The following is a 142,663-nucleotide window of genomic DNA, read 5'->3' as shown; positions in this document are numbered from 1 at the left end:
CGGACTTACCCACCAGGGCGTTTCGCTTTGCTTCCCCGTTACTAGTGCTCTTCATCTAATTCTCCAGGTGCATGAGAACTTTTATAAACTTCACATCGACGACGAGCTTTGGCGTGTTTTAGTAGAGATATCTGTACTCCTGCAGAAGCAGGAAACATCGGAACATATCCTATGTGACGGCCTTGCCTTGAGTAACTTAACTCAAGTAAAAGCCTAGATCATACACTATGCCCAATATGTATACGGTCAAAGTGCAATGGGGGTTTCTAATAATAATAATAGTAATCTTATAAATATTTAGGCTCGTTAATTTTGCTAGCAAGTACGTTCCACTCATCTGTTGCCTGTCGGGCATACCCTCAGCAAAGAAGGGTACCACAACGGGGGGAAGAACAGGGAAAAAAAATAACTGGGGGAAAAACGCACCCGCTGCCCCCGCAGGAACGCACACTTAGGGAGACACTCATGCACACTCCCACACACTGGCAGAAGGAAAGAGATGGCGAGAGAAGCGCTGAAAGGGACGGCGATAGACAAAAGGCAAGTCAATTTCATTTATTTTGTCACTTTTGTTGCTTTGTTGTTTGACAAGAAGCTGTTGTTGTTGTCGCTAGTGCCTGACATGTCTGTGCGTGTCGCTACTGGGTTTTCTTTCTCACTTTCGCTCTCTTTCTCTCTCTTTCTCTCTCTCCCTCCATTGACTTATTACTGGGAAATCTTCTGATTCTGCTGACTGTACCCCTTCTCGACTGCTCCACTACTCGACTGCTTGACTGCTTGACTCTTTGTCCGCCATTTGCTGACGCATTTTAATTCTGTTTTCACTGACATCGACACATCGACAGCGATTGACTGCCATTCAGGAGGGGTTTCGGTTTCGGTATCGGTGCCGGTGCCGGCGCCGGTGTCGGGGATGCAATGACCCAGGGACAGGACGCGCCAAACTGACTCAATTATCCCACAAAAAGGAGGTAGGGAGAGATAATCGTATAGCAGATCGAGCCAGAGCCGCAAGACATTGATGTTTTCGATTGCTTACTAAAATGATTCTGTCTGTAATTTCCGTATGATCCCTCGCACACAGCAAGCGGAGGAAATCAAAGCATTCTAGTAAAAATTGAAAAAATCTTTTCTGTTAAAATAAAATTCCATATTTGGACACACATACGATGGATGCGAACACCCTGGCGGAAATTAAGTCGACCCTGGGCGAAAGCCAGTGCAGAGCAAACAACTACGAGGCGGCGCTAAGGTCGTACTCGGAGGCCATCGATCTGTGGCCGGACTCGGCGGCCTATTACAACAATCGCGCAGGTTGCTACTATGAGCTCCTTGACCCCATCAGTGCCCTGGCTGATGTCCGTCACGCCCTTCGCATAGATCCTGGCTTCGATAAGGCCTACGTAAACGTGGCCAAGTGCTGTCGAGTACTGGGCGACCTGTTCGGCATGGAGAGTGCCGTAAAGAAGGTGTTTGAGGCGGATCGTAACAGCACAGCGGTCAACGAAGAGCAGATGGCTTTGCGAGAGATCCGCCGATTGGAGCCCTTTATTAGGAGCACTTACGACCGAATGTTCTTTGGTGCCACGAGGGTCTACCTGGATTACGTTTTAATGATGGCCCCAGCAACAGTTGGGTATCGTATCCTGAAAGCCGAATGTCTGGCTTATCTGAATCGGTGTCATGATGCCCTGGAGATTGCCGCGGACGTGATCAGGCAATATCCCACCTCAGCGGACGCAATCTTTGTGCGCGGCCTGTGTCTCTTTTACACGGACAATGTGGAGAAATGCATCCCGCACTTCGAGCACGCCTTGTTGCTGGATCCCGAACACGAAAAATCCAAGCAGATGCGCATCAAGGCCAAAAAAGTCAAGGCGATGAGAGAGGAAGCCAATAGGCTGTTCAAGATGTACCGGTATCGGGAGGCGTATCTCGTCTTCACGGATGCCCTTGCGATAGATGTCAACAACACGGTCATCAACTCGAAGCTACAGTACAACCGGGCACTGGTGAATACTCGGCTTGGTTTTCTTGTGCATGCCGTGGAGGATTGCAATAATGTGCTGTTGCTCAATGGCCCGTGTCTGAAGGCTCTGGTGCTGCGCGGGCAGTGCCTCCTTAAACTAGGGATATTCGAGGAGGCAGTCGCCGACTTTGAGGTGGCCCTGACGCTGGAGAGCAGCGAAGAAATTAAAAAGTTATGGCGTGACGCCAAGCAGGGCCTGCAGCGACTGGGCTGCTACGGGATCCTGGGTGTTGGAAGCAATGCATCCGACGATGACATACGGAGGGCGTTCTACCAGAAGGCAAGGCTCCATCATCCAGACAAGCATGCGAGTGACAGTAACGAGAAGCAGGAGGAGGAGAGACATAAGTTCTTGGAGGTAGTCGGGGCATATGAGATGCTATCCAATGGGAGAAAGTTCTCACGAGACGAGATCGGCCAGGAGATGAAAGCCAGTCCTGACGTAGAGGAAATGTTTCGCTCTTTTTTTTGGAACGAAAGTATTCCTCTAAACTCGGGTCGCTAAAATATCACCAACATCAACAGTATCCACAAAATTTCTAGTGTATTGTTCATATTTGCGAATTTCCGATTAAAATTCTTGTATAGATATTCTTGTTGACTTTTGGGCACTGTATCTGTATCTGTGCCAGAATTGAGCTAACTGATTTGTTAATTAACTGGTGCAACAATCCAGCAAGGCATTCTGGAGTAACCAATTTTATTTGTTATCTTTGGTTGTTTGCAGAGACTTCTGTAGAGCAAAAAATCGTAGATATGGATTATACGGAGACTTAATGCACACATTGGGAGTACTATATATATCTACCTTAATTATTATCCATAATGCATTGAATTGACTGATTCAATTGAATGCAACAAATGCTCCACGAATGATTAAACTGAATGCATTCAGTGCCCTACCAGTGATTAAATTGTACATATCTATAAACGAAATAAGTAAGCTCATGCTTAAGTGCCACTTGAAGCATCTTGAGGCATCTTTTGCTTAAATCTTGGTAAGTGAGGGCGTTTTAAATGTCGCAATAAAATGTGCGGTGCGCACACAAGTATAGCACTTTACTCCGCTGTGCTGAAGTGCTAATTAGTGCAGAAATTTCAGTAAATAATATTTGTATTTGCTTGCATTGTAGTGCGATTGAATTCCTTAGATTTACTTGCAATCATAAAACAAACCACACCGAACGAATCGAATGGAATGGAATGGAATGGAATGGAACTATCAACAACAAAATAGGCTTAATAAATGCATTATAAAGTACAGATTTGTTTTCCAATTCCTGTAGTATAATTGAACCTAATTTGTGAAGGCACTCGAGCACGAAACGGGCAACAGAATTGCAATGCAAAATATTTAAATTGAAATGATTCGGTTTTCATATATTCATATTCTGGGTAAAACCTGCGCTGCATAGCTCACAGCATTACAGCATCCCAGTATCGCAGTATCGCATCATTGCAGCGGCACGTGGTCGTGGCAGTGGCAGTGGCAGTAGCAATGATGGACATAAAAATCCCGAATAAAATATTTACAATTTAATTAAAGCGCAAAGCTGCCAAAAAAAGAGGACACACACACACACACACACACACATACACACAGAGTGATGGACAAATGGGCAAAATAGAGATGTATACGCTGCGTATGCGTAATATTCGTTTTTAGGTGTCGTTTGTGTGCAGTGGAATTTTCCCGAGTTCGGATTATGCACAGACACATGCCTGTAAATGCCCGTAAAAACATGCATATGTATCTCTCTCTGGGCGGACATTTGCTTTGGGCGAACTGCCGCCTTGGGCAACCAATCTTTGGGAAGGACATGTTCCCCTCAACTCCTGACTCCTCCTCCTTCACGAGAGTCATGGCCGCAACCATTTTGGCAGCTTGGCACGTACTCTGGCAACTCTGGCAGCTCTGAGCTGTCGTAGGGTTGTCGCCCAGCCCATGGCTCCCATGGATGGACGAGAGTCATGCCCTGGAAGTTTGCCCCGACAACCCGACAATCCGACAATCCGACAAGCCTCTTCTCAGGTGCTATAATGATTTAGGACTTACTGAAAGAATGCTTCGACGGTATTTATGCATCTTGGGTCCCATTCTAAATAAAAATTTCTTCTTGGGCTGAAATGAAGAACTTTTCTGATTCCAATTGCCTCCACTTAAGATCGATTACGAATACCCGTCCTTCTGCCACAGCCGTGAATAGTACCACCACCGTCCTTTGGGTTTCTTTGGCTGTGTGTCCTCTTCCATCCCCTCCTAAATTGGTCAGTCACGTTCTCAAATTAAAATTTCAAAACATTCCCATTCAAAATTCAAAGCCAACCACTTTCCTTTCCTCTTTTGCCTTCTCTTTTTGCTTCTGCTTCTGTTTCTATTTTCCTTCTTCTATTTTTGGAGGATTTTTTTCGTTGAGGTTTTTAACTTTTTGGGGCAACATTTTTGTTGCTGTTTTGTTAATTTTTGGTAAGAGAAATGAGCCAAATTAAGAGGAAAGGTTGGTCAGGAGGAAAGCAGCACAACTAGCAAAAAATGTTGCCTAATTTGGCTGACTTCTGATGGAGGGTAGGGTTGTGTTTTCGGCTGGGGTCCCGGAGTCTGTCATCGTTTGGGGCTTGGTATCCTATTCGCTGGCTCATGAAGCATTAACACGTTGTCCTGTCCTTGCCCTGCTCTCTCCCACTTCTTGGCCATATTTACCACTGCTCCGGCACACAGCATTTCATCGCTGGAAGTTTGCGCGTTCTTCGCCCCGCGGCGCATAAATTAATAAAGTGTGTAATTACAGAGTTCATAAACTTCACAAACGCTCCACGCGGTCATACATGAACAACATCAGCATCAAGAGGAACACGAACTCAAGGAGCAACTGCCACAACACCAACAATGGAAGCTCCTCCCCGCAACCCAAAAAGCCCAGAACCCCACAACCCCAACTCTCAAGACCTTGTCGACTTTTCTCTTTTTGTCTTACTACCGGAAATCCTGGTAGGGCAATTGCTCATATCGATTTGAGCACACAGTTTGCTAGAAGATGAGGGAACCTTCCAAGAAAAGTGTACCATTCAAGAAGAACACCTTTCGATTGGGTTTTTCTGTTGATGAGGCTTTGGCCATTGTCCAGAGTTTTTGGGGGGTGATTGATACTTCTAAGTGGCTGGGAATATTGAGAAAATATGTTGAATGTAAGACCGTTTGATGAAGGTTCTTGGTGACATGTCGATGCGGCAACAACTCGGGAAAAATCTCCAGAAAATGCTTGATATACGGAAACTTTTCATACACGTTCAGAGCTCGGGTAGATGGACTCCTAGGCATAAATTATGCTACAGATATATGATGAGTAAATCTATAAGAACTTTTGTACTCAGGGAACAGGAAGTTAATACTCGTACATGTATTATTTATATGTTTATATGTTAGTTTGTATGTTTAGGTCGAACTTGATTATGGCGAACACTTAATCCAAAATTCGATTTTCGGTTAGGGCATTGACCCGTTCGTTGGCTCCCAATGGAAGAAGATCCTTTGTTGCTGCTTTGGCACTCAATTACTTCATTTGGTAACACCCATTTACACACGCTTCTAGCTACAGCCCGTCGCTTTTCCTCCCCCGATCCGTTCAACCATTTTCGCTTTCAGCCTTTTGAAGCACTTTTCCGTCTAAAGGTGCGAATTGTTCGCCATTCTGCATATTTTATGAGCTAATTAACTGACACACAGGCTAGCGGGGGAACCCACGCCCATTGGGAGCTGCTGCTCCTCCACAGCCGCCCTGGTCCCCCTGCCCTCCCAGGCTCCCCTGCAGGGCCCTGGCCCCCTGTCCCTCCGCCGTGGGCTTAGATTTTGGTAAATAATAGTCATAAAGTTGTGTATTTTGGTAATGTTCGTGTTTCTGTGTGCTGTTCTGTGTGCGGTTGCTGTGGCACTCGCCAAAAATTTGTTCTAAAAAAAGCCAGAAAGCCAAAAAAAAATACTGGAAAAGCAAACGTGACTGTACCGGAGGGAGAGGTACCAGAGTTGCCACTGTTTCTGTGTGTGTGTGTATGCGTGTGTGTTTGCGTAATCTCTAATTAGGAGACTTACAAACACACACACACACACACACGGGGATGCGCATAGGGAGGGGGACGCACTCACACAGAGGCATGGGAACTAATAGGTGCGTAAACGATGTTTTCCATTGCATACTTTGCAGCGGCATTTCGGCTGTTCCAGCCCCACGGGGCGAGGGATTGTTGAGGGACATCACAGGGGAGTACGACGGAGGACGTGTAGCAGGGGAGGAGTGATGGCGGTGGGAGAAGCTGACTTTTGGTGCCAAAGCGTGTTCATCTTGCTCCTGCTTCTGCCTCCCTGCCCGCCCTTCCCTTGCCTCCCTCCTGTTCCAAGCATTCCACTCCATCATCCCAGACCAGACCCCCAAAAAGTTCCAAAGCTCTCCAACCACCTCTGGTGTACGCTCGTTATGCGCGTGCATGTAAAACATTTCCGTGTTTCCGCTGTTTTTCTTTTTTTTTTGGCTTTTGCTTTTGTTTTATCCTCTACCACCCCCCATGCCCCCACACAGCACTCTGCGATTGAGGCATTTCAGCTTAGACAGTGCGGATGCCTCACCAGGGTGGATGGATAGGCGGAATGATCAATGAGCGGGCGGAAAGCTCTCTCTTTAACGATTAAATCCGATGTGATCTGATAGAAAAGTACCAGGATGTGTCAACCACATGGTTGGCTATTGTGTTGCTCCAATTAGTTGTGTTATCGGTCTGTCGATAGCTGGATAGGAAGCTATCGATAATCCTTACACATTTGGCTTTCTTCAGAGTTGCTTCACACCCGTTCACACATCGCTGTCAATGCCTTCTCTTTTCAATGTACGACTCTTCTCTTTCCCTCTCTCTTTCTGTATATTAGATCTATCTCTTTCCCTTTTAATTAATTTAATTTTTCTTTCCATCTTTTCTTTGCTATCCCTTTCTCAAATTTTCATGATTTCTCTGCCATCCAACTTTTGCAATGCATTCAAATTTCGTGTTCAACTTGAAATTGTATTAAAAATTTGACTTTGTTTGTCACCATTTCTTGTTTTCTTTTTTTTTTGGCACAGGACCAGGGAGAGAGAGTGGGTGGGAGAGGGAGAGGTAGAGAGGTAGAGAGAGAGAGTTTAGAAAAACATCGTAAATTTGTGTGTAATTTGAGGTTTTTCATTCTTTGCCAAACAACAGCCGTGGCATCCAACAACTTGGGCGCGGCATGCCATGCCTCCATCTCTTAGAAAAGTTCGCTATACCGTCCAACAACGCCGGGCTCTCTCTCTCATTTTCTCCAGCTCTCTTTAGCTCTATTCTTTCTCCTCACTCTGCATCCCGCTCTGCTATTGTTTTGTGGGCAAATATGTAATTTAAATTAATTTTTGTTTTTTAAGCTTTTCATAGACGATGTCTGTTAATAAAATGTTTTGCACCCTCTCCACCCCAGCACCTGGTGTGCCCCATCCTCCTTCTCCTTCCCCTCCACCTCCTCCTTATGTCTCCTTCTATCTCCTACACTCCCCTCTGCACCCCTCCACAAACTTGGCTTAAACTTTGTTCATATAAAGTTTTCGGCAAAGTAAGCAGAAGAAGATGCCAGCTTCTGTTTCACGACTCCTGCCCCATCCTTCTGCCGCATCCTCATCCTGCCACATCCTTCTGTTGCTGTTGCTGTTGCTGCTGCTGCTGCTGCTTTGGCTTCGGCTTGATGAAATTTTTGTTGAGTTACCCCCTCCCCTCCCATGGCTATAGTGCAGCTGCGTGTATGTGTGTGCGGCGTGGGGGCGTGGCCAGTCTGGCAATTGTATAATTTTCATAAATTACGCTCCATTAATTTCTGACGCACCCCGGCTCCTCCTCTTCCCCCCGCCCCACTCCCCTCCACACCACACCACACTTTTGCTCTCACTCTTTATCTCTGGCTAATGCAAACACTTTAAAAAGGGTGGCGACAAGGAGAAAGTGGGAGCAGAGGGACCGGGGAATAAAGAGGCACAGTGGTCTACAGCTCGAATTCTCACAGAAACCGACTAAGAAGACAGAGTCCCTGCATATCAATAGCGACGACTTGCTAGCATGAATAGCTGTCCAGTAGCTGCAACAGAGCAGTCTGTTATCGCTCCAAGGCAACGCTACCCGTTAACAGCCTGTGGCCCATCCCGGTAACAGCGCTCTGTTACCGCTCTCACAATCTACACGGCTCTCTAGCGGCGGGCTTGCCTTGTAAGCTATCGCTGCCCACGCACCAACACCCAATGTGAACTCGACTTTTCATTCTGGGTACTCAACGCTGCAGCACTCCTACGTCCTAAAATTGTATTCATACTTCTACCATCAGTATCCGTGACGTATTAATGACGTATTTGATCTATCTTTTAGAGAGTAAGTACGGGGATTAGAGCTCCAAAATGCAAGACCACACGATCCGGACTCGTAAGATGTCAATAGAACTTTGGCTTAGTTTGTGGAAGAAGATGTATTCCTCTGGTGGAGTTTTGTGCATCCTTATTTGGACACCACTGTGACACTGGCGCTGGCACCACATTTGGTGGGGGGGAATGCATTTTTCTGTACGGATTAAGTGCACTTCTGGCAGCAGAAGCAGCAGCAGACGCAGCGACGCTGACTTCGATGTCAACGCTGGCAGCACAATCAAATTTATAAATTACATATTAAGCTCCCTTGCCCCCAGAACCGGAACCAGAGCCAGGACCTGCACCAGCAACAGCCCATGGCCATCCCAGCGGAAGCTGCAGCAACAAGGACAACTGCCTCACAGCCTTGCCACAACCCTCCTCCCTTATGGCCACATTATCAACGTCATTTGGAACACTTAAACTTTTGCATTAATATTGACACTGCCCCCCCACCCAAAAAGGGGGTTTGCACTCGCTGATGGGTGTGGCATGCCCCCTGGCCAGTGACCATTTAATTTGCCTCATTTATTTCACTTTGCAGGGGGATTTGGGGCTGCAACGAAATGGATGGGGGTTCGGGCTCATGGCTGATAAATATGTGCAGGGGGTTTCACAAAAGAAGGGGAAAGAAGAGATTCAAATGAGAAAAGCAGACATTAAAAGAGGTGCATCTGAAATTCGAAATAAACTAATTCGAAGATATAGTAGGAGTTGTCGATTCGTGATAGTATTACGAACCAATCTTACGAGTATCGAACGAATGATTTAAGATTAAGCTGCTTCTTCGACAGCTGTATCTTCTTGTATAATTAAATGTACCAATTGATGTCCTAGATCCCGCGATCCACACTCATGGGATCCCCGATCCCTGAAATTTTCCTGAAATTTTATTTTGGTAAAGAACATAATGTTTTATAGGAAATAGCCTAAAGGAAATGTGGTAGTAGGAGGATTACCCTGAAAGTCGGCTTGTGGGAATCCCTTCTTTAATAATATTGTAAGCTGATATCAGAGAATAATTGACTGTCGATTCTGTGAATATATGTATGCATGTATGTAAAAATACGAGTATAAATTATGCAGCGCAATGTAATCCCTCAACCGAACCGGCTTAATTCCATGTCGCTCACGAATATGGGGCAAAATATTGGGTTGGCCCCCAAAAAGACCGAAAATCGATAATGGACGAACTGAGTGAATCGAATTAAAATTAACAGTTTCCCTCTCTCTCTCTCTCTCTCGAGGCGAAAATCCACATGTGGAATGCTTTTTCCTCTCAATAAACTTCATTAAACCGATTTTCAGTTGGACAGTTTTCAGTTTTCAGCTTTCAGTTTTTGTTTCCGTCTGCAATCGAACAACGCTGGCTACCACTGCTGCGCGGGTTAGGGGGCATCGGTCGGTGGTATCGGGTTAACCATTATCTATATGTGCGTATATATATTATACATATATGTGTATAGAGAGAGGAAATTCGTCTGCATACGAGAATGTGCGAATGTGCGAATCTGCGGATGTGCGGATGTGGGTGATGTGTGTTCAGTCTAATTGAAACTGACGACCACAGGATCGGAGAATCGGCTGGAGAGCGAAGGAGGGAGCGATGGCAATGTTGGATTCATGTATTAATAACGTCAACCACAATTCTATGTCTTCACGTTTCATTCCATTCCATTTCATTCCATTCCGTTCCATTTCATTCCATTTCCCGCTGCTGTCACTCTCGTGTCATTTGGCATTATTATGGCGCCGGGATTGAACAGCACAGCACCGAAAGGCATTCTCTGAACAATGAAAGCCACTAAATATTAAATATTTATTGCTACCGACAGGAGCTGGCCGACAGCCGACAGCCGCCACACTCTCTCCCTCCTCCCACACACAAACCCTCTCTCTTTCTCTTTCTCTCTCTGTCTCTGTCTCTGTCGCTTTGCCTCTGCTACTTTTTCCTTGCATTTTATTATTATTAATATAATTTTTCCGCTTTTTTTGTATATTGTATTTATTTTTATTTCGCAATTTCATTTCTGGTTCGATGTTGGCGGAAAATGCCAATTTTTATTAATTAAAATCGACGCAAACGGAAGCTGACAACTGAAAGGCGGTTAAAATCAACCTTTAACATTCAACCTTCACCCTTCTGGGAAAACCACCCCCCATACTCGCATTCGTGCGGAGGGCCTTCTTCATTGAAAGCGGCTCCCCACCGCTCCCTATTCTTGCATGCGGTTCCGTCCCGCGGCGCTCTGGAAAATTTTTCCGTTTGATATGCATAAAATGAATAAAATCAAAATCAAATTGCATTTGCCATTTTGTCGCGCCAGCCACACGCGGCGTATGAGTAATGCGGAATATTTGCTTCGCGTCTGTGTACATATACACATACATATATGTATGTATAGTGATACACAGATGGTCTGATGATTTTAACAAGAGCAGCCATATGTTCGATCCGTATCTCTGTCGCCAACATAGAAAGCCATCTGCAATATCCTGCAGCAGGAGCAATGTACACATCTCCAAAGTGTATCCAAAGCCAAGGCCACCAATATCAGCGATGGGTTTCCATAGCTGTTTATGGTCCGAGAATAAGCTAATTACGACACAACAGAAAATTCATGCTCTCAGTATGAATATCAATCAAATATTAATGCCATGTGTGTGCGGGGCGGGGGCGCAGGGGGTCCTGGGTGGTCCTGCTTCATGGTCGTGGTCGTGGCAAGCGAGCAATCATAAAACTCATTCGATCGTGCAATGAATAATTTCCGCTTTAATAAATTTTACAGCGCAAGATGCGATTTGCAATATGATTTCACAGAGGCTTACAAACATGCATAAAATATACAGTCATATGTATATATGTATATACACATATATATCTTTATAAATATTATATTTTATGTACAGCTATATTTATGCACATGCACATACCCACACCAATGGCCCCCAACTCCATCTAAATCTGATTGAACTTTCAATTTGCCGCTGCTTCGTGCTGCCAGCCGGACTGGGAGCATTTCTCTGCTCCCGAAATGAGCTGAAACTGCCTTTCACCTTTTGGCCAGGTATCCTTTCAATTGGAAGTCCATGCACATGCTCGTACAGTATGTATGTTGTGCATGGTTTTTGAAAGAGCCGCCACTATAGACCGATCTAATGGTATTCCTTTGGGGCTTACATTTCAACAACTTGGAGTTAGATCGATACTTTTAGTGCAGAACCTTACCTGATTTTTGGTACTCTTTTGACTTCAAGCAAGACCTTTGGTTCAGTATAGGGGATTGGGCTTATTTTGTTTTATTTAACGCCTAGTACCTTGAAACAAACCGAAGAATATCAACAACTTTTCTCTGTGTAAACGAATCGTCTACCTGTGTACATGGTACATAAATATGTTGGTATTAATATGTATATTTATGTCTACATATATCTATATCTGTTCATACATGTAGATGGTGTAGCGGTCTGTGGCGCTTCAATATTTATGGCAACATTCGAGCTGCAGCACTCGAGCTCTTGAGCCATTTTCGTTGTGCCGTCACTCGCGCCCGCACCCGCACCCGCAACCACTCCCGGACTCATGCTCGTACAGTATTCCCTTTCTCAGATGTGTAGAAAAACAGGGTGTCACATGCACTTGCTACATAGATCAATGGCTGCATTAATTCCTTGGGAATCCCATCAAATCCAGTGAGGGATAATTGCCGCAGTAATAGAGCCCAAATTCCATGGGAGTTTTTGGGTGACAGTTTCCTTGGCAGCAGATATCCGCCTGCTTTGCTCAAGACGAATGGCTGAGAGATGTGTGTCTCCCCCTAATGGCACTTTAATATTGACAGACAGTCTCAGCCAGCCTCGTATGCGTGTGTGTATGTCCTGATGATGGGAATTGCCAACAGCTGCAATTTTCACGAGAGAGCGGCGCCACAGGAAGCGGCAGGCAGTAACGAAGGCTAGTGGGAGGCTCTAGCCAGGCAGGGGCCACAACAACCGCTGGCACTGGAATTTTTGGTAACTACATGCTCGAAACCAATCAAAGCAACCAAATGGAACCCCTTGCACTGGCATTTCAATGAGGCCCAGACCGTTGCTGTTGCCGTTGTCGTTGCCGTTGAAGTCGAAGCCAAAAAATGAATAACGCAAGACGACGATGGGGACAACGCATGACTGAAACCGAATATGTAATAAAATGCGCCAAAAAGAGAGCAGCAGCAGCAGAAGGAAAACTGTGCGGGGCCACAAGGAAATACGGGTATACGGGCACTTTATGGGGGTCGATGTCGACCCTCTGCCAGCTCCGATCTGATGACTGCTTTATTGCTGTCTCTGTGTGTGTGGATGTGTGTGCGATTCAAGCCAAATGCACGGGAATGCTGACTGGGGAGGAGTTCATCTGGGAAAGTAGTTTACTTTTACTTTAAATGCATATAATGTTTTATTCGCATCTGCAGTTTCGTTTCAAATAGAGCTAAGCATCTAGTTTTTTCTACCTAACATTGTATTCGTGGGTAAAGTTCAGTGAAGACTGAAAGACTTGGGATACCTGACCAGATGATTTTCAGAAGAATAGATCATCTATGTGTCTGATTTAGTCTAGTAAGATCTAGTGTGACTGATATTCTTTCCTGCTGCCCAAGGAAGCAAACCATTTGTCTTACTGTTATTAAGGGTCCAGTAATGAATGCTAGATTCCCATATTTCCCATCTATGACGAGGTATAGAGTTTCTTCAGTGTCTGCATGTCGTCTGCCTTTAAGAATCAATTGCAAAATTGAATTACCTTTTTTTTTGTGGCCCTTTTTTTCGGAGCTCCCAAGGCATGATATGACAAAACTCCAAGCAAACTAAGCCCTGACTCCAGAATCCATCCAATTTGAAGCACATGCCCGAGGGCGATTGTGGCACAGGGATGTGAGGATGTGCGGGGTGAGGGTAAGAGCAAGGGTAAGGGCAAGAGCTTGGGGTAAACTTCAGCTGGTGTTGCAACCTCAAGTTGAGCTCTTTAAGAAGCGGGAGAAGCTTGAGGATGATGCTAACGCTACGGCTGAGGCTACGGCTAAGACTAAGGCTGAGGACTTCGCCCACTTGTGTAAATTGTAGCCAATCATGATTTAATAGATAAAAAACTGAAAGAGTTCAAGTGGATAAAGCATAAAGCGTTATACACCCACACACCCACACACCCACACACCCACACACCCACACACCCACACACACACACACACACACACACCCACACACACACACCCACAAAAGGACCGCCGCACCAAGACGACAGAGCCACAGACAGAGAAAGGAAATCGTGATGGGGGGAAGGCAAGGGAAGGGAAGGGAAAAACATGCAAACCATTTTAAGAGCTCCCACAGGATCGATCTCTGCTAAAGCATGGGCTAATAGTGGCCACCGCAACGGGCCTGCGGGATAGCAGAGGATAGCAGAGGATTGGAAATGCCAATGGGAAATGGTTAAAGGGAACTTCTGTTCCCAGATATTGAAACAAGACGACGGCGAGTCGGAGAACACAGGGAGTGAAAAGAGCCAGGAAAGAAATGCCAATCGAGCGAAGGACAAACAAAATACAGAAGGGAAATATGGATGGAAACGGCCCACTCGCACTCGCAGTCGCACTCTCAAGACTCGCACCCGAATCCATGCCCAGACCCAGACCCCGCACCCTAGACACACACTCAAGTGGAGTCTTCAAGTTCCGTTGATGGGGACCCGGGCCCGGACCCGGACCCCTTCCCCCCATTCCTAGTTGCCATCGAAGCTGCCTCCTGCCTCTGTGTCCTGCCCCTGAGTCCTGCAACTGCCTCTGCCTCTGCCTCTGCCGATGACGGAAATTGATAAACGCGCAAAGGGAAATGTTGTTGCTCATGGAGAGAGCGCAATCAAAACTCTGCCATGGGGGAATGGATAGGTGGGATGGGGGTGGCTGGTGTGGGGGAAAGTGGGGGAAAGTGGGGCGGACGTACAATAACCAAAATCAAAATCGAAATCAAAAATTGAGCAGCTTTTGATGACAGCTCAAGTAGCGGCACAAATGGGAAGCTTTCAGATATCGATTACACAACACCATACTGGGGGATATCTAGGGCGATACAGTAGTAGAGGGGGCTATAGCAACCATTCGGTTGGTTTGGGGGAACGAGAACCCAACACCAAAACCCCGTTTAATTGCCACTGCAGGAGGCATAAGGCATGAGGCACGAGACTGGAGATGGGAGATGGGAGATGAGCTTAATGCTCTGACCCAAGGCATCAAGCATCAAGGAAGCATGAATTAATCAAATTGCAAAGTGCGGCAAGGAAAAAATACAGGAAAAGCAAGGAAAAGCTGTGTAGGAAAACAACTGACGGTGACGATTAGGAGAGGATTGGGAGTGGGTGTGGAAAGCGGCAAGCGGCAAGCGGCAAGGAGGAGCAACAGCTATGCGCTAATGAGGGACAGACAATATCCCGGCACAACAATCGAGGAGAAGCGTCATGAGAAGGCAAGGGGAAAAAGGAGACGGAAAACGAGAAGAAGAGGCGAAAGGCTTTGGAGGGCCAAGGCTTAAGATACCCTGCTCCTACGGCAGCAACAGCGTATATGTACTCGTAGTGTTTCGATAACTAACTGTATATATACCCGCACATATATGTATCCTCTTAATAGGGTAGTAAATGAGCTCCAAGCATCCGTTCGAAGTCATATACACTGGCCATGGCCCTAAAGAGGGGAACGTACTGCCAGAGAGAGCAAAGCGACCTTAGCAAGGAGTTTATTACACAAAAAGGTTATTAAGATAAATACAATATTTAATTGGACCAGATGAGCTGGCAGCACCAGATGAGGAGGGAGGGTTTGTTTGAAAAAGGAATGAATCTCTTCAACTACCAATAGAGTGGGAACTTTAATGTTGAAGGAGCTCCATTAAGGAGGAATCCCTCCATTTGCTGATAGACAGCAGCCAGCAGTTAGAAGGGTCTCGTCTGCCAATAGGGAACTTTGCAGAGCAGTGGAGTTGAGTTGAGTGGAGTGGAGTGGAACGAGTACTCCTTTCAACAGAAAAAACAAAAAGGAAAAGGCATCAGGACAGAAACGAAAGATCTCACGCCCGTTAAGCAGTCTCTGACTTCAACTTCGAATCTGGCCAGATATGGAGAGTGTTACCAGTGACCAGTGACCAGTGAACAGTTCCTCTGTCTAGTCCTCCAATCCCCTTTAGCTAGAGCTAGAGCACACAATATTCCAGCAGTCAACCAGTTTCCGGCTCGTCTCCCTTTTTTCAGCTTGATGTCCAGAGAGCAGTCTAGGGAGCAACAACAAATTGAAACATTTGCCTGCAAGTTTGCTTCTTTTTCGATGCCCATTAGGGTGGGTGGAATGATGAAACTGGCCAAGAGTTGGTGATTCCGATACCCGATCTCCTTGGAAAATCCACCTGTCTCTATATGTTCCTTCCCATGGATGAAATGGATAAAAGTGTGTCAGCTTTAAGGATATATGTTTGTTTTGAGTGTCGAAAGTAGAAACCATCGCTCGTAGTGGGTATAACCTGACCGTATTTCAAGTAAAACCAAACAAATACTTCCATCGATTCAATTGCATGTAATTCCACACAATCCCAATCCAATTTGAACAAAATCGGACAACTCTATCGTATAGCTCTCAATGAATTGATTAGGGAAATGGAGCCTGCAAGGGGCGGGGAAGGCTCCTCCACATCCACATCCACATCCACCTACACCTTCCCACCCCGCGTCATTCTTCTTTCTTCTTTCTTTCTGTATGTGCTGTGCTGTTGCCTTTATTGTTGTTTTCGTTGTTGCTGTCGTTATTGCTGTTGTGATTTGTGTGGCTTTCAAATTGCAAAATTCGCAGAAGCTGACATTTTGTTCAACAGCAACAGGGAGCCAGCCAGCCAGCCAGCCAGCCAGCCAGCCAGCCAGCCAGCCAGCCAGCCAGTCAGCATTGGAAAAAATAAACTCTTCTCGTGGTACGGGAGCCGCCTCGTTGGTACACCATACACCAGCATGGAGCATGGAGCTTGGAGCTTGGAGCCGTGGGTGTCGATTGTATGGGCAAGGCCTAAATCGACATCTCCATCTCCACCACAAACCAATCGACAGCACGCAGAGAAATTGGGTTTATGGCAAATATGTTTCAATTGTGAAGAGAGATGAGAAAAATACACTGTTTTCGTCGCCCATTGTACATTGCATTGTATATTTGGAGTTATGGGATAGATCAGAGCAGCGCATCTAAGACTCGATGGGCTTTAATCTACGATGTATTGAAGAGTGCCTTCTTAGAATTGGATTTGGATTGCATTTGGATTTCTCTCAGTGAAATGGGATTGCATACCCATTCCAGTGCGGGTTCCGGGTGGTCTGTCTGCTGGAGTTGCTTTAGGGGACGTCATTCTGGTGTCGCTGTCGCTGACAACCAGTTGCCTGCTGCTGATCCTGCTCCAGCTCCAGCTCCAGCTCCAGCTTCAGCTCCTGTTGCCGTTGCCGTGTTCCGCCCGATGGGCATTGACACCTGCAATCCGCTTCAATGTTGCCGTTGCTGTTGCTGTTGCTGTTGCCGCCTGTTATCGTTCGCTGCAATTGCAACTGTTGTTGTCGCATAATTTAAGCCTGACAGGGAGCTGCCAGAAAGAGAGAGACAGAGCTCCCACTAGATCTCCATACCCTGCCCTGCCCGGGGGTTGGCCTGGTGATTGCCATACAGGAACTGGAGCCACACGCTCGCACCCCGCCCCACTCCACCCCCGTGGGCATGTGTACTTGTATGTGGGAATGTATACGCAATATGCTTTGTTAGCTAAACCAAAAAAACAAAGCCCATGTACGCGGAAACATGGCCGAAGAATGCAATACCCTTGAAGAATATCCTTTTCGAAAAGAATTCTAATGCACTTATACGATAGAGTCGCTTCATTTGTTTAAAGAACGATCCATACTTTTACCACAGAGAGCCCTGTGCATAGGTGTCTTAAGTGCAGGGCAGGCAGGACAGCGGATGGATGGTACATACAGCAGATCTCACTTGCATGCCAAGAACCTGCATCAAAGAGGAGCGGCCATAGAAGTCTCCAGGGAGAGGTACTAGCACTCTCAAAAATGTGAGACTAGTTTCCATGGAAACCCGTGCTAGCACGCTAGCGGAGGAAGCATCCATCCACAGGCCCCTGCTGGATGGTATTTTTGTGATATTTCTACCGAAATGATGGCCAGCAGCGCCACTGCTGCCTTTTGTACCTGCCGGTAATTATAGCCCCTTTGCGAAGGGGTATGAAATGGGCTGGCCCCCACCTCTACACAACAGCCCCTGCTTTCAACAACACAATATCCTTGATATGCAATAGCTTAATTTGCACAGAAGCAGTAGAATAGTAATGTAGGCGACCTGCCTGTGGGCTTGGACTGCCTTCATCGGAGTGGGCCGGGTTGGGCTCTGAAGCTGATGACTGGAAGGAAGCCTGATGCATTGTGAAAACAAATCCAATTGCCTGATGAAGTTCGCATTGCAAATTAATCGGAAAAAGAAAGAGAGATAGAGGCAGGGGTCTGCATTCTCACAAAATCCTATCTCGCAAAAAGGATGCAGGCCAGATTTATTCGAATACTTCAATTTATAAGCGCATTTAGCAAGTTGACATTGTTGACAATATTGGCTGAAATCTCTTGGGAGAAGTGCATTCAGTTATTTCATGGAATGGATGGATCGACTTGGGCAACGAAGTCTTTTAGCAGGGAGTTTCTGAATGCGAGGGAGGCGTAGTGACATGGATATTATTTTTTGCTGAAAGAACTAAAGCACGAGGACATCTGGCAATTACTTAAATTCAATTTTCTTCCAGTCTTTGAATACTTTGATTCAATTAGAAGAAATAGCTGAAATTAAATATATATTATATATGTATGTAAGTGTGTATGTGTACATGAGTGTTGTGGCTTACACTTACACTCACTCAGATAAGCGATAGCTTCCGTTTTCTTTTTCGTTTTATTTCCATTTTGCTCTTTTCCGCTATAGAAAATCCAATTTGCTCGCATTTCACAATTGCACCGCAGAATTCTCTCTGGCACAAATAGAGCAGCGGCAAAAGGAGAACCCAAATCCCCAAAAATAACAAACCAAACCAAAACCCGAACCCCGAACCCAAACCCAGATCGTGCCCCCCACACCCTGAATAAGAACCAGCCTTCCTACGGCCATTGCCGCCCCCAGATGCAAATTGGCCGCAGGCATTGAGGCGAACATTGATATGCACATAACCTGTACAAGCGTCCTTATGCGTCTGCACACACTGTACACACGTACACGGCGTACACATACCCACATATATCAATATATACTCGAATCCACTACTGTATGCATGTTATGCTGCAGCTCTTCGGGAAGCGGGATGCAGTACGTTTCGTGACGATAGAGCTTCACAACGACCTTACTACCAATGGCCATTGCCTGCTATTAGTCTCTCGATAAGTTTGATACGCAAGGGTATCGATAATTATCGAACAGTCTTCGAATGGTTTCACTGTGAGTCACCTTTGCCTGCTCTTAGTCATGATCTGAATAACACCTTTTCGTTTGAGTAAGGCCTTCGACTTATTCCCAAAGAAAATCAGTTAACTTTTAATTAAATTCGTTTAAACGAAGGAGGACAGTAGCTGATACCAATACCTGAGCGATGACACCTATTCTATTATCCGCTTCTTACGATCCACTGCCCATAAGCACCACCAGGTGAGGCACCTGAATAGCCTCAAGCCCTAAAGCTGTGGCACGCACTGTATGCCGTGTGTGTGTGCACGTGGGTGTTGTGGTTGCATCCGCATATAGAATTGATTAAACAAATATTTGCATTTGAGCCCCCAGCAGCCTGTGGACAGATCCCCCTGCCATCCCCTTCCCCTTCCCCTCCGCACACAGAACCACAGAACCACAGCATCACCGCACCACCCTTTCCCACCACGAGTGAATTTATTTTTCTATTCATTTTTATTATTTCATGTTTTAAGCTGTATGTATTTTTTTGCTGTTGTTGTTGTTTTGGGGCTGTGACAAATCCCTGCAATTACCGTAATGCCAGCGGCCTTGAAGCGAAGGACACACCCAGCGAGGGTCCATGAATTGATGGGATATGATGCTGCTGATGCATAGGAATTTACATGATGGACCAGGATGCCATGGCCGGACATGGGACATATGTCGACAGGAGGAGTCAGAGGAGGAGTAGGTTTTTTGCTACTGGGGGATGCTCCTGGACTTGTGCTCTGAATGAAACTCGTGTATAGAGAATGTTAGTGCTGTCAGCCATGCATTACTGCTCACATTTCACTTAAAGCTGCGACTTCTTGTACGGGTATTTGAGTGAGGCTTGCTCCAACTCTGTTTAACTTCTGAGAAGTTATTATAAGTATGTTCTGTCCGCTAACAAGTAGAGCGACAGCTCTCAACGTATTTATTTGCACTACTCATTTGTTGCTTACCCAAAAGATGAATTGCACTCTGTGGATGCCTTCTTTCGTCTGCCTCTGATGCTTCTGATGCTTCTGACAGCTTCAGGCCTACGAAGGGGGAGTGCAGTACGAAACGGAAGCAGAATTGGATGGGGATGCATGCCCAGGAATGACCTCAGTCCCTCCGTCCAGCAGCTGTCGTTGTGCCCTTGCCTCGCCCTCGACGCGGGAATTCAGGATTCCTGTAAGCATACCCTATGTACGTATGTATATCCCTGTCGCTCCCTCTGAACCTGGTGTGTTCTTGGACAACTTGATTGATTTGTTGACTGTTGTTTGGCTGGAAAGGGGATTCCAACTTCGGGGCTTGCCATATTGCTAGTACGAGTATTTCTAAATGTTGTCCCATACTTTTTGCTGCTGTTGCTGCTGGCCAAACGATGATGAATGGTCGACTGTCCTCGGTCCTTGGCATTGCTCCGAATGTGTGGGTGGATTCTGCTGCAACTGGCTTGGCCTGGTAATGACCATGCAACAACAGACCGGACCGTACTGGACCGTACAGCAATGCCAGATGAAAAATGGCAGCTTGCTGCATCACCCTTTGCTTCAATTTCAACCCCTGGACCCTTGTGGACCCGTGTGGACCTGTGGACTGTGGCCATGTGACATTCGGTTTGCCAATTGCATGCACATCAGCGATACTCAAAGAAGGAGCAAAGCAGCAGATACAGTAGCAAGACGGAGAGGAGATGACGCCGTCATCGTCGTTTTCCTTCTCACCAAATTGGAAAATATGTGAGTGCTTTTTGATTTTGTTTTCCTTTTCACTTCGCCTGGACTTCGTTTTTCCAGCTATTCCTGCAATTTTCCTGCCATATTTCTTCCACTCCGTCTTTACCTTGCAGCCAGAGTCGGTAGTCTGGGGAAAATGGGAAAATTGCATCCAGCATCTACCAAAAACCTGGACAGGTTGTTCGCCAGGACCAACGAGGGATGAGGACAAGGCCAGAGGCAGACGGACGTGCCGAAGATGCAGCGCAATCTTTCATGGCATTCAGCGTAGAGCGTTGACAATGACAGCAGCAGCAACAGGAACAGCAATAAAACTGGCTGACATTTTGATAACGAGCATCCCAAATGGCCAATGGCCGAAGACGTTTCGAATTTCACAGAATGCGAATTGAAAATTCCTCTCCCACACCACCCGACCAGCCAACGAGAAAACGCAATGCCCGAAGGACTCAGGGGTGCGAAAAGGGAAAACTTAGCCAACAAAAAGAAGCTTTAAATGCTCTTATGGAATATATATTTTCCAAGCAAATACAAAAAAATACACAAAAAAGTAAAAGAAATTGCGCTTATGGCAGCCGCATGATATGGGTGTTTGGTTTTCTTTGTGGTTTCTTTTCTTTCCATATAAGCTATCCTTTCTCAGAATATTTTACACCTGTAAACAAACCTAACCTAACCTAAGGTTGCATATGAAATAAATTAATAATCTTGATACATTTTTGGGGCTCCTGATAGCTTTAAGCCTCTGCTGAACCATTAAAATATACGTGCAAAGGGATAGTCCTCAATAATGCTGTGTAAATTGTATGCAGAGTAGCTTTTCAAGAAACCTAAGGCTTTGAGAACAGCGCGAGACTATATGGAACCCGAAATATGGGCAAGGCGTTGTTCATTCTACCCAGAAGCAGGAGTATCGAGATATACAAGATATGCAGGAGTAAGTTTAAGTATTAAAAGAGTCCCCACCATCGAATCCATCTAACTTGTTGCAATGCTTCGAGAGGTCAGATTTGAGTCATTACTCAAACAGTCGACCCAAGAATGCTCATTTATTGCACACCAGCTAGCACCTAGAAATCATTAAGACCTATCAGAAGGCATTCATTTGAGAAGAAGCATATTGTTCTGTCAGAAAATGCTCCGATTCACGTACCTTCACGCTTTGTAATTTTCCGTCTCGAGTCTTAGCAATATTCTTAAATTTGGACAGTTTGTTAAGTAAACTGCAAGGATTTTGGTTTCCTCTTTCGTGCGAAACAAATTCAATTCAGTTGTCAATTGTCAGCTCTTAAAGCGCAGCATATCTTGAATGCGGAATCGAAGGGCATCGAGTCGGTAGCCTCCACAGCAGCAACCACCATTTTTGTCTCTAATTTGGCAGCCATCGACGTGCTTAGCGCTAAAAATATGCACCTGCCTCCGTAGACCCCCGAACTCGGAGAGCAAGCGCAAGCCCCAGAATTAGGAATGACTTTTACTCCGATTCGTGGGGGTCGGCGGTCTCAAAATATAGATAGGAAGAGGCGACAGGGAGATGGGTCGTAATGGGTGACGGTGATGGTGATGGTGATGATGAGGGTGAGGGTGACGGTGAGGGTTAGGTGATGCCACACCGAGTGCCATTGAGAAGTTTCAAGTGTTGCCTGAGCGGCGTGCAAAAAGTTGGCTGCAGTTGCACTTGGCCCAAGTGGCGGGCGTGGCCATAAAACAAATACTACCAGCAGAACACACACACATACACTCATAGAGACAGGGCCAGACAGTGAGAGAGAGAGTGAGAGAGGGGGGAAATATATCTATTTATATAAAGATATAGTATATACATATAACTGTATACGTATATATGTACGTATGTATATATGTACACCTGAATCTTTGGTAGACATCGCTGTCATTGTCGTTAGCAAATATATGGCCGAAGAGGATCAAAGAGCGCTGCACGTTCCACGTTCCGTTCCTCGTTTCGTTCGCGTTCGCGTTCGCCTCTCATCGTTCCCTGTTCCACTTTCCCCGTGCCATCGCGCAAAAAATAATTGCAGTCTGTGGATGGAAGCAGGAGGCGGAGCAGGCCTCGTGGCTGAGAGTCTCCATCGGTGGCAAAGGACGAGGTCGCCGGATGCACAAGTGTGCGTTGCTGGCTGCCTGGAGGAACACAGGGCTGGAGCGCTGGGACGGGCTGGGACGGGCTGGGACGGGCTGGGATGGGATGGGATAGAATGGGATGGCATGGGACGTGGGGGCCTGATACTGGAGACTGACTGCATTCGTTTTGAAAGTCAAATTCCAAATGCGATGATGACGCTGATGATGGTGATGAGGGGAGATGGGTCCCTGTCCCCGTCCCTGTCCACTCTCTCCATCTGTCTCTCTGGGTAGTTGATAAAGCGGCAAAAACGCAAGCGCTAAGCCTCCTTAATGTCATTTGTCATCTTTTGGCCAAGTACCAGGAACGGCACTGAGACCAGAACCAGAACCCGAACCAGAGCCGGAGACCTGCAGTTTGTTCTGTTTGCTATTATGCAAATATTATTTCGTGCCAAAAGCTGCTTCCCCTAAACCCAACCCAAGCGCCAATCCCAACCCCAACCCCAACACAAGCCCAAGCCCCAATCCCGTACTCCCTCTTCCACTTCACTCGCATTTTATAATGGAGCGTAAGAAAAGTTGCTGCTCGAGACAATCAAAATGAAAAATATAAGAAAATAGAAGAGCTCATTGCGAGCCAGAGGAAAACTTATCGAAGATGGGTGGATAGATGCTACACATTTCTCGTTCAACTTTTCCTTATCGAGGAGGAGAGCATTGGGTGTGGCAGCAAAAGCCTGTCAAAGGCACTGGCCGACTTCTTAGCTGGCATTAGACTCAGGGCTCAGCCAATTCCTCTACAATCCCTGTCCTCCGCAAATAGTTCTCCCATCTCCCATCTGCTATCTGCCTGGGAGTCCCCATCGAATCCGTTGAGTGCTGATGCTTCCTGTTTGTGATGTTGCTGGTTGTCTGCGATTCCTGCTGCTTCTGCTTCTTTTGCTATTGCTGCTGTTGCCATTCCTGGCAGCTCAATGAGAACAGAGATAGCGGAAAAACAGAGAAAATATTTGAGGCAAAATTCCGTCCATCGAAGATCGAACGGAAGCTGCCGTTGCAGCAGGAATTCGCTTAACTGATGTGAAACTTTAAGACAAGATGGTCAGGGGGGTCAGTGCCTGAGACGTAGGCACCCTCCAACGGAACTTCATCTCTCTTTTTAATCTTGTATGCATATGTATGTGATGTGGATATTTGGAAACACTTTGAAGCAATATTTCCATCAAATTCAAATCAATATTAGAATCGGTTGATGTGGTGGAGGATATGATGTACGAAATGAGTGTAATATAGCTCCATTTCTAATGATTTTAATTCCGAATTCTTTTTGAGGAGTCTTCCAAAAAGACTTCCTGCATTGGTTGACCTTATTGACCAATTTACTTGGGAAAGTCACTCAAATTTATCCTGAACTGTCCCTTTGTGTACAACTTTTAAGCATTAACTTTCACCTAAATATTGCTGCTTTCAGAAGGTTCAGTAGTTCGTATGAGAGATAATTGACGGAGTAAGGTATGACTTCGAAAAAGAGCCATCTGCTACTCCATTAAGTAGTCCTCCAGTCGTTGGGCCTCTTTTATGCGCACCTCCCAACATTCAATATCCGCAAATGATCCACTCTTTCTCCCAGTGTATGAGGCACAAACACCAATTAGTCTCTTACGCAGTTCGGTGGCTGTATTCCATCCTTGGCCCTTCTTGGCCGTTCGCCTGTGTGTTTCCCCCTCCCTCCCAATTCATTTTGCTGTGGGCCAAGTATGGTTCTTGACTTATCTGCATTATATAGAACCCACAGAGAAATGAGGCGACAGAGAGAGGGACAAAGAGTGATAGAAGGGGTAGGGATCGAAGGCTCGAAACAATACAGACGGGAAATTGATTTGAGCTCCGTTCGAGATGTCGAAATGGATTGAAATGAAATGGAACGTGACCAAATTTGGCCACATGTCAATATGCTAATGATGATGTGGCACTGCCAGCAGCCGCCGCATCCGCACGTCACCCCACTGTCCTCCCCTTTCCCCCTGCTGCTGCTGCTGTTGGTTCTCTTGACATTGTCTCTCTGGCTCTATCTCTCTCTCCCGCTCGCTTTTCTGCTGTATCTTTGCAACAGCATTGTTTTTGCAACGTCGCTGCGTGAAACGGCTTCAAGCTGAGCCACACACACTCAGCCAGGGAAAGGATGCTCCGGATGGTCACGATGGACGACGGCCTGAAAGATGATGTGCAGAAAAGAGAGAGAAGGCAGAGGCCAGGGGAAGGTAGAGGCGATGCCCATGACCAGGGTCCACGCTGGGTAATTGGCGGCCCGAAACGAATTGAAATGGGAAATGGCAAATAAATTGAATGAAACGTGTATCGCACCCACTGGGAAAATGGACACAGACTGAAAGAGAGCACTACACAGACGGACAGATAGACAGAGAGGCAGGGGCAGGGGCAGGGGCGGTGGCAGGGGCAGTGGCGCCTGCGGACAGGTGGGTGCAGTGCAGCGAATGGAAGGGCGTGCCCTGACGTGTCGTGCTGTTCCTGTTGACCGCAAAGTGGCATTTCCCCTCCACATCCGCATTGCCGACTCCCTCTGTCTCCACCTCTAGCAACTCTCTCTGCTCTCTCATTAACCATTTTATGGCCCTGCAAGGTTGTAACTCTTTCGAAGTGCCGATCACTTGTTAATATGTATTTTATTGGGAAAACACCAGAGCCACTCGTGGCGAATGTCTTCCGTTCGAAAGATGTGCATTCGATTATGGGAGTTCTCTTTAAAACGGTTTTGTGCCAAAGTCAATGGCTGGATGGTTTCTCGCTTTTTCTTCGCTGCCAACAGATGTCTCGCTTTAGCGCTTCCTCTTGGCAATCCCATTTCCATTTCCATTCCCACCTGCCACTTCCCACTTGCCACTTTCCACTTTCCACTTCCCGAAGCACACAAATATGCAAGCCAAACTCCAATAGAAATTTGTACACCCTCGCAGCACTCTACTAACGAGATAAAGAGCTTCATTCCCGACCAAAATCAGTTTCCTCTTCTGCGACACTTTTACACATGCTTATATCGGACTACTGTATCTTTTTGTTGGCAAAGAAGTGAACAGGGGTAGGGTATTCAAGACTTCGTATGTTGGACAAGCCTTTCCTCCTTTTGGTTTTTGTGAAATAACAGTATTCGCTTTTTGTCGTTTTTTCGTCCTCCTTTGTTTTCCCATGCTGGTGCGGCGGGCTGTGCGGTGCGGTGCCGTGCGGGTGGTGCCAGCACAAAAGCAACAAAAGATACATAGATAGAGAGTGAGGGAGAGATAAAGAATTAATTTTGCACAAATACGCTAACATGTTGCGTAATGGTCTCCCGCCACCGCTCCATGCCCCATGCTCCATGCATCTTTCATGCAAATGAATGGCTGAACGGCAGGGAGCCAGGGGGGGGGGGGGGGGGAGGCTGATGGTTGGGTGGGTTACGTTACACGCGTTGTGTGTCTGGTTGCTGCATTAAGCGTAAGCTCCAACAAATGAGTGTGCGGCAGTGAGAGAGTGGCGGGGACGGCGGCGGAGGCGGAGGCGGAGCACTAACAATGGGAATCGAGCAAAAGTCCCTGCAGGACAATGACAATTTGCGGGCGTTGACAGTTTCCCCAAAAAGAAGAAACACCACTCATACGAACGCCGCTCTAATAGTGGCCATATGGAGACAAGGATACCTGCTTTTTTGATTGAAATGGATTTTGGTGTACCCTGCACCAAATCTATCCTTATCCGATACTGCAAGGACTGCTTTCTTCTGCATACATCTCCATTGGTACAATATACCCTCTGCTGTTCCACGATTGCTGCGCAGAAAATGGGTGTGTGTTCATTCCTCCCTTCTTGCCCGCCCATTGTTGCATGCACCACATGCATGCATGAGTGTGTGACGGCGTGTAAGCTGTGGGTGTAAGCCGAGCGACTGAGCGACTGCGTTTAGGTATGTGCTAATAACATCACCATCCACTGTGGCGGAGCACTCGCCACTTTGCATCTTGTGGCCAACCCCATTTACCTTAATTAACATTCTAAATATTTCGTTAATCAAACATTCCATCAGTGCCATGCAGCAAACACGCACTACCATGCCCCCACACAAGCCATACACGCCACAAGCTTCGCTTGAGCATCCTTCAAGTGCCTTCAATTGGGATTGCTCCGTCCCCGTTTGGCAAGACGCTCTGCTCTCGTGGTGGGAAAAATATGCAGATACATATGTAGCACGTATGTATGTCTTTCGCTTTAGGTGTTGTTTGCCAACGATTTCTAATTACCCGCCACACAGATGGCTGCAACATATTCCTATCCCTGGCTACCGCCAGGTGCCTGGTGCCTCCCACTTATCTGGCCGCCGCATCGACTAACTGGTTGACTGACTTAATTACAAATTGCATTATTTATCGGGTGACAAAGTTCGTCAAACTGCAGCATCCACAGGAAACGAAAGGAGGGCAGAGCAGAGGACAGGACAGGGCAGGACAGGGCAGGACAGGAGAGCAGGGGAAAATTGCGAATGAGCATCGACCGAGCAGGAGAGAGCGAGCGTTACAGATGCCAAAGCACTCGGTGATTCTGGGGGTTCGACGATAATCACCTTTCGAATCCAATGTGTGAAGAATGCTGCTGCTTCCCCCATACCACCCACCAAGTTTTGCAGGGTTTCACATACGTAAATATCCTCTGATTTTATTTTTTGATGTATTTGGGAGAGGATTTTGACAGCCGATTTAATTTGTTACGTCTTTGCCATCCAAAAACAGAGCAATGCCAGCCACTAACTTTTCCGACAACGAACGGATGATGGCTGCATCTTTCTGAGTGCTTATGGCCACTGTACAAAAGAGGAAGACTTTCCCGCACGAGTTCGCGCACTCAATAAATCTGCCGCCGTAGTAAATGATTTGACACTTGGCCACCTTGGCGTAATGCTCAATCTCGGCTTTCTGCGAGGGCGGCGTCTTGGTGGCGACGATGACCACCTTGGCCTTTTGCTCTCGAATGGCCTTCATCATGCAACTGTGGCTACAGAACACCTCATCGCAGTTTACCTTCACGGTCATGCGAATATTTTCCTGTATTGACTTATTACAGATGACTAAAACGGAAACAATTTCGGTTTCAGTAAAACATTGCTGCTTACTTTCTGTACTCATACATACATTTCTTTTTATTCCCCACCGAAGAAATTTCCTTTTCCATGTCAGTCGAAGTTTCTGGTCTTTTTCGAAGATATTCCATGATCTTTCGTTCTGCAGAAGCTTGCCACATTGTTTTGCTATCAACGAAAACGGCCACTATTTTATATTGGTCACCTATTTACTTGCTTACTTGCTAACTTACTCTAGCCTTTGCTTTCTTATGCTTATGGGAGGTTTTTATATTTCCAATTTTTTCTTTTCCGATTTCTATGTGATTGTCGGGACAATTGGCGAATGAATAAACAAATCAAATATCAATGCCTACTTGACAATAGTAGAGAGAGTATGAGAATAGCAGACGAGAGTAGTGTTGGATAAACATACATCATTAACATTAAATTTGGAATGGCAAATAATAATAAATACAAATAACTAACGATGTACAAAAAAGAACGATGAACAAATATATTGTGTCTTTTGTATAGATATTTTTTACGATCCTTTAGCTTCTGTTACTGCCTGTGGATGAACATACTTGCCTTGTTGCCATTGCACAGGGTATCCCATACTCTGAAGACTCTGTCCACTGTCAGTCCCCTCTCCTGGCTGAAGTGTTTGGTACACACACGGAAATCCTTTCCTATTTATGTCACCTGGTCAGCTGCACCAAAGCTGTCTGTCTCTCACTCGGGGCCCTATCTCCACCTCTACCTCTACCTCTACTTCCACTTCCACCTACCCGTGCGAGGGTGGCTGCGGCTGTGGGTGGGCAATGCGATGGGTGCTGAAAAGTATTCTACGCTTTGCGCACCTGGCACATAATTGAGTGACAACGTGGTCTGAAACATTTGCCATGCGGACAGCGTCAAGTGATGGCTAGCGCAGAGAGGGAGAGGGCGAGGGAGAGATAGGGAGGTGGACAGAGAGGGTCATGTGGCACGGTGGCAGGTAGTTGTGAACGAAGAAGGGGCAACGGGGTAAGGAGGACAGCGCTCATGCAAAGCATTTGAATTTGTAATGAGATTCCACACAGAGCCACAACCGGAGCCACAGGACAGAGAGATATGGTGGCCAGGCCTGCCAAATGAAATGTGTGGCACCACACCATCTGTCTCGCTCTCTTGCTCTCTCCGTCTGTCTCTGTCTCTGTCTCTCCCTCTCCCTCTCACTCTCTCTTTCCCGCTGTGTGGCATGCCCTTTGATGGAGCCTGGTGGAGGAGCCTGGTGAAACTGTTAATTGTGGCCATAATTAAGGTGACCCCGAACCAGTTGGCCATACGCAAAACGTGACGAGCTCATTAATTTCATATGCTTTATTTGCCCTCAACGGACAGGGACACCATTCTCCCCGTCTCCTCCTATCCACCTCTAGCCATCTCTTTTGCTATCTCTTGTACCTCGTATTCCAGCATACCCTTGTCCAAGCAGAGTTTTCTTTTGCCATAATTATACCCTCTGCAAGGGGATATTCTTGATCAGTCTCCTGGTCTGTGTCCATTCGTCTGGGCACATATGTAGCCATCATTTATCGAAGAACTATGATGGATGATTCAACCAATGTAGATTCAGTGAAAATACATATTTACCTTTGCCGAAGAAGATCCAAATCGTATTACTAGAGGTATCATATCGGAGAGATGGTAAATATAATTTTGCAAGGGTATCAAAAGTTTCGGTTCCGGAAAGCTTGGATTTGCTTCATATTTTGTGTTGATTTGAGACGAGATGATGGCGACTGGGATGACGATGATGGTGACTCCAGGACGTTGTTAGCGCTTGTGTTGCCACTTGGCTGCTTTATGTCATTGCTGGTTAAGCGATGCGTCTAATTTGCAGCTGCTACCGCTTTTGCCTCCCAGCTGGACTCTGACTTCGTCACCAGCACCGGCTCAGGCTCCGGCTCCGGCTCGGCGAGAGAATTTGCATTTTGCTGAGCCCGGAGCCCGTTCGAAAAATGGTAAAAGATGGAATACAACAACAACATGAAAAGATGCTTCTTTGAAGCGCAAAAAATTGTTTGCATTAACTTTGGGCTCCTGGTCCTGGTCCCGGCCCTGGTCCTGGTCCTGGTCGTGGTCCTTGGCAAATAGTAAATGGTATTCGTAGCGTCTGCCTGTTGACTGCCACCTGGATCCATGCCACCATGCTGCACGTTCCACCTCCGCACCTCCCTAACCGCGTTGCTCGTTAATTTTGCAGCATTTCCGCTAGCAATTTTCAGGCAACTCTGCTCCGCGTTCGTCCTTTGCGTTCGTGGCGTTAGCCTGCAACCGGAAATGCAGGAAACGGATATTACACGCTCCAGAAAGCACAGGGGGCAAAGGGGGAGGAGGAGGGGGCGGCGGCGGGCCGTGGTGGCTGTAAAGGGGCTGGCATAATATGAAAGAGATATGACTTTTGATGATTTGCCACTGCTGCTGTTGCTGTTGGCTCTGCTGTTGCTCCTGTTGCAATTTGATGCATTTTCCGTGTTTAGACAGCTGACTCAAAAGTTGTCCCCGGTGTCGTCATCGTCGTCGTCCTCACCGCTGGCACTCACCTTTTCTTCGGCTGTTTTCCTTTTATCTCATCTTTCCCCATGATTCCACTTGCCACATACCAAATTTCCCCCTTTTACCCATCTCTCCACCCACTGCTCTGCTCCCTCTCTCTATCCAAATACAGCGGCAACTGAAAACGCAACTGGAGCGTGGCACAGAACGAGCGAGAACGAGGGGAGCCTTCATTTCGATACCTCCAATTACACGATACGTTTTCTACCGACACTATTTTAGTATGGAGATGTTTAGCGCTTGAAAGCTGAATATTAGCATCACTTGGTGCAAATGCAGAGAGGTGTCCATTGTCTATTTCGCATGAATCTTCGGTGGAAGAGGTATCGTGTAGCATGGAACCATGGCTGGTGCTGCCTGTCTATCCTGTTTCTCCACCCCCACCACTGGCCCTGTATATTTCCCCACTTCCCGTTTCCGGCGCTCTCCTTTTGCTCTGTGGCCCCGCATGTTTTCCCCTTTTTTCAGCAGTGGAGGGGCTCCCTTTTTGCCAGTTCAATTGTTGGGAAAATGAAATTATTGCAAGCCAGCAGAAAAGCAGTTTGCGAACGGGTACGGTACGGGGTACTGTGTGATGGCACCGTGGAATCAGGCCACAGATGAAAAAGAGGATTTAGCCAAGATGAATTGATTTGCCACTGCTGCTCCTCCTTCTACTCCTGTAGCAAAATGTTGAACTCTTAAAAAGGTACGAGTATCTCCACGCGAAATAAAAAGATTCGCAAAATGCGAAATATTGTTTTTGTAAGATTTCATTTGTTTTATTTTGTATTTTGTATTTTTTACTCTTTTGTTTTTGCAGTTTTTATTGAACATAATAATTTGTTGTTTGTTCTGTTAAGTTTTTCCTTTGAATGCTTGCTCACTTTCGCTTTTTGTTAGATTTGTTGTAGCTTAAATTTAATTTTAAATTTTCTCCCGACTGCATTTTCCATTCGTGAAATTTTTAGTTCTTTAATTAATAATTTTAGTTTAAGTTTTTCTTCTGGCGCGCTTGTGTCTGTGTGTGGGTGTAAACTTATTCTGTTAGAATCGTAGCGTATTTGTAAATTTAATTTTAATATGCATAAATTGTTCTTTTCCTTCGCTCCTTTTCATTCATTTCCTTTCAATACTTTCTATCCGCTTATCCCCTCTACTTCTCCGTCACTTTCTCTCGCTGACACTCTTTCCCAATCCTTAATTAATGTGCACTTATCTCTTTTCTAGCATACAATATGCCGCGCAATTTTTGCAAAAAAAAAATACTTTTATTATATTTATATACATATACATATATATTTATACATATACATATATATATATATATATATATATATATATATATATATATATAAATAAATTGTTTTGTTTAGCAATATTAATGAACAGTTATTTTATTTTCGTAGCATTATCCTTTTGTGTATTTCGTATTTTGTTGGTTTTTTGCTTGCTTTCTTTATTTTATTTGTCGCTGAATATTAATTAAATTGTAATTTTTCCTCGATTTTGGCTTTCATTTCATTTGCTTTTTCTTTTTTTGTTAGTTTGCTATTTAACAATGTTGACAAAATATATATATATACGAAGTATATATATATATGCATGTATGTAGTATATGTGTATGTATTTGGATTAGATACTCCCTCTGCATGTGTGTGTGTTTGTGTGTTAGCTTTAACCTTTACCTTTACGTTTTTTGTTTTTGTATTTTTCCGCGATTTTCATTAATTTATTGACTAATTTGTTAAAATGCCTTTCAATATTTCCGATCCGATCCCATCCTTCCTTCGTTATGTGTAAATAACTATGTATATGAAATAATCCTTGCCAGTGCATGAGTACTCGTTAATTCTTAAATATTCTGTTGTAAGTATTATTTCCTTTTCATTTTTTATTTTGTTTATGCTCTGGGGTTTTTCTCATCTCTCATATGAAGAGGCAAAGCTCTTCGCTTTTCGTATAAATTTAAAATTGTCAGCCATTTGTTGTTTGTTCTTCAATAAAAACATTATGTAATTTATGTATATTTATCAATTATCCATTATCAATTATCCATTATCCATTACTCTCATATTGATCTCCATTTTCCCCCGTGCTCTAAATGATCGCTCGACCATATTTCTCATCGATAAGATCTATAAAAAGTGCATAATTAAAAATTGTTGGCTTCCGCAGTTAATATACTTTCGTCTGTCATCTGTCGTCTATCGTCTATCGTCTATCGCATCTGTTAATAGCTTAGAGTCTAGCTCCCATATCATATCAGATATCAGATACATTTAAGTATATATATATATATATATATATATATATATATATATATATATATATATATATGTATAAGGATGCACACCCACACGCACAAGGATGCGTATCTGTGAGCACAAAAAAAAAATTGTTGTTACTGCTCAGCGTTGCTGTTAGCTATCAGTGTAATCCCCCATACAGATTTCTTGAATTTTCCTTTCCATCTCAATTGATCGGTCATCTGCCGCCTGCCTCTGTCCCTCTGTCCTTTTTGGCTGCCTGCCTAGTCGCTGCTGAATCTCGTTTAAAAATACATACCTTTAGGCTAGGTTCTTTGTGGGTTTATGTACAACATTTAAATTACTAATAGTTGCAATTCGCCAGCTCAATATTTTATTCAACGAACCAAACGAACAACGAAACGGAAATATGAAAAAGAACAAAGCAACAATTGGTTTGCCCTCTGTTTGGATTACGATTTAATGTATATCATTGTAGTCCTTTCATCGGGCATTTGCATAATGCTCCTTAAATACGAGTATGTACACACACATCAAGCGAACGAGAACGGAACGAGAGCGAATTCAGTATCGTGGATTCTATTCCTACTACGCCATACATATTTCAGAATTAAAGTATTCCATTTTTGGACAGTATTTTTTAATAGCTTGACTTGGTTTTTGCGAGAAATTAAGTTAAATTCATAACTGACACACACACACACACACAAGCACACTCCACATAGACATTCACTCACACACACACACGCACAAAGATACACTCAAAGAAATAGGAAATAAAATGTTTGCTGCTATCATTTCCTCTATCATTCATTATCTTAGTGGAAATCTTGATGCAAATTTGAGCCCTTCACTTAAAGTGGACAACTTCCTTTCGACGTATGTTAGGCATTGGATCCAAATCAGAAAAAAATATTATGTCACATAGCATATGTATATGGGGAGGTTTTTATAGCTGGACTTGATTCAATTTCGCTTTTGCGCTTTTACAACCGAACGTGTTCCATTAATCTCTATTCATTTTCATACTTGAAGTATTATCATTATTTTTTACTCGTAATAATCTTTCTTTATCATTCGTTTTATCGGTAATTATATATATGTATATATATATATATATGTATATACATATCTAATCGGTAAGTGCCAGAGTGGTGCGCCGTGGATGGATTGTGGTTTGGTTTTAGTTTTGGTTTATCAAATCGATTGAAAATCAATGGCAAAGAAAACAAGAGTCAAACAACGCCTTGTCTTCCAGACAACCAGTAGCTAGAGGCTCACAAAATACAAATACAAATACAAATACAAATATAGTCTACTAACAATATAAAACACTTCGTTCTGGACGTACATGATTGGGGTTTCAGGGAAGCCAATTGTGTGTGTGGGAGGGGTTAAGCTAATTTTGGACGCTATTGAACATGTTTCTCTCTTTCTTTCTCTTTCTCTCTCTCTCTTTCTCTCTCTCACTTTTATCTAAAATATATTGCTAAACAACAAAAGTGGAGTGGAATCAAGTAGAATTAGATTAAATAATGCCTGCTCTTATAATTACTAATCAATCAAACTTTCCTTCTGGTTTTTCTCCCCTTCTTTATCCTTTATCCCTTTTATTTTAAGACAAGCGCGCGACGTGCCGCATGGCGTATGCGTGATATTTTTTGTAGGTAAGAACCAGAACAAAATGTCTGCAATTCGGTTGGATAAATGTATGTATATATTTATTCATATTCGTGTATATTTATGTGTGGCCCGTTTTAGCAGTGCTGTGATAATTTAGGGGTTTAAGATTTAGTTTTGCGGAGCTAAGAATTAGTTTTAGTTTAGCTACAAATACCTATACGTGTCAGTGTGTGTGCCGGTGTGCGTCTGTGTGGGAGTGTCTGTGTGTATTAAAATTCCGCTCTTTATTCTCTCTCTATTCCCTCCTTTCTTAGTTATCGCCTATACTTTGCTTGTAGATGTCTGTGTGTGTTTTCGTGTATCTGTGTATATCTGTGGGTAGCTTTGTGTGTGGCTCAGAGAACTAACGCTATAATTAAAAATTGGCTTTATTTCCTTGCTCTTTGCTCCTCGCTTCTCTCATTCCTACTTTTGGCCGCTTTAGTTTCATTATATATTCCCGCTTCCGTTTCCGCCTTCTTCGGCTTCCTTTAATTGCGTTTTTTAGGCTTGTTATCGATTTACTTTCTTTTGAGAACTTTGCTACAATTGTTATTATAGTAATGCATGTGGGAATTAGCTGTAGATTTAGTTGTAGATTTATATTTATTAACTGCTTATTGCGTTTTATAAACACTAACTTCATTTGTCTTACTTCAACTACTTACTTAAGCCGCTTCCTACCTCCTACAGCCGACTCCACGTCTCCTTAGCTCTCTTTATTCCATTCCTACTTCCTCTTTTGCTCCTCTCTTTTCCCCGCACTTTTCTCTGTCGCCATTTCCATTGCCATAACCTAACATACAATTCGTAAATCTAGTAAAAAAATGTTATCTTTTCTGTTCTGTTTTTTTTTTGTTTTTTTTTTTTGTAATTTTCCTTTTGTTTTCGACCAACACACCAACGCACAATTATTACTAGACAAAAAAAAACCATAGTGTTGCTTACTAGCCTAAAGTTTGTAAAGGTCTATAGAAAAAAAAACGATCATCTCACGCCCATTCCTCGAACGCACGCTGCTGCTCTCCCTCTCCCTCTCTCTCTCCGTCTCCATTCAACATTCTTTTAAGTACATCTGCTTTCACTCTCTTTCTCCTTGGCGGGGATCGGCGCGTGTTCTCCTAGGATTGGAATGTCAGTGGCTTCGATTAGTAGCGCTGCTGGTACTCGTGGTGCCAGCGGTTGAAGTCGATGTGAAACACAATGATCGAGCCCGTGGAGAGTCCAGCCAGCAGATATCTAAAGATTCGAAAAGAGATTCGAACAAAGTAGGGAAAGAGTGTAGCAAACAGGGGAAAAAATAAGTTTAGTATTGGGTTTTTTTAGGGACTTCTCGATGCGCTACTCTGTACATTGTCTGGGGAGTTTTACTCACTTTTGATCGTGTGTCAAGGCCAGGGATCGAATGCCCGCATTGCATGCGGGGAAGGCATAGAGTGGTGCTAGGTTAAAGGTGCGCCACACCTCCACGATGCCACGATCGCCGGCGGTCATCAGGTATTCGCCATCGCGCGACAGCAGCATGCACTGTAAGGGAGAAGGGAGAAATTTCAAGAGGCAGACAAGTGTCATGATCAGTAAATGGTACACCAAAGATAGAGAGATACAGATATCTGAAAGGGTAGAAGATCAAATATAATTTACCTGCAGATTGTCGTTGTGCGTCTCATGGCGCAGCTTCTTGCCATTGATAGTGTAGGCGGCCACATTTCCCTTGTCGTAGTTGATCACAATGAAGCCCTCCCGGGACATGGTGATCAGCTCCGGGGAATGAAACTCCGATGGCGGGTCCAGCGAACGCAGCAGATCCCCGAACGTCGTGTGTATGAGCACGGGACCATCTACACAAAGGCAAGAGGGAATTTGACATAGCCGTCAGGATGGAGCATCCTCCTGCAATACTTACTGGATGACCCGGAGACGACTAGGCCCAGCTCGGCGCTGATCACCACCGAGGTGACGGCCTGTTCGTGGCCCGTGAGGGTGGCCCGCGGTGTGGGCACGTCGCCCTCGCCCACAATGCTCTGGGTGCGGGCATTCCAGTGCCACAGCAGCACCGTGCAGTCCGCCGATCCCGATGCGATGTAGCAGTCGGATGTGATGTTGCACTCCGAGCGGGCCATGCAGGTGACCACCCCAAAGTGTCCGAACACTATCTGTACGATTTTCGCTGGAGACAAGAGGGAAGGATAGTGGCGATAGAAGGGCGCTCTATGGGGAAGAGATCTAACGGGATCTCGACTTACCCGTTTCGGTGGCAAAGACGCGGAAACTGTTGTCCCAGAAGCCGCAGGCAATCAGGAAACGGCTGTCCACCGTGGTCACAAAGCAGTTGGAGCGGATCTTCAGCATTTGGCTGAAGTTGTCCCCCAAATGGCGGCGGCTCACCGCATTGCTGTTGTTATTGGCGCCGTGCACAGCTACAGGATAGGGGATTGGGGATGATATGGGAGGAGCGTTAAAAAGAACCGGAAAACTGGAAACGGGGAAAATGCTCACCGAGAACCGGGTCGATGGTCAGCGGCTGATTGGAACCGGGCGACTGGGGCGACTCAGCATAGCTGGGACTCTGGACGGATGCGGTGTAGTTGCAGTTCCAGCGATTGACCGCAAACTGATGCCCGGCGGTCACGGTGACGACGGACGGCAGCGACAGCTGTGGGTACGTGTTGGCCGAGATGTGGATGACCGGCGAGTTCTGGTAGAACTTGAGCATTTGGCACAGATCCTCGGGCATGGCGCTGAACATCATGGGGGAGAGATGCATGGCGGAGCTGCGCGGCGGATGGGGCTCCATCAGCAGCTGGCTGGGCGTCTGGCCAAAGTTGCGGATCTGGTTCTCGACCGCTTCGCGCATCACCGGATCGAGGACGCCGTCCAGATCGACGCTGCCCTCGTAGGTGAGATAGTAGAAGACATTGGTGGCCCGGATGGCCTCGGGTCCGCGCTGCTTGTAGCCGAATATCAGATCGATCCACTGGTGCAGCTGGCAGGAGACGAACTCCGACTCCAAGGCCATGCGATTGATGCGTACGAACTCCTCGGGACTCTTGGCCCACGGCGGCAGCTCGATGTCGTCCACCAGGGCCCCGTCCTCGCGGTGTCCCAGTCTGTAGCCGGAGGCATTGTAGAACATCTCCGGCAGGAAATACCACTCTGGTATCAGCTCCTTCACATCCGACGTGTCCCGCTGGCAGTTCTTCCACGACAGCGACACGGACGAGAACAACCTGTCCGGATAGTCGAACTTGCCGCCCTGCAGCGCCAGGAACATGGTCGTGAAGGGCTCCACGCGCACCAGCCAGTTGAGAGTGAAGGCCGCCGTCGAGTAGTGGGTGCCGTAGTGGAAGGGCGGAATGGTGTCGCTGTCCCAGCTCTCGTACCGCTCCTCGAAGTAGGCGCGACGCGACGGATTCAGGGCGCCGATCGGCTTGGACAGATCCCGGTAGTTGGAGGGCAGGCTGAGGTCCAGGTCCTTCGACTCGTAGTTGGTCAGCACCCAGGGGAAGATGGGATACTGGTTGAGGTCGTTGTATGTCCGCCCCGCGATCGTGTTCAGGAACATCAAGTACTCGAAGTTGGAGATCTCGCGCCGCTGCCACTTCTGGGTCATGTTCGAGTTGCGCATTAGCTGGCGGGGGGACATCATAGAGGCGCGGCGCGTCTGCGGTATGCCGTACTTGATGCCAACGCCCACACGCGGTAGGGCCTTGATCACTTTCTTGACGGTGTGCTGGTCGGGAAAGGCGAACAGGATGGAGGTGCGGCTCGCCAGGAATATCTCCAGGGCGACGTTCTGCAGCAGATAGCGGCGCGAGAAGATCGCGCGCACCTCCGAGAAGTACCACTTGCCGTGCAGATGGTCGCAGTACTTGAGCACCTCGCCGTCGATCTTCTGGAACTCCGGATGCTCCTCGTCCACCTCGAAGAACATCTCCGTGCTAGTGATCGAGACGGTGCCAGGGGCCACCAGTCCGGGGGCAATCAGGCGCGCCTTCGTGCTGATGTTCACCGGCCCCGTGAGATCGAGGTCCAGCTCCCGGTCCTCGATCAGCAGCTCGGCATCGTCCAGCAGCTCTCCGTTGTGCTGGGCCGAGGGATGGGCCCGCGAGACGGCGATCTGGGTGTGGAACTCGTCGCGCGTCTGCAGTATGGCGTCCTCGGGCCCTCCGTTTTCGAGGGCCGCCTTCAGCGTGGCCTGCGGGTGGGAGGAGCCGCGGGGGTTCTGCACCATCCGCTTGCGCCGGCGGGCATCGTCTTCCCAGGCATCCAGCTTCCAGTAGGTGCTCTTCTGGATCGCAACTGGCCCCACTCCCGCGCCCACGCCCACTCCACTGACATCGCCCCAGGCGCCGTGGCGGTTGCACATGATGTTGCGCACCTTCTCCAGGAGGCGGCTGGCGATGACATTGTCCCGGCGACGGGCAGCGGTGATGAGGTGGTCGCACATTCGCTCCTCCTCGCGCCGCTCCAGCAGCGTCTGGGCGCACTGTGACTCGAAGTCGGCGTGTTTCAGGACATCGTCGGCCCGCATCCGATTGAGGATGAACTCCGCCTCGTTGGCCACGCGCACGATGTGGTCCTTCATGGCGTGCGAGAGCAGACGGCCCTCGTTGATCAGCTCGATGAAGGCGAGGCCGGCGTGCTTCTGGAGGCTGTTCTGCCACTCCTGTGAGCAGAGCAGCATCACCAGCTCCACCACCGAGTGTGAGTTCTTGAAGGTGGTCAGGCCCTTGCCCTCCATCAGCAGCTCCTGGCCGTGCGAGCCGACCAGCGTCTTGGACAGGAACGGGGCAAAGTCCACCATAATCTCGCGCAGCAGCGGACACACCGGTCCCAGGGCGATCTCCAGCTTCTGTGTGAGACTCGCCTCCCGGGAGGGCGTCGTCAGCGGCAACTGGGCCACGAGTGCCGGGGCCTTCATTGGCAGCTCCTCGGGCCGCGGACGTTGGCCACCGCCGACGCCCTGGCCGGGTCCCACGGGCGCCCCGGAGGCAGAGCCCGTCGAGCCGCTGCCATAGCCATCGGGAACCCGCACCACAGAGATCTCCGAGTCGGGCTTGTCGCCCCGCTCTCCGCCCATGATCCCATGACCCAGTGGTCCGTGCTGCTGTTGCTGCTGCTGCTGCTGTGGCCCGCCTGCTCCTGCGGCGCCTCCCTGCTGTCCATGCTGGGAATGGGGATGGGTGGCCGAGGAGGGATCGTGCTTGTCCCCACCGTCGACGAGTCCCACCACCATGCCAGCGCTGGCCGCCTGAACGGCGGCATCCTCGTTCAGATTCACATCCGTCCAGCTCTCGTCGTTCGAGTGGCTGGGCTTGTGGTGGTCATCGATCAGGATCTCGCTGGAGGACTCCACCTCGGGAACTTCGTTTTCGGTTGAGTTCATGTTCAGGGAGCCCACGTCCGAGTCGACGCTCTGTTTGGGTGTGGTTGCGGGTGTGGGTGTGGGTGTGGATGTGGAGGAGGGTTTTGGGTTTTGGAATTTGGGAATAGATGATAAATAAGTAGGTAATCAAAATATGCATAACTTTACGGGTGGAGGTCGGGGGCAGAAGAAGAGCAATCCAGATTGGGCCACCCTTGATGTGGGTGTTCTTCGCTTTCTCTCCGACTTTCTCTCCCACTCTCTTTCCCTTTTCCTTGTGTGTTTGTGTGGGTTTGAATACATTAAAAGCAGTGTGTGTCTGGGTGTGTGGGCGGTGTTTTGATGTATGCCTATCATTTGCACATTAATTATGCACACTGGACTATAAATCAAAATTCTCGAGCAAGCCGCCATCCCTGCCATTCCTTCGCCATTCCCCCCGAAATGGGAGACCATGTCCAGGCGTCCGTCCGTTTTGTCAACACATGCATTTGTCATCGACTCGTCCCAGTTCTCCGACATCTCCTACATCTCCTGCATCTCCTCCTACTGCTGCCTGCCGGCCTGCCGGCCTGCCTGCCGCTCATTGTCGGGCATGGCGGCGACAGTTTGTCAAACTGATTTGCATAAAAGTAGTCCAGATTTACCCCGGAACACCGAACCCGAAAATCTCGTACCATTACCTCAAATTCGGCTCATCCGAATGGCATTAGGCGTCGCAGTACGAATCGGAGCGGAGACACCGTGGCGAAACGTGGCGGAATCCCGAACACGAATGAGCTGGCAGGGCATGTGACAAATTTTGTTAAGCGTTTGACAAATGTCAACTGTCAAATACAACAGAATGTCAGCGGCACGCGCTGCACACGCATGTCGCAGCTCCAACACCAACCCCAAACCCCAAAACGTAGGTGGTAGGTACACGCCTGTCCAGTCGCCCGGCTGTCTGTCCGGATCGTACGGATTGAATGTGAAATGTGGGAATGTGGAAAGGTCCGGGAGTCCCATATCCGTGTTGCGTCAGCTGTTGCTGCTGTGTTGCGTGTGTCAGAGGCAGAGGCAGAGACAGCGGCATAGAGCAGTGCGTGCAGCATGTCATCAACACGAAATCAATCGCTGTCTTTGTTTGCCCTCAAAAGTGTGTCCGTGTCCGTGTCGGTGTCCGCGTCCGTAATAGTGTGTCCATATGTCCTACGTTTGTGTGTGTGCGTGAGGCTTATCCACACACACAACCCCAAATTCAATTCAAAACCCATCCAAAATCCCCTGGACCAATCCGCAGACCAAACCCAAGGCCCTGTACAAGCTCTTATCTCTTCCTGTCAACTGTGATATATGCACGCATCCATTGAGTGGAGTGGACTGAGAGCGGAAGATAGATACGGGGACAGAGAGGGAGAGAGAGGGAGGCGGAGAGAGAGCAGTGCACTTAGTACTACGCACAGACACACACACACACACACACACATGGATAGATGATTAGCTGTGCGTGTGCGTATGCATGTGCGGGAATAAATTATGCGTGAGTATTAGTTCATTAAGCAATGGCTACCGAAAAACGTGATAAAAGCCAAGAAGTGTGCGTTCCACACACAGAAGTGTGTGTAGTGTTTTGTTCTGGTGTGTGTATTACGGGCATGTATCACTAATTGCACGGGATACACTCGTACATACATAACATATACACATACGTTTACTGTTACAGACACACTACTGACACACACTCTACCCGGTATCGACAACGACATTTACATAGACAAACAAACACGAGGACGGGGATACATCGCCGGTTGGCTACCTACATGAGGACACGCACCCCTCAGGACACAGGACACGCAGCCGCCCCCCGCCCCCCCCCGCCCCCCCCCCCCCCCCTCACCCGAACGCGAAGAGGCACCTTCGCGTGGCAATGCATGCTCTGGAGGGGGGCTGGGTGCTGGCTGCTGGGTGCTGGGTGCTGGTGGTACTCGAATGCGTTCTGTGTGCGTGTGTGGGTGCGGTTCATTAAATGATTTGATTCATTGATGGAGATGGGATGGACAAATGAAAAGTGAATTGAGTTCAAAAGTAAATAATCCCCCCATTCAAAGTAATTTGAAATGAAATCAGAGAAAATCAATAAAAACGAAATGAAAGACGGGGTAACTATTCTTGGAAGAAACGAAAAGCAATAGGGTTAATAATTATTAAACGTAACTTGTGGATTTTTCAAGGCGGTTTACTGACTGAAAATAAAATTATAAAATCCTTTCGTAATTCTTTTTAGCACGGCTAAGTCGGTTATTCTAAAAAATGCCCTCTGGCATTGGTATTATGCATTTTTATAGATTTACAGATATTTTTCCATTGTCCATTACAACACTCAGAGAAATATGGCGTTGTTGACGAAGAGACACCCATATTTAAATTAATTTAAATTGAATTTAAATTTTTAAATACCAGAAAAGTGAAATTAAATAGAATTCACTTTGATTTAAGCAGACATTTATTGAAATTAATTTTGAATATTTATGGGCAATGTTTTTTAAATATGAAACATTTCAAAAGATTTATATATAGATAGAAATATGAAAATATTCAATTTAAATGTGCATTTTTTATATGAAATTGATTGTCCAAATTAAAGTGAAAACAAACTTTTTAATCTCCAAAATAAGGACTTTTTTCTCGGAGTGTATATTTAGGAGTGCTATGGAAACAGTCTACACTGGAATAGGGAATATGTTGTCACTATCTTTAATTAAAAATCGAAGATCGAGATTTACTAATGGACCTACAGCAAAGGGTAATTCAATTCAATTATTGAAGCAAATAAAAATACTCGTACACATTAATATTAATAAATATGTATGTATGTACATATATAATTGAAGCCATAGGCCAGTGTGTGCGGCACTAATTAAAGCACTCAATGAAACGAAACGAAACGAACACAAATAATGAAGGATTCAATGGCGAATTTCAGTAACAGTGCTTCAATGGTTTGTGTTTTGTGGGCTGTGGCTGTGGCAGTACGTGGCACGTGGTGCGTGGGCATAAGTGAGTGAGTGGCTTTTTGGGTGGTTTTACAGACGGTCAAAAGCTATGTTTTGTTGCAGTTGTTTGTGGCTGTACTTCTTGTGACTGTTTCTTTTTTTTTTTTAGTTTTTTTGGCTGTGGTTCATTGTTACCTTTGGTAGTCTCTGTGGCACCATTGGCTTTGGTGGTGACAATGGTTGTTGTTGAATTTTAATTGTTGTTGTTGTTGTTGCTGTTGTTGTTGCAGCTGCAGCTGCTGTCGTAATGGTAGTACTTTTTGTTGTTGTTGTTTTTGTTGTTGTCTTAGTGTTGTTGTTGTTGTAAATATTATGGGCTGTTGTTGATGTCTGGTTGTTGGCCTGTGACATTTTCGATTTGTATTTTTTTGGAAATTTTGTTACGTTTTTGCGATTCGTTGCACATGCAAATGAAGTTTAGTTTTTGGTTTTTTTTTTCTTAGATTTTCTTAGAAATATAATCTATACGATGCACTAACTCTAGTCACACTCATACACACACGTGGACATACACTGCCGCGTGTCGCATTCTGTCACAGTTCATGTCGCATGCATCAAGGACAGTCATGCGACAGACCTCCTTCTTTGCGGCACACGCACTCACCTATTCACTCACCCATTCATTCACCTGCATTCACCTGCATCCACTTGCTTTCACTTGCATTCATACGAGTACAGTCGCGTTCACAAAAAACTCACCTTGATCGATGGCGGTCCGCTCGAATGCGAATCATTATCCGCCAGCACCGACGGATTGTTCTCATCCACGACAATAATTTCATAGTCGCTGTCCTGGATCTGGCGTCCACCTACAGATTGGAGTACGAAAGAGCACACAGATACGGAAAGAGAGAAGAGAGAAAAAGAGAACGATTAGTTGCATGCCACAGAATGGGTCGAAATGGTGTGTGTGTCGACTGTTTCTCGTGTACTTCTTCGATTCGTTACAATAAGTTTCAATCACTAGAGTAGATATCTGTAGAATTTACGGTAGCACGAAGCTGTAGACAAACTGAAACGGAAATGGAAACTCTAAAAACTCAACTCGAAAACTCGAATGGAAAAGTGTACGGTGGGAAAATGAACAAACGGAATAAGCCCACAAAGAAAAAATATAAACACAAGTAGAACTCAAGAGGCAGACACTCTGCAGACATTCACGACACACAGACACACCGACACACAGACACACCGACTCACAGACTCACAGGGAAGGCAGAGTAGGGCAGAGGAAGTATTTGAAAGGAGCATTTGCATGAATTAGCCACGAAAAGTGCTCCCTCCTTTCATAATTTTCCCTAATCCCTGGCTTCGAGTGCGAGGTGTGAAATTCTCTTTGGACTGCCGACTGCCGACTACAGACTACAGACTGCCGACTGGTGGCTGCTGCCTGCTGCCTGGGTTTTATCTACAAATTAACCTTGTTTAACAGTTGGCTCTGGCCTGATCTGATCCTGGCTTAATTGAAATTTATGATGGTCCCTGACATGCGGATGGTGGCCGTGTAACACGTGCTCCAGTTGGTCCCTGTGCCTCCTCTCTGCAATCCCCATTAAGTATGCTACACTTTTGTGCACTCGCCGGCCGCTCGCTCTATCCATTATGTCCTGCTCCTCCATTATTCCACCTTCTGCTTCTGCCTCCACTTCTTTTTTCGTTCGTTTAATTTTGCAATTATTTTCATGCACCGCCACGCCCACACACACACACACACACAGATTGAGTGGGAGAGAGACAGGGAGCGCTGGCCACAAATTACTTTTGAACAGAATTCGGAGCGTGTTATCGGCTCCAACAGTTGTACAAACTGTTTTCCTTCGCAATTCGCATTTTTTTTTTTGTTTTTGCTTTTGTCGCTTTTCATTTTTCCCCTACGCTTTGTTCTCTCGTTTTCTGCTTTCATAAATTATCCTAAAAGTTTTCCCCATTCTGTCGTTGTTGTTTTTGTTGTTGTGGCTGTTTTTTTGCGCTCGTTTTTTTCCTGTTTTTTGGCGCGACTAATTTACATTTTTGTCGCTGCCATTAAAATCGTAATGGGAATGCTGTTGCTACCCTAGAATGACCCCTAGATGGCAGGCACTGAATGACTGCGAGTCCGTGGAGGGCTAACCCTTGTGTTTGTTATCGTTTAGGAGCCGATCAATCCTACTCAATCAGGATCACGGTACTTTTTCCATATATGTAATTGACTTGAGTAAAACAGAAAATACTCGACAATGGACCTCGTTGGACGATTGAACGGACGATCGATTGATACTCGATTGATTACTGACGGCCTGTCGTTGTTCGAGAGCTGCAGGGTATTCCCCCATTCGTCTACCTATATTCCCACACCTTCGCCATATTTTTTGCTGGTCTGTTTTCTGCGGGGGCGGTTGGAGGGATCCCTTTCCATTCGCGTGGCTCGGACCATGTCCAATGGTAATTTTTAAAATGCAGGCGTGCCGAATACCGTTTTATGGCCTGTCTGCGAAATGTTTTATGCGCCCTGAAACACACACACACACACACAGATCCTGACGCACTAACACACACAAGCTCGAACGCGTGTATGAATGGAAAATTGTATAATTTTCATGTAATTCATTTTCATAAAATGTAAAATTAACGAATTCTGTTTCATTGCCAGTGATGATGGGGCGGGGCGGGGGTGATTTGTGTGTGTGTGTGTGTGATACATTTTCAGGCGGCCCCTGGTGGCCTCTGAGTTTGCCACCCCGAGTCTATGTGTGTGTGTGTGTGTGTGTTGCAAATGAAGATAAATGAAATAAAATGTCTGCTGACAGCATGAAAATGACGAGCCAGCAGAGTAGAAAGAAGGCCAGATAGAAAGATACAAAGAGATAGATAGATAGAGACAGAGAGAGAGCCTGGTAAAAAGTTCTAGTTTGAAGTTGGTCCAAAATTTCTGGCTGTCACTGTGTGGCTGCCACATTCTGGGGCCGTGTGTGTGTGAGTTAGGGTGTTACAAAGATAGATTGCAGTTTTTAAAAGCAAATTTGGATAACGTATACCCCTCTCCCTTTCCCTTTCCCTCTTCCTATTCCTTTCCCACATGAAGCTGCCACAGCAGAGTATTACATCACACACACACACACATCATTTCCTGTCTTGCAATTAAAAGTCTCCCGTCTCTCCTGCCATTTTCCATCGCCCAGCACGAGTATGAGTTCATTTTCCATAACACACACAGAAATAAATGCTGTAAATAGTTTTGTAGATAAACAATAAATACCAAAACGAGAAGGACTCGATCTCCAAGCAGAAAATGTCCGAATTTCAATAAAAATTTACGAGTATGTATATTTGTTTGTATGAATGGTGCATTGTGGGGCAGAAACACGTAAAACGGAAAACGGAAAAACTGACAAACTGGGGGGGAAAAACTGGGAGCTGGAACAACTGAAAAGCCCCGCAAAAGCCGGGGCGAAAAATGCGAGAAACCAAGAAAAGCCACAAGCAAGAAGCCAGAAGAACAAGCAGAGGGAAAACACTCTGATTAAGCCGGAAGATTCATGGGGGAATTGTGGGGTTTAGGGTGAGTCCCATCCCATATCGTGTGGTCGTTTGGCCGGTCAAAGCGAGATGGATTATGCACTTAAATATGCTTACGAGCGATAATAATGTTAATAATAAAAGCGGTCATCGATGGGTAAATGAGTTGGGGGCGGGTGGGGTTGTTGCCACGGAGATAATTCAATATTTAAGGCGCTTTGGGGGCACAGACAGGAATCAGTATCAGTATCTGCATTTGTGGATTTCCCTGAATAAGCCCCGGGGTATGCAGGACAGCAGCACTCGGATACCCCGGATGTTAACATAGAGAGCGAGAGAGCGAGAGAGCGAGAGGGAGAACGAGCGAGAGCATAACTAAAAAAATAACAAAAACAAAAACACTCCATAAATGCAAAAATAAAGAATCTCTTTTCTCGCAGGGTGTGTGTAGCATAGAAATATTATGTATGTACAAGCTATGCGTACACACCCCCTCCTCACACACACACACCCACAGAGAACAGAACACACACACACAGTCGTAAAACAGAACTGGCAGAACAAAGATTGAGATACTACACATACAGACACAAACACACACATACAGAATAGCTACGAGTAATACTAGTAGATACGGACTACGGACTACGGACTACGGATTACGGATTACGGATTACGGTACCGAAGGTATGGCTATACACAACACAAAAACTATATCGGCAAGGAAACGATAAGGAGAGGTACAAAGGTAAGTGAGGAAAGGAGATCGAAATAAAAAAATATATTCGCTACAATCTAAATACTAAATAATGGGGGAAGATAGTTTAATGATAGAGATACAAGTACAGATACAGAAACGGTAAGAGATACATAGATACATAAATAGATAGATAGATAGAGAGAGAGAGAGAGAGAGTCGAGAGAGCGTGACATTACAACTACTCTACAAAACACTCGAGCGAGCGATACCTGTTCCAGAGCCGGAAACGGATGCGGTGCGTTGTCCATTGTAGCGGTAATTATTGTTTATGGCGTTTGTCTTGTACGCCACGCCTCCGCCTACGCCTACGCCAACATCACCGTCTCCTTCCATTCCCATACCTATCCCCATACCCATTCCCATGCCCATTCCCATGCCCATGTTCATGTTCATGTTGCTCATGCCGCCTCCAGATCCAGGTCCAGGTCCAGATCCAGCTCCTGTCCCAACCACAGCTCCACCAACAGATGATGTGGCAGCACTGTGGCCGTTTCTCAGATTCCGCATGTTGTTCATCATGTTGGCATTATTGTTGTTGCCACCACCCGTGGCATGGCCATTCACCAGGCCTCCAGCTATAGCTCCTCCAGCTACAGTTCCAGTTGCAGTGCCAGCGGCTGCTCCTCCAGGCATCTGGTACTCTGCCAATCTATTCTGCTGTGTGGCAGTCTCTCCGTTGCGCACATAAGCATGCGGATGCGAATGAGAGTGCGGGTGCGGATGATAGCCAGCTGTGGATCCATTCTCCCCATAATGCTTCCCATTCAACTGCTGCTGCTGCTGTTGCTGCTGATGGCCATTGATCATTCCATAGTGGGACTGCTGTTGGTGAGGATGGTAGTGTTGCTGCTGCTGCTGTTGCTGCTTGTGGAGCTGCCGGTGCGTCTGCTGGTGGCTTTGAGAGGCCAGCGAGGAAAGCGAGGAGCTCGAGGCCGGCTGCGAGGTGGCTGTCGAGCTTGCGGACGAGCTGCTCGAGTGCGTGGCCAAGGGTGTGGGTGAGATGTTGCCACCAAGCTGTTGCTGCTGCTGGTGCTGTTGATGCTGCTGCTGCTGTTGTGTAGCTGCTGCCTGCTGCTGCTGTTGCTGGTAGTAGGCAGCCGTCATACTCGTATGATGGTGGCTATGGTTATGGGATGTCTGTTGTTGCATCTGCTGTTGCTGTTGCTGGTGGTAGTAATGTTGCTGCTGCTGCTGGTGTTGCATGGAGGAGGCGGCAGCCACATGATTCTGGTGCGACTCGGGCAGGAATTGCGGGTAGACATGGTGCGACCATTGGGGGAACAGAGGGCGCGCACTGGCGGCTTCTATGGTTATCGTTATCATTATCGTTATCGTTATGGTAATCGAGATTATCGTGGTTTATTTACACACACACATTGAGGGAATGGCGGGCAGGGATTCGGATTCACGTGTTTTGTAGGGGGCGAGGCCGGGCGATGGGTACGTTTTTTGACGATGTTTTTGTTTATATATATTTTGTATTCCATTTTTGTGTTTTTTATTTTTGTTTTTTGTTTTTTTTTTTTTTGTACAATAAATCCGAAAAAGCAGCGTGAAATGAAATCATCGAAAAACGGAACAAAGAAAAGAAACATAAAACCGAATAGTATCTCCAACAATGGACAGACATGAGTTCTCTTTTTTTTTTAGGGGCGGGGCGGCTGGGGCGGCGGGCGCTTTTGGGGCTGGCTAATCAACGATGTGTTGCTTAACGACTAGGTGATTATATAGTATATGCATGTAGATAGATATATACATATATGTGTATGTATAAATAGCCTAAAAAAAGAATGGGGTAGTGGGTGGGGTAGGTGGGGTAGGTGGTGGGTGGTGGGTATGGTGGATGGTGCAGAGTGCGCCTAAGTGGGATGTGGATGTGGGACGGTATTCGGGTATTCTTTTGGGAGGACTTACACACACACACGCACATGGACGGGGACCTCTCTGTATATGGAATGCTGCTGGGTGCGGGGGGAGCGTGGACAATGTGCGGTGTGGTGCGGTGCGGTCAGGTGCTTTAAAAGGAGTGGTAGGTGGGCGGAGGGGTGGCTAACATATTTTCATAGGTCATGTGGCATCTACCAGAAAAAACTTTCGTTTAGCTGTTCACAAAAACGAAACGACGAAAAAACCAAAAAACGCACAGAAACCAAAGCGAAACAAGCCGCAACGAAACGATACGGAATGGAACGAAACGAAAGTAAACGAAATATGGTAACACTGGAGGCCGAATCGAAACAGAACCAAATATATCAATCGATTAGATTATAGATGGTATTTTTTTTATTGTACAGATATCGAAAGTAGAAAACATAAACGAGTGAAGTTTTTGGTGCAGCAAAATCATCGGAAAATCAGAAACTAACCGAAAAGGAACAGAAGACGAGAAACAGGAAACGGAATCGAGCGACAGACGCAACCGAAAAACACAAGTGGTACGAAACGAAACGAAACGAAACGAAAGGAACATGAAATGAGACGGAAACGAAAAAGTTTCAGTTGAGGGTCCCACTTCTCCACTCCACTGGCAGGCGGAGCCGGAGCCCCTACCCATGGCATATATAGCAGGGTAGTAATCCTTATAGCTACAGAGTATTTATATAGCCCTATTTGAGTGGGTCAGAGTTTTGGGTAACTTACCGCCGCCTGAGGTGCGCTGCAGGACCGGCGACTGGCGCTGGATCTGTGGCTCTGCTGGTGGCTCCAGAATGTCGCGGTATTTGGACACCATCAGCACGGAGATGAAGTAGACAATGGCCAGAGAGAGGAACTGCGCTTGCTTCGTCTCCTCCTGCGAATGCAAATGCACAAGAGAAACGAACGAAAGGGAGGGCGTGTCATGGCGGGTGTCATGGGTCTCTTGGTTTCCACTTACCACATCACGATAGATGACGGCCCTCAACCGATTCACGTCCATGTCCTGCAGAAGCTTCTCGGGATCCTTGACGGGCGATAATTGACCGGTGATTGACTCCACAATGTTCTGTGCGGATTGACACCGATGAGGATTAGCGCTCTCTATGGATTGGGTGCGTCGGCTGGGGGTAGAGTACTCACCTTTGGCGATGCTTGGGCGCCGCGTATGAGTGCCTGCAGATGCGCCGCCCCGGGCACATCCCGTGCAAGGGCACCCACATTGTAGCGGGTGCGCTCCTTGCACTCGAGGCAGTTGCGCACCGCACAGGTGCAGACGAGACGCAGACACTGGCGCAGTATTCCACCGCTGGACATGTTCTTCTCGGCTTCCAGTTCGCCAAAGTTCAGCGAGGTGGCAAAGATCAGGACATCGGCCATGTTAACGAGACGCTGCAAGAAGGATACGGCCACCTCCAGGGGCATGCCCTGCGTCGGCTCCAGCACATCCAGCTCCGACTGCAATTCGGAATAATTTCATGGAAGGCTCAACGATGATTGGGCTTGGGTTCGGATTCTACTTACATTCGGAGATGTGGCACTGGCCAACAGAGGCAAAAGTCCACCGCAGGCGATGATCAGATTGTCGGCCAACTGGGAGATCAGATGCACCGTGTTTACCACGAAGATCGCGTTCTCGCTGGAGTTGACAAAGTCCAAGACGCTCTTGGTGGAGTGGCTGCGCCACACCTGGATGTCCGTCTCCAGCGAGAAGAGCACGTCGCTGAGCAGCCGCTGATGGATGTACGACCACTTGAATTCCGGTATGCGGAAGGGCGGACGCGTCGGTCCCGGACTGAACATGGGACGCGTCGAGCCGGATTTGGAGCGCTGCTGCTGCTGCGGTTGCTGCTGCTGTTGCTGTTTTGCCTCTCCACCGGCTGGATTCGCTGTGAGATGAGGGGAGGGGAAAATTAAAGGTCAGCTTCTAAGGTCAGGACTGCTCTGCCACTTACCGTAGTGACTGGACTCGAGCTGAGCGTTTCCCTCGATGCCCGACGACGGCTCCTCACAGTCCTCCACTGTCTCCCCTGTCTGGGATTCCTCCTCCTGGAGCTGCACTTCCTCCTGGGTCAACAGCGAAGGGATGACACCGATACCAGCTTCATTCTTTGGCGTTGTCTGGGTGGTCGAGTCTACCTCCATGGGCTTGACCCGGCCGGGCGTGGGAGCCACTGTAGCAGGCGGCTGCTGCTCTTCTGGCTGCTCCTCCGGCGGTGCCGGTGAAGTTTGGGTCGTCTGCTCTGAGGCCTCCACCTTGTTAACGTTGACGGTCTCGCCCACTGCTTTCACGGTCTCCTCCACCAGTGTGTCCAGCACTTCGTTTACAATGGCCGTCACATGCTCCTTTGTTTCCGTTTCGGTGTCGGCCTCTTTTACCGTTTTAGTGTCCGTTTCCTCTGTCTTCTCTGGCTCTTCTTGGATTGGTTGGGATTCCTGTGCGAGGACAAGAGCAGCCTCGACCACCTCGTGGACAATTTCTTCGGCTGCGGCTGCCACGCTTTGGGGTGTTTCCTCCGGTTGGGGTTTCACTTCCTCAGGCACGACTATGGCTGCCGCTGCCGCTTCCGCTTCCGTTTCCGTTCCTTTGGAGCCGGGCAGCTCGTTGTTGTTGGTCTCCGTCTCGGCTTTGGCTGGGGCGTCTGTCGCTGCTGTGGCATCGATCACCTTTTCGATCAGCTGCTCCACAATATCACGCACTGCCAGCTCCACCAGATCCTCGCTTGGCTCGGCTGAGTGCTGTACCTCGGACTTCAACTGGGGCTCTGCCTCGGACTCGGCCAACTGCAGCAGGAGAAGATTCTCCTCGTTCTCCGGCTCTGTGCTGGTGTCCGGACTGACGCTGATGTCGGGCGTGGAGATGCTCTCCTGGCTGCTCTCTGGCTGCTCGACTTTCTCGTTATTGTTCAGCTTGTTGGCTGCTTCTTCAGTCTTTTGATTGGTTGCTTCTAGTGTGGGGCTCGGGCTTGGTTCCGCTTCCGCTGGCGCAGCCGCTGCCGCTTCAGCTTTCGTCGCAGTTTCCGTTTCCGCTTTCGCTTTTTCTGCCGCTGCTTCCGCGGGACTCTCGCTCTTCGGTAGCGGAGTGGCTGTGGCACTGTGGTTGGTGATCTCGTTGGCATTGACCTCCGTTTCCGTCTCCGCCTCCGCATCCGCCTCTCCATCCCCTGCGGCTCTGGTGGTGGTCACCTCTCTGCGCTCTTCTTCACTGGGACTGGGATTATTGTTGTTGTTGTAGTTGTTGTTGAGCAGATTCTTGCTATTCAGAAGACTGACATTATCCTGCGGCTCCTGCTGCTTCTGCTGCTCCTGGGACTTCTTCTCGTTGTTGAGAACACCCTGGACCACTTCGTTGACGGCCAGCTCAATCTCTTCGTCCTTCAGCACGGAGGAGGCCTCCTGCAGGACATCGTCCATGACCAGCTTGCAGTCGTTGAGCGCCGCCTCCGAGGACTGCAGAACATGCGCCACATGCTGCTCCACATCGAGGGCATCCTTGGCCGTGGCCAGCTCTAGCTCCTCCACATCCATGTCGTCGCCTAGCTGCAGGGCTTTCCTTAGCGCAGCCTGGCCTCCCTCCGAAGGTGTGGCCGTGGGATCCACCTCTGACTGCGGCTTCTTCTCCTTTTCCAGCTTCAGCTCCGACTCGAGGCTGCCATTGCAGGTGGGCGCCGGTACCAGAGTGGACGCGGATGTGGACGTGGCCTGGAGCGCTTCGTCCGTTTTGATTTGCTCGTTGTACACGTCGGAAATGTTGGCAATGACCGACTTGGTGCTCGGCGGCACGGCTGGCACCTCCTGATCCGTCGGGGCCTCAGATCCATCAGCGCTGCCGGGACGGAGGGAGGGATCGCGATCGGGATCGGGATCTGCAGTATCTGCGGGGTCCTGGGGATCTACTTCGCCATCGACAGGTAGCTCAAAGCTTTCCAGCTCCTCGACGGTCTCCTCCTCCATATCGTCCTCCTCCTCGACGACGGCGGCCACATCCTCCAGCGAGGCAATGGACACGGCTCCCTTCACAGCCGGCACCGTGGCCTGGCTCTGAATGGCAGCCGGTGGAGCTCCAGCTCCTCCTCCGTTCTGCTGCTGCTGCAGCTCCTCGCGCTCCCAGCCACTGATCGTGCTGATGGGCCGGGCCTGGCGCAGAGCGGGATCAGTGATGTTGTCCGTGCGCTGCCGCTCATAGTGCTCGTACATCTGGGCAAACTGCAGCTTGAACTCCTCGTAGGAGACCTTCGAGTGGACGATGGCCAGGGTGTCCACCCAGACGCGCCAGCCGCCATACTCGTGCTTGATGGCATGATGCAGGAGCATGCGGAAGAGCGAGTATACCATGTCGCTGATCTTCTGCTCCTCACTGTTCTTGGGATGAATGTACGCCATCGCGATGAGCCACTCCTGCCACACGGACATCTGCAGCACCGTGCGCCGGTTCTCCCGATTGCTGTTGCACAGCAGCGTCATGTCCTGCAGGAACAGCTTCTTCACATCGATCAGCGACTCTGTCTGCTTCGACTGGCGGATCAGTGTGGCCACCACCTTCAGTATCACTGCATTTCGAAATTGGTTGTGGTTGGTTATGGGTTCAAGAATTAGGGGGTGAATTTCAAGGGCGAATTTCAGGGGGGAATACGAGTGTGGTTGGATTCTTACTTGGATTCTCCAGACGATAGTGGCTCTCTGGCTCCGGGTGGCGTGTGTAGAGGATCTGCTGCGAGATATGCTCCGTCATGATCTCGTAGAGGACATTGTAGGTTGGCAGCGACAGCGACTCCTCGTACAGCAGCAGGCGCTCGGCCAGCAGTGTGTAGAGATTGTGGGGCGACATCACGTCGTACTTGCGCCTAGCCAGGGAGGAAGAGTTTACGCTTAGGATGAGGGATAAGGCAGAAACGATTGCTCGATACAGAAATCGACATATATTTAGTTGTGTGACACTCCAACGATAACTGTATCGACACTGGATTATACGGTAACAGTCCCCCCAACCCACACCCTGTATCTGGCACATGGTATATCCCACCACTTACTTGTGTGTGCTTCGCGAGAGGAAGAACCCTAGAAGCTTGAGGGCTTGGAGGCGAATCAATTGACTTTCGGCCGCCAGCAGCTTGAAGATGCTGCGCACGCCGTGCTTCACATCGAAGGCAGGTACCATGGAGCTGGGATGCTCCGACATCAATGAGATGAGCATTTGCAGCACATCGTGCAGGTTCTCGTCCTGAAAATACGAAATGCGAAGTGCAAATCCGATATAGAACTCCGTTCTCTAGGAGGCTATGGCTATGGCTCTCACTCTCACCTCATGCATGGTGGTCAAATAGTTGAGTATGCTCTGCAGTTCATCCTCCTTGACCCCGTTGCCGATCATTATCAGTTGCTTGAGGAACAGCAGGATGTAGGCACGTATGGCCAGTATATCCTTCTGCGCTGGACGCGGTCCATCTAAATTGGGTATAAACGGGGATCCCCTGTAAAATAAATGCCACCCAAGCGATCCTGGCTCCGGCACTCACCTAGGCCCTTCGGTATGATGCCGCTCTTGGCACGTGGATTTACCACCCAGTAATAGTATTTGAGGGTGTGCACGGTCTGTAGGACGGTGCTCACGCGTCGCACATTGCTGTAGATCTGAGTGTCGCTGAGGAACTCGGTGGCCAGATAGGAGTACAGTCGGGCCTGGACATTCGCCGGCGTGTAGATCCACAGTGCTGGGTTGAACAGCACGTGGTCGAGCAGCTGCCACGTGAGAAACGAGAAACAGAACAACTGCGGCACATTAGTCAAGTAACTTATGCTGTCCTCGAATCGAATGGATCGTTTGAGTAGTTCTCGTTGTATAGTTTACAGTTTACAGAGAGTAGTTTGCTCGGAAAGGAAGAAATGCGAGTTATACGAAGATACGAGATATACGAATGGAATAGTAAGTATATGTATATTTACGCAAAAGACACACAAAGGATAGGCAATAGTAGAGTGGAGTATGGGATAGATTATGGGTGCGTTTCAAGATAAGGAGATTGATTTTTTGGTTTTTATTGGTATACATACGGTTAACATGAGTTTCGGTTTTGTTTTTTGTTTTTTTTTTTTATTTATTTTTCGTTGTTGTAGTCATAGTTGTTGTTGAGTTGTTGTTGTTGTTGATGTTGATTGGGGGATTTTGATATTGGGGGAGTAGTAGTAGTAGTAGTAGTAGGATTCGTAGGATGGACAACAGTTTTTGGTAACACATGCAGCAAACACGGGCAATCAACGAACGAACATAAAACGAAAGTTGGACCCGAAATCAAGTCCAACGCAACCGAACGGAATGGAACGGAACGAAATGAAACGAAACGAAACAATTGGCATTCCAGTAGTCAAAATATGTTTAGGATTAAGTTCAAGTTAATTCAAGGATTAGGGTTAAAACTAAGCTAAAGCTAAGGCTAAAGCTAAAGCTAACATTAAGACTAATTTAAGGCTAAATTCGTTTATTAATCGATAAGTATATCGAGGCGAGGGATTCGTAGAGACAGAGAGGGAGAGAGAGAGTGGGAGAGAGATGGGTTTGCTACAATATGATGAACTGATGATACTCCACATTTCCACGAGCGGAGAGAATTCTATTCTTCAGAAACTCAATCGATCATTAATCGATAGATATATACGTATATCAAGGCGCTGGTTCACCTAGTGCCACTAAATGGCGAAATTCACTCAATAAATCGCATTAAAGTGATTCGAATATCTGGTCTTAATCCGTACAATTAAGGTAACTTTTACCCTTTCATTCCATTATCAGTTTCGGGCCGGAGTTTCAGCTGAAAACAAAACTTGTTAAGCTCTCGCTTCAACTTGTTGGATTGTCAAAAAACAATGTTCGTCCCAGCTCCGGCTACAGCTATAGCTGCTGCAACTGCTACTGCTACTGCTACAGCTGTTGCCATGGCTCAGACAACAATGTAACATCAGGGCCCTTACGAAAAATCCACTACACGCCTCGTCAACCCACTCACGTGGACGTTACGGACGGCATCAGCAGCAACAGCAACAGAAGTTTCCCAATTAAAAAGCTCTGCACCGAATGTAAAATTTTTATTTTCAGCTCGAAAGGTGCCACGGAAAATATATATATCTACCAGTATATTCAGTAAACTTTTTTTGTTTGTTGTATTATTCATTCTGTGAGGAAATGGGATTGGGGATTGGCAGTGGGCAGTGGGTCGGTGGTAGAGTGGATTGCGGGAGCCGGTCGACAGGATGGACAGATATACGAGGTATACGAGGGGATCAATTAGGATGGTGCGATGCGGTTCTCTGAACACAACTTTTCTCTCAATTATCCAAATGACACATCGAACAAATTGACTAAGGGACGGGCTAACGATGGGGATGGTAGGGTGGTGGGTAGAGGAACGGTGTATAAGCTGAAGCTAGATATGGATGGGGTTGAGAGGTTGAGGTTTGAACCTGAGGTTACCCTTTGAGTTGATAAGATTATGTGGTTTATCTTGTGGTTCTGTGATTCGATATTGACTTGAACACGAGTGAGAGGCGGAATGGGAGGATAAGCAATGGAATGGAATGGAATCATATGAGCTGGGCTATAATACACACATGAAAACAAATACATATCATTGAGGGGGAGGGGGTAGCGGCACTGCGACAGATACACTCCCCCAACCCCGAGATATACACGATACACGATGAGATGAGGATGTGTGAGCTATACAAATGACGTTCAAGAAATTACGTTAACAACAGACACGTACACGTACGAAAATTAAACGGAAACGAAACGAAACGGAATGAACAGTGGAACGGAAACGGAAACAGAAACAGAAAACAGAAACATTCGATATAGTTTTCAAAGGCAATTCTTGTAGAAAGAAATCGAGAGTTGAGCTTCACCTGGTAGAACTGTTGTTGTTCATGTTGATGTTGTAGTTTATATAGATCGGTTGTAGTTGTTTTTATTTTTAGTTGTTAGAATTGAAAGTGTGAGTGTGTGTGTGTGTGTGAGAGTATGTTGATGATGCGCAGTGAAGGATTGGTTATCGATAAGCGATTACACAACAAAAGAAGCGCGTATGTGTGAAGCGGGAAACGGGTTACGGAAACGGTTTTTGAAATGAGCAAGCGATCGTGAATGTGTGTGTGTTTGTGTGTATTTGTGGGATCGTGTAGGCGGTGGCGGAGAGCGTGAAGAACAGCGCAGGGAGAGAGAGAGAGAGAAAGAGAGAGTGTGAAGGTGAGAAAGAGAGAGAGAGAGAGCAGACAAAAGTAGAAGAAGACATTTAAATTGTAGTTTATTCATTTTAATGTTGCACGTTCGTTTCATTTTTATTTATTTCTATTTTTGGATCTTCTAGCATTTTATTTTTGTCTGATTGCTGATTTTGGCTAAGAAAAGTATTCAATTTTGATTAATCTGAAAGCGAAGCGGTTATGCAAGCAATTGCAAGCAGAACGCCATGGAACGGAACACAAATCGCAATCGAAACGAAAGAATGAAACAATTTTGTAGCCAGCCAATTTGGAAGAGAGAGAGAGAAGCTCTCAACATGCCTGAACAGTGCGAGAAAGGAGCATGCAGCAGTCGTGCAAAGCAGTGCTGGAAAGCGTAAAAGCGGGAATAAATAAAGCAGTGTTGGAAAGCTTAAGTTGGTGGTAAGTGTTGAATAGTGTGGGATACAAACGGTTTTGAAACACACACACACAAAATAAAACAAATTTCATTGGAAAACTAAAAGTAAAGTACTGGAATTGGAAAGTGTCGGAGACCATCAATTCAAAAGTATTAAATACCGACTCTGTGTATCCCGCTTTGCAGTGGAAATAAAAGAAGAGGGCTTAAGCCTGCTATTCAGGCCATCCCTTCTTTTACCTCCAAGCAGAGAGGGTATAAAAGTCAGAGGGTTGCCTGTGCCAGCCTGTCTCTGTGTCTGTGCCCCTGTTCTGGCAGAAACCGGGTTAAGTCGGAGCATAACCAACAGAAAACAGAAAAACAGAAGGGATTGCGGATTAGCCTCCACTCAAGCAGCTTCCCACCATCCCATCCGATTCGCTGACAGGCAAAGGCGCAAAGCAAATATTATACATATATCTGTATGTATCTTTATAAATATATTTAAGTAGTATATGTGGGGGGGAATAATAGGTGTGTGTTTGTGTGCGTGTGTGTGTGTGTGTGTATAGTAGAGTATACAGAGAGTATAGAGTGGTACGTGGTATATTTGCTTAAGAGATTCTCAAGTGCAGTTACTTATAAACGAGAAATGTGAGCATTTGTTTACGGTTGTGTTTACTTTTTTGAAAGGATTACGCAGGCCTGTGTTCAACTGTGTGCGCCATCATCACCATCATCATCATCATCATCATCGTTATCATCAATATCATCATCATCATAACCATCATCATTATCATCAACAAAAGGCAAAACACAGTGAGTGCGATAGATAGAGATAAGTATATATATATATATATATAAAAGTACGAGTAAATACGAGTTTGTAACAAGAGAAAGCAGTTGGCATATCATTTTGTGGTATTCATTGCCGTATTCATTGAGTTAGCATGCCGCCAAACATTCCAATGGGTACGGGTATGAGTACGGGTATGGTTAAGGGTACGGGTACGGGTTGGTGTGTGGAAAAACATGTAACAAAATTTTCAATTCAAATGCGCAATCATCATATCATTCGGTGGGTGGTTCGAAGGTGGGCTCTTCACATGCTAACCCCATCCCTCCTCAACTTAGATCGAACTTAGGACTGGATATCGTAATATAGTACATTAAAGACATATGTTGAAGGTAATCCTCAAACGATTGAACGACATTTAACGACAAAATAGTATCAGTAAGCATGCTCTGGCAGACGCATTGCGCATACGCAGCGTGGTCCATTCAAGTTGATAGAGCGTTCGTTCAGGCCGGGATTGATAGATTGATTAATTGATTGATTTGATCCCTTCTTAATATCTAACATACGCAGGCAAATTTAAATTATACGTAAGAACAAATGGCATTGGGAGATTCATGAGAGATGAGGGCTGTTTTGACGGTGCGGCGGCTCTTACCTGTTTCAGCAGCAGATCGCTGTTGGCCGACAGGCACGTGACCAAATATTTGGTCAGATTGAGGAACGAGCCGAGCACCTCCAGCGTGAGATGCTCACGGGAGGAGCGCTGAAGCATGAACGAGATGACCAGAAAGCCCCGGTTCTGGATCATGTGCTGCTGCACCGTCTGCGATGTCTCCACCAGTTCACAGATGAAACCCAGCAGCTTCGAGCTGTAATCAGTCAAGTGGAGTGGGGGAGCGCAATGATTGCATGATTTCATTCCGAGTGCGGGGGGCTTCGATTCGATTACTTACCAAAGGGAGGGATCCCGCTTGATGTCTCCTATGCCCTCGTGGGCCATGTCCAGCTGCGAGAACAGCGGGAACAGCACCTGGATGCCGCCAATGGAGTTGAGGGTGCAGTGTATCGAGTGCGTGACCACCGCCTTAACATCCTGCAAAGCAAATTTCAATTTAATCATCCATCCGCCTTTGCCCTGTGCCCTTTGGCCCCCCACTTGTCACCCGGTAAATATGGTTAGTCTGGTCCCCTGGTAATCGCGTAAGCTGTCGTCACCCAGGGATTGGGTCGGGGACACGTTCTCCCATCGATTGGCCACTGTGGCTCCTTCCCCTGCCTCTGCCTCTGCCCTGCCCCTTATGATTCGTGTTTGTTTGCGCAGGAAATTACTACAAAATTTATTGAATAATTTTGTGTCCGCCTAACGGACTCCCGTGTCCCGTTTGGCCCCGGACTCTGGACTCTGGACTGTGGACTGTGGCCTCTGGACTACAGGAAGCTTAGAGGGCAGGCAGTCTCCAAGGAGGCAGACGCAAGACCCAAGGCTAATAGGATATGCCAAGGCATGCGCTCGTGTCGTAAAATTTCTGCATGGAATTTATGTTTTCGGACGACGGAACTTTCCCCCCGGTCAGTCTTGTTCTCGGTGTCGGTGACGGTGTCGGTCTGGGCCTGGCTCTGGCGCGGTGTGGCACTGTGAGGCACTGTGTTTACTTACCTGCAGCATCAGCGCATGCGGCGTGTGGACAAAGTATGATACATTTCCCTTGGGGGATGACTGCAAACAGAGCTGGCCATCGGTGGCCACTGGATTGTACATGAAGACAATGGCATTCGACAGCTTGCCATCGTACAGCACCTGTGAAATGGTGGGAAAATGGTAGAGCTGGGATTAGAGCGGCCCACATTGCAAAGTCATTGAGTGGACTTCGAGCACTAGGACTAGGACTAGGACTAGGACACGGCCCACGACCAGGACAGGACCATGATATTCCCCTGAAGATATGGTGTGGTCCGGTCTGGTGTGGTCTGGTCACGGCAGTGTGATTTACTTGGGCTTTGTCTTTAGCTTTGGCTTGAAAAAACGCAACACGAACAACCAACAACATACACAAATGAACGGCACTGTACTGTATGGGACTCCTTATACATCAACATCTTATGTATGTATGTATGCATTTATTTACAACACGCATCGATGCATTTACTCGTATGTAATTTCGCCACTTGCTCGAGGAGTTTTTGTTTGCTTTTCCTTGCTTTTCTCTTGCTTGGTGCATTATGGCCTTCTTCTTGGGCCATGGGCCAAAGGCCGCCATAGGCATGGGCGTAGGCGTGGTGTGTGATGTGTGGTTTGTGGCGGTGTGGTGTGTGCGCGGGTGGTGTAAGCTGGTGCTCGTGTGTAGCATTATTATTATTATTATAGGTACGTATATTTATGTATAATTATAGTTATTATATTGCTGGCTGGATGGATTGCTGGCTGCATAATTTGCTGCTAAAAATACTTCTTTGCGATATTCCGAAACGCTAACGGAAACGGAAACAGAAATTAACCAAGCAAAAAATGAAGGCAAACGGAAACACACAAAAGCGAGAAACGAAGCAAAAGAAAGTAAATTCAGGGGAAACATAATGAGTATCTAAAAATATCTGGTGGCCCCTGATGGATGTCCATCCTTGCTATAGCCACACTGAATGCCCTCCTTGTTGTCCAGCTCTTTCTCAAGTCTTTCCCTATATGGCTGTATGGCTATCCTGCTAAGGGGTACTCCCCGTGTTCTCGAGTGTGGATGTGTTTTCCCATTCCATTAACTCAACATTCAAAATAACTAAAGTACTCCCCGCACTCCACTCCCCCGGTGAAAGGAGGCAAATGGCATAATGCCCTGCTCTGCCCGGGCAGGTGGGTTACGGGTGGGTCTAATGGCTCCGGCACGGCTCGGCACGGCACGGCACGGGTTTCGGGTCTCTGTTTCGCTGTGAATGTGGAACATGGCATAGAAATGTGTGTGTTTCTCTGTTCTGTTCTGTTCTGTTCTGTTCTGTTCTGTTCTCTGTGCCACGGAATATGGAACATGAGCGCCCAAAAGATTTCCCAAACAATCTACTCTACTCGCAAGGCTCGCAAGGAGCCAACACCCACACAAACACACACACACACACACACACACGCACCGTGAGTGAAGAGAGAGAGCCTTACATTTGGGCTTTGTCTAGGGGTTTGTCCATGGGGGTGGAGGTGGAGGTGGCGGTGGTGGCGCACCTGCGAAAGTATACGCTACATTTACTTCCATCTCGAGCCATTGTTGGAGCCATAAACTCCGCTTTCCCATGCCCCCTGCCCGGCCCGCCCCCGCCCCAACCATCTCTTGGAGGAAACTTTAAAAAGCCGTTAACACAAAATGAAAATGCTTCAAACTGAAACTGAAACAGAAACAGAAACGGAAACTTTCGTAGCCCCAGATTCATATCGATTTGATTGCCCCGACCTGTGCCCCGATAACTTCTTAATTGCTCTGACGACTACTAGGTGTATCAGGAAACTTTTTTGGGACAGCAAAACAACTTAAAGAACTAAAAAGAAATTAAGGAATGTAAAGTAAAATAAAATAAAATAAAATAAAAAGGCAAAGTTCGCTTACAGCTTTCAGCTGGTTGATCTCCTCGGTGTCGGCACCGGATACGGTGTTCAGGCTGCTCACGCTGCTCGACATGCGACGCAGTTGGTCTGTGCGACACAGTTTTTCCCCGACAAAATGAAAATTGGGAAATCAGAAATCAATTAAGCAAAACTGATGGACTCTAGGGCAAATCATAAGTTAATATAAATACCAAAAGAAGCATTTCCAGTGGGCAAATGGCCGAGCGGATCGTCCGCAGTGCCGCCAGCGGATCCCTGGCTTGGGATTGGGCTTTGCTGGTGCTGCTGCTGTGGATCAGCCACGATGATGTTGCCACCGCCGCTGCCGCTCTCGTTGGGTGTTGCTGCTCCTCCTCCGGGAGCAGTGGCTGATGCAGCCGTGGCTCCCGCTGCTGTTCCTGCCCCAGGTAGCGCGGCCAGGGTCACGGCATTGCGTGCGGTAAGCACTGCCCGGATCTTGACAAACGCCGCATTCAGATCGAGCCGCTCGTCGGCCCAGTCGATGGCCCGAGCCTCCTGCTCGGCGGCCAGGGTCTGGAACTGCAGCTGCAACTGCTGTTGGCCGCTGGCGGCTGCCGCAGCGGCATCGGTGGCACTGCCACTGCCCGCTCCACTGCCGCTCCCACCACCGCTGACGCCCAGTCCCCCAGCCACCATCAGCGACGAGGCTGGCAACAGTTGAAAGTGACTCACCCGCTTGTGATTGTCCGGCAGATTCAGATAGCATTCGTTATCGAAGCGGAACTGCGACTGTTTTTTTGTTGTTTTTTTTTTGTCGACAGTCGACAGTCGATATTCGATATTCGATTGGTGATTGGTGCAAAGGTTAGCGAGTGTGCGGCAGATAGAGACAGAGATATCGAAAGAGAGAGAGAGAGAGAAAAAGAGAAAGATAGAGAAGAGCAAAAAGAAAAAAAATTGAATCAAATTACATTATCTTCTGTACAGATATGGACAAGGACATGGACATGGACATGGACATGGACGTGGACAAGGACTAGGACTAGGAGACTTGCTTGCTGCGCGAAAGCAAAGCAAAGTGATGGGTGCTCCAGAGGGTGCAGAGGTGCAGAGGCTTTATGTGGGTCTTTCAGATCAGGATCAGGACCAGGATCGGGATCGTCGTCACATACCTTATAGCCAGGCCCCAGGCGATGCATGGCGCAGATCTGTTGGGTGGTCAGCGCCTCGCTGAACAGATAAATGGCCGACATTTGGCCACAGAAGACACGCTCCTCGTCCAGCTCCGGCGTGGCGCCAATATAGCACTTGTCAAAGGGCTGTCATACAGAAGAGAGAAAGGGAGAAAGGTTCAAAGGATTAAGAACGATATGTGGACGGTTATAGGGATATACTCACATCGTTTGTGGAGACAAACCAGGCCATTTCGGTCGAAGAGGCCAGCTGTCCATTAACGAGGCACTTGATTTCGCTTTTCGTCCAACGATTGTATATATACACAATGGCAATCATATACCACTGAAGATCAAAAACAAAAATAGATATATTGTAAATGGAGCTCTTCTGTAGAGGGGCTCGTTCTATGACTCGTACCTTTCGCGGTTGGAACTCGTATTTGACGCAATGCTGAAAGCCCTTGCCCTTCACCTTCATGGATGTGAGGACCAGACAATTGCCCACAAAGTGCGCCGTATAGCCCACGCCCTTAGAGGTCTTGAAGCTGCCAAAAAGAAAGCCATAGTTAAGTAGAAACGGGGGAACAGGTAAACAGGTGAACAGGACTCACCAGTAGAGGTAGGGTTTCTCGCGCTCAATGTTCACCGAATTAATGGGATCCAGGCGAAACCATGTGGTAAAGGTAAATCCATTCTCATACGGCCATTTGGCCAGCGGCGGCAGGACCATGGCCTGCAAATAAATACGGAAATTCACATCAGATTTCAGATTTTAGATTTCAGATTAGCTTCGATTGTTGTACGAGTATCGATTGTATGCTGCTGCTGCTGCTCCACAGTCTGTTAAATACCAATTATGAACTTCGTTTCTTGGCCAGCATTGAGTCAAATAAACCACATGATTTTCTTTGTTCGGAGAGAGGGACAGGGAGAGGGAGAGAGCTCTCAGCAGGACTTGAGTTTCAAAATGGAGCTGAGAGTTCTGTAGCCAATTCCAATGGCAATTTCCGTTCAACTCCGAAGACATAAATCAAACCTTTGCTGTGCACTTCGGGTACCGTTGAAATGTATATTTTTGAATGGTCTTTGACTTGGGTTGCCTGTGGCATTCCGCAGTCAGATACACAAACGCACTCCCACCACTCACCTCACTGGCCTTTGAGCCCGGTGTGGGCCCCGAGACCTCAAGCTGCCACAGACACAATGCTACAACAGTCGCAACAGAAATGAACAGAGAATGAAAATTATAAGGAAATGGAATCTGTGGTTTATCGGACGGACAGGGCAGAGACTGCGGCAGACTGTGGCATTTCCTCTCCTGGCGGAGCTCATAAATTGGCCAGCCTGCCAGCAAGTATTTACGGACGGGGTTCATCTCTCAAATAATTGCCAATGAAATACAATCCCTCGTGTCTCTGCCGAGCACTTGACCATTGCCTCTTAATATACATACGAGAAGATTGGATTAATAGCACTAGTTTTCATTAATTGCCATTTAATGTCAAGCCTTTCTTCTCTGATCCATCAATCTATGTGAAACACTCAGAGAATAGAGAATGTGATTGCAAAGGTCAAGCCGATCGAAATTTGATTTCCTCTGGACCCTTGCAATCTTGCACTCTTGCACTCTTGTGGTCGCCCAACCCTCACAGAGAGGAGCTCTCTCATTCGATATCCTTTCTCTATCGCAGCCATAGCCTGTCCTAAATCGGTTAGGGCTGGGCAGACGTGACAAAGCCCTGGCATTGTTAGAGCTGTGCTGCGGTTGCACCACCGAACTTTCCTCCTTCCTTCTGCCCCCCTCTTCCACGTCTCTGTCAGACAACGGAAACAGAGCCCCGGATATGCCACCCCGATGGTGGGATGGTGTACGTTTGGTCTATGACAAAATCTCATTATTCGAATCGAGTCTCTGTCCTCGATATCGCTAGCCGCTTGCCATTGCATTACAATCAGCACCGTCATCGACGGCATTAGTCCGGGGTCCCGGCCTGTGGAGTGGATCGCTGATCGGCGGTTAAGTGGGCGCCAGTGCTGGGGGTGGGGCTGTTGCGGCTTTCAGGATAGGCGAAAAATTAAAAAGAAGAAAATACCCCCCAAATGCGTGAAAAGTCCTCTTCCAAAACGCAATCAAGTGGACGAGGAGGAGTCCAGGGGACCAGGAACCATCAGCATGTGTGGGCGCGGTGTGTGGTGTGTGGTGTATGGGTGGTGATGATGATGATGGGCCAGCATAGCAGAGCGCAGCACAGCACAGCACAGCACAGCACGAATGGCATGGCTCTCCCCTGTTTATTGGACATTTTGTGCGACAATTGCGATTGCTATTGCTCCGCTCCTCCGATGTCCGTTCGCATTTGACTTCCAATTCACTTTATGGCATTTTTTATGTGTTTATGGCGAGATGGACACATCGATAGAGTGCCCGGTCCCGGATGGAGTGTCTCTGGACACTCACCCATTAGCTGTCCGTTAGAGGAGCGAACACAACAGAACAGAACAGAACAGAACAGAAAAGAACGGAACGGAACGGAAAGAAAAAAATACGTACACACATTTCGAATTCGTTTTAAGTGCCGAGCAATAAAATAAAAGCCCTCGTCCTGTGTGCCCTGGGGACATCATTCGAATATGTGTATCGAGCCTCGAGCCCCGAGTCCCGAGCCCCGAGCCCCGAGCCTCGTGTCCTCTGAGAGGGCGGCTCCAGCTGCATTCAATAACGATTTCACTTTACTCTTTGACCGAGCTGCCATTCATTCCACTTTGACGCAAAACAACCTGCAATACGTTTTCCAAGACTCGTTCGAGTCCGTTGCCCAACACTTTCTGTTCAGTATTCAGAACAGTGCCGCTGTGGCTTCTCTTGTCAAGATCTTGTTCAATACTGAACATTCGTTTGCAACTCTCAGAATAATCCTGGTCGACAAAAGTGAGACAATTTTGTGCTCTATCTACAATTATTTTGCTTTTGCACGAAAACTAAAAACTAAAATCGAAAGGCAAAAAAAAAAAAAAAAGGTTCGCATAAGTATGGAGGAAGTAAACTATGTACGATTTTTCGGTTTTCCGGTTGCAGTTTCGAGAATGAACTACTTGTCCGCCTGTCTTGAGGTGGCACTGAAGGACGGCAAGTACGTCGTGGGCTACAAGCAGTCGCTGAAGGCCTTGCGCGGGGGCAAGGCCAAGCTGGTGGTCCTGGCCAGCAACATACCAAGCGACATGAAGTCAGAGATGGAGAAGTACGCCGCCGAGACGAAGACCCGGGTGATGCGCTTCTGCGGCAACAATTTCGAACTGGGCAACGCCATTGGCAAGTACTTCAATGTGGGCACATTGGTCATTACCGACACTAAGGTCTCGGAGCAGATTATCCACTTATTGGCCGCCGACAACCGCGAAAAATAATTTAAATAAAATGTTTTAATGAGTTATTAGCAAATGAGGTATGGTTCTTTACTCAGTGCATTCGCTAGTCGTTCACTCCGCTAGTCGTTGAACGGATATATGCAGGATTTTACTCACCGATCCCTTGCGGCCCGGAAAGCTGAAGAACACATCGGGCCCATTGCGGTGCGGCATTTGGCGCAGGACGTTCAACAATTTGGCCGAGTGCCGCGGCCACTTGCCATTCGTTGCCTTCATCGTTCCGAAGAGCAGCTTCAGCTCCTTGACTGTTATGCTGTAGCTGGCCAAAACGCCCAGCATCTCGATGAGCAGATCTGCAGGGAAGAGAGCGAGCAGAGGGGTAGAGCATTAATGTTAGTCGGTGACATGAGATATGAGTGCGCCGCTGGCGGGTGGAGGGCGGCCATTATGGGGGCTCATTCTTGATGACGGGAAACGCCTAATGGATATGGCTATGGGGGGGATATGTCGCTTACGCAATCTCCTCGCTGGTGGAGGGAGCAGATGCGCACTGAGAAAAAACAAAGCGCTTCCAAGATCAAGCGTGCACTGAGAAATATGTCTGAATGTTTCAGCATTTCCACCTAGACATCGCAATCGGCCCATTTCCTTCAGTGCAGCGAGTGCAAGAGAGTTCCCCTCCCGGTTTTAGTCACGGGTGCCGTGTCAGTTGCAAATACTCTCAGGCATGCGGCAGGGACAGGCTCTTAGAGGCTGACAAGGCAATGGTGCCATTGGTCCCCGGCATTGTCAAGGCATTTCAAATGGAGAAACGGCCTGAGCACTGACTCTCTTATGGAAAATAGAGTTGGCAGAAGACGGTCAGAGAAGGGAATATAGAAAACTGAAAGCTCATTTATGGCTCCAATTCTTCAAACGTTCAACATTCCGGTCTGCTGGCACATAATTTGTGAACAGAAGAAATAGCACCATCATCCATCTCTGTCTTCAATGAGCCACCGAGCGGATGATGATGATGCTGCCAAAGTTTTGGCCCGTTTCCAGCGCCCCCTCCCTGCAGCATTTTCAATCAACTTTGGCCAAAAGCTTGGCCAAATAGTTATTAATTCCAGAATTCAAACTGATTGCCTCAGCGCCCCTCAGTGCCCACACTTCGCCGGTGGTTCACCTACAGAACTTCACTTCTACTTCCACTGCCACACCGCACGCCTCATCCGTATCCCCGAGCACTTCCCCAACTTTGCAACACGCCCTTGGGGCCTGGCTCCATCTGCCGCTGCCGCTGCCACTGCCACTGCCACTGGCGCTGCCACTGCCGCTGCTGCGCTATTCCCAAACTTCATTTGTAATGCACACTAATTGAAATGGGACGCTCGGGCCGTTTTAATGCTTGGACTGTTGCCCTGGCCTCCATGGCCTCTGCCTCTGCCTCTGCCCCTGCCCGTGGCCATGCCTCGCCAGACACCCACTCACACACCATCAACACGTTTCGGGTTGCGTAAATTAAGAAATTGAGTAACATGAAGCCACAGACAGCCGTAGGGCTGTAGGGAGGTAATACCTTTGGGCTTATGACTGGACCCGAACAACTCCGCCCACACTCTCCTTGAAGCTCCTCCTCGGCTCCACGCCGCCTTGTGCCCCGAGGCGACATTCCCAAGACGACAATGTCGCCCAGTTGCTCCCCAGTTGAAGTTCCAGCCGTGTCTGGCAGCAGCAGCACCAGCACCAGCACCAGCACCGCTTCATTCCCTCTACCGCTTCATCAGCATTTAATTACATTTTCTTCTGGCATGCCAAAGTTTTTACTGCTCCCATTCCCCCCGCCCTTCCGCCATCCTCATCAACATCATCATCGTCGTCCCCATCATCATGGTCATCATGGTCATCATTGGGGAGCAGCAACCAAGCCATAAACGGGTGAGAACATTGTCAACTCCGAGAAAACAGAGCGCTTAGTGCAACAATTTTTCTCATCGGTATTTCTCCTACACCCTTTGCAAGGGGTTTCATAAGTTTCATAAGTTCTATGGACATCAGATGGGCATATGAGCATTTACACGGGTATATCTAACCTTTAATCTTGAGTCTGGACGCCAGGTCTTATTAGAATTAGTAAGATTCGTTACGATTACAATGGTCGCTGTGCTCTAAGTATAAAAATTAAGTACAAATAAGTGAGACTTTGGCACCGAATTAAATGGCGTCGATCGTTGAGGCTGGGTTCTCTCCTCTCGTTGTTCGGCGGCCGCTTCTAGAGTCTCTCTCTCGAAAAAGCGCTTTTGGACTGGACAAAAACTTCTTGGCTGGCCGAGATTCGGAAGTTTTCCTGGGATTTCTTTTAGATTGCTGAATATGTATGGGAGACTTTGTGGCAGAACTTGTATCAAGAATCAAGATTATAGCAAATATGCAACAAAAGCATTAATACTTAATGGGTTTTCACATCCAAATTCATGAAATAATATCGGCATATGCGGGAATTTGTTTTAATTGAGTTTTAACCTTTGTAGGCTCGGTGGACACCTTTAGGACACCTTTGGTAATGTCCATATGTAAATACGAATTTTATGTACTAACAGACTCTTTGATTAGCTGGTTTCAAAGTTGATTCGGAACCTATTCCGCTGGGGGGACAAGTCGGTAACCGATTGAACTTATTAGCTGCCATATTTATGATTGGTTTCAGGGATTTTTAATGCTTAGGAGCCTCAAGACACTCTTCTTTTTCTTTGGGGGATGGTTGCTCTCCCTTTTCTTCTCCCTCTCGGACCCCCACCCACCCCACGCACACACACACACACACGCACACGCACGTGAGCACACACATATCGTGGATGGAAAACCACACTTGTAAAAGTTTAGCTCTAAGTTCAACTTTCAGCCGAGACCGAGACGAACGAAAGAACGAACTTTCAACTTATCTAATTTCTTGGCAAGTGTCACGTTTTGGCATTTGTCAGGTGAGGGCGTGGCAGAGAGAAGCAGAAAGACAGAGAGACAGAGACAGAAATGAGGATAGACAGACATCTCATATGTATGAAATTATGTCTTTGTTTGTGGCATCCCCCCAGGCCCCCTTGTCCCCCATCCCACCCAGCGCTAACTCTGTCTGTCTGTCTGTCTTCTCCGCACATGAAGCTCAAAAGTCAGCGACTGCAAATTGACAGCAGTTACAGTTCGTTAAATGCGGCATGAAGCAGGGACTTGGGGCAAGCAGCTGCCACAGAGCGAGAGAGAGGGTTGGTTGGGTGGCGGCATGGGTGGCCCGCCTCTGGCTGGGAGACCGCAGATGTGTCATTGACTTAATAAAATCAAAATCAAAGCCAAAGGCACGCACATGCTCAAGGCAGAGAGCAGGCGGAGGAGGGGGAGCAGGAGCAGGAGCAAGCCAAGATTCTTGGGGGTTGGGGGCTGAGGAGTATGAGGAGTATGAGGTATCCGTGGCTCGCTAATGAACAGCAAATTTGCCGAGCTGCTTGTTTTCCCCATACTGTTATCGTATCTCGTATCTCTCCCGGGGTGCCCACCCACACCCACACCCACAGCCACCCGTACACCCACTGAGCACCACTGTGTTCTCTGTGTTCTATGTGTGCGGTGGTTGAGGGCTATGCCTGGGCCTGGGCCTGGGCCTGGGACTGGGCGTGTCAGTGCTGCTGACAAGCGTGAAATTAATCGAGAAGCAATTCCACCATCCAGTTCCAAGCAGCCAACAGAAGATCAGGTCAAAGCAGACTCCAGGCCCTGGACCCTCAATATGTCGCTGGATAATATGCAACATAATGCCGAAGAAAAGCCCTTCCATCTGTAGCCATATTCCTCCTTAAAAGTGCACCTGAAATATGAGTGGAAAATAAGGAAAGCTCTCTCGTCCATTGTTAAGCCATCAGCCAAGCTCTTGAAAAGACCTCCCACAGCAAAACTTCTTCGGGATGGATGGGAATGGATATGTATGTATGAGGGAGGGAGGGGGGTGTTTTTTTTGTGTGCATCACTTACCTGCCACAACCGTTTCGGAGCGCTGCAGCCGGACGAGGACATGCTCGATGAGACCAACGTCTGTGCAGGCCTGCAGATTGCGGACGCTCTTACGCAGAATCGCTATGAAAACGCTCCAAATTTCCGCCTGCAATTGAAAGATACAGATACAGATACAGGATTTGTTATTGTACTTTTTCTCAAGATACATCTACAGGAGGAAATGGGGAGAGGAAATCGCAAGCAAAAATATATTTCGAAATCAAAGTATCAAAAGTTGTTCTTTCTGTGGAGGAGAGTCCTTTGGAGGGTACTACGGCTGCTGCTGCTTCTGCTGTTCAATAACCAAAGTGAAGTGGCTCACACAGAAGCACCCATACATGGATAAACACTCTCACACACACACGGAAGGAAAGCAAACAAATGAACAGAACGAAAAGACCGAAATAAGGAGCTAACGCGCTCAAAAGTATGCAACACTTAACTGCTTTGCGGCGTTCTCTGTGTGCATGTGTGTGTGTGTGTGTGTGTGTGTGTGTGTCTAATGTAAACAGTCATTGAAATAAAGTAAAATAATGGAAAGTAATGGCAAAATAATCGCAAGCCAAAGACAGAGTCTGCCTTCGTTCGTTCTATCCAACGCTCTCGCTCCTCTCTTCGTTTTGGCATTATTGCCTCAATTCTCAAGAACAAAAAACAAAACGTTTGACGGTTTTTTATGATTATTGCCCTTTGGCGCACACACACAGACACAGCAGAGAGAGAGAGAGGGGAGGGAGGGAGGGAGGACTTGGGAGAGAAGATTGCACATTGATTGGCCATTGCAGGAAGCAAGGAAGCAAGCGAATATCATTTTGAATACTTATAGATGCCTAGCCCTCCCTTGGAGGGTATTTACAATTCAATAACAACTTTGCCACACACAAAGGAGAGCACTTTCAAATCTATTGAGACATAGCAGCTTAAGCAGAATGGTTTTTAATGAAGTTATTTCCAAAATCAGGCATCTTCTTTGCTGCCAAAGATCCCCAATCTTTGTCCTTTTTAAAGTGTATCCAAAGCGTCGTCCAGGCAATCGAAGTCTTCCTCTCTTTATTTGTATTTGTATTTGCATTGTTTTATTTTATTTGTGTTCGCTCTTCCTTTTTGTGTAATGAGAAATAAAATGGCCATGGGAAAATGTCCTGAAAGGAGTCGGAGAACGCCGCAAATTATGGGCTTAGGTGCGAGGCCTAATGACCCATTTCAGATACGTTCATCAGCTAAGTGGAGAAACAGAGTATAGTAGGTACGTCTGACCTCAGATAAAGCTCGAACAAGTCTGAAGAATTCGATCAGCCATTGTATCCCCAATCATTCGGTTATTTTCTGCTCAGCTCTGGCCCTCTTTAATCCCCCAATTCCTGTCCCTTTTTATCTATGGCTCGACGCTCGTTTCACGCCCCATTTTGTTTCCATGAATCCCTTTATCGCTTTCCCTGCTCTTTCTGGCTCCTTCACCTGTTCCTGTTCCTGTTTTCGTTGTGGCTTTTCTAATGTATGTACTGCACGCATAATTTAATTCGTCGATTCATAAATTGCCAACAAAAAATTCACACACACACACACACCTGTGCTTCCGACTGGCTTTGGAGCATATAAGATAAAATATCCTTAAATTACACAACACCCAAAAAAAAACATAAATATGAATATGAATACGTATTTTCGTACGTCTGTGGGGCAGGCAAGGACTCGCAGATCCCTCAGCATCTTCATAAGCTGCACCACAGGGCACTTATTACGCTCGACATAATGCCCATGGGCGGGGCCCTCGCGTCTTTCCAGGCTTTGCCATGGCTTCCCCCCATGTCGACTGTTTCTCGGCCAGAATTCATTTACTTATCTCTTCTTATTGTTTGCTCAACAGTCAGATGCCGGATTTCCTTCTCGAACAGATGGGATAGGACCCATCCATGATTTATTTAAATTTCATCGAACACTGCCAATAAGTGGCTGCCACTGTACGCGGGGCCTGGGGAATGGTCACACTAAATATCTGTTAGCCAACACTAAAGGCACTGAAGGTTACACAGCACTTTTGTCACAAATTTCAGACGAAGCAGGCGTTGACTGGATTAGGTTCCTGGTTCCTTGACTAAATCTAGCCGGAACTTCCATTCGAGTAAAAGTCACAGCAGTGTTCAGGTCGAAGCGGGAAAAAACGGAAGAAAATTTGTATTTTATTTTTACAATTTTACTTCCCTCAAAACGAAAATAATTTAAAGAGATTCGTCAAGGTAAGGCGATGCTGCATTGCTATTGTAGACTCGCTAACGCTGTTTCCCTTGTTGCAGACAACTAGGGTCTACAATCAAGATGGATATTTTCCGTGAAAATCTAACGGCAGTGATCAAGTCCGGGAAGTACTTCGTGGGCGTCAAGGAGACCCTGAAGGCCGTGAGCAGCGGTCAAGCTATGCTGGTGATCATCGCCGGCGACACGAGCGTCGGCCTCAAGACCGACGTCGAGAAGAAGGCCAAGAAGGGCAAGGTGGAGGCACTGGTCTTCGCCGGCAGCATGAAGGAGCTGGGCCGCGCCTGCGGCAAGTCCTTCAAAGTGAGCTGCATGGCCATCACTGATCAAATGGCAGCCGGGATGATCTGCTCCATGGTCGATGGCTTCTAAATGTTTCACTGTTTTCTTTTCGTTCAACCAAATAATGTATCAAATATAATGACTTAGCAGAAATTTTGACAGCTAACAGCTGATCCGACGTGTGCCTGTGATAGTACCGATACGATAGTATCGTAGCACGGAGAAGTGGCGAGTGGCAGCTGTTTTGACAGCATTCAATTAGTCTCGGACTTTTCCTGAAGCGAAACTGTTTGCTCTGCCCTCTCTGTAATTATTCTCTGGTTCCCCGCCGACAGCACCGCCTGATGAATGATCTCCAGCGCTGTGTCTGGGCTGGCCTTTGCGTCCGCCTTCCTGTTGTCTTGTGTGTGTTCTATTTTGGAGTATTTCCTTTTCATTTGATTCCATTTAATGTCGCTGATGGCAAGCAAGCAAAGTTGATTTGACGCCATTGCGTTTTGTTTTTACAGCATTATTTCTTAATAAGCGCCAAGCGGCAAGCACCAAGCGGCAAGTACCAAGCGGCAAGCGGCAAGCGGCATCGTCGTTGTTGTCGTCCTTCCGCCATTTGCCCAACTTTTATTCGCCGGCAAATCCCCTTGAACAATTTGTGTGCCGTTTCAGACAGGCAGAGGCCATGGGTAGGAGGCATGAGGCAGGAGGCAGGAGGCAGGAGGCAGTAGGGCCCGAGGGCAGGGGTAGGCAGCGGGAGGCAGCGGGAGATAAAGCAAAAATTAAATAATAAGAGTAGAAACTTCAGTCAGATTTTATTACGTAATTGGGTAGCAATTTCTTCATGGCACAACACAGAGAAACCAGCAGCCAGCAGCCAGCAGCAGGGGATGCACGGTGCAGGACGCAGGCAGCTGGAGGGGCAGCGGCAGCAGCAGGGACAGCAGCAGGAGCAAAAGATGCCACAGCCACTGAACACAAATTAAATTTGGCCTTTTCTCAGTCTCCTGTTACTCTGTTATCTTTGTTTTTTTTCTGTTTTTATCTGTTCTGTTTCTTCTCCTCTTCGCCGTTCGCTCCTTTGGGCTTCCCCTTAAGTATGCCCCAAGAAGCAGGGGGCGGTGGCGGGGCGGGGCTCGAGAGTTTTTTGCCTCCTTTGAGGAACCCAGTGAAGCGTGTGCCGCGGGGGCCCCCAGGTTAAATTGAGCATCGCTTGTCCAGCGATGGCTTGGCCAGGCCCAGGTCAAAGGCCAAATGAAAGAAAATTAAAAATTAAGCGCAAAGTTTCCCCCAGATTTGATATATACTACATACAATGTACATACACATTTACCCATAAATGAAACGAAACGAGTACCAGATCAAATTTATGCAATGGAATGCCCAAAGTTTAATTGCCAGTGGAGCTGGAGCTGGAGATGGAGCTGGAGATGGAGAGCATGTGATGGCTTTTCCTTTGGATATGCTGCAATTTATTTGCAATTTACGACAGTTTTCCTTTTTGTTTTTCGCTCATTTTCCACTTTATCAGCGATTTGTGCGTCCTGGTCCTCAAGAGCCGCAGTCAAATCGTTTCGTTTCAATAGAATTTCAATAAATTTATCAACGTGTCGCCCGCTGAGTTCTCTCTCTCTCTCTCTCTCTCTCTCTCTCTCTCTCGCTCTGCCTCTCTGTCTTTGTCTCTGCCTCTTTGGTATGCTCTTTCTGCTGGCTCTTGGCAAGCCATTTTCCATTTGCATTTGCATCCTATCCTAGTGTCGTTGAACGCCTTCGACTCTTCCTTTTCCCGAGCTTCGTCTAGCAGAAACGGGCAATCGGTCGTATACTTTATCTGGCGACAGCGTCGCATCGTTTGCATGCCTGCACCCAGCTGCACCCCCCCTTTCGGGCTCTCTCTCTCTCTCTCTCTCTCTCTCCTTCTGCTTCGTTACCCCTATTCAATTTCAACACCCGCCCGTCTCTATCTTTATGTCATCTTTTTAGTGCCGTGCTGCAATCTACTTGTACTTCCTCTCAGATTCCCCTCTCTCCTGCCCACTCCGCCGTCTTGTCCCGGGCGCAATGCGCTTATGTGCTTCCTTCCTGCCACCCACTCTGCCCGCAGGCCCGCACTCTCTGCCTCTGCCTCTGCCTCTGCCCCAATCGCATCGCATCTCATCTGACGTGGCTTGGCTACGTGCCGCCAGTGGAGCCAGCTGGGTTCGCTTCGTCTCCCGCTTTGCAGCACCCAATCTGCTGCGGCTCAAGCGGAAATTTATTATTGACAGCATCTGCCGCTGCAATGCAAACAACTGCTTGCAACGAAGGTTTGCCAGCCAGTGGGAGCCCCGAGAGCAGAGCAGGAGGATGGAGTCAAAGCCACGCACACGGAAAATGCCAGAGTCGGCAATTTTGTGGACTAAGTAGCGTACGCCAGAGCAGAGCTCCCTGGACTGACTGACTGGCTGACTCTGACTCTGACTCTGAATCTGACTCTGACTCTGAGGGAATGTCGGATGGCAAAGACACTGACTGACTGACGACTGACTGGCATTGATGGTGGGCCATCTCTTTGCCACGGCTGCACCGGCAGCACCGGCTGCTGATGTGCATAACATTGACACAAAGTGCACGAGCAGCAGGAGCAGCAGGAGCTGCAGGAGCAGCAGGAGCTGCAGGAGCAGCGATGGCCAAATGACACAAACGACTGGCGGAGATTGGGGAGTCACTGGTTAGTCGTCTAAGCGAAGGGACAGGCGGCCAAATTGTCAAAGAAGTAAACCTTGGCAACTAACAGAACAATTATAGATATTATACGAGAATTCTTTTATTTAAATCGAATAAAGCCACAAATCACAAGAGACTGTCTTGTGTTCCACGACACATTTTGGATTTATTTAGAGGTTTCTTGCAGATTCCTTCTGTGATCCTTGGCGACACTTTTGTCGCCTGTGGCTCGGCCGAATACAAATAGATTGCCTTTTGCTTTAATGGATGTCGTGCTGCTTGTCATTCGCTTCTTCCGCTTTTGTGGTGTTCCCTTACTGCAACGCTGCCGCCTGCCGCCTGACGCCGCCGCCACTCAAGTGCCTTCTGACAAAGGGCAATCACTTGTGACCGATGCCAAGCCATGACCTGTCACCCCTCTGCTGCTCCTCCTCCGTCCAACCACTCCATCCGCTTCCGCTTTGAGAATGCGATTGCGACTGGCGCTGGCACTGGCACTGGCATTGGCACTGCCTTCAGTTCAGCGAGTTCAGGAGAGGGGGAAGGGGGTTCTGGTCGTCTTTCAAGTTAATTACACCGCTTGAAACGCGGCTGCTGGTTGCTTGACTCCTCTGACTGCTGACTGCTGACTGCTGCTGCCTGCACTGTCAAAGCGTTCCATTTCAATTTATTTTCGGGCAAACTTCTAATTTATTTAATTAATTTTAGTCCTGCAGAAAAGGGTTGCTGCTGCTCCTGCTGGCTGCTGCGGTGGGGGCGTGGCCTTCTTTTAATGACAAATAAAATAAATTTTGTGCATTTTCCCTTTGTTAATATTTGTATTGTCTGACTTTCTGTCTCTCTGTCTGACTTTGTGGCTTGAAAAAGTTGGAGCTTAATTATTTGTTTTTCCCACACGTCGCTCGCTCGCTCTCTCACTCCCTCTCACTCTCTCCTTGTCTCTTCAGATTGTACTTCCCTCTCGCTTGCAAAGGGTATTATGATTTTTAACAGATTTTTGCCATGCAAAAGGTAACAATTTTCAACTTCATTTAGTTTCGATTCAGTCGCGGGGAGTGTTGGAAAATAGCTCGCATATGCTCACCAACACTACTCAAACATAGCAAACTGTTACCCAACATTTTTTCACAATGAAGACGGGAATAAATTTTCAGTCCCAGCAGGCGTTGATTTTACATTATTCCTTGACTAAACCTTTGCCAGAACTTCCATTCGAAGCAAAGTCAGAGCAGCGTTCAGATCGAAGCGAGAAAAAAAGGAAGAAAAATTTAATTAAGAGGTTCGTAAAAGTGTAAAAATACAACAATCGTGATTTAATCAAGGCTGTTTCCCTTTCGCAGTCAACTAGAGTCAACAATCAAAATGGATGTTTTCTGCGAATGTCTGTCGGGTGTGATCAAGTCCGGGAAGTACTTTGTGGGCATCAAGGAGACCCTGAAGGCCGTGCGCAACGGTGCGGCCATTCTGGTGATCATCGCCGGCGACACGAGCGTCGGCCTCAAGACCGACGTCGAGAAGAAGGCCAAGAAGGGCAAGGTGGAGGCACTGGTCTTCGCCGGCAGCATGAAGGAGCTGGGCCGCGCCTGCGGCAAGTCCTTCAAAGTGAGCTGCATGGCCATCACTGATCCAACGGCTGCTGCCGTCATCTGCTCTATGGTCGATGGCGCTTAGTTGATAGTTCCAAAGTTTCCATTCAATCGAATAAAATGCCTGGGCAATAATTTTGACAGTTGTCTCGACTACAGGGTATCTGAAGGGCATCTACCACTTCGTGGCAGGTTCGGTTGTGCTGTGTCTATTGTGTGGTCATTGTCTAATGGTTTCTGTGTTTGGCTTTCTTTTTCCATCATCCATTTTCTTGTCCCTTTTCTAGCGTGGGCGGAAAAGTTTTGCCGCCTGACAGTTTTTGGCCAGGGGCTCCCTCGAGATGAAGAAGTCACCTAATGGATTCAACCTTTTCCTTTCCTTCTGTCCCTCTTTTTCTGGGGACAACAACCCACTAACAAGTTAATTGAGAGCAATTTTCAGTTTTCTCATCGTTGAATCACATTAAAGAGACCGGGAAAGGGGAGAGGAGAAGGAGAAGTATTATATTAACTGTACTTGTAATTAAGAATCGACCGAAACCGATTCCGGGTGCGGACTACGGGTCTCTCTGGGACTTCGGGGACTCTGGGAGTCCGGGCTCTCGGTTGTCCGTTGTCCTTTGTCCTTTGTCCGTGTTCAGTTGCCCATTAAGGTGTCACAAATTGAAAGCGAGCTGTTAAAAAGGCGCTGCTTGCCGCAGCGACGCGCTTAAAGTCGCGCGCACAATCACTGACGCCTGACGACCCAGCCCCACCCCAGCGCACCCAAAAAAAGGGGTGGCAGAGGCATGGCCGAGGATGGGGGTAAAAAGCGAATTATGTCAACCTTTTGATGCTGTCAAGTGCCGCAAATTGAATTATGCACAAAGGAGAAAAGGTGTCGCCAGAGTCAACAGCCGTCTGTCTCTGTCGCTTTTCTCTCTCTCTCCATCCTTTGCCCCACTGAAGGACACTCTCACCAAAAAAAAAACAAAAACCTACAAAAAATACAAAGGAAAGCTGCTGGAGAGTCGTCTGTTGTGTTAAAGGATTCGCATTTGAATGATTTCGCGTGCGCGCGTTTTAAATCGCCCGCCCTGCCGCGTGGGCGTTTCCAGTCGCGCGTGCGGTTTTCTAATTAATTCTTATGCAAATATCGCTCTCAGCCACACCCACACCCACGCCCCCACCACCCAACCCCTCTAGGGAGTCAGGGGATTCCTCGGAATCCGAATCTCGAATCCCGAAACCAGAAACCCGATGCTCCTGCGAAGCCAATGGAAATCGCATTAAAATTTCCCGCATAAATCGCGATGCCGCAAAACAAAGGGAAAACTCTTTTTCCTTCGTCTAGCCGGATAGTGGGCTGTGGGCGGTGGGGGAGTTGCCATGTCAAACATGAAATTCAATTGTGTTTTTTTACGTGTGTATCTGTGTATCTGTGTGTGTGTGTCCTGTGTAGCATATGCGACTCAGGGATTCCAGGATTTGGAGCGGGTTTTGGTGGGGGCCTCTCGTGCATTTGTGCAAAACTTTCACGTTGACATTTCCATAATAATTTTCTTTTCATTCTTTTCCCATTTCACTCTTTCACTTTGATTTTTTTGTCTTTTTTTTTGATTTTGATTTCTTTTTTCGGCCGCAAAAAGTTTGCATTGCTTTTGACGCACGACTGGCTACCGGAAGTGGGCGGATGAACGGAAGAGGCCCCACTCCCACCCCCACACCCACACCCTCCCTTGACCGTCCCCGTCGCCGAGGCCCCTTTTTGCTCTGCTTTTGCTCTGCGTCCAAGCTGCCTTTTTGCATATTGATGAGAGGCAGAGCGAGATCCGTCCGTCCGTCAAAGGGGGACTGGGAGCGGGAGTGGGACTGGGAGTGGGAGTGGGCGTGAGAATGGGTTATCTGGGGAAGAAAATGGAAAATCTGAAATCCAAAATCTAACTTGAGGGTAGCCCTCGAGTGATGCGCGGCCCACGCACCGTGTGTCAAAATTGAATGACAAAACTCATGTGTGTGTGCGGCGGGAGTGGAGGGGCGGCAGTGAGGCCGCCCCCCCATTCAGAAACACTTTTTCGGAGCCGAGGCAGAGGCAGTGGCAGGGCCAGTGCCAGGCCCCCAAGCCACGAAAAATGCAAAGCAGCTCGGAAAACGTACGAGTATTCGAAACAGTTTGGGTCTCACGCAGCAACCGCCAAATCCATCGCATCTTGCTGCCACGCCCATATGCTGTGGTGCGTGTGTCCTTAGGCCTGGATGTCGTCCTTAAAGCAGTTGAGAACTTTATACATTTTTCATGGCACAGACGGGGGAAAAGCTAAAATAAAAACCGGGCAAAACAGCAAAATGAAACCGGGAAAAAAGCGAAGCACATACACAGATTTGGGGAGCAAAAATTTCCATCGTTATGCGGTCGGTCGGTCGGTCGGTCGGTTGGTCAGTGCTTGACGGCGCAGATTTCCCAGGGAAATGCAATCTAATTGGCATTTGAACTGGGATTTGTCATGGCTCCCAAAAGAGCAGACAGATAGAGAGACATTTGTTATTGTACGACAGTGGAAATAGAACTAGTGTCGCGATTAAAGGCAGAGCAAGAGGAGATCCCACCTTCCTAGTGAAACTCGAACCAGAACAAATTTCCATCGAAATGATAATAAATAATCTTCGACCAAAGGATGAGGGATAGAAAGAGGGTCTTAGAGACCGGAAATTGATGAAAATCTTCCATTAATTCAAGGTCAAAGTGAGCCCCCTCCACTCTCTCCTTTTCATTTCAATTGAAATTAACTTTCAAGTTCGGTTTGCGATTCGATTTGGCTATTTCAAAGATCTTAGATTTGTATGCCCTTTGCATCCAACCCCTCCCCCCAATGCCACCCCCCCCACCCCATTGTCTGTGTCATGTGCTGTACTTAGAATGCTATTAACTCCGAGGAGAGAGAGTTTCGAAGAAGAAACACACACAGCAAAATTATATTGAAACTTGTGCGGCTTTTTGGCTTTTCAGCCTCGCCGCCTTGCCGCCTTTTTTCGGGGTAATTCTATTTTGTCCTTTGGGGCCTGGGTGGGAGCTTTGGCTTTCCGCTTTTCGGAGGCGTCTACTTAAAAATACATTTACACTTTAATGACGGGGTCTGCCCCACAATGTGGCAGTGGCAGTGGCAGTGGCTGTGGCACAGCCAAAAACAAATCAAAAAGAAATTAAATGACCTTTTGCACATGGCAGACAATACTTTAAACTCAATGGGTGGCCTCGGGGGCAGGAGCAGCATAGACCAAGGGTGGGGCGTTGTGGGGAGTCGGCAATCGGGGGTCAGGTTCGGGTCATTTCAATGTGTTTGACTGTCGCCGTTGTCGTTGTCGTTTGTCCCCTACGTGACGAGTGCTGCCAATACCCAGGAAAAAAAGAAGAGAATCCGAAAAGGGAGCACAAAAATAGATGTAGAAGAGAGGAGAGAGACAGGGGGAGAAAGCGGGTAGCACAAATGTAATAAAAGGCGGCATCAAAAGGCCAAAAACACACACAAAAGGCAACGTTGCCAATACAAATGGCAGATCCATGGTCCCTGGTCCCTGGTCCCTGGCAGTGGTCCTTCTCCTGCTCCGTGGGCTAATGTTGAACCCATTTCAAAGTGTGTCCTTCCACCCTTCCACCCGTACAACCCTTGCCCCACTGTCCGTGTCCGTGTCCATGTCGATGTCGTGGTCCATGTGTCCGCCCCCCGTAAAAGAAAAAAAAAAAAAAAGAAGAAAACTTTTGTTATTCTTGTGTGCATTTCAATTCGCTTCTCCCTCGGACGGTCGGTCGCCCATTGACTGGGCCAATCACAATTCATATTTAATGCCAAGTTCGATTCCTTCTGCTCCTGCAGTGGCTTTCTGCCAGTGGCTGCCACCGACAAAGCCCCGACTTTCCTCGTGCCCCCCCTGCAGTTGCCGTTCAGCATTCAGGCGGCTTGCATTTTAATTTTCCTCTTTGTCGGACATGTCCATTGACATGGCTGGACGGGAATAGACGATGTGACAGTGTGGCCACAATGATCAGGAGAGAGGGGCAAGGAGTGTGGCCAGAGTGCATCCAGAGGCACTTTTATAGTGTGACCAGGCAACTCTTGAAAGAACTTTCTTTCATTCTAGCAAACATTTTCCTCTCCTAAGTGGAAATACCAAACTAAAAACATATAAAATACCAAAAAATACCAGTTTTTGTGATGCCAAACTGATGTTTAATTGGAAATGCAACGACAGTCCGCATCCAATATACTATATGCATGGGTTCTTTGCATTTTATGGTCACACTAAAAATTATACAGTATGGAAGGACACATAGAGAGTGAGGAGAGGCAGAGAATAGAAATGGAGAAGGGAAAACTTATAAAATATCTGCAAGGAATACAAATTCGATTCATGAATAAATTTTATGTACAGCCTTTGGCTGCTTTCTATTTTATGGCATGTTGTTTTCCCACTCTTTTGGGCCGGCTTCGGGGGGTGGGAAGGGTGGAAGCCAAGGATATCTGCATATCTCTTCTCGACTTTGGCATTGCTTTCGGTACGAAGTTGATGATTTACGAACAGACACCGACACACTCCCGTACTCCAGATAATTACGCGATGGTCTAGACTTCAACAAAAAAGGGGAAAGCGGCTTAGCCGATGGAAAGTTTTTCTGTAAGCAGGAGCTGGCAGTTGGATGCTGGATGCTGGATGCTGGATGCCAACTGGCGTTGGAGTTGGTGTTGCCTGTTGGCACTGGGGCAACATAATCACAAGTTAATCCGCCATCCAAGGAGGAGCCGGAGCTGGAGCCGGAGCCAGGCCAGAACTCTGTTCGAATGGAGATAAGATACACAACTTTCCAGATACTTGCCAGAGAGGGGGCTCGCGAGTGTTTCTGCTTCTTCTGGCTTTAAAGTGTTTTATTTTCGTCCCCTACGACTCTGTCTAATGGGGTTTCCGCATTCCCTTTCGAGAGATATTTGCCCCACAGTGTGTACAGGCCCAGTCCCTGTCCCAGTCCCTGCCCAGCCCCTGGTCATCGATGGGGGTCTTTGTAAATGTTTGCAGCCCTAACAATGTTATTTACAGCAGCTGCCGCCAGGTGCGAGGCTTCGCCCCCAAAAGAAGGCAAAGAAGCGAAAGGCGAACGGGTCCTCCGGAAAGGACAAACAAAAAGCTACAAAAGCAAAAGAAAACGAAAGGAAAGGTAAGGTAAAAAAAAAGCGGGAAACCAATTCGACGAAAGGTGAAAGGTGTTGGGCTGTTGATTCTCTCGCCCCCTTAACCCCTTGCCCTTGCGCCAGGAGGACGGGGCCATGCCCCGGCCCGACTGTGGCAAGAGTTACGCAAATTGCTGAGCTGGCGGCAAAGGCTGTAAAATTTTATTGAGCATACACGAAGCATGAAGCATTGTGGCACGGGGCATGGGGCATGGGGCATGGGCGGCGCACTGGGCGACGAGCCACGACAAATATGCGGTTAAGGGGAGGGAAATGAGGGGTCGGGTCCTGGCTTGGGTATGGTAGGCCGCATTACGGCCTTAATTTTCAAAAGAAGCTTTGATTTGCCATCACCCCCGAGGAAGGGGGCTGGGGCGGGGGCAAAGGGCGTTGCGATTTATTGTCAAGTATAAAATGTTATGGCCATGAAAGGAGTGGGACCACCTGCGGGACCAGTGGCTAAAACAGTTATTTGCACTTGCCCCCGATGTGCTCCGGCTACGTGCCGAATCAATTGAGTGACGGCTACTGCTGCCACTGCCACTGCCACTGCCGCTGCGGTGCGGTGCGGTGCGGTGCGGGGTGGCAGACAGCTGTAAAATGGGGCAGCCATAAAACGGGTGGCACTCGGCGGTAGTGGGAAGCCCGTACTGTAGTTACACATAAATCATTTAAGTCCGCACCGCTCCGCTCCGCTCTGCTCTGCGGCTCTCGTGACTCCTTCGAATCTATGCAAAATGTTTACTCAATGCGCGGCCTGGCCATAAAATTGTTGTAAATTCGTAGCAGGGGACGGGGGGACGAGGGGACTCGCACCTGCCACGCATGCCAAATGAACTGGAGAGATCTTCGAAGGCAGCAGCCTCCAGCCTCCAGCCCTGGCTCTCCGCCCCCGCAAATGATGCATATTTGATGCTTGTTTTACATATGCCAACAGCCATACCATCCAGGGGACGACACATGCTCGCGAGAGCACAGAGACACAGAGACACAGAGAGGGAGAGAGCAGGAGAGGAAGGGTGGGGAAAATTTGTCACTGACAATTTTCATTAATTTAAAAAGCCAAATAAATTGTGCCAGCATTCAACCGCAAACACCCACAAGACACACAGGTATTTCGCTAGAAAGGAAAAGGGAAAAGGCAGACTGAAGAGATACCTTTTCCGATGCAGCCTCTGGGATCTATGGTTGATCTATGAAGAAGGGGCTAAGGGGTAAGAAGATTGTATTCGTATTCATCGGTGGGCTCTGTGGGCGGAATAATGATACCCGCTTCTGGAAAAGGGTAAAACAAGCACACAATCACGCATCCCGCAGCACACGCACACGCACACGCACTTGCATATCATTAAAGAGTAGTTAGAGGAAAGGGAGCAAGACGAGGGAGTGAAAGAACGATGGTAACAGGGAAGGCTTAGAAGTGGGACCTGCCGAGGCGTCACGCCCACACGCACATTAGCTCTGGAACCACCTGCCCAACCGCCCACACAATCAGATTTCCCCCGAACCTCCTGGCGCCCACGGAGCCAACCCACAAAGAGCTGCGGTGGGTGTCGGAAAAAGTGTCAAAAATGCGTGGAAAATTCCGACGAACGAAACGAAAGGCGCCCCACAATGGCATGGATATTTGGCAGAATTTAAATATGCATGAAATCCTCATATATTTTGGTTGAGTTACAAAAATGTGGACATTCCCGAACAATTCGCAGAAATAATGGTCGTGATTCCTGATGATTTCGTTTCGGTAGCGGTGTAAAAGGGGCAAACATGCTGCTTTTCCTTGGGAAGCCAGTCTGGCAAGCAACTTCCATCGGTTTCCAGGACAGCACAGCCTTTGTATTGGGCTGGCATTTATTCTAGCATAACTTTTTGAGTAGTTTTCCGTGGAAAAAGGCAAGCAAAGAGTGGCGCGTGGTGCGTGGCGCGTGGCACATGGGTGGGGGAGTGGGGTATTTCGGGGTCAAAGAACTAATGAAATGAAAACTCATTAAGCAACAACTTTGTTGCGATTTGTTGTCGCTGTGACACGGTTACTGTTACTCCTCCCAGCATCCGATGTCTGCCCCTGGGACTCCAGGGGAGCGACAGGACACAGAGGAGAACACTTCCTGGCAACACACACACAGAAATGCCGAGTTGAAAAGTTAGCGGATCCTTTTTGCTAGCATTCATGCTAATAATTTGATGGCACAACGGCACCGAAACGAGGACGACGAGTCCTCGACTCCTCGACTCGACATCTTTCGACACCCTTCTGCAGGGGCCATCGCTGCTCCAATTGCAGCAACAGCATCGTTATGGTATAAAAAGGCAGCCCCAGAAAAAACACACAGCAGCAGGAGCAGGAGCAGGAGCAGCAGTTGAAAGCCATTTCATGTTGATGTTGCGTTTTCATTACGCGCAATTTTGGCAGCCACGCCCCGCCCCCTGCTGCCCCCTGCTGCCTCCTGCTGCCTCCTGCTGCTGCCGGCTGTTAATTTTCTTTGATGCCGCAGCGCGAATTGAATTAAATTCTATTAAAAAAGTCACCCGAAAATAAACGAACACAAACACACATACAGACACACACACACACACACAGGAAGAGAGAGAGATAAAAGTATTTTTGAAATAAAATATAATTTCATCCGGAACTCAAACTGGAAAATGGAGAAATGGAGAAATGGGGAAATGGCGGCGGGCAGACACTCACCTGCAAATTGGGCGGACAATGATCCAATAGCTCCAGCATATGTTTGATATTCTGCGCATCCTGTATCACAAAATTCAATTCCATATCGAATTCGCCGCCGACCAACTGGAAAAAAAAACGTAGAAAGGAAGGAAAAACATGAGGAAAAACTGTATGCAGATACGCCAGGAAAGTGTTGCTGCAACTGTTTCAACAATTAGTGCCACACCAAAATATCAATTTAAACAATTTTAATATAATAATGTTTTCATGCTTTTTCATCTCTCGACTGGAAAAAGTGCCAAAAAACGTTTTCTGTACAGCAGATTTGTAATTGCCAAAGTTTTTGAATTGGAAATGAATCACATTTTCAGCTCAAAGCGAGGGGAAACGCTGTAGGCCGCGGCATAGGCCGCAGTTCTACCTTTATAGTCGGTATACAACCGAGATTATTTATGCAATTAATACAATGTATTATGATAATATATAATAACCGATGGAACCGTTTGGGACTCCGTTTTTACACATTCGAATTTATCTACTTCCATTTATTACTTGCAACAGTGCTATTATTGCTCTAGCTCTTATAGTCTCTGAGAGTCGTTAAACAGGACGGACAGACAGACATGGCTGTATCGACTCGGCTCTTGATGCTGATCAAGAATATGTATGGTTTATGGGGTCGGAAACACTTCTTTCTGGGTGTTACACACATCCACTCCCTCCACAAATCGGGTACAAAAGAGTTCAAAGTCAAGGGTTGGGTGTGGGGAGGGCTTTCGGTTATAGAGGATATAAGCCAAAGCCTCAACCGATGCTAACCGACGGCTTAAGCTGTGCAAAGTTTCTCTCCCATCGTTCCAGCTGCCATTTAAATCAATACAAAAGCTAGCAATTCTTATAATTCTGTTCAACGTTTCATTCCCATCGTTCCAAGTGCCATTAGCGCAAATGTAAATCGACAAAAGCTTTCGGATATTTAAGAATTGTGAAAATAATGGATTTAGTGAGGAAATTGTTTGGTTTTTCTCTAGTAACCAGAAGATCAGCTCTTCAGATGCCATATATATGGAAATGTGCGCTAGTTTTCATAAAAAAAGTTGCATTCCCATCGTTCCAAGTGTCATCGAAGCTAATGTGGCCCGACAAAAACGTTTGGACGCTGCAGGATTGTGGGAAAAATGTAGATTTCGATATAAAATTGATTGGGTTTTCTCCTGTGTTCAACTTAAAATCTGTTTGATGGGTAATCATCTGATTTTCATGGCTCTATTTATGGAGAACGGTTTCCATTACCCTCTCTGAAGCCTCCCCTTAGCAGCGAAGTGTTTGCTTACAGCCCCAGGGATGGTAGAATGGGAATCGGAATGGCGGATGGTGGATGGTGGAGTGTGGATGGGCGAAGGGATTATCATTTAGCGAACCATTTGCTTGCATCAAGGATGTTTTGGGTAAAACCATCTCGCCATCTCCCCATCTCTCTCCCTACTCCCACTCTCTTTCTGGCACTCATTCTGTTTAGTTTTTCGTGGGCTTAGCCTAAGTACAGACGGAGTGTGTTAACTGCTTGAGCGTGTCCTAGACACATCCTTGTGGCAGAGAGCAATCAGAGCGCCCTTTCAGCAGCGCCAACAATAACAATCGACAGTCGAGAGAGGGTGGGCTGCTGGCTGGTGGCTGCTGGCATGTGCCATGTGGCATGTGGCATGGGTGGTTGAGGAGCCTGAGTCACGTCACAAAGCGGCGGCAGCGAAGGCGACTGCGATGGCGGCAAAAAAAGGTTCTAACTTAATTATGCCAGGCGCCAACGAAATCTACTTGCCGCCACACCACACACCCTGCACACCCTGCACACCCTGCACACCCTGTACACCCTGAAGGACATTTTCAGGGCCACGCCCCACTCGATGGGCTGTCAATAGATATTTTGTCTGCCGAAAAATGGTTCTACTTTTCTGGCGAATGCTTTTTGCGCGCTTTAATAAAATCAGCAAAATAAATTCAATAAATTGATTAGAGAGGAAACAGAGATCCAGAGAGTGAGAAGGAGACGTATCTCTCTCTCCCTCTTTTTCAGTCTCAGTCGCAAAAGTGTTACAAGTGTCTCTCTTTTACGCTCATAGAAAAATCCCCAACTGTATTTATGTCTATTTTTGTTTGTTTTTCCCGCTTTTCTTTTTCCTTTCCTTTTTTTTCTGCGTAAGGAGTTTTCCCTTTTGTCATGGGGGCACGGCGTCCGCCAGCTTGGCGCCTGGCCTCCACTGGAGACGTCTCACGCTCTCCCTCTCCCTCTTCCTCGCTCCCTCTCTCTGTGCTCCACTACTCTCTGTTGTGTGAGTGCACTTGAGCTTGTTTATAATTATGTGGCAGAGGTTTTCCGGCTGCTCCCCTTGGCCGCCTGATCCCTTTCTGTGGCTTACGGCCACGGCCACGGCCAGAGGCAATGCGATTTGCCTTATCACCTGGCAACAAAAATCATTGCCAGATGGAAAAGCTGCAGAAGTGCCAGCAATATGGCCAACAATCCCTGCTGTGGGGGGCGAGGCGAGCCAAATCAAAGCCCAAGAACACCTCTCACCCCTGCGTCATCCGATGGCAATGAAAACAAGCAAAGGATCTCTAAGCCTCTCGGATTAGGGAGCAATTTATAATGCCCCCAAAACGTGGGGGCAGCGGCAGCCACATTTCAGAGCAGCCTCACCATTTTCAGCCTTCAGAATGAGCTCAAGAGATGTTCCTTGAAGTAGGAAAAAGACTATTCCCTTTGAATCTTTTCAAAATCATTTTTCAAAAATTTCAAAAGAATTTAAATCGAGGATTCATCGACACCAGGTGGTGTCAAGCAGGGTTCAAGGGGCATTGATATCGATTTGTCATGGCAAACGTTTCACATATTTAATGCATAACCGATTCGTAACCGTTTCATAGCCGCCTATATCTGAGGGATCTTCCCCATTGGCCTCTTCCTGCACGTCCTACTTTTTAAATGGAAAGTTTTGACCACTTTCCGAGCCGAAAAATGTAATATAGCTGCAGCATGGTACGCTTTTGTCCTTCTCTGTCCTACGTCTCTTGTGTACCGAAGTATTCCCAGGGACTCCCGGGAGAACTAACGAATTCCGATTATGTATGGACCCAAGGATGGCGAGGAAAACTTCCAGGCAGGCGAAAGCAGAGTCCATAATAATCAGAATCCAGCGAAAGGCAGGTACTACGAGGGGAGAATGCTCATTCATATTTAAATTAAACTTTGAGGAAAGTTTTGTCGTGGTGGCGGCTCTGGCTGCCATCCATCCCTCCATTCCTCCACCATCGCTGCCCCCCAATTAGGGCAGGCGTGGCCGCCCATGCCACACCGTGCTGCGGCAGGTCTTAGTACAAGCATTTTAAACGCCGCTTAATTATATTCGTCGCTTGTTCTGATCCGCTGAAAAGCCTCGTACATTCCCCTGGGAGCCGCCGCTGCTTCGCACCTTTTTTCTAGAACATTTAGTCAATTTTGAAGTTCATTTCGAAAAAGTTTTTCTTTTATATTTCTTTGGTGGCGCTTCGCTTTTTCTCGCTTTTTCTCACTTTTTCTGGCTTTTTGCTCGCTTTTCTTGCTGCTTCAGAGTTTCTACGTTTCATTTGTGCTGTGGAAACTCTGGCATTGACGTGTCGCCTGCTTGTCACCTTGTTATCCCCACCGCACCACACCACCTACCCCTGCCACTCCCTGGCGCTTATTTAAAGTAAATTGAATTTCTATTTTATTTAAAATGCGCATTGAGACGCACTAAAAGTTCCTCAAGTGGCAGCGTTTTGTGGGTCCCCCGAGAGGCGGCCGGGAGTCGGGAAGTGTGCGAGTGGGCGGGGAGTGGGCTGAGAGAGAGAGAGAGAGAGGGAGAGAGACTTTTCACACGTCTTTGTCTTTCCGTTCTAATTGTTTTCGTTCATTCTTCTTGCATTTATAGCTTGAAACTTGATCTGCGTCAAAAGCCAGGTGTTCAAGGAGCCAAAATGACAGATTCCGTTTCGTTCCTCGTGTAACAAAGATCCGGTGACAAAGTGTTGTCCCTGCTATATGCTCATCTGCCAAAGGAATTTAAATATAATGAATTATCGATTTAGGGAATACATTGGAAGCCAAGCGTTTGTCACACTTGATTCATTAGCAAATGAAGCAATGAAATGGTCCTCACTCGTCGCATTTGGTCTCTGATAACCTGCATTCCCTCTACATTTCCACATTTCCGTATTCCAATCGCCTTTTCCGTTTCCCCATAGAACTGTGATTACGCCTATGCCTATCTCTGGTGAGAGGAGATTCACAGCAATTGAGTGAATGGTGAATGGCTAAGCCCCAGACCCCCCCAAACGAGGCCTTTATCATCACTCCAAAAAAAACAACAACAAAAATTTAGGGAACATTCTTAAGGGGCGGCGGCAAGAGCCTAGGCCCAGCATTTACCCCCGGATCCCCCTTCGACTTTGTGCCGAATTTTCTGGCTTTCGCAACTCCCACTCCGCCCGACACCGTGCAACGATGGCATGGAGCCGTGGAGCCGTGGAGCCGTAGAGCTGCCGTTGCCTGCCGCTCTGTCATTAGGGAATATTCGCAGTTTTCTCGTGGTTAAGCTTTTAAAACAGTTTTGAAAAGTACACAGGCTCGTGGGTTGCCTCATCCCCGAGTCCCTGCCCTGCCCCCACCCCCCTCCCCTTTTTCTGCTCCTTCTTATCATACGTAAAAATTGTTGCCACAGTTTCTGTTCAGCTCTGCTTTTCTTTTTTTCTTTCTTTTGGTTACTTTTTAGTTTCGGTTTTGGGTTTTGGGTTTTGGGTTTCGTTTCTTGGCTTCTTCTTGAATGTGTGTGTGTGTGTGCCAAGAGAAGAAATAAAAGAATTGCTCGTTGGGGAAATTTTCTTGCTCAAGTTTTTATTGTTTTACTTTTCTTTCTGTTGTGTTGTGTTGTGTTTTTTTTTTTGGCACCTCTTCGGGGGCTTCCTTTGGCGCATAGGCAGCCAAAAGGAACTTGGGAGATTACTTTTGATTGTTCTATTTGAATATTTTAAAGCTGCCACTGGCATTGCGGCTCCGGCTATTGCCTGATGGTCTCATTAGGCTGCGGGTCGGCCCGGGTCGGGTCGGATCAGGGCTCCCTTTGGTCGAGAAATTATTGATGGATCCACACACACACACACACACACACACACACACACACACGCACAGGGAGAGGGGGAGTGCTGCTTCTGCCACTCCCATCATCATTTATCATCACGAACAATTGCCCTTGGCTTAAATATTCGCCTATAATTATTGCTCTTCTGCCTGCCCCCGACTCTCTTTCGCTTTCGCTCTCTGTCTTGTGTCCTGTTTTGTTCTGTCAGATTGATGAAAGGATTCCCTGCCACACTCACATTACTGACAGACATCAATCAGAGATGCTTTTGGGCACAAAAAGGAAAGGCGATGGCAAGGCAACAACAAACAGGGGAAAAACAATAAACAAAGAACGAGAGACATGTATAGATTCCCACCAGCCCCCCCTCCCCCCTTGCCACCTCCCTCTTGGAATTCGACATTTTTTCTGTCTCTCTCTCCTGTCTTTAATCTATTCTATCTGAAAGCTCTGAAGCTTTGCTCGGCTATCCTTATCAATATGCAAAAGTTCTACTCCAGCACAAGCCAAGGAGATGGGCGTGGGGGCGTGGCGGCTTGGCGGCGTGGGGCATGTGGCAAGCTACGAAACTTTTGGCTAGGCAGAGGCTGATTGAGTACATAGTCGAGGCGGGGCAGTGGAAGGGCAGGGGGCTGTTCTGCCACGGGAAAATTGTTAAGCATAGACATTAAAATAAATTTATGCCGTAAAAATCCACACACACACACAGAAGGAGAGAGGGTTGGGGGGGGGCGTTGACTGAACACGGAAAATGCCTGAAAATTGTTTATCGCCTGGAAAAAGTTTTCAGTTTTCGCCTTTTGCTTCCCTGCCCTACCCTGCCCTGCCCTGCCCTGCCCTTCCCCCTCGAAAACACTCTTCTGGTGTTTGTTTTTCCTATTTTTCCATTGCATACTTTTCACTGCATGTGTGTGTGTGTGTGTGTGCATCTGTGTGAGTTTTTGAGTTAATCGAAAAAGTTAATCATCGAAAGTTTTGGGGTGCCACACAAAAGCTGCTCGGTCATTGCAAAATTTATTTCACAGAAACACAGAAACACAAAAAAACATACAACAACAAAAGGAAAAGGGAAAAAATAAATGTGGAAAATCCAACTTAAATTGGAAATTAGAAATCAAATGTAAAGTCACATTTGAAATTTCCACAAATGAGAAATACTTTTGATTTATAGTTTTTTTCTCCGTCCCAAAGGTTACAGCAATTAATTCTGGAATTATTGTGCTCAATGCACGTCCCACTGTACCGAAACATAGCTACATGTACAATGTATATTTTCCATAAATTAAACATCAATTATCCAAGCATCCTAGCTGCTTGGGCACTCTATATACCCGTTTCTCGCCTGTGCCTTCGGTTCTGCTTGATCTAGCCTTCATCCTCTTTAAACCCTGATAATCTTCAACTAAATTTAATCGATTTAAACGGCCGCTAATACCAAACTTCGAAACAGCCACCAGTAAAAGTAATTCTACAAAAATATTTAAAATATTTAAAACAGATTTTCCACTCAACAAAGCCGCTAAAAGGCCTCTCTTTGGATCATTACTACAGTGGAAATACCATAACAATTTCTTGAAAATAGCTCTTATGTTGTGTGCTCTTTGAGAAGTCTTGTTCAGGTGCACGCGTCATGCAGTAGCACTCCACGGTCGCTGGAAGAGTGTCCTCCAATAAACCCAGAAGAATGCTACCGCATTGGCCTACATTTGGGATTTATTCGAGTTGGGAGGCTTACAATTATTTCGTCTTACTTGATTGGACACCCAATCAACGTCCCCAATAAACGACCCCACACAGATTTCCCCCCGACACCCCGACACCCAGCGACACCGCGTCGGCGGAAGTTTTGTGACTGGCAAACATTTTGCGGGGCGAGAAATTGCATTGCATATTATTTGCTGATTGATTGAGTGATTGATTACGAGGCGAGGCATCTTCCAGAGCATGGCCCATGCGATGCCTCTCGGAGGAGGCATCACCATCACATCATCATCATCGTCGTAATCATCATCACGTGCCCGTAGATACTTGTCGTGTATTTTATAGGCCGCCTTTCCCATTGAAAGCTTTACAAATTGTCATTTGAGCCAGGGCGAAAAGGAAGAGCATCGGAGCAGCATCGGGGGGGGGGGGTGGTGGGGTTGGGAGCAGCGCTGAGAGTTATTAAGTGCCAAATGACAGTCCTCCGTTCGTCCTTTGACATTGACTTGACTGCTCTTCCGCCCGCCGGGGGCGCCTGCCGGGCCGCCCACCTCCCTCGGCGGCCATTAGTTTGTCATTGTCTGCGACATCCTCGACTTTGAACGTCAATAATTGAGCGTAAAATATGATTTTAGAAAAAAGAAGAAGAAAAAACATTGCCAGAGAAAGGCAAAGAAAACCAGCCCCTCCCGCCCTTCGGTGGGTGGCAAAGGGGGGGGTGGAGAGCACCTCCTGCACTTGTCTTGATTGCTGTCTGGGATAATAATGGTTGGAAAGGAAAAAAAATGTTCTTTCCGGAAAAACCTGTTCATTTTCACCACCCCTTCCCCCAGCCACCTGCCACCAGCCTCCATTTTCCGAACGCCAGCCGCAGAGTTCAATTTGGGAAATGTGCAAGGGGGCGGTGCGGGTGGTCGGGGGCTGCTTGACTGCGCTTTTCAATCTCCACAAAAGGGCAACACAGCAAAAGAGAGTGGGAGTGGAAGTGGGGGTGGGGGTGGGAGAGACGCATTACTCCCGAGCAAAAGCCAAGAAGAAACAACAAAATGAAAAATTAAGAAATAATAATAAAAGTAATGGAAAAGCAGGGAGAAGCCGCCGCGAGAACGAGCAGCACCCGGTGGCTGCATTTGTCTGCCCCGACGTATTGTTGCCACACCGATTGCGACCGCAATTCATCAGGATGTGGTCCGCAGGAGCGGCAACGGGAGCGGCAACGGGAGCGGCAGCGGGAGCGATGTGATTGGATTGGAACAAATTAGATGACGGGATATTAATCTGGCATCCTGCCACGGAGAAGGATTATTGATGAACGGCTTAGGGCTTGCCCCTGCCGTGGTTTTCTATTGGCTTTTTATTGTTTTTTATCGATTGAGAAAAGATTTGGCTGTGGCTGTGGCTCCAGGCCTGCGACATGGCAATGCCCAAGGCCATGCGTTAAAGTGCTTCCTGCCCATGGATTCACTCGAGATTTGATGAGCCGGAGAGCCTTAAGACTGGCCATGGTCTAACTTGACTTTGGCCATGTTTCTCTTGCTGTCTGCTGTTTCTGCCTGTCTTTTTTCCTGGGCTGCTGTATCTTTGGCATTCAGTGGCAGCTGCAGCTCTACTGCATCCACTCATGCATTTTTCACAGCGTTTTCCTCGGGTCTCTTTCGTTTTTTGCCTTTGCTGCCAGACTCTCGAAAAATGTTGCCACGTTTTGTTGCACAAACAAACACGGACAAAGGGGAAAACGGAAAACGGAATAGTATCGTCGCGCGCCACTCTACCAGAGTGTGGCGAGCACTTTGCGACTTCCTTCTTGCCGCAGAGTGGCGGCGGAGTGCAGGGGGCGGGTGGGGCGGCAGCGTTGGCTGCCACTTCGTTTTGGCACAGGTAAAGACAAAAGAAATGGAAGGAATATTTTCTCTCTCTCTCTCTCTGTCTCCCATTTGCGGAAAAGCCAACGGCCTGGGAACACCGCCATCTTCCTGCAAGTCAACATTTTCCAGTTTTTTCTCCACTTATTTTTTTTTCGCAAAAATTAGACAAAATTAGCAAAGAGAAAAATTAAAAAAAAAGCGTGGCTTTCCCGAAGGAGACAAAACTCTTGAAGAGCCAAAAACCCACAGAAGGAGGGAGCACAGAGGCGGAGGGGCGGAGGGGCAGTGGGGCGGTGGGGCTCCTGCCACTGCCACTTTGCTTAATTAAACGCGCCCGTCTCGTTGTGGTGCAGGTGGGTGGTGGGGGGGGAGGGGGTGAGATTGAAAACTGTGCCAAGTGGCGGCTCCAGTCGACACTTCATGTCCCCCCCCCCCCCCACACACACACACACACACACACAAAGTTGTGGCAATTTTTAATTTAAATAATTAAAGAAAATGGTGCTTAGAAAGAGCCCTAGAAGTAGATGGAGAGGGGGATGGAGAGGGGATGGGGTTGCAGATGCAGGGCTTCCGCCTTCCACCTTCCACCTTATCCTTCGACCCGTTTCTGCAACACTTTACACTCTTTGCAGCAGCTCTATATCTTCCACATCGTGGCATCATCAGCATTTGGCATCAGCATCAGCATCGGCATCAGCACTTTTCATTTTAGCACCTTTCAGCAATAAAATTTTCTGCACAACTCGACAGTTTTTGCGCTCTCTCTCCGCGCCCCAGACAAAAGGTAACAAAAGCTAGCCCCCACCCCTTGGAGAGGGGGAGAGCGAGAGAGCGACTAGGACTATTCGTAGTTAAAAGATCTACACGGTCTGATAGGCGTAGACTTTTTAATGAAAAGCCAAAGGAGGAGAATATCCTAAAGAATGGCGAAAAGACATGAACGGAGTCTTGTCTTGGAGGCATCCTTGAAGAGGAGCAGGACACGGCTGCGATATGTTGCCGCAGATAAGGACGGATTCGCAGCTACAGCCTTCCTTTGAGAGGAGAGAACGGGCGTTCCTGAGGCACGGATGAGCACGGAGATGGTGTGGCGGCGATAAGGTCACTTTGGAATACGGAAAGGGGGCACCAGAGAGGAGTGCGCTCTCTCTGGGGCTCTTTAAAGAGAGACCTGGCCACAGAAAGAGTTCTCGGGAGAGCTTCTCTAATTGAATGGCTTCAAATGGGAATTTGGCTTCAATTCATTTGTTTTTTCTTCGGCCAGGATTCCGGCACGGACAAGTCCAACTAATTAGGTGCCAAATGTGGCAGAGAGGGGCGGTGGAAGAGGGGGTGTGCACAAAAAGTCAACGATTAGCTAATAAGACGATTCGGTCAGACGTTGGAGGCGTGGAGTTACTGGATCTGGGGGGGGAGGGGGACTGGCGGTGGGGAAAACTTTTGGCATTTTTGGCCACTTTGTGAAATTGTTTGCCATATTTGCAGCTGCTGGAATACACACACACACACACACACACACACACACATACTAATCAAATAAACCGGAAACGAGGCGACGAGCCACAAGCAACAGCAAACAGTGTCCTGCGTGGCTGCTGGTCACGCGTATTGAATATAGAATATGCCAAAGTGGAAAGAAGGAGAGAAAAAAGAAATAGAAGAAGTAGAAGAAGAAGAAGAAGGGGGAGAAAGAACTGGAAGCACACAACAGCAACAAGGAGTCAGGGGATGGGGCAGGGGATGGGGATGCGGATGGGGATGGGGCAACATACATGAAGAGTCTTTTATTAAGTAGAAGTTCATATCAAGTTACACACTTTGTGGCAGACAGGGAGAGAGAGCCAAACCATGTGGCAGCAGCCACTGGGAGAAAGTGGGGAGAGAGAGAGAGGGAGGGAGAGATGAAGGCTGAAAGTTTGTCAAGCTGTCGCTGCCATTTTTCGGAGCCATGGCAAGTGGCAGACTAATTAATGAATTGGCATAAGTTTCTCGCAGCCATTGCCCCCCTCTCTGCCACCCCTTTGTACACAACATAAATGTCAAAAACTATGTGTCATAATTTACTTTCGTTGTTCTTTCTGTCGCCGCCATTGTGATGAAGTTCCGTTTGCGGACCTTAAGCCAACGCATACAAAGGACCCTACCAGATATGCGAAACCGAAACCGAATCCGAATGCAAAATTTCAATCAGAAAACGCACAAGCACACGCATACAGAAATTCCCTCAAAATGTAAGTGAAACTTTTGCTAATTGCCGACAAACCCCGAAACCAAAAACCATCGCCACGACAGGAGCAGGAATGTCTGCCAATTAGTTCGGCAAGGACTAGGCATTGTTATGCGCTAGATGCCATCCAGCACGTTCTCTCTCTCTCTCTCTCTCCATCTCCATCTCTCTTCGACCACCCCTTTCACAGGGTTAACCAAGGATCGAGAAAGAGCAGACGGTGGATGGAAGGTTCCATAGAATGGTGCTCTTGAATGTCCTCTCAAGATTCCAGAACTGAACGCTTTTCGGTGTAGAAAGATCCCCGAAAGGGCCATGGGGCTAACGTTCTCAAGTGTTTATGCCCAGATGGGACTTTTATGTCTGGGATCTGTCTTTCTTGGAATGAAACTATGGGTACACGATGCCCTGATGCCATAATACTCGTATCCACACAAAGAACATATAATACGCTGCTACAACAAAATAAACGGATAGAAAAGAAAAGAAAAGCGAGAGAAAAGCGAGGGAAAAGTGATAGAAAAACGAGCGACAGGCGAAATGGCATGGAATACTGCGGATAGGTAGGGACAAAAAGGACATTAGCCGCATTTTGTCTTGGAAACCACATATACCAACACCAGCAGCGGCAGCGACAGCGACACACACGTGTCCACGTTCTGCATGCCACTCACGTAGAGGGGTGGCTGGGGGGCATGGCATGGTGTGGCTGGTATTTTTGTAGCTAGTTTAAATGCTCAACGCCATGCCATGCTCATTTTTTAGTGAAGTTTTATCCAAAAGACAAAGTCTACGACATGTACGTGCAACAACAAAACAACACCACAAGGAGCGAGAGAGAGAGAGAGAGAGAGAGAGGAGAATGAAAGACAGAGATAGATAACTAGAGGGTCCGCGAGATATCCATTTAGATGGATGATAGAGCAAAATAACGAAGGATAACAGGACTCTTTCCACCTGTCTCCGTCGCCGTCTCCGTCCCTGTCTCTCTTTCTCACGGAACGGAGAGAAAGGGAGACTGTAAACTAGCGAAACATTTCCATCTTTCTCTCCGACAGAGAGACAATGAATTTCAAGTGCCAGAATGTAAGGGCCGGCGTCAATTGAATCGGCCAGGGAGTGGCCTAGAGGAAAATATGCATTTCGGGTCTTTGCGCAATGTTTCGTGTGCATTCAAAGTACAGTCACGCAGTGGGGGACTACTCAAAAGTCATGTAAATCCATACCAGCCAATGATGATGCCACTCCTTCTCTCGCTCTCGACTGTTTAGTATTCTGCGGCTTTTACTTGGCGCACAAATTACCAATTCAAATGCAAATCCACATCTGGACAGCCACTTGTGTGTGCAACAGCAGCAGAGGCAGTGGCTGTGGCAGTGTCAGTGGCAGGGATAGTGAAGTTGCTTCATAATTGAAATGAAAACTGAAAACTGACCGCAAAGTGCCACAAAAATAAAAGAAAATGCAAAAACAAGGCAGGACACTAGAAGACAGGCGGACGGACAGACAGACGGACGGAGTGTTGACAGAGTCGAGTCGTGTCATGTCCGTGTCATCGTGTAATAAATCTAATCCGAAACACACAGAAAATACAAACACTATCCATGTGTGTGCGTGTGTGTGCGGCCTCTGTATTTGTATTCGAGTTTAGTTTTTCGCCTAATAAACTGTTTAGGTTTTCTGAAAAGCAGAAGGCAGACACCCACACACCCACACACACACACGACTGCATAATAAGCAAGTGCTTGAAGGGCTGTGCCTCCAAAAGCAAACAACAACAGCAGCAGCAGCAGCAGCCCTGCCACTCGTGACAGAAAAGCCCACCTCAACGATTCTGTTTGACTAAGAGCTGGGGCCAGGGGCATGTGTGGCATCGGTGGTGGTGGCAGTGGCATGCAACTGCTCGACTGCACGACTGCACGACGTGTTTGCCGCTCCTGGAAAGTGTACGCAAATTTGCATAGATTGAAGCATCACGTTCGCGTCTCACCTGCACAGCGAAGGGCAAGGAGCAGGAGAGCGAAAACGAATGAAGAGCTCGGAAAGCAAATCATCGAATATCTGAGCCACAAAAATCGATAATTAGTCGATTGTTGGTTCATAATTTGCATAGTCCACACGCAAAATGCTGCAATCAAGGCATTAGCACTTTTAACTGGCATTTACGATACGCAAATATCAATAAACAATCGATTGTCGATGAATAAGTCCCTAAATATTGTCATCTTCGGTGACCAATCGACTTTGTGGGACACAAATATCGATATAAATCGAATTTCGAGGATCAGTTCTTTTAGAGTTACAAATATCGATAGGTTTTATTGTTCTTAGGATGGTTACATCGCACTGATGGCCTTCATTGATGGCTTTACAGCAGTACAGTACTTCCATATATTTACCCATAGAAATAGTGGAGTGCCCTCTCGAAAGACACAATTCCCACTGTATCTTAGGCCTGTGACAGCCACTTGTGGCCACAATTAAAGCAGCCACACGCATCCCACTCTCTGTGTGACAGTAGAAGCCTCCCCACCCCGCCCTGGAAAGAGTATCCACACTTCTTTCGGTCTATGGCTGGCTGGCCTTACACTGTTTTAGCTCTGCCTCAAGTGGCAGGCACAGCGAGTACTACAAAAGATGTACGAGACACTGTTGTTGTGGCTGCTGTCGCCCTCGAGTGGTGGGCAAAGGGAAAACTTTTCTGCTACAGCGGGTGGGCGGTTGGGTGGAGAGGGGGGAGCGGTTGGGTGGTTGGGTGGTTGGGCGGCTGGGTGGTTGAGCTGTTGAGAGGTTCTTGGTGGTTAGAAGCTGTCGCGAACACAGTGCGCATCATAATTATAAACGCACTTGAGATGGGAATTAATTATACAAATTGTGAGCAAATCGAAACGACCGGGGGGGCAAAGCCGAGACGAGGCCTGCCAGAGGACGGCAGCCACATTAATTAGCGTTCATCAATCATGTTTGACCGCAGCTCCAGCTACAAAGGAGTCAGTGGCGAAGGACGCTCAAGGAATCAACGCCCACAATCACACGCGCAATACCAACATTGCAGCCCATCCCACCGCTCCTCTTCGCCCACACTTCCTCGCTCTGGTACAAATATTGCGCAATTTGTCGTCATTATCCGGGATATTGAACCTCATAATGTGCGTCGACATCATCAATTCAAAAAATTGTTGACGCGCCACACCCCACCGCCACACAAAGGGGTGGCCAGGGGCGGCTAGGGGCGGCCAGGGGCTGTGGTTGGGTCGAGGGAGTGGTTGAAAATCGATTAAGGTTCAAATATATCAATTGGAATGGACAAAAAATGAATCAAATATTCAAAAGATAAACTAGTCATTCCAGTAGTTTATCGAACTTGATCGATTTTCGATGAATAACTTTGATAATTGTTCGATAAAGTTCTTAAACCTACAAATATCGATAACTATCGCTCTCTTGAATGTTTGCCATTCGAAACCAATCGAATACCTATTATATTTGTATCCAAAGTGCATTTCAATCTGTACATTGAATCAGTCCGTCGTTTCCATCAATTACTCAGCGATTGCCATAGATAATCGCACTATCGATGGCCATTTTTCGCCACCGACAACTGCAATCAGAGGCAGATATTACTTCCTCCTGTTTATCTGTGGCAGCCCATCGATAATTGGAAGGAAGAAAATCGAGTGGGAAGAACCCAATCGAATCGATTTAAGACCCCTCCCACAGTTTCCACGGCGGTTAATGCGGTTCCGTTTCTGCCATTCCCACTGCCACTGCCACGTCCACTCGCATTCCCATTCCCATTCCATTTCGTTCCATTCACTTGGCTCCATCGTTCGCTCTGCTTCAGTGGCAGACAGAATTGACAATCATTTTACACTTGGCAGGATATTATGTAAATTGCTTTTCATATTTGTGCAACATTTAAATTTACACACGCACACACAGAGGAGAGATCCCAGAGCCCAGGGACCAGGGACCAGTGCCCGTATATAAGCGGATGACAGCTGAGTGGGAGGCAGGGGCAGGAAGTTTTGGTGTTTTGGGGTTTGAGGGGGTCGGGGGCAAGTAAATCACGACTCACGGCCGCATTTGGTGGATGGTGTTGATGTCAAAGGCACAGAGCTGCGGGGAGAGATTCCAGCAACATCATTATAACGATAGGCAGAGCAGGGCGGGCTGAGCAGGCCCCCCCCCCCCCCCCCCCCCCCCCCCCCCCAAAGGCTGATTGAATGAAAGGCCGACCGACTGACTGCCTGAGCGACAGGCTGAATGAATGAATGAATGACTGAATCAGAGACTGACAGAATGAGTGGAGGCCGCAGGGACAAAATTAACGATGCGTAAAAAGTCGCTTACGCCGTCGCTTCCATCAACGCCTCAAATGGGGCATGCCCCTCCAGCCATGGCTTGCAGGTGCGCCTCCGCTTTAATGGGTATATGGCGGTCGAATACAGATTGATCTCCATGCTGGCTGGCTGGCTGGCTGGCTGGCTGGCTGGCTGGCTGGCTGGCTGCCTGGCTCTGTACTTTGTTTATGGCTGATTGTGAGAAGAGACAGCATCGCCCGCCCCTGGGTGTGTCCTGTGTATTTCTGCCTTTTTTTCCCCGCTTCCTTTACTTCTTTCCATCTCACTTGTTCTCTGTTCTTCCCACTCTTTTTGTTTGTTAGTCTGGCAGCGGAAAAAAAGGGAAAAACGTGGGAGAAGCAATCGCAATGTGTCAGTTTTAATGGGCCTGCAATTGCCGCAGGCAGGCGCTCGATGCTCGATGTCGGTCTCCATCTAGCTCCCTGCCTCCCGCCTGTCTGCCTGTCTCCGTCTCTGGAGAGAAGATATTGGTGGAACCGATTGGGTGTTAAGTGCATTTAAAGCCAAAAGGACCCGGATACGGGCCAGGACTCTCAATTAAACCACGCGGCACCCGCCCCGGGGGGCACTAAGCAACGATACGACACCCATCCATCCATAAGTAAAGTCCGAGACCGAAACCATATTAAAGGTGGGAATACAAAAGAATATGGAAATACGAGTACCAGCTAATTGGAACTCCGACCGTCAGACTGATTCGATTCGATTCGATTCGTCAGGCAGTCAGCCAGTCAGGCAGGCAGTCGAGAGGCAATCGACTAATTGGTTTAATATTATGCATACGCTCCGGTCGTATCGTATTCGGTGCTGTACGCTTCGATTCAATAGAATCCCTTCCACAGCTCCGTCCACAGATGATTGTGCCTTTGTCGGTACTTCGCTTTGATGGCCTATCGAATGAATGCATGCCTTTGACTGCGATTACTCGCAGGCTTATCGAATGGTTGCGATTAAAGCATCCATGGAATGTCAGGGAATTCCCTTAATGTATAACGATGCATAATCGAAGGTATCGAATCATAATAATCGATTCCCTATCGATTACTTACCGATTATTAATCACTTTCACACAGAACTTGTATTAATCCCAAAGCGAATCTTTTGCTAAATACAAATAAAACGAATATCGCCATTTCTGCGCTCTAAAAATCATAAAAATTGACTGCTTTTTTAATTTCCCAATTTACTGAATTCAAAATAAACACATGGAACGCATATGGATGAGTGGCCATGTAAGCATAATCGAATTAGTGCTCAAAGTTGTATCGATTGAAAAGTTTCATAAACAAAAGCCACACGCAAAAAACCCAAACAAAATTCGCACTTTAATCGATTTTATATCGTGTGAGTGGGTAATTCCTTTAACCTGCTGGTAAAATGATTAAAATATAATTGAATAACGGGTGTAATCGCCGACTGTACTGTCCGTTCCGTTCCGTTCCGTTCCTCCAATCGGAAAACCACTACACCTGTCGCCCGGGGGCCATGAATTGAGGCATAATTGAATCAGCATCATGGCACTCGGCGTCCATCAGGAGATGCATTTTCCCCACACACACATAATACGAGTGCCATCCGTGCCCATCCGGATAGCTGGACATCTGGGGACTGCACCTCTGATCCTGATTATGATTTTGACTTTGATTTTGGTTCCCATAATCCGTCGCTCTTCAACAGCTCGAAACTCACCTGCAAATGGAAGACAAGAGAAGCGGAAAAATTGGTTAGGAAAATTCGTTGCAAAATACATAGAGCGTTGGTGTGTTTCGGAAAATATGCGACAATCTTTAGGCACAGAGGCCGTGATGCTGTGATGCTGTGTGTGTGGGGGTCTGGGGAATGGCTTATGGTCGGTTGACTGTGCCATAAAGTGGGTCAAAGGTCTCTCTCCCCCCGTACAAAATGTAGTTATAAAATCCCAAAATCAGCTTTCCACACGCTCCCCCACACGTACATACATATATGTGTGTGTGGAAAATGTATTTGCCTATTTACAGCCTATTGCACATTTTGATGGCCAAAACCCCAGGCCCAAGAAAAAACGAAAACCAAAAAAAAAAGACTAAAAACGGAATAGAAAATTGTTGGAAACTTAGTCGAGCGCACACCGAAAACTAAATTGAATTTAGCAGAGGGCGATGATGATGATGATGGGAATGGGAAATGGAATGAGGGAAAAAACAGGCCAGACTCTCCCAGTCTCTCCCCCGTCTCTATCTCTCTATCTCTCACTCCCCCCTCCATTTTTGGGTGTGTTTTTTGTTGTTGTTTGACCCTCACTCTGGTCCCGACTTACCGAGAATGCTTTGAGAAATACCAAACACTGTATAATGCCCTCCATGGTGTCGCCGGTGAGGCAGAAGGTGCCCGTCAGGTGGCGGCCCTTCCGTCCCACTGTGGCCGCCGCCAGGGAGGCATGCACCAGGGCACGCTGCTCGATGCCGGCGCTGCCCTTGCCCCCGCTGGCAGCGGTGGCGGCTGTGGCGGCAGCTGCTGCAGCGGTGGCCACCACGCCGCTCGTCAGCATCCGAGGCAGCGGGGCGGCGCGCATCAGCCGCTCCAAGGAGTCCATGTTCTGTGCGGTTTCTCTATCGATGTTTATCGGTTGATTGTTTTGTATCGATTAAAATCGTGTGCTTTTGATTTGCTTTGCTTTGCTTTGATTTGATTTGATTTGAGGGGTTTCGGTTTCGGTTTATCTTTTTTTATGAGGGGTTGAGTTTTTCGTTTAGTTTTTCACTTTTGTTGTATTGTTGTTGCTGTTGTTGTTGTTGTTGTTGCTGTTTTGGCTTTGTTTACTGGTGGTTCCTCTGGCGTCACACATATTTTATTCAACTGAAAGCATATTCGTTTGTTTCGTTTGCGTTACACCAAAAAACCCAACACACTCGACAGATGCTCGAGCAGGAATGGGGCGGGGAGAAGCTCGCAAAAGAATTTGCCAAAAACGGAAGGGAAACCAAAATCGAAAACTGAAGACCCGGAGACCTAATCGGTGACTATCGGTCGACATCGAGCGCACAACTGGGAGCGGCAGGAGAGGCTGTCTGGCTGCTGGTCCGTACAGCCACTGTTACAGCCAGTCTATTGTATAGTTTATGGGCCCCGCACAGTCGCAGCATGGGCCACTATCAATGGCCTAGAAGTAGGCAACGCGAAGGCCCCCATAAAACCGACACAAGAATGTCCCAAAGATGAGCTGCAAAATGCAAAATGTCACTGCGTGATGTGCGACTTTGTGGGCATTGGCATTTGGCACATTGTTGGTTCAGAAATATACGAGGCAGAAACAGCAGCGGCAGAAGCAGAAGCAGAAGCAAACATGACAGCAATACTCCTGCGGAGACGATGGCGCTCCGTCATTCCGTGCTGCACTGACCGCTGGCTGGGGACTAATAAAATTCAAGCTAAATGGTTGTTAAAAATTTATAGCAGACATCTAGCATCCAGCATTTTAAGAGCCTCCGCCGAAGACACTGCGAAGGAGCGGGGAAAATGCCGGGAAAGGCAAGGAAGCGCCAGTCAAAAGCTGACAAAGTCCTCTGGCATTCAGGGGATATTCCGGCATTCCACAGGCTGCAAAATTGTCAAGTTTCACTTTTGGAAAAAAGTTTAAGCGCTTCTTCGATAAACTTGAGGCCTTCGAGACTCCCTTGATATCGATAAGTGCAAATTCTTCTCGATTAGACACCATTTAATATTGTTTATCGAATTCTGCTATCGATATTTAATCGATAACACATGGCATATCAAAATATAAACTTAAACTTTGAACAAATTCAAGTAGAAAACGATTTGCTGGTTAACTTTTGTCGCCTGTCGCCCACAGGCAGGCCTCATGTGTGCCCCCCTTGCCCCTGCCCCTGCCCCTGCCCCTGCCCCCTTGCCCTCATCTCTGTAGCTCATCTTTTACGGTTCTGGCAGCAGTTACAGTTGAAGAAAAATAAGCATACAGTCCTTGGCCTGTGGGCTCTTGCTGTATCTCTGGCTCTGTCTCTGGCTCTGTCTCTGGCTTTGGCTTTGGCTTTGCCTGCCATCATCCGTTGGCTCTTCCGCTTCCATTGGCCCTGGCGCTTCAAGCGTAATTTATCTGCTGATGCTGCCCCAGAGAGAGAGAGAGCCACAGAGAGAGAGAGACAGAAGGAGAAACGTTGCTGTCAACAGGAGCGGGGGCTGAGGAGCCTACTACGGCGTGGAGGCATGAGGCGGCGGAGGGAAGTGTGGTAAAATTTATGCAAACCGACGTATGGCCAACAGGATGAGAAGCAGAAATATGCCAAGAGTTTTGTTTGTGGGGAAAGGACTGACTGTCGAGAATGTCGGCCGAGGGGGCTGTGTGCGCGGGTGTGGGGGTGTGGGGGTGTGGCACACACACAGTGTATTAACTGCAGCTAAATCAAACTTTTGAGCCAAGTTATGAATTATTTGCCATTGTGCAGCAGGCGAAACATGCCTTTGTCGCCAGGCCAGAACCAGGACCAGCACAGGAAGTTGCCTCTGACTTTTGCCTCCTCCGCAGAGGAAGGACGTACGATCCAGAGATCCTTTTTAGCATCACCTGTCCGTGTGCCTATCCGTGTGCCTGTCTGCGAGTGTGTGTGTGTGTGTCGAGTCATCCTCTGCCCTCCTTTTGGGACCAGGCCAAGTCAATTTGAGCGGCATTTTGTTGCTGTCCGTAGGCCCCTCACAAACAAGAGAATCCATTCTTTTCTGTTTTTCTGCCTAGCTGTGATGATTCGCCATTTGATTCGCCTCTGCCTCGGCCTCGGCCTCCGCCTCCGCCTCTTTCTGTGGCACGTAAATTGAATAGACAAGAAAAGCAAAAGACCAAAGTTCGGGCCAACAGCAGAGCAGGAAAAAAAACATCAACAACCATACAAAAAAAGAGAGAGGAAAAATCAAGGGGGAATTCAAGCAAAAATTAAGTGAAAATAATAAACCCTTGGGGCGGCGGACAGCACACACACACACACACACACACATCGTGTGGCAAGGAGAGAGACCATTACACACACGTTGGCCATGTTGCCACTGCCACTGCCACTGCCACTGCCATTGCCACTAGCTGGCATTACAGTTAATTAAAGGTGACCCAAGGATCCCTCCCCACTACTTCCACACCCACACCCAGTGGCAGACAACTCACACACACACACACCTTGGGCCGGAAACTAGAGGAAATTGAGTGAAATTTGAGGCGAACTATTGCAGGAGCTCGCTTTTAAATACTTTACGCTATTGGTCATCGGTTATCGATAACTGTGCTTTGAGGTGGCATTTTATCGATAGCTAATTGAAAAATCATTTCTTAGGCTTCATTTCGATAGTTATTCATCTATCTTAACGATACATAAGTGAAATTCTATCGATAAATGTGTTATTGTTCGATGGAAAAAAGTGTGAAGAAATCCCATCAGTTTTTAGTGAATATTGAGGGAAATTCGAGGAGAAGAATGGAACATTTTAGGAGCAGTACTTTGTACTTCCTTTCATTTAATTGATTCACCCATTGAAGTAGAGAACAACTAGAGATGTGCTTTTAAATTATCGAAGATTCTTGATGACAAAGTCTGAGGAAGAGCGACCACACGTCTGGTTGCTCTTCGTATATTTTATCATATCCTTCGTGATTATTATCCGATTTATCTACCATGATTTATCTATAATTAATGACCTTAAAAGTGGGATTACCCATCAAACAGCAACGTGAAATGGTTTTAAAATTTGTAGTAAAAAATCGTCATTGAATCTGTCGATAGATGGGCTTAAGAGTGGATGAAAATATTTATCTACAGAAGCTAACGATTGCCGCCGCAGCCCAGTGTTCTGTGCGGCAGAAGAGTGCTGCGATTGCTGCAAGAGAGGGGCTGCGGGCAGACTGGAAACTTTGCAAATGAATGGCAGGGCATTGGAAATAATGAGCTGTATTTACATTTCAAAGCCCACAGACTCGGGCGAGTAGTCGAGCAGGCAACAAAAGTTTTAGCTGAAGGATTGAGTGGGGTCGGTCCCGGACTTCTCGGGGTCTGTGTGCCTCTGTCGGAGCTCTTCGTTTGGGGGTCTGTTGGCATTGCATACAATTTGTTTTATGGCCATGGCGTGCACATTAAACGCGCACTTAATCACACGCACTGGGCGTGGCCCCACCTCTTTCTCTCCCTCTCTCTCTGTCTCTGTCTGCATCCCCGCCTGCCGCTCCAACAACAATCGTCTGTGGCGACAAATCAAATTGATTTCACTCTGGATTTCGCATCTTTTTTTCTTTTCTCTCATTTATGTGCCTCTTTCGCCTTTCGCTGTTCGTTTCGTTTGCTTTCGTGCCTTATTAAATCACTTTTATTGCCATTGAAATGTGCAAAAGTTTTTTGTGTGTGTCAGAAAAAGAAGAGACCAGGCGAACAGACCAGGCGGACCGACCATGCGGCGTATACGTAATATGTAGAGGAAACCATTCATATTTAAAGGGAAATTGCAACAGAGTGGAATGGAACGGACTGGAACAGAAGGTTCAACTGGAACAGAGTGGACAAGAATGGAATTGAGTTAAATGGAAATAATATTCTGTGAAAGACGGCCCATTAATGGATTCTCTCTAGGCCTAGGCGCTGTCTTTTCCCTTAGGAATGGTGGGAAAGGAACACGATTCCGAAAAAAAGAGCTAATGGAATGCCGAAACTGTAATGGCAATCGACACATCCTTCGCTGGAAAAGCCCATATGAAGGAAAAGTTTAAATTCTGGATTTATGAATCCTTCTACTTGCCCCCCTTCCCTTCCCTTCCCTTCCCGTGTGGAAAGTTAACCTAAGCCACAACTCAATTTGTAATGCAATTTTTCAACAATTTCCCCGTCGCTTATCCCAGAATTTTTCTAGTGGCCGTGGCAGGACCGACCGCATCTCAGCGAGGCGTGTAATTAAATTTTCATGCCACCTGCAGCTGCTGCCACTGGGGCTGGCTGCTGCGGCACAGAGAGAGAAGCCAAGGCAGCGTGCAGCAAGTGGTGCTGCGGGGCTGCTGCTGCACGGACCACTGGAGGAACACAGAAGAATGGCCGGGGCGAATGGCTGCCGGGGCAGGCATCAACGCCTCCGAAATGTCGGGTCAAAGCAGGCGGAAGTAAATGCCGGGCCCTTCACTCGCTTTTCAGGCTTCAGGGCTGTTCAGGCTTAGATCGTTCTGTCAGAGAGTTCGTAGTGCTCTTGAATCTCACTTCAGTCCCCATCCACACTCCCATAGACAGACTCTAGAAACTTGTGCTTCGGAAAAAAGGAAATCGCCCGCTCGAAAGATGCCCAAGGAAATGCCATGCGAGCCGCGGGCGTCGAAGGGACTGCTACCGCCCGAATGCTATGATCGCACCGGGAAAGTGGTGTATTTTGAGAATGCCGCTTCAAGAGTGCCGAAGGTGGAGGCCGCCCCCTGTGGCGTGCGCAGGGACAGGCCTGTGAAGCCCAAGGACGCGCAGGGCAAGCGCATCCTGCCGCCGGGCACACGTCCGCCGGGACCTGTGCCAGGGGCTCTGGCTGCGGTGGCACGTCGCATCGGCAGCAACAAGCCGACGCCCAGCCAGAAGCGGGTCGAGTCCGGCAAGGCCACGTTCTTCCACGTGCAGGGCCAGTCGTGGGAGTCGAAGGGCTTTGCCGAGCTCACGACGGAGGAGCTGGACCGGATGCGGTCCCTGCGGCCCAAGACCGCCGACGAGAAGCGGTCGGAGCAGGCCCAGAGGCAGGACGAGCAGCGCTTCCAGACGGAGGAGACCGAGCGGATGCGCAACTACTTTCACAGCATCGACGAGCGGCGGCGCGAGAAGGAGCGCGAGCGCCAGCGGCAGCAGGACGTCGAGGCCGCCGACATCGACGAGGAGCAGCGCGCGGAGGCGAAGCGCCTCCAGGTGCTGCACAATTCGCTGAACGCCCGGTACGAGAGGGACGAACGGGTGCGGGAGGCCACCAAGGCCATCTCGGAGGCCAAGTGCAGCGCCATGTGGACGTCCCAGATACAGGAGCGCCGCCTCCTGGACAGCATCCAGCAGGCCTACGACGCCCAGCAGGCGCGCAAGAACCTCGAGTACAACAACAGCAAGTGGGGCACCGCCGAGCAGAAGGACGCGGCCGACGAGAACAAGCGAAAGCAGTTCGGGGCGGACGTGCGCCAGCAAATCCTCGACCGCCAGCATATGCGCTACGTGGCCCAGGACCGGCAGAAGCAGGAGGCCCGCGAGGTCCGTGCCGCCGTCGACGAGTACAAGAAGGCGGAGGCCCACAACATCCAGAAGATCTCGCAGGGCAAGCTCAACTACCGCGAGGAGCTGGACAAGTACAACAGGCTGCACCGCGAGTTCGTGCGCATGATGTGCCTGCAGGACCAGAGCGACGAGCAGCGCGCCCACGACTACCTCATCCAGAAGGAGGCCAAGCTGCGGGAGGAGCGCGCCGAGATGCAGGCCCACCAGGCCGAGGTGAAGCGCCAGCGCGACGCCCTCTTCATCATCCAGCAGAAGATCCTCGACGCCAAGGACAACCACGACGAGATGCGCTTCATCGCCGAGCACGAGCGGCTCGAGCGCAAGTACCGCGAAACGGAGCGCCTGGCCGCCGAGAAGGAGCGCCGCATCGCCGACGAGCTCCGCAAGGGCAACCTCGAGCAGATGGAGCGCCTCAGCCAGATGAAGGCCTGCTACTATGCTCAGCGCGAGCGCGACACCAAGGAGATGATGAAGTTCCGCGCCGAGGAGGAGGAGAAGCGCAAGCTGGAGGTCGAGGCGGACAAGGTCAAGCGCGAGAAGCTCCGCTCGGGCGTCGCCTGCCAGATGGAGCAGCGCGAGAAGGCCCGTCGCCGCGAGCTGGAGAACGAGCGGCTCGAGTTCGAGAAGGCCCGTGCGGCGGAGGCCCAACGCCAGACGGAGATCGACACGGTCATTGCCGTGAAGCTGGATGAGCTGACCAAGCGCGGATGTCTGCCAGGGCAGGCCCTCAGCACGCTGAAGGGTCGTGTGGCGAATGCGGCCCACAAGAAGCTGGGAGCAGAGCTAGCTTAAGCACACACCACACACACACCACACACACACCACACCACAGCACAGCACACCACACTCGTTTACACACAAAAGTCCTCTCCATACACGCACTCTTACGAAGATGACAATGGCACTAAAACACACACACAGACAGAGCACACATACAAATGCATAGAAATGTATGACAGAGAATCCCACGAATTAAAACTTGAAGCATACTCTGCGGTTGTGCAACTTTTTGTTGCAAAATGGGAGAGAGAGAGAGAGAGGGGGAGAGGGGTAGCTGGGGATGAGTATTCCATCTATATCCTGTCAGTGGCTGTGGCTGTGGCTGTGGCAGGACTCAACAAGTTACCACAGAAACAGCGACGGAGAGGGGCGCTCATTAAATCCACAAAACTAAAGCAAAAACAAAAAATTACGAGTAGAGAGGATAGGGGGCACGGTGGCACGGTGGCACGGGGGGGTATAAGTGTATCGTTGCAACTAAAAGGAAACTTTGATGCTGCAAAAAACATACATTCAACGGGGGAAGCGGGAGGTTAATACAAATCTCTTTATAGGGAATGAGAGCGAAAAGCTGGTGATATCCGCAAATGGGAAAATGGCAATTGTGCAAGCATCGAGGATTGTGTGGTGGAAAGCACAAGGACCGGCACAAATTACCCGCAAGTGAAGGGACACAAACAGAGCGAGTTTTTCGCAATTACATTCCGAAAATGATGCGACGATGGACCAATAAGTTGCGTAACCAGCGGCTGGACAGATGTCATCTGTCAAAGTGTATAAATTTCCAATAGAAAAACAAGGCAAATATCGCAAAGCAATGGGGGAATGACACGACTATCGGTGGTGATAGATGGAATATATATGGAATTTTTGGCATTTCTGAGAGCAAAAGTACCCACTCTTATCAGCAAAACTCAAGTCGAGCAATCATGCACATGACATGTATGTTGTTTTCAAACATTTTAAGCTCTTTTCACTAGTGTAGAGCGCAAATACTTTGGTTTTCCGATGAAATACAACCAAACGATGGAATACAAGCCTCTAAGCTCTAGAATGGGCGGTAGCAGGGAAATACCAGCAGCACATTCAGTAGATTAAGTAGAGGGGAATATAATTCCAAGAGCCACTCCCCTACTCGTCCTCATATGCCCATTCCATGCTCCTCTCTCTCCTCGCATTTGAGTGTTTTTTGTGTAAACTCAAAGTCGGTGGAGATTAATTCGTTGTACTTGCAGCCAAGTCGAAGTCTGTGGCTAATATGTCTTTGGGTATTAACCCAACGATAGATAAGTGTGTGGCATAGCAGTCGGGGGCAGGGATTAGGCAGAGAGAATGGCAGGGGCAGGAGCAGGGGCAGGGGCAGGGGCAGGGCATTTATTTTACTTAAATTTTCTTAAAGTGAAATAAATTTGGCAGATTACGATTCCGATATTTGGTCAAATGTTGCTGGTGGGTCGAATGGGTTAAGCTCTTGGGCCATGACTGAATGTTGAAGGCGGCCTAATGATGCAGAAGGAATATTACCCTTGAATGCCGTGTCCTTGGGGTAGCGGATGGAAATGGATCTCTCAGCCTTTGCTCATTATAATTGCAGCCAAAATCGTAGCATACTTTCCTGGGCAACAAAGAAATGAATGGCCAAAGGATCCGGCATCCGTATTCGCATTTGACAGGCAGTCAGGCAGACAGGACGACTGACAGACAGACAGACAGAGGGATGGGCGGGGGTGGCAAATGGGGGGATACATTCATGTGTGTGGCAGGAGAACGGAAAACAGAGAAAAGGACAGAGAACAGAGATCAGAGGGAAAACAAACAATAGTAAAACTGATTAAGTCGAAGGGAAAAACCACATCAAGCTAAACGATGATGAAGAAAAGACCAAAAGATTACAACAAAACGTTGAACGTTGAATGTTGAATGCTGCTCTCCCCTTCTCACCCTCTCCCCTCTCTCTCTCTCTCTCTATCCCTGGACACAAAAGAGGCAACACACTGGGGGGATGGCAGCAGCAGTAAAGGAAAAATGCGGGCCAAGGATACACACACACACACACACACACACAGAAGCGCACACACACATGTGCACGTACGTTTGTGTATCTGTGGGAATGGTCACAAGAAATGAAATCGAAGCAAAATTCTCTGCTATATAGAATAATTGAAAGGATATATCCCGAAAGGCGGGCGGTAGTCGTCCTGGGCGGCTGCTGCGACAATTTGTAAGATATGATAGTAATGCCCCTCCTCCCTTTCTCTCTATCCTGCTGGTGTGTCCCTCCTTTTCGTGTGTGCTACCGCCACCAACAATGATGGCAAAATTAGTCATTGTCCTGGGCTCCTGCTCCGGCCCTTTGCATATATGTGTGTGTGTGTGTCTCTCTCTCTCTAGTAGTCCTGACAATTATGTACAATTTACTTTGCATAACACTCGAGAGCAGGGCCGAGGTTTAAAGCCAGCAGCAGCAGCAGCAGCAGCAGCATAGCCAGGACCTAGTTAGCATATTTGTTGTTCCTGGGGTCCTTTGGTCCTCCCCCAAAAGAATTCCCCGAGTAAATTCAACAGAGCCAAAAAGTTAACCAACAAAAATATCCACAAAAGTGCAAAAAGTTGATGGCAGGAAAATTCAAGCCCTGGCCGGAATAGAAAATAGAGAGAGGGCAGAAAATATAGAGGAAAAATAGAGATGCATGGCAGGGAGGATTGGTCTAGGATTGGTCCCCCCTCGGTCCAATGGATAAACACACGCATAAATCTGAGCCTCCCCCAAAAAATATGTGTACAAAACATTTGCCACAACTTTGGGCATGTCCCTCCCTTGGCTCCAGCTTCCAGCGTCCACTGGCTGCTGCTGACCCTTCCCCAGGCCAGTGCTCCTCCAAAAATATTCGTATGCAAAATCTATTTGAATATCATCGCTCTCTCTCTCCATCGGTCTCTCTCGGTCTCTCGGTCTCTCGTTCTCTGGAACCTCTTGGCCACCAGAGACAAGGAGTGCGATTGCTTTTGGCTTTGGTCAACTTTGCTGCAAAAAGTTTTCTGTGGAATTATTAGAGGACACAAAAGGCTTCATCTGCTGCCGAATGTGACGAATGTGCTGAGTGTGTGTGCGCTGTGTGCTGTGGTGGAGATATTCCAGTGAATTTCGGATTAAAACGGAGAGTGAGAGGAGGAGAATGGGCGAAGGAGAGCGAAAGGACAGATGATTAAAGACGGTTGATCTCCAAAGACTGTAGAACAGGTAGCACATCCGAAAAGAACCGATGATGTCTGCTGCATGACGCGTTGGACGAACAGTCTGTTTTATCTGCAGGAAATTACTCAAATATTGGGTCTATATTGCCTCCCAAGGGGAATGCTCCGTTGTGCTCTCGCTGGAAGAACCGATGATATCTCTTGCATAACGCGTGTGTAAATAAATAAACAAAGCAAACACGTAAAAAGGGGTACATCAATAATGAAATACAAATATTAATCGGGATTAAAGAGCCCTTCAAATCGGAAAGAAATCGAATCGATAGAGTTCTTGTTCGGCATCCGTAGGGGGAGGGGAATCCTTGGAATATAGCTTGTAATATTATTGTATTTGTCGATGGGATCCATGAAGAGAGCTAAAGATTTCAAGAAAGGTGTGTGGGTGGTTGGGTGGTGCTGCCAAGGTGCTCTTTTCTGTGATGGAAAACTCTGGTGAAAAGTGTGCGATGCGATGCGAAGGAAGAGGGAGAGAGAACGAACCAGTGATTGAGTGGTGATTGAGTGATTGAAGAGAGAAAGGTGGCTGGGTGAAAGGCTGCTCCCGTGTGCTGCATCTTGTGGCAGGCAAATGGCAAATGGCAGTGTGGCAATGTGGCAATGTGGCAATGTGGCAGTGTGGCAGTGTGTGTGCGGGCTACAAAAAAAACACAGAAACCGACTGGAAAAACAAAAGAAAATTCTTCAAGATGTGCAAATTCTTTTGTGACGCAAAATGGTACGTTTTTTTGTTTTTGTTGATTATTCGATTTTTGTGTTGGATTTTTCACTCTGATTTTCTGATTTTCTTTCGTGCTGTTTTGATGGCAAGGATCCGTGGATCCCTGGATCGATGTGTCTCCAGATTTTTGCTTTGCTAACCTTGTGGTGTGGGATGTTTTGCTTTTGTGGGCAATTTTGTTGTGATTTTGGTCGCATTTGGCATTTGTTTTTTTTTTTTTTTTCAAATTGAGTTTTTGAGACTTTTGATTGATGATTGGTTTTTGATTTTGATTTTGTTGATTTTTGATTTTGCGATGCTTTTTTGGCGATGATTTTTTTGTGGTTTTTTTTTTGCGGTGGTGCGGTGGTGCAATGGTGAGTTTTTGCTGAGTTTTTTTTTTTTGATCGATTGCTTTGTACAGGTGTTGGATGAGACAGTAACTATCGAGTATCGGATATCGAATATCGGATAGCGAATATCGAATTTCGAGTATCGAATGTGGGTTTTGGATTTAGAATTTCTCCGATATGCTATAGATGCGCTTTACGCTCACGCACTTGCGTCGCAGACGCTCGCACTCGATCTCCCGGAAATCGGCGTGCGACGTGGCCGCCAGGCCACACCCAGAAATGGAGTCCGAGTGCCCGTTGCTGGACGCCGACGCCCCCGTCGCTGTCCCGATGTCGATGTCGTCGATGGCTATGTGGTGGATGCGTGGCAGCAAGGCGCTGATGTTCGGCTCACTGCTGTGCACCGTCGTCGTCGTGCCGTGTGTGGAGGATGCTCGACTGTTGCTGTTGCTGTTACTGTTGCTGTTGTAGGAGAGATCCTCCTCCTCGTCCTCGTCGTCCTCCTCCTCCTGTTCGTTGTCGTAGAGCTCCTCCTGGCGCTGCTGCTGCTGGTGGTGCTCTTCTTCCTCGCACTGGGGACAGCCGTTGTCGCTGCCGATCAGCTCCTCGTCGTCCTCGTCCAAGACGGTGTGGGCGTGCGACTGGTGACTGATGATGGCGCGCTTCAGTTCCAGGAGCAGCGGGGAGGGTGCCTGCAGCTGGTGCGGCGCCACAGCCGGGGGCTGGCAGTCGAATAGGCTCGAGGACGACGCCTCGGTGGGGGGCACCACGGGCAGCGGCTGGTGGGTGATCACCGCTCCTCCGAGCAGACTGTGCCCCGTGCTGGCCCCGGCTTCCGGGTAGATGCGATTGTCCGAGTTGGTCGAGGAGAACTTCGAGAGCAGCGACTTGGCGCTGGCCTTGTTCTTCAGCTGCTGCTGCTGAAGGTAGTAGAAGTCGCGTGGCAGCGACGATGTGGCATGCAGCGGATCCTCCGGATCGTAGTAGCCCAAGGCGGCCGGACGGAAGAGACCCGGTGTGCTCAGCGAGTGCTGCTGCTGCTGTTGCTGTTGCTGTTGCGCCTCCTGCGAATGGGAGTGCGTGTCCTGGTCGTACGAGTCGCTGATCACACTCGCCGTCGAGGCTGTGGGCGTGGCTGTGGTGCTGCCCAGCGTCGACTGGGAGCCCGAGGAGGCTGCTGCAGCGGCAGCGGCGGCGGCGGCAGCGAATTGGGCGCCCAGCAGGGGCGTGAGACCCGCGAGGAACTGTTCCTGCTGCTGCTGCTGGCGCTGTTCGTCGAGTTCGCGGCGGTAGGCCTCGATCTGGTCGCTCGGCGTCGGGGTGTTGCTGTGGATGCAGCCTTGAAAGAAATCCAATGCTTCGTACAGGATAAAACACAGGCCCAGGACAAGAAATGTCTCCATCATCAGGAATTGAAACCCATTTGGAGAGAGCCCGACAGCGGAAAAAAAAATGTCAAGAGAAGAGTGCGAAACGAAACACGGAAACGGAACGGACCGTAGCGGAACGTAACGGAACGTAACGAAACGAAACGAAACACCGCAAATCGCGCAAAACGAAACTGAACGGAACGGAACGGAACGAAAACGAAACGATTACCGTTCGGGAGTGTCGACACTCTTTCTTTCTCTTTTTCTGTTTCTAGCTTTCGTCCAAAAATTGAATTTCGTTGCTTTTAACACTTTGGCACTTCATTTTCCATTCGTTTGTTGCTTTACATTGCTCTCCTCTTGTCTCGCTTTTTCTCCCTCTTTCTTCGTTGCTTTGTCGTTTTATCCTTGACTGGAATGGAAATTGAAATTGAAACTGAAACTGAAACAGTGCGAAGAGCGGCCCGTCTGCCTCTTTTGTTATTCAATGCAAATTAATTTCGAATTTGTTTCTTGTCGTTTTGTTTGCTTTTCGCTTTTTGTGCGTATTTTCCATTTAATTTGCATAAAACTAATCGCAAAGGAGTTTCGTTTCCCCTTTCGGCGTTCTCTTTCTCTAAATGCATTAGTTTTTAATTTTTAAAGCAACTTTTCGTTTTATATTTTTTTATAGCGTGTGCGTGTGTTGGTAAAGAAACGAAACGGAATGGAACAGTTACAGTTACAGGCACAAGCGCACATACATCGAGAGACAAATACACATAATTACAGTGGGGTACATAACGATAGATACAACAAACATATACTATATACAGAGCAGATCTGTGGCGGTGGCTGTGGCTGTGGCGGTGGCGGTGCCGGTGGCTTTTGTTCATTTTTTTTGTTGTGTTTTGCGTGCGTATTGCGTGATTCTTCTATCAAGAGTTCGAGTGTGTGTGTGCCTGTGTGTGTTTCAAATAAAGATATTCATAAAACATAACATAAAACTAAGCCCCAAGGAAAAGGCCACAACAAGAGACAGGCAACGGAGAGGGAACTCTGGAAACCAGAGGAACATCTTTTCAGCACTCACTGTAGCGAAGGAATCTCTCCCCAAACACACACTTCTTCCATTCGAAACTATTTCCAAATAGCTTTTCACTGCTATCGATAGATAATCGATAAATACCAAGAGTCTGGCAAGTCTGGCAACTCTGGCAACTCTGGCTACTCTGACAGCTCTGGTCGGGGTGGGAATAGCAGTAAAAATATTCCGGCAATGGCAGCTCATTCGTTATTCATGGAAAAAAATACGGAGTTGCTTGGAGTTTGCTTATGCATTGAAAATTGTTGGCTATTTGTCTCTCTCTCTCTCTTTTCCGCTCCCTTGATTGGCTTTTCCTCATCCTCATCCTGCTCCTGCTCCTCTGCCTGCATCCTTTCGCACAGATTGTTTACAGCCATCGCCTCGGCTTCTTGCGCATCGATTGGAACATCGGTGTTGCTGTCATTATTATTACGATTATTGTCTGAATCGACAGAGGATGCCCCTGGCCCTGCCCCTGCCCCTGCCCCTGCCCCGGCCCCGGCCCCGGCAGAGATTTATTTATTGTCTGTTGCACACACACAGACACCCCCGAATGCATTGGGGAATTGAAATAGTTTCGAGTTGCTTCACTGTCGATATTTTTGATAAACCGACAGCCATAAAAACTAAATCGAAATCGAAGTGCAAATGGAAATGGATAGGGAAACGATGCAACGAAGCAAACAGTTTTATGTGTGTGTGTGTGTGTTTTTACACAGTTTTTTAACCTCTGACCTCGATTGATATTTACAGCCATTTGACAGACATCAAAAGTCATAATAATCATAAAATAAAACAGTAAGCCGAGTGCTTTTCATGTGTGGGCAACCCTGCGGATCCGCATCCGCCACGCACACCCTTTTTTTTCCTGTGCGGAGGCAAAGGAGGAGGCAATGAAGCGGAAAAGGGAAAGACCTGCTCCTGCTCCTGCTCGTGCTCCACAATCACCCCATCAAAATGCACAGCGTGCCCCAAGCCATGCCCCATTCCACACCAGACACCAGGAGCAGCGGCTAAGCCGCGACAAGGATTCATCAACAATGGACACCGGTGGGGGGCAGCGCCCTTCCACTCAATTTCTCAAAAAACTTGACGTCTTTCGTTGACCCGGAATATCCAACCGAATAGTAGGCCGTGCCTATACCATTGCCTGGCAATTTTCGTAGGGAGCAGAGTTCTATTCAGTTCTACTTGTGAGTTCGATTGTGTAAGATCCAAATTTCTCAAAGCAAAACAGGGATAAAAAAAACAAACGACATTTGTATATTCTTTTGTTTTAAAATATTTTGTTGCGTTCTTTTTTGTTTGACTACGGTATCAGTGCCTTCGTGTCGAACGAATCACAGCCTCTGGGAGCTCGCGGTGTTGTTTGCAGAGGTGCGATTTCAATCTGAATTTGAAACCAGTTTAATTCGAATCATAGGAGTTTTCTTTTCTATTCGTCCGAATAGCGAATTAAGCGACTTCCCTTACGATGTTCACAGAATGCATTGCGGCTGTGGTGGAAGTCGGAATGAAGGCCTACCGTTATTTCCGGCCACCGCCCCCTGAGCCATCGGCCGTCTTCGTCTGGAAGTCCATCTGCACCCACTGGGTGGGGGTCCTGGCTGGGCCCGTCATACTGGCGCTGATTTTCAAGCGCACCTACGACATCATCAAGGTTCGTCGCGCACTCAACGCTGGAGGGGACCCGGCAGAAAAACCAAAGCCTGCCGGAGGAGAGGCATGGGCAGAGGGACAGGTGCCCGCCGAGCAGGCCGTAGAGCCTACGGCTGCTGAAGGGGCAGCCAGCCAGGACGGTGGCGATGGCGAGCAGCAGGAAGACAAAGCGGAGGAGCCCCCCGGCCTGGAGGAGGCCCCGGCCGAAGAAGCCGCTTCTGGCGATGCTTAGGTCGTCGGATCACAAGGCCCTGCACACAAATCGAAATGAAAGCAAGCTTACAAGACCCTACACGTCACACTATTACGCGCTTTCAAATTTTCGGGGAATGTACATGCAATCGTTCGACCTGATGCCCTTCTCGGTGGATGCTGGAGGACTCGAGCTCGAAGTGTATCTTTTTGCTTGAATAAATTTCTCATTTCGATTTGTGGAATCGTAATTAAATTTTTAATGTGTGTGTTTCTGCGTCGAACGAGGAGGGGGAGGGAGGAGGGTGGGAGACCCTGAAGGAATGAAAAAACTTTTGCTGCTTCTGCTTTGGAAACTTCAAACAAATTCCAAGTAATTGCACATTGAAATTGAAAGAGAGACAGAAGGAGAGTGTGCAGAAGCGAGAAAGGAGAAGGGCAGAGAGGGGAGGAAAGAACTGCAGCAGCAGTGTCTGGGCCAAGTTAAGGGCACATTGTTATGCCCACGTTAAAGTTTACATGGAACTCGTCCCAGCCTTCCAGCCTTCCAGCCTCCTAGCCTTCGTCTCTCGGTTTTTTTTTTTTTTTTTTTGCCTCTGTAGAAAGTTGGTCAAAAACAACAACAAGATGCTAACGAGCGACACACAAAAGAGTGGGAGTGGGAGTGGGGGCCGAGGGCAGCTTAAAATTGTTATCAACAATTTAATCATTGAAAGCCATTAAAAACAGCAACAAAAAATAGAAGAAAAAACTATATTTTTTCCCCGTTTAAAGGGCAGGACTCTCCCCGCTCTCCCGCTCTCTCTCTCTCTCTCTTTCTATCGTGTAATTGCTCTCCCTCTGTCCCTCTCCTTCTCTCTCTGCACACAATGCAACTCTGATTATGGCCACAGCTGCAGAGGGAGCGAGAGGGAGGAAGTGGCCATTAATTTAATTCCCGATTGGAGGAGGGTTTCCATCACTGATTTTGCGATTATTCCGATGCAACGGTGGAAGCGGTGCAGCTCAAAGTGTGGCCTAAAAGTGCAGCTAAAACTGTGACCCGTTTTCCACCTGAATGTGGAATATGTATGGGCATTGGTGGGGCCCTGCATGGGCCAGTATGGCCTAGGGGAGGCTGAACCATCCCGGGAGTGCCTATGAGGTTTGACAGTCCTCAAGAATCGAGGTATTTTCAGCAAATGCAAGTCCTGAAGTCCCCCTGACGTCCTCTTGGAGGCATCTTTCTCGTTTGGTGGTGCCACAGCCGGACAGTGACCTGCAAGTCTGCCGTGGCACATGGTTTTCGAGGCTCTGCAGGTGGTAGTACGCCTCCGCCTGATGGCAGCACCTCGCTCAAAGTGGATCTCAAACTGCTCGAAAGTGCTTTCGACAGTGCATTCCAAACAGTAGCTGCCGTATTTAGATCTTTTTTACATTGTTCCCCGTTTTTTCGTCGCCCCTTCCTCCATCACACTTTCCGCACGATTTCCCCGAGTATTTTCCCGGGGTTTTCCCCTGGTTTTGGCCTTAAAAAAGCAACGTAGAGGCTGCCGCTGCAGATGCGATGCTGCCTGCCTCCGAGTGAAGGTTATATTTCAACAGCAACTGTCATGCAGCATGCAGCATGTAGCAGCATGTGGAATGTGGAATGTGGCAGCAGCAGCAGCAGCAGCAGTACTTTCTTTACGGCCATTGCTGGGTGCTGCTTCCACTTCATTGTGCGGCAGCCAGCCTGGAGAGCGTGCGGCAAGGGGTGGTGTGGTAGCAACAAAAAGTAAACCGACATAAGTGTTGCGTCGTTCGTTATTGTTATGGGGCACAAGGGGCACAAGGGGCACACGGGCCACACGGGGGCATGGGGAGGAGTCGAACACGGACCTTAGGCCGAGGGCAGGTCATGTTAACCTCTTTTTACTGTGCCTCTGTTGCAACATCAATTTTTAAATGCGTCCGCCCCCCAGCAGCAACCTTGCCCTTGCCACTTGCCACATGCCACATGCCGCACGCCACACAGCCAGCAGCAGCAATTGTGACAATTTTGAAACAATTGCAACAAACTCAATGAAACGGAATAAATTGAACAGAGCGGAGATGGCACCGGGCCCGGGACTGGCACTGGCACTCCTCGTGCGCCCTGCAGCTGCAATTTCTGTAATTTACATTCACGAGTGGACCGCAGAAACCAACGGAAACATGATCATTATGCCACGCACTCTGCGGTCATCGTGGGTCCGTGCTACGGGGCTGTCGAGCCATGAATATATGGATCTATCAGCTGTTCATCTGTTTGGATGCGGCATTCAATTGAATGGCAAGTCCCATTGCAGTGCCCCGTGGCAGTGGCAGTGTCAAATTTATTGAATTGAATTATTCACAAAAGGCCCTCCGCATCCTCAGCATTCCAGGGAATGGCATCCGATTTCCCACACCACCCACCCCACCCCCGCGCAAAAGCAGTCTGCATTGAACTTTTCCACAAATTATGGAAAAGCTGAAAAACTTTAAGGAGGAATATTTTGGGGACAGGCCAAGGAATCATCTGCATCTGCAGGCGGATGCGGCAAGAACTTTTCAAGTTTGTTTTCGTTCAATTTGCTAACCAAACAGCTGAACCATTAAGAACATCTCCTCTCGAGGAGCAGGAGGAGGAGCACAAGGAGGAGCAGCAGCAGGAGGCACACGAGTGCAGCCCGCGGCGGGCTCTGCTCCGCTGTGATTTTGCGGCAAAAGCACTCTCTCTCGCTCTCGCTCTCGCTCTAGAAATAATAAAAAATTAACCAAAAAGAGCGAGAGAGGAAGAGAGAGAGAGAGATAGAGAGAGATAGAGTAAGGCGGACTTTAAGCCGGTGGAATGTGCTGCATGTTGCACATTTTCCTTTATTTTTTGCACAATATATCCATATCCTTTGAATTCAAATTCCATACGTCCCCCATCCCCCCCACCCCCGCCCCTCATTCCGCCTGTCTCTTTGGCCTCTCTTTTTAATAAATGCAAAGTATGCATATATGGATTTTATTTTATTTCCCATCCTCGAGCATCCCCTCGCATCCCGCCGCATCCCTGCATCAGCAGTGATGTTTGCTTTTGAGGTTCTTGCAACGCCCGTGCCCTTGCACCCCGCGCTCTGCGCTCTGCGCACTTCCATTCTTTCTTTCGGCTCCATTCATTCCTTCAGCCGCTGGTCATTAAAAATATGAAATTTCATGTGGGCACAGAGCACACATGCAGCAAGCAGCATGCCACATGCCGCATGCCGCATGCACCCACACGCTCAAAAGAACACTTAAATGAATTACAGTTCCTTTTTTTTTCATCGGGAAATTCATCGGGAAATCTGTTTGAATTGAATGGCCAGCACACGGACGGACAGACGGACGGACGGACGAAGGGAGGACGAGTCCGCGAGGAGGATGTGTGCGTGTGTGTGTGTGTGCGTTTCAATATTCCCGATGAGCGCCCCGCCCCTCCCCGCCCCAGGACATGGCAGCAGGAGACATCCACAGCCAATTCATTTGGCCTTTCTTTTGTCCACCATTTGGCGGCGGACAATCGTCTGTCGATTATTTCAGTGAGGCTTCTGCCCTTATGCCATAATGGTCTGAGTCCGAATCCGTATCTGGTAATCTTTTATCTGCTTGTGTTTCGCTGATGGGACTTTCCCCGGCAATCGTTGGCGTAACCGATACACACTTCTGGAACTATCGATGCCCTGTCCGATAACGATACAATTTGTGAAGTTGTTTCGAAATTCTGTTTAAAATATCATTTTGATCAAAGAAACAAGACATTTTCTGCCGTTTATCGATAATTAATCGACTGTTATCGATGGCGATATAATGTATCGACCGTTATCGACCATTTATCAAGCATTATCTATCAATTTTATGTATGTCTCGATTATTTATGGACTAAATTAACTCATTCCATAAATTATCGATGATTTATCGATCATTTGTAAGGTTCCTATCCCCCATCGATCATTTATCCATGATTTATTGATCAAATTTGATCAGAAAAAGTTCTGTACCTATTAACAAAGCCACTACGCCAATAACCAGCACTTATCGACCATTTATCGATAATTTATCATAATTTGTACTGCCAATATTCGAATAAAAACCTTTTTTTAGGCCAAACAAGGGAGAACCCACAAACACAAACACACAAATAATTGAATGAATTTTCCCGATCCCCATTTCCCACACACACACACACGCACACACACACAAACACCTTTCAGTGTCAGGGCTGGTGCTGCATTATTTGACGGCCATTGAAAAATGTTTGCCACAAAACGAAATGACCCAAAGGAGCGAAGGAAGAAGCTGGGGACTGGGGACTGGGCTGCCTGTCAAATCTGCTGCGTTATTACATTTGCCATTGAAGATGAAGGACCTTTTGGGCCCTGTCCTCCCCTCCCCAGTGTCCTCTGGCACACAGCACATGGGTTAACGGGTGCGGATGAGCAGCAAAAGTTGCACAAAAATTGACAAAATATAAATAAAATATGGTGCAAACAATGATGCTGCCTGGGACGTGGGACGTGAGGCATGTGACAGAAACAGATGTGCCCCGCCAGGTGAGTGGGGCAGGCGTCGCATAGGGGGGGGGCGGAAGGGGGGCTGGGATAAGTATTGACACTAGTGGAGGGAACCAATGGAGTGACGGCGTTCGGGTTGCCACTCCACACACCCGACCCGACAGTTGCCAGAGTTGCCATCCTCCAATTGGCATTTCACAATGATGACGTAATTGATTTTTAAGCAAATACAAACACACTTTGTGAGCGCATAAAAAAAGGACACAAGAGACAGGAGAGACACGAGAGAGGGAATAAGAAAAGATTTCCAAATAAATAAAGCGAAACGTGCAAACATTGATGACATAGCACATGGAAAAAGAGAAAGAGAGGGGGAGAGGGAGAGAGAACGGTTTAAATCAAGTAAAGAGCCAAAGAAAAAGGAAGCCGAAACAGAGCCAAGGAAAGGAACGTGCCACACACACACACTGAAGGGTGGCGAGAAACTGCAGCAGGTGGAGCGAGGTGGCCTCTGAGGTGCGTGTGTGGCAGCCACCAGCCACCAGCCAGAAGCCTCCAGCCAGCAGCCACTTTTGAGTGCTTGCACAACGGGCACGACTTTTCTTTATTTACACTTCTGTGCCGCCCCATACATCAGCACACAAAGGGAAATGCGGGGGAGGGGGAAAGGGGGAAAGGGGGATGGGGGGCTACCCGTGATTGAAGCACTTTTACAGTCGCCTTTGCGCCGTGTGCGGCCCCAAATCAATGCAATTGCAATCGAGACTGGGGAAAAACATGTCCAAACAGTTGCGGATAAGTATCTTAAAGATACGTAACATCTGTGGGGATTTCTCCAGATGAATAACTGATAGATTCCAGCAGTCATTCGAGACTCTTTGGGAGGCCATTTTTATTCAGTTTTTCAGTAGAAAAAATAAACCCAAAATCGATTAAAAAAACATTCTAAAAGTGGCGAACAGAAAACTCTGCATTTCAAGCAGAGTCTGCTCCCAAAAGGAAAGCACTCCGTAGCTGTTTATAGGGGCCATAACCTACTCAAACCCACTCAATTTCCGAGCTGAATTCCAGCTTGTGGCCTCAGCTTCTGGGGCTGCATCCAAGGGTCAAGCGTTTTGAGTTAATCACAAAATTTGTGTGAGTGTTTCTGTGAGTGTGAGTGAAAGTCATTTGAAAACTGAGTTCTTAAGGTCAAAATGCTGTCCGTGAAAGCCAGAGTATCCGTGCAGTGCCATGCTCTGTGTGTGGGTTTATTAAATTAGATTTGCATTTCCCAGAAATCGGAATTGTGGGGCGGGGGGGCGGAGTCCTCCATCGATGCCACAACAACAGCGACAACAACAGCCCCAAAATGATATGCAAAATTAGTCGGAACGTAGTTTCTGTTCTGGGATTCGAGGAAATATACCATGAGGAAGCAGTGGACCTCTGCTCTCCTCCAATACTGAGAACAATGCAAATACTTATCTCCCTCTCTGGGGTATCTGCTGGAGTGCAGGAATCAATCTAAATCTGAATACAATACCAAAAGGAAGCCAGAGGAGTCCGGTGAAAGGAGCAACCTTTTCTTTCTAATTGTTAACGGCTTTAATTATGTGCATAAATCTATCTGAAGAGTGAACTCCAATCGTAGGTCCTGGAATAGGTTCACTACATATGTACATACATATCTATTCCACATCTATCTAGAGTTAATGCAGTTCATTTCCAAAGGAATTATCCCCGTAAGTGGGTAAATGTGTGCCTGGAATTTGAAAGAAGTAGATTTCCATCAGATGATGGAAAAAGCTTGAAATGGAAAAAATTCTGCAAAACTCCCGAGCGAAATGTGGGAGGGGAGGGTGGGGAAGGAAATTCGACTGTGGGGATATGGATAATCATTGATCGAATCCGGATGATAATGATGTGCATGACGCACACACATGGGTCATTCTCATTCTGTAACTGTTGTTGTTGTTGTTGCTGTTTTCTTGTGATTTTTTATAGCTTCCACCCCGCTGCCCCGACCCTGTGCCACCCCTTGCCCCTCTTGTTCATTTTGTTTCACTCTCGGTTTTTGTTTTTCCTTCTTTTTGTGTGTTTTGCTTTTATTTGCCTCTGTTTTTTTTCTCTTCTTTTGTGTCCCTTGTGTCTCCCTCTTTCTTTATTTGTTGTATGTTTTTTTTTTATTGTTGTTTTTATGCACACACACACACATACAGACGTACACCACAAGCAAACAAATAAACGCACGCACACACACACACACACACATCCTTTAACCGGCTCTTCAGATTTATTTACTTTTTTTTTTCCTTAAAATTTATTTTTGATTTTTATTAGTATTTCTTGCAGCACTTCTATGGTTCACATTTAACATTGAACAGCAAAAAAAATATGAGAAAAAAATAACAATTTTTGAATGCAACTAAAAAAAACCTTCTATATTTTTGTATTTTTATTTGTAACACGCGTGTTGTTGTTGTTGTTTTTTTTAGGCGCGCGTTAACGGAGGCGGCTTTTGGTGCTTTTTCTTTGGGCGGTTGCTGCTGGTACCGTTCTTGCAACGGTATTCGTATTCTTTAAATTGTTTTGTTTGTTTTGGTCTTGGTTTTTTTTTTTTTGGGGTTTGTTGCGTACTTTTTTCTTATCTTTTTTTGGGGTATTCTTGGAACTGTGCTTTTGGTATATTTGTTCTTATTATTGTTTATTTTATTGTTGCCTGCTTATGTCCTTCTTTGTATTCCTTCGCTCTACCTAAGCTTCCTTCTGTTCGTTTTGCTGTTGCTCTTGCTATTCTTCAACTTCATCTTCATTCTAATCTTCTGCCTCTGATGTTCTTCTTGTTTGCATTTGCCGCCTGCTCTTCACTTCGCTCTTTCTTTCTTTCGGCTTCTGTCTCTCTTTCCGCTGCTGCTGCGGCTGCTGTCTATTGTAACTGTGAATGTTTGAGCCCCGTGTTACCGTTTGCCGTTACCCGCGCACGACGACCGTTAGACGCCCGTTTTGGAAACAGACTGCGGCGCCCATCGGCAGCAGCGAGATTTATCCCGTTAAAGAAGATAACTGTGCCTGCTGCCGCTGCTGCTGCTGCTGGCCCGAGAGCAGAGCAGCCGACCGAATGCCGAAAGCCGAACGAGAGCCGAGCCAGAACGAAGTCTGGAGGCTGGTTGGCGCGTAACTTTGCTGCCGCTGCCGCTGCCGCTGCCCGTCTGCTGCTGCTGCCTGTAGTTTTTGCTGTTGCTTTTTCTGTTCTACTTCTTTTTCTGCTGCTGCTGATGCTGCTGCTGCGGGCCTCTGCTTCTTTTGCCGAAGCATTCCTTCGCTCTTTGGCTTCCCACTCGCACTCCCTCTCCCGCTCTTACACGCTCTTTGGTGGTGAAAAGCTTCAAATGGTGAGAGCATGTTTCAATAAAGTGAACAAGCAAGCACGATCATGCACTGAGAGCAGCGCTGCTCATACAAGCTAGATTCGAAAATAATATGCCAGAAATGGCCAAAAGCCGAAAATAAATACATAACTTACAAATTGGACTAAATACCCCCCAAAAATAGGCGTTTTTATTCAAAGTGGCAATAAATGAAGAACTTCAACATCATATCTAATCCTTCCTTTGATACAATACAATAGTATTTTTCGCTTTTAATTAATTAATTTACCCATTTTACATTTACAATAATACAATATATAAAAATATAATATATAATAAAATAATATAATATATAAAATATTTCCTTCGGCTATCGGTTATTTTTTGCATGCAAGGAATTTGTCTGTGGACTGAAATGGAGCCTCGTAACAAATTTCCCGAAAATCCGGAAGAGATACAAAATATATTTAGGGATAAAACAAGCTGAACTTATTGAGTCCACTCTTAAAAAGGCTAGATATAGCCAGAAATAGGCTAAATTGGCAGCACTGACTGACAAAAGAAGTACCGTCAAGGAGTATGAAGATTAAAAGAAGGTGAAGGGTATGTAAAGAGGATCACAGATAGAGGAAGGGGAGCAAAAAAGTAAAAATAAAAGAGCAAGAATGAGAGAGTTAGGATAATTAGTCAAAGGAAAGAAGAAGAAGATTTTCTGAGACAAAAGACAAGAATATGATGAATGGAACTATAGAAATACAGACATATTCTATTCGCTGTGAGTTAAGTACGAATAACAGAAAAAAGGGAAATCCCGAAGGCCGGATATCAACAGCATTTCTCTACAATCATTGCACGAAAACCGACTGATATCGCCCAGAGATCTTTTATCAACTATCTTCACTTTCGCACATTTAAAAACAATATTGTTTGTGCTCTCTTAAATGGAGTTCCCACCACACGCACGCAGAGAATCCCTCTTCCGCTCGCGCTCTCTCACGCTCTCTCCGTGGTGAGTTTTGGCAGCGGCGCCATCTATGGCAGAGCTTTACACCACCCAAAAAGCCGCCGCACAGCAACCGTTAAGAGTCGAAGAAGGCAAGGCAGCAAATCTTGAGGAAAAGGGTAATTGAGTTCGTATAATGGTGGCATGGTAGGATGGTGGTGTCGGTCATTAAGCCTACCACACAACAACCCCACTTCAGATGTGTGGAAGGGTGATCCGAGCTAATTCGAACGAAATTAGGCAAACATTTAATGAACCAATTAGCAGGATTTTGACCATACAGCTGCTCCCCCCCAAAACCAATCAGACGGCCATGTCTCCATCTGCCCATGATGCGGCTAATCTGAATATCCGTTTCCGGTTTGGGCCGTATATCCGTGCAACATCCGCTGCACGAGGCGTGAGTGCACCTAAAAGATCCCGCAAACCCCACCTGAGAGGCGCATACATACATGTACATTAATAGATTCCACTCAGTCTTGGGCGGGGCCGGAGGGAAACCGCATGAGGAGCACGGATAATGCGGCGGAAGAGTAACATCAAAGGGGATTTCACTTTTACACATCAGTGTGTCCTGCCCCTCCCAGCCCGCACCTACCTTCCAGGGCCCATCATTCTCGCTCCATTCGTGTGTCAACCCCAAGGAAAATTGCGTTTACTCACCTGAAAAGGAGACCAAAGAAAAAGAACGAGAGAGAGGAGAACGTTAGTCAAGTAAAGAAAAGTTTTCGGCTTCGTTTTTATTTTTATTTTATATCTTATATGTTTATGTACGAGTGTGTATTTCTTTTAGACAATTCCCACATCCAAAAACAACAAAAAAAAAAGAGGAAAAAGGGGAAAAGGAAACCACTTTGATATGAGTAAAGTGCAAAATTCTGTTGCATATATTCTTTCTTTTATTTTTTCTGTGGAACAAATTGCTTCTGGGGAAGGGGAGATATGGCAGTAATCTTTAGAGTTGAGTGTTAAAGCAGGACTTAAAGTCGACTAAAGCGTCCTTCGAGCGTCCTTATGCTTTGATCGACTTATGGACACAGAAAATATTTTCAACGAAAACTAAAATCAACTCGATACATGATTCCCAATGCAAAAGTGGGGGAAATACAGGCAGGAAAACATCTTAATCTTTTGTGCTTTTAAGCAAAAGAGTTTATGAAAAGGGTATTCGAGGTACATATATCATTCTTTTTCTCTGTCCAACCCAATATTTCACACTCTTAAAGCAATTCCTTTCTCCCACCTCTCCCTGCAAAAACAACATGCATTTCGTGGGCACGACTGTTTCCAAAGTCCGAAGACAGAGAAATCCCATTTGTTCCTTCACCACTTTCCTCATTTAACCACGAGTTTGCCCCAATATTCCACATTCGTGGCTATGCTTTTTTTTTTGGAAGAAAAACTGTACTCCTGGATACAAACGGAAATGGCCTAAAGTTAGATTGATGATGTCTCAATAAACCACATTATTGGGGGATTCTGTGTGGTCTGTCTAGACGGCTAGCGACTGCAACAAAATAACGCAAAATTTATGGGGCATACACCTGCTTGAGGCCCAGGGCCAGGACCCCCCATGCCTCGTGCCTCGTGCTTCGTGCCTCGAATGCTCTAATTGCTGAAGCAAAGTGGAATAAACTATGAGCAGGTCGGGCGGGCACCGGACCAGCTCCTTTTGATGTGGATGTTGATGTGGATGGCCTTCAAGAAAATGAATCACGAGCCAACTAACTGTAAAAATTCATTATGTCGCATGCCACAAGGAGGGTTTCGGTTCGGCTCGGCTCGGCTCGGTTCGGTTCGTTTCGGCCACGAGCAAAAGCAGATTTCGATGTTGGCGACAGAAAAGTTGTTTGTGACTGGAATTGGAATTCCTTTTGGCACGGACCCAACCGAACAGACAAATCATTTGGCAACCTGAGAGGGACACAGAGAGAAAGAGAAAGAGAGAGAGAGAGAGAGAGACAGGGAGTGTGAGCATCCCCTGAAGGTTGTAGGATGTACAAGTATCTTCAACTTCGACTTCATCTTCATCCCAGGCCAGTAGCCCGATTGCCAGTCAAGTGTTAAAATCGATTAAAGAAAAGTTTATTGCTAAATTGCTAACTGGCTAACATTTCCCATGAACTGAACACCCCATCCCCCGACCACCCCTGCCCTCCCCTACCCTTGAACACTCAACACTCATCCTCCTTGCTGTCTCTAAACTTTGAAGATTTTGTTGGTGGTCGTTTTTTTGCAGGTTAGTTGCATATTTCTGCGGCTTAATTTGCCCGCAGGAGAAACTTAAAAAACAATTAGAAACTTTTCCCTTTTCGGGCCGCAATACATTCGAGCGGGCCCTCCGCCTGCTCCGCCCTCTCCCGCTGCTAGTATCTCCGTGGACTTTCGGGGCGAATTATGAGCCAGAGATGCTCCTGCTCCGCCCCCAACCCCCCCGCCCTCTTCCACCGGGCTTAATTGGCCCTCTGATAACTTAAGAGTTGCAAACAAATTGAAAGGCTTCTTAGATTACGACCGAGATTTCGGACAGAGATTTTGTTGCCGGGGAACCAGAAACACGACATGAAGCGGAGCTTCAAAACTGGTTCTAAAAAAATTAGATACGCATTTTGTTTCAATACGTAAGCTGTTCAGTCCATAAATACATTCAACAAATGGCAACCAATAGGAAAAATAATTGTGCTTTATTGAGCCGGTTCAGAGCCTCTTTGTTGCGGCTACTGTTCAAAGGAACCGCTTCGAGAACCATTTAAATAATTAAATACACTTTTTATACGGAATATTCCTTGGGAAATCAATAAAATGTCCTCTACAATCAATAAATGTATTACTTTTCCCATTCAAAATGGAAAGAACCTGTGCTGAACCCCTGAACTGCAACTGGTTCAATAGTTGTATCGATAAAGATTCATTATCGATGAGTGGTTCATCCATCGCTAAGACGCTTCTCTTTCCAATTTGCAGTCAAAATATTCTAATTCAGTGGAATGGAGAACGTGCCAATAGTCATCGCAAAGAATGCAGGAGTCTCTAAAAAATTTGGCAAGCGCCCACAAAAAGGATTCTTCGAAACAAGATAATGAATCCAGTTCTCTGACATGTGCCTATCGGGCTGATGAAATGGCGCTGATGAGGCTTTTCATCAAGGAAAAGGTCATGCTGACGATGACAAATGCTCCTATGGCGGCGAATCTATGGAGGATCAGAAGAAGGAACGGAAGAAGATGGGACCTAATTCGGGTAAGACACAGGCAACACACTAAAGTGAGATATTTCTTATTAATTCCATCAATTAAAGCGCAATAGAGAGGATCCCTCTGTAGATCATTGATGTTTGGTTTCTGTACTATGTTTCCCACAATTCCCAGTGGTTTTCCCTTATATATGTTATTTTCTAAGACTGGCATCGATATAAAGTCTTCTCTGAACAGAACCTCAGGGAAAAAGCCAAGAAACTTCGGGCCAATGGCAGCCTTGCGGACAAACATCTTAGCCCTTCTTTGTCTGGGGACTACCCCTCTCAAGAGAATGCTCTATCGGGTTCCCTTTAGTGCTACAGGCATCTAAATACCATTCCTATAGTCCGAGAGAAAGCACAGGAGAGCACTGCTGGGAAAGTGGGAAATCCACGAGAAATGACTCCGTTTGCAGGCCAGAAACCGGATGTTTCGAATGAAGTGGCAACGCTTTTCGATTTGGCGCTGGCACAAGAGTGAAAATTACCTCAAAGTTCAGCCAAATTCATGGGAAAATGTGTGTGTTTGGTGGTAACAATTTCCAAAGCAATTTGGGGAGTGGATCCATTCATAACATCCATGGATGCCAGGAATAATACTCTACTAATGTGCGAATCTTTATTCCTTTTCCCGTTTTGTGCTCCACGATTCGTGGCTGCCATGAGAACGGCGGCGGCTGGTAGTTCCATAAGTTAGGATTTATCTTCTGAAAGCATTTTGCTTAATCTGGAGGCGAAACTTGAAACCTGCAACCGGAAAGTTGCAACCTGGGGTGCATCCCCAACTAAGGCAAATTTACTTTCCTCTTCCTTTCCCGGATTCTCGGCTTTCTCCCCGCTGCTGCTGCTGCTGCTGCTCCTGCCTGCTGCCTTGCCTCCTCCTCTCTCGGTAAATTCTCGGGAAATTCTTAAACCGTTTAACTAATGCCCTGCTCTTAACCCCATTTCGGGGCTCCCCACCTGTGCCACCTGTGCTTCCCCTCTCACCATTTTTGGTTGGGATCTGCGGGGCACTTGCCCCATCTCCAAGTTTGACCCAAAACAAAAGCAAAAAACAGAGAGAGAGGGAGAGGGAGAGACGCAGGCGGAGGCCTCTGCCCGGCAGAAGTATTTCAAATTAATATTACACGGGATTATTCTAAAAAATTTGTAAATACCCTGCCAGAACGGGTACTTCCATTTTGCGTAGACGTGTGCCAATGCAGAAAGGAAGAGAGTCCCAAAAGTTCACGTACAAGATTGGAAATTGAATAGAAATCTCGGGATATCTCTCTCTTTCAAGTAAACATACCACAAATGTTTTAGAATATGTAAATACATGCATAATACAGGAAGTTCATGGAACGATAACGTATCCTTCTTCGATCACACGAGCCTTGAGGGAAGGCCTTCTATAACTAATTAGGCTTCTATAAACAAATATCGACAGATTAAAGATACAAATTTAATCTGTCGTATCTCGTATCTGAAAGAGTATGAAAAGCTTCGATCATCCTAGCCGGAAGTCGTTTTAATATACATATATATATTTTTTTGGCCTGTTGTTGTTGGCTTCAAGAGCACTTGAAATTAATGAAAAGCATTTTCGATTGTAATTATGTATTCGTGACTGGAGGGGCATTTGCTTTCTCCCTCTCTCTTCCTCTCCTTCTCCTTTCCATCCGATTTTCATGCTCCTTGGAGCAGTCCTTCAATCTCCATCCCTCTGGACCCTGGGACTCTGGGGGTCCTCCTCCTGTTGCTTAATTGATTCATCGGGGGGTGAGGAGGGGGGCTCCAGCTCATTAGGCATAATTTGGTCTCTTCTCCACTTTCTCGGCTCTGCTCTCTCTCTCTCTCTGTCTTTCTCTGATTGAGGGCTGGTAGGTTATGGCAGTTAGCTCCTGCGGGGTCCCCATTTAATTGACTGTAAATTTGCTGCTCTTCGAAAGCTTCAACTACTCATTAAAACAACAGCACAAAAAAAAAACACACCGAAAGAGTGGGGAGCAGAGAGTGGGTGAAGAAAGCAGAACAAAGAGAGTGGCGAAAGAAGGTCGAGCAGGAGAGAAAGTGCCGGCAGTGGAGTGCGGGGCAGAGTTTCAGTTAAAAGCCAAACACATTTGCCAGATTACGCATACGCCCCGTATGGCCGTTTTGCCTTCTCCGAAAGTTGTTTTCTTAATTGTACACACACACACACACACAAAAGATACATATGTATAGGGAGTAAGAAGATAAAAGACTGAAAAAAAGGATGAGAGAGGGAGGGGGGGGGGGGGGGGGCGGTCTGGCTTAAAAACTGCACCCCACTTGAGTCGTTGGGCCGGCCATTATCTGCATTTTTACGGTCCAAATCCATTTCCACCAGTCACAAAGAGGGAGAGAGGGAGGGAGTGCCGAAGGGGTGGAGTAGATGGAGAGGCTAAGAAGAGAAACGGCAGAGCAGGCAGCTGTAATAACATAATGGCCAACAAAATGTCTGGGGCCTTAAAAGCAAAGGTAATCTCCGTACCCCCCTCTCTCTCTTTATTCGTTCTTGTGTGTGCGTGTGTGTGTGTGTGTGTGTGTGTATGGGATTTGCACAAAAGTAAAAGCTATCAAAAATGAAACAAAGAAACTACCAAAGAAACACACAGGAAAGACCAAAAAAAGTAAAATAAGAGATTGGGGGACAGCAACAGTAAAACCAACAAACAAAAAATAACGGAGGATAACAGAAGGAGAGAGAGAAAGAAGAGTGCCAGAGAGAGGGAGGAAGAGATAGCGGCAGAGCAAACGAAAATTGCTTGGCAGTAGCATAAATAAATAGAGATAATTAGACCATAAAGACAACAAACACACACAAAAGAAGTGCAAAACCAAAAAGAGAGAAAGGCACACAAGGAACAGAGGGTAAGAGCAGGAGGGAGCATGCAGAGAGAGAGAGAGAAGCAGAACGGGCGGGAACGCTGCGAGCCGCGGCAAGGGGCGAGTCTCTACTCTTATACCCGGCACTCAGTCAGTATACGTCAGAGTATAAGCAAGCTTCTGATTTACGTAACTAATACAACTGATACTTTATAGGTATCGGAGCCGATAGCTGCCGCTTGCTGGCTCTCTCTCAGTCTTTTGTTGGGAAAAATAGAGAACATAGAGAGAAAGAGAGCAACTACGAAGACTAGCTGTCCTCTAATGTTATTTCTAGCACTCCGTCCTCCCTTCAGCTAATGACTCTACATCTGTCTATCTCTCTCTCCGAGTACCAAAGAGAGTTTAAGCGATAACAGAATCAGAAGCGCCCTCTATCGAAAGATGCCACAAATGACGTTTGATCTCGCTGTACAAATTTCCCATAAGCAAAAGGACAAAAGGATCGTTGTTTAGATATAACGAGATAAAGAGCCAAAAAAAAATACTCGATAGAAAGATTCCACCAGCGATAAATGTTTATCCAACACAAATTTCCCCTAAGAAAAAGGACACATTCCAGTAATCGGAAAACCGCCAAGAATTCCACATTGTCTTCCCAATACCAAGGATATGCATACATTGATGGTTAGATCGCTAAAAACACCCATTTTCTATCCTCATTGTGACCCTCCCACAAACAACATGAAAAGTATACCCTTCTGTTTGCTCTACAACAAATACCCTATAGAGAGACCTTCATTTTCGCTGCTTTGTTTTTTTGCGGTTTTAATTGCAACTGGAACATTTTTTGACTTTGGCACAGAAAAGCCACAAAAGCTGAAACAATGTTGACCACAAAAAACAAAAGCAAAAACAAAAACCAAAAGGGAAGGACAGATACGGGCGGGCGTGTGTATCTAGTACTGGTCGTGCATAAAGGTAGCACTAAGTTGACCATAATCTAGTTTGCATGGCGGTCCGAAGCGACCCGGACACGGACACGGACTCGGACAGCAGGCCCCAAATTAGGTGAAGGATATGACAGGAAAATTGTGCCACGCAGCACGGAGTATGTCCCCAAAAAAATACCAACAAAATGTTTACAGTTGACTGTCGGGGATTTTTATGGCTGCCACATTGTATAGTATGTGTGTGTGGCTTTTTCTGTGCAGATTCTGGATTTATCAAATATATTATGCCATTGCAGAATGATCCTAAAAATGTATGAAAAGGTTTTAGAAAAAAAACCCTGAAATATGCGTGTGCCGGAGTTGTCGTGTGGCAACCCAAAGCTAGCGGATCGACGACAACCCTGACCAAGCTTGAAATGGCGGGAATTCCTTGCCAGTCTTTGCACTATTATTATTCAGAAACGTTCGCATGGAAAATAAATGCATAAAACGTATTTAGGTATTTAGAATTCTTATTACAAAGAGTAGGGCTCTTCCTTTTGTGCTGCGTGCATCTTCATTTAGCTGAAAATTCTAGCCAATGCCAAAGAGTTAATCAAGGAGTATCTCTGGTACTATTTGCCGTCAACAGTCCATAAGGGAAGGAGGAAGCTGCGGAGGAAGCTTCAGAGGCGAGCAATAAAGAAACGAAGAACTGAACAGACTGAACCATACCCGGTTCCCAAAAAAGGAGAATTCAAAGTTATTTAATTGAGGAGCCATCGTAAAATTTTGTATTAGTTTGAAACTACGGGGGGTTAATTGGTTGGCAGTTTTTTACAGCTACAAATACTATTTAAGAGGCTTGGTAAAACATTCAGCTCTCTACTTCTATTAAAAGTACTAAAAACAAAAAACAAAAAAACGAAAAGAAATAAATAACAAAATAATTAAAAATAATAATAAAAAAAAATTATTAAAAATTATATTAAAAAAACTATAATAATAATAATAATACAAAATAATAATAAAATTAATAAAATTAGAATTTAAAAAAAAAAACGAAAAGAAATAAATAACAAAATAATTAAAAATAATAATAGCAAAAATAATAATAATAATACTACATAATGATAATAAATATAATCAAATTAGAATTAGTAGTATTCATAATAAAAAATACAAGTTATAATAATAAAAAAATATTTGGCATACTAAAAATGTTAAAATAAGAAAATCATTCTGTTTAAGAGCACACAACTATGTGAACTCCATGTGGAATATATTTATATATATAAAAAAATAAATAAATGTATGCCAATGATTTGGGGATTCCGAAATAGTACTTCCGTGGCGCAAAATTGTATTTATTCCCTAAGGTATACAGATCTATAATTAAAAAATCTCCGTTGGCCGTATACGTTTGAGTTTCGTCGTGGAGCCCTGCTTGATTTATGGATCGCAGCGTAGAGCCTATGCCAATATTCAAAGAGGCAAGTAATTTGTTCTCCTTTAAGAGCCATTCGTGGTTATTAAATTTCTTGTATTTCTGTTTTTCTCTTACTAAATTTACCAACAAAAAAAGGTGGAAAAAACCTTTATTTCTTGCACTTTTTTTAAGTGCACTCTTCCGCTGTCATCGTGAATGCTCCGTTACGTTGCACCTGTCCAAATGCGTTCGTTTCACCAACTTTTCTTCCTTTTCTTCTTTTTTTTTTGGTTTTTGGCTTTTGCCATTTTGTGGCTGGAAAGCAGCAGAAAAAAGCGAAAGCTGAAAAGAGATTTCTGTGAATTTGCAACACGGAAAAACAGCGGCACAGCAGCCCCATTCTGTGCCCCAAAACCCGCGGCCGTCGTGCCATTAGCATGCAAAACTGAGCTGCAAAAATTAGCGAATAGCCGGGCCGTGGCAGTGCGAGCAAATGGGGGCAAATGCTTAAAGGAAAATCTGAAACTGAAACAGAAACCGAAACTCGCAGTTTGAATTCCAATGTGGACTTTGCCCAGTAAAATCCGTTTATTTGCAGGCCCCCAAATATGTGGATTCGCGCTGCATGGCACTCAATCAGTTTGAAACTTTCAAGAGGTTATCCCACACTGCCTCCTGCTGCCTCCTGTTGCCTCCTGTTGCCTCCTGCTGCTGCCCTGTGGGACATCCCGCTCAATCAGAAGGACTGCTAGGTGCTTGGCTTTCGCATGTGGTTTTTGGAGGCCAACAAAGTTTGATCCCATCCCCCGGCCCCTCTGCAATCAATTATCTAATCTCATTACAGCTTAATAGAGCATGAACGACATTCACATGCACACACACACACACACACACACGCGCAATGCAAACGCTTGCAACATTTTTGTGGCGCTGGAGAATCTCATTTGGAATTGACACTAAATGACAGGAGAGGACAACACAGGAACTTGAACGAGTTGCCAACTCAGGTGTGTGTCGATGAGAATTAAGGATTTCAGCGAATGCGGTCGTGTCTAATAAAATGTCACAGAAACACGGCTCCAAGGAAATTTCCATGGTTTTCTCTACACATTTTCCAAGGCGCTACTTTGTTGTTTTCTTGCTCGAATGTATCCGTTCGTTTATGGGGAATTCGCACAGCGAATGGGATAGTGGAATGGCATCTGCATATTTTTCAAATCTCTTCCTCTTTCCAGGGGCCATTCCGTTCACTTATGGGAGATTTGTATAGCGAATGGAACATTGTAATGGAACATGGGATAGACATATCTTTTTCTGTTTAGTCCGCAAGTGCTTGGAATGCTTTTCCACCCCTCTTTAATGATTTTCCATATTTTAATTTCACAATATTTCCTTCACTTAATCATGATGGATTTTCATCAATCAGGCCTCTCATCAATATTTTTGTTCTAGTTTTATCCCCCATTGCTGTGCCTAATTTTGTAGGATTTTTCATTTGAATGAGTAATGCTTTTACTCGCATAATTCCCCATTTCCATTAATCCATCCATCCGTTTCGCCATCTGTAATTAACCCACTCAATCAGGACACTCCCCATCCCTCGTCCACATCCTTCCGCTCGGAACTCGAATGCAAATAGTACTCGTAATCCAACTCAATTGATTTTGGTATTACCGATGTTGCGGCCGCTTCTGTTTCTGTTTCAGTTTTTTTTTTTTTTTTTGATTCTGATTCTGATTTATGTTTTCCTTTTTTTCCCCTCAGTTTTAGTGGCCATGGCGGCCGCAACTTCATTAACGTCGACTGCAATTTTGTAGTTAATTAATTGATTACGCCCCACGCTCGACTGCCTCGAACATTCAATTCAGTTATGGAATTTGTAGCGACTGCCAATTATGTGCCTGGCCCAACTGCAACGGCAACTTTTTATGTTGAGAGCCCAGTGGATAGCTGTACACTCGATTCGAGTGCGGGGCGTGGGGCCAGGTCAAGTAAGGCTCAATACCCTGTGTCCCAGAAGAGAAGCGACACGGCACCCTCTCTTTTCCACGCTATCACTGAAGTTTCATTCCACCGTTTCAGGCGTCTTCGCTGAACCACCCGGAAGTGTCCCATAAGTAAACGGCTGCAGACTTTTTTTGCAGATTGCTTGTCTGAAATGGGTGTCAAAATAGTCTTTACTTGGAATCCTTATTTTAATACCTTTATATATTTTTGTGTAATTTTTCAAGGAACAAAAACTGTAGAGCCAATTAGAACGGGAACAAATTGATTTGGCGGGGGTTGGGGGATTGAGTGTATTTCTTGGGTGTACGAATAGAGCTGTGGCGCGAACAGAGACAGGGATCAGGGATCAGGGATCAGGGTGTGAACCAAAACTGTCAGTGTTTAATACATTGTACAGTGGAACAGAAGCCAGGGCCATTCTAGATAACGAATATAGATCACAGAGAGACCTAGTCCACTCTTTACCACAGCGTCCGTGTCCCACTGTTGACGGACGGACGGAGGATAGCGAGGACGAGAACAATTTACAGACCAGTTAACTTATTAGAGACCAAACACTTGACTCCCAAGACTCAAGACGCCCGTCTCTCGCTCTGTCTCTGTTGGCCACAGCTGATAGACAATATGATGGCCCAAACCACACCCCTGCCTCATTCCCATCCCTGCCTGGTGGCTGCAACGGTTAACTGTACATTGAAAAGTTCTTCCTTGACACTCGAGCATCTTGGGCTGCTCCTGCACTCCGTTCACTCCTTACCCTGCCTCTCCCTTGATTTAGTTTTCTGGTACTTTTATCTCCGATTCTCAGAGAGTGAAAAAATCGCATAGACAAGTTGATTCGGGGCGACGATTGGCAGGATAGCCTCTAATCTAAGGTTTTTCATTTCGTAGAAATTTCGTTCGTTTTCCTTAAAGAATTTCATGTGAAAAATGACTCTTATTTGCGCTGTCTCTGGTTTGGCTTCTAATTAGTTCCAGCCGAGAGCGAGAGCGAGAGTGGGTGAAAGTGCGGCGGTGGAGAAACCATTTGAAGACCCATCTGACGAAAGCAAACAAACCGCTAAAAATAAAATGAGAGCGAGGAAAAACAAAGGGCAGAATGCGACGCATTTTCTTGCTTCCCGCCATGGCACTTTTCATTGTTATTTATATTTGAGCGTATATAAATTATATGGCGAAAGGCATAAAAGAGCAGCAGGCAGGACCAGCCCCCCATTCCATCCCATTCCATCGCATCCCATGCCCACACACACACACACACATATAAAAGAGACGACACAAAGACTAAAGGCAGAAGGACAACGTCTTATAATTCAAGTCGCCGTGAGTCCTTGCCTGCAAGCAAATCCCTGCCGCACAACCCCACACTACAACCATATTTCATGTGGCATGGTTAAGCATTTTTGTGCCTCGCGGTGCTGTAAACTACCATTCAGCAGAGCACAGCAGAGCAGAGGAGAACAGAGAAGAACTGAGAAGAGGAGAGCAAGGCATTCTCTGTCTTTGTATACCCTTTCGATGCGATAAGCTGTCCTGGCACCGCAGAAAGGACTGCCTGCAATGCACCTCAGCTTATTGCATACAGACAGAGCTTATTGCGTACAGACAGAGCTTATTACGCACAGACACACATCTTATTGCATACCCAAAATCACAGCTAATTACATACACAGAAACACAGCTAATTACGTACGTATGCATTTGCATAGATTTCTCATTAATATTTTATTTTACACTTCCATATTTTCGTGGTATGCAAAAGGGCATCTATCCTTCGGCTTCTAGCCTTTGCTTGGGAGAGGCTCCTCCGTGTTCTGCCTGTCATTGTAGTTGATATTAGTTGTTGTTCCTCTTGTGCTGCTGCTGCTTCTGCTGTTCTTGGGGTAAAAAACAATTGTCACACAGCACGAAATGTCGTGGCGGGGACAATCAGCGGCGGCGGCATCATCAAAACCCGCAGCAGAAGGCAGATGAAACAAAGCAGGAGCCAACTAGAAGGCAGCGGCACAAACAAAACAAAAATGGCTACCTCGAGGTCGAACATGAATGGATCTTGCATCACTCGGTGCCTCCTGCCACGTCTTTCCTTCGGCCACAGAACGTGTGCCTGATTATCGAATCAAAAGAAAGTCTGGCCACCTTCCTTTTTGGTACAGTCCTCCGCCAGGAATGTAGTTGTTGAATTACAAATTCAGGATTCGATTCGACCCATCAGCAGATTATTGCATATTTTAATCATAATTCAATTTTGTGTGACAATATCGAAGCAATTGAAAATGCATTTTTTTCGATTGTGTGATTTTATTTTGTTATTAATTTCACAATATTTTCCATTCATCTGGTTAATTTCAAATTGCGGCCCAGGGAATGCAAATTTGATTATCAACTCTTATGGGAAATTTAATTGAATTTATTGCGGACATTTGTTTGCAATTTTTGCATTGTACAGTCTCTGTGCCTGTGTCTGTGCATTATAGCTCATTCCTTGGCATTCTTTTGCAGTCGATAATTCAAATTTCTTTACGCCTGACTTCCAAAACAATTAAGCCAATGATTAAGAGGAGGGCGACACAGGCAGAGCGAACGAATGGCATATAAACCAAAAACAGAGAGGCGTAGATGTCGCCGCATTTCATACCCTAGAACAGTCCAGTCCTCAAGTCCAGCATCAGTCATGCACACGCATAAATGTTGTTTTTCCTTTTTCTCAGTGGCGTTTATTCTCTTTTGCAGCTTGGCAGAGCAGGACCTGCCCTAGAAGGTCCCTCATAGAATATATGATTTTCTAACTGTATTTTGAGTGAATAAATTCTTTATCCCGGGCGGCATATCTGGGCATCCTCTCCGGCGACCAGCTCTCAGTATTTGTGCTCTCTCTGCTGTTGTGTGTTTGTTTCATTTTGTTATTTCTATATCTCTTTGTTGCCTAATTATACGTATGTACACATATATTTATTGCTATATGTATTTTCCGTTGATAATTGTATTTAATTGAATTTTTTTTAGTGGCCTTAAATCAGCTTAATGTGTCCTTCCCACTCCATCCTCCATTGAGTGTTGTTTTTTGTCTCATTTTCAATTAAATAATCACACATGAACAAACACACACACACACACACTGTACCATTTATTGTACGGACTCTATGCCATCCCGCTTCGTTTCTGCGTCCACAAAAGCCAGAAAGCGCTGAATTATCAACGCTTAATAGATTTTCAAGCACGTCCAACGAAAATTTGTTTTCCTCACACACACACACACACACACACACACACACACACACATACACGCACTCGCACTGTGTGTGTGTGTGTGTGTGTGTGTGTTGTGATCCCAAATGGCCCCAAAGCCAAGTGAACCGTATAAACAATTTATAGCGCTACTCGCCCAACAACTGCCACAGCAGCAGCAGCAACAGCAACAGCAGCAACAGCAGCAACAGCAGCAACAGCAGCAACATCGACACTGGCAACAACACGGACACTGCAAATGCTCGTAAAAATGCAAAATGAAGCAGCAGTAGGAGGCAGGGTGCATGGGGCAGCAGCAACATCCGGGATAGACACAGAAAAACAGCAGCAGCAACAAAGAGCAGAGAAAGTCTAAGCCTTTCATACCCTTGCAGATGGAAAACAAACGCTGATTCGCTGCACAAATTTCGCATAAGCGAAAGGCTTTATAGGAAAACGGATCATAGACAAATTTGAAGGCAGAGAAAAAGGTATTTTTTAGTTGGAGTGATACTAGGGATAGATCTAGAGAGGGATCATCTGGGGTAACATACATATGTACCCTCTCTAAGGGTAAAGCCAATGGCTGGCAGTGACAGGAGCAGTAGCTGCATCAGGGAAGAGGCACACGTGGGGTGTGGCGCAGTGTGGCAGAGTGTTTGCAGGATCAGGCGGGGGAGGGGTTGGCCTGGTGCTTAGGGGTTCATCATAAACCACTTATTTGCGCTCCAAATGCAACAACAATTTGATAAATGTACATACATATGTACATATGTATATGCACAACGTTTTTGTGCCCCAGACTCCACAGAACTCCACAGCCAGCCATACCGTCCATTCCTCCTCCACCTCTGTGTCTCTGTGTGTGTGTCTGTGTGTGTGGGAGAGCAGTGACGCTGCAAAGTATGCTACAATTTTGTGTGTGTGTCCCGTTTTTGCCGCTGCTGCTGCTACTGCATCGATGAGAAATCTTCAAACATAATTGCACTGGCAATCGCAGCGATTGAGGAATTAGGAGGCCAAGTGCTTAAGATTCTTGGCCCCAAAGCCAAAGCCAAAAAATCAACAACAGGCACTCGACTGGGGGGGTCGGGGGGCGGGGGTCTGAAAACCTCGACAGAACATTACCGCAGTGACCCACATTTTTGGTTGTGGACCATAACACTGCAGCAGAAGCAGCAGCAACAGTAGCAAGAACAGTGGTAGTTGCAACAAACAGCTGCAACAACAGTGTCGCCGCAGTGTTAAATTTTGTATGTCAGTTGTCTGGGGCCAGGAAATAGCCACAACAACAGGCAGTACGTACATACAGCAGCAGCAGCAGCAGCATAAAACTGACAAAAACAGAAGCGTTTTGGCCCTGGCCAAAAACAGCAAAAACGGCAGCCAGAAACAACTGCAACACATTTAAAACATACCAAGAATTTTATTTATGGCTTGTCAGCAGCAGCAGCAGCAGCAGCAGCAGCAGCGGCAACTCCAGCCAGAAGAGAGACTCCAAAGATACTCCCAAAAAGATACACACAAAAAACAACTCCCACAAAAAGCTGCAGAAAACTGTAGAAAACACTATAAATAGTTACGGGGAATTGGCAACAAATAATTTCAACAAACAATTCCAATAGTTACTCCCAGAATTTATTAGCCAAAACAAACTTTAACATTTCAGCAGCCCCCGCCCCGCCGCCGTCTGGGGCAGTCCCCAAATTGAATCATGTTTCGTGTTCCAATTAAAATTCTGTTGGCGTTCTGCTGCCTTGCGGGAGTCATTCATTTAGATCAATTCTGCTTGCCCAACTTCATCCGCACTTTCTCTTATCCATCTCTTTCTCTCGCTCTCTCTCCCCCTATCACTCTTTATTTCTCTTTACAGCTCTGCTTCTTAAGCGTTAGCATTCAAGTATTTCGCTGAAAAAGCCGCATTTGCCATAAAACGGGCAAGAAAAAGCGTTAGACTAAAGCTCATGAAAGCTTTTAT

General features: G+C 47.1%; 8 protein-coding genes across 10 annotated transcripts; 5 read left to right on the top strand and 3 right to left on the bottom strand.

Moving 5' to 3' along the window:
• The first annotated feature begins 1,169 nt into the window (after positions 1–1,169).
• Positions 1,170–2,534, top strand: LOC6596802 (dnaJ homolog subfamily C member 7). Its single transcript, XM_002021846.2, has one exon. It carries the CDS (start codon positions 1,170–1,172, stop codon positions 2,532–2,534), a length of 1,365 nt encoding a protein of 454 aa, XP_002021882.2.
• Positions 2,535–27,547: 25,013 nt separating this feature from the next.
• On the bottom strand, positions 27,548–28,221 carry LOC6596803 (60S ribosomal protein L30). Its single transcript, XM_002021847.2, has 3 exons — positions 28,175–28,221; positions 27,994–28,109; positions 27,548–27,929 (listed from the first exon to the last, which is right to left on the bottom strand). The coding sequence occupies exons 2-3, from the start codon at positions 28,100–28,102 to the stop codon at positions 27,562–27,564; spliced, it is 477 nt and encodes a 158-aa protein (XP_002021883.2). The 5' UTR covers positions 28,103–28,109; positions 28,175–28,221; the 3' UTR covers positions 27,548–27,561.
• Positions 28,222–34,467: 6,246 nt separating this feature from the next.
• LOC6596805 (neurobeachin) lies at positions 34,468–103,207 on the bottom strand. Its single transcript, XM_026994099.1, has 31 exons — positions 102,828–103,207; positions 85,234–85,338; positions 70,505–70,631; positions 66,659–66,855; positions 63,748–63,869; positions 63,555–63,681; positions 63,360–63,479; positions 63,134–63,280; positions 62,192–62,750; positions 62,002–62,087; positions 60,075–60,215; positions 59,371–59,510; positions 59,073–59,286; positions 54,524–54,776; positions 54,310–54,452; positions 54,038–54,228; positions 53,661–53,851; positions 50,963–53,557; positions 50,532–50,896; positions 50,151–50,465; positions 49,969–50,076; positions 49,734–49,884; positions 47,303–48,397; positions 43,538–43,647; positions 42,974–43,180; positions 36,935–39,854; positions 36,682–36,855; positions 36,342–36,605; positions 36,080–36,276; positions 35,811–35,962; positions 34,468–35,674 (listed from the first exon to the last, which is right to left on the bottom strand). The coding sequence occupies exons 1-31, from the start codon at positions 103,101–103,103 to the stop codon at positions 35,584–35,586; spliced, it is 11,883 nt and encodes a 3,960-aa protein (XP_026849900.1). The 5' UTR covers positions 103,104–103,207; the 3' UTR covers positions 34,468–35,583.
• On the top strand, positions 66,184–66,565 carry LOC6596807 (60S ribosomal protein L30). Its single transcript, XM_002021851.2, has one exon. It carries the CDS (start codon positions 66,221–66,223, stop codon positions 66,539–66,541), a length of 321 nt encoding a protein of 106 aa, XP_002021887.1. The 5' UTR covers positions 66,184–66,220; the 3' UTR covers positions 66,542–66,565.
• Positions 72,678–77,473, top strand: LOC6596809 (60S ribosomal protein L30). Its single transcript, XM_002021853.2, has 3 exons — positions 72,678–72,762; positions 72,820–72,946; positions 77,225–77,473. The coding sequence occupies exons 2-3, from the start codon at positions 72,842–72,844 to the stop codon at positions 77,426–77,428; spliced, it is 309 nt and encodes a 102-aa protein (XP_002021889.2). The 5' UTR covers positions 72,678–72,762; positions 72,820–72,841; the 3' UTR covers positions 77,429–77,473.
• A 74-nt stretch (positions 103,208–103,281) lies between the features above and the next one.
• On the bottom strand, positions 103,282–125,644 carry LOC6596775 (homeobox protein B-H2). Of its 3 annotated transcripts, XM_002021856.2 has the most exons (3): positions 125,629–125,644; positions 114,070–115,644; positions 103,282–103,366 (listed from the first exon to the last, which is right to left on the bottom strand). In XM_002021856.2, exons 2-3 carry the CDS (start codon positions 115,266–115,268, stop codon positions 103,363–103,365), a joined length of 1,203 nt encoding a protein of 400 aa, XP_002021892.2. In that variant the 5' UTR covers positions 115,269–115,644; positions 125,629–125,644; the 3' UTR covers positions 103,282–103,362. The 3 variants fall into 3 exon arrangements, 2 of the variants coding, with proteins under 2 accessions (XP_002021892.2, XP_026849899.1); XR_003409269.1 differs by lacking the exons at positions 114,070–115,644; positions 125,629–125,644 and adding an exon at positions 113,671–113,699; XM_026994098.1 differs by lacking the exon at positions 103,282–103,366 and having other exon boundaries at positions 113,860–115,644.
• LOC6596774 (uncharacterized abhydrolase domain-containing protein DDB_G0269086) lies at positions 107,699–109,760 on the top strand. The gene has a single exon (XM_026994097.1). It carries the CDS (start codon positions 107,821–107,823, stop codon positions 109,567–109,569), a length of 1,749 nt encoding a protein of 582 aa, XP_026849898.1. The 5' UTR covers positions 107,699–107,820; the 3' UTR covers positions 109,570–109,760.
• LOC6596776 lies at positions 117,583–118,405 on the top strand. The gene is made up of 2 exons (XM_002021857.2): positions 117,583–117,675; positions 117,783–118,405. Exon 2 carries the CDS (start codon positions 117,812–117,814, stop codon positions 118,187–118,189), a length of 378 nt encoding a protein of 125 aa, XP_002021893.2. The 5' UTR covers positions 117,583–117,675; positions 117,783–117,811; the 3' UTR covers positions 118,190–118,405.
• Positions 125,645–142,663: the final 17,019 nt, after the last annotated feature.

Source organism: Drosophila persimilis, unplaced genomic scaffold, assembly GCF_003286085.1.
Source record: "Drosophila persimilis strain 14011-0111.01,24,50 unplaced genomic scaffold, DperRS2 tig00001237-arrow-arrow-pilon, whole genome shotgun sequence".
Lineage (NCBI taxonomy): Eukaryota > Metazoa > Arthropoda > Insecta > Diptera > Drosophilidae > Drosophila > Drosophila persimilis.
The sequence above is the reverse complement of the archived record's forward strand: the minus strand, read 5'-3'. Positions and strand labels throughout refer to the sequence as shown.

What these genes read in the sequence shown, in the direction of transcription:
- LOC6596802 (XM_002021846.2), top strand. Translation starts at nt 1,170, where the DNA reads ATGGATGCGAACACCCTGGCGGAAATTAAGTCGACCCTGGGCGAAAGC.
- LOC6596803 (XM_002021847.2), bottom strand. Translation starts at nt 28,102, where the DNA reads ATGTGGCAAGCTTCTGCAGAACGAAAGATCATGGAATATCTTCGAAAA. An exon ending in GGTGGGGAATAAAAAGAAAT is followed by an intron (nt 27,930 to 27,993) that starts GTATGTATGAGT and finishes TTTCCGTTTTAG; the next exon opens with TCATCTGTAATAAGTCAATA.
- LOC6596807 (XM_002021851.2), top strand. Translation starts at nt 66,221, where the DNA reads ATGAACTACTTGTCCGCCTGTCTTGAGGTGGCACTGAAGGACGGCAAG.
- LOC6596809 (XM_002021853.2), top strand. Translation starts at nt 72,842, where the DNA reads ATGGATATTTTCCGTGAAAATCTAACGGCAGTGATCAAGTCCGGGAAG. An exon ending in GCAGCGGTCAAGCTATGCTG is followed by an intron (nt 72,947 to 77,224) that starts GTGATCATCGCC and finishes GCGGCCATTCTG; the next exon opens with GTGATCATCGCCGGCGACAC.
- LOC6596805 (XM_026994099.1), bottom strand. Translation starts at nt 103,103, where the DNA reads ATGGACTCCTTGGAGCGGCTGATGCGCGCCGCCCCGCTGCCTCGGATG. An exon ending in TTCCGGGCCGCAAGGGATCG is followed by an intron (nt 63,870 to 66,658) that starts GTGAGTAAAATC and finishes ATTTATTTGCAG; the next exon opens with GCCATGGTCCTGCCGCCGCT. An exon ending in GCAGCGCACCTCAGGCGGCG is followed by an intron (nt 48,398 to 49,733) that starts GTAAGTTACCCA and finishes CGATAACCATAG; the next exon opens with AAGCCGCCAGTGCGCGCCCT.
- LOC6596774 (XM_026994097.1), top strand. Translation starts at nt 107,821, where the DNA reads ATGCCCAAGGAAATGCCATGCGAGCCGCGGGCGTCGAAGGGACTGCTA.
- LOC6596775 (XM_026994098.1), bottom strand. Translation starts at nt 115,268, where the DNA reads ATGATGGAGACATTTCTTGTCCTGGGCCTGTGTTTTATCCTGTACGAA.
- LOC6596776 (XM_002021857.2), top strand. Translation starts at nt 117,812, where the DNA reads ATGAAGGCCTACCGTTATTTCCGGCCACCGCCCCCTGAGCCATCGGCC.